The following is a 144179-nucleotide window of genomic DNA, read 5'->3' as shown; positions in this document are numbered from 1 at the left end:
CCTCTGACATACCTCGCAGGCTGACACAAACTGTGCCACTTCTCTTTTCATAGCTGGCCACCAATAAACTCTCTTCAGATCTTGATACATTTTGGTGGCTCCATGGTGAACACTGTATCTAACATTATGAGACTCTCTCATAATGTCACCTTTCAGATTGACGTCATTTGGTACACACAATCTATTCCCATAGCGGAGGATCCCCTTGCTGTCAAACCTGAACTCCTCATTCTTGCCCGACTGAACAGTCCTGGCAATCTTCACTAACTCTGGGTCCTCATGCTATTTCTGAGTCACCTGCTCCAGAAACACGGGTGTCACTCTCATCTGGGCTATCAAAACATCTGTACCAGACAACTCTAACTGTAGACCTTCATTAATGAGTTTGTAAAACTCTCTCATCACCGGTCTTCTCTCTACTGTAACATGGGATAGACTGCCAAGTGATTTCCGGCTAAGGGCGTCTGCTACAACATTCACCTTACCCGGATGGTACTGAATCTTGCAATCATAGTCACTAAGCAGTTCTACCCATCTTCTCTGTCTCAAGTTCAACTCTCTCTGACTCAGGATGTACTGCAGGCTTTTATGATCAGTAAAGATCTCACATTTTACCCCATAGAGGTAATGCCTCCACATCTTGAGTGCAAAGATCACTGCTGCCATCTCTAGGTCATGTGTAGGATAATTCAACTCATGCTTCTTCAGCTGTCTAGAAGCATAAGCAATTACCCTTTCATTTTGCATCAACACACAACCTAGTCCCACACGGGACGCATCACAAAACACTGTGAAGTCTTAATTACTGGTAGGCAAAGCTAACACCGGTGCCGACGTCAACCTTTTCTTCAGCTCTTCGAAGCTCTCTTCACACTGATCAGACCACACAAACCTCTGATTCTTCTTAGTTAATCTAGTCATAGGAGCGGCAATTTTTGAGAAGTCCTGTACGAACCTCCTGTAGTAACCTGCCAAGCCCAAGAAACTCTTGATCTCTGTCACTGTAGTGGGTCTAGGCCAGTTAGCTACAGCTTCCACCTTCTTGGGGTCCACTTCTATTCCATTTTCTGTCACAACATGCCCCAAGAACGAAATGCTCCTCAACCAGAACTCACACTTGGAGAACTTGGCATACAAGCCGTGTTCCCTCAAGGTCTGCAAGACTAACCTCAGATGATGGGCATGCTCCTCTGCATTCCTGGAATACACTAAGATATCATCAATGAAGACAATAACAAAGTGATCCAGATACTGACTGAAAACTCTGTTCATGAGGTCCATGAATGCTGCAGGGGCATTGGTTAACCCGAACAGCATCACAAGGAACTCATAGTGCCCATATCTAGTCCTGAACGCCGTCGTTGGCACATCCTCTTCTCTTATTCTCAGCTGATGGTACCCGGATCTCAGATCTATCTTGGAGAAACAACCTGCTCCTGCTAGCTGGTCGAATAGATCATCAATCCTAGGCAACGGGTACTTATTCTTGGTAGTGACTTTGTTCAACTGCCTGTAGTCGATACAAAGTCTAAGGGATCCATCCTTCTTTCTCACAAATAATACTGGAGCACCCCAGGGTGAGGTACTCGGTCGAATGAAGCCCTTATCTACCAACTCTTGCAACTGCTCTTTCAATTCTTTTAACTCAGCTGGTGCCATCCTGTAGGGAGGGATAGAGATTGGTCTAGTTCTAGCCATCAATTCTATTTCAAACTCTATCTCCCTAGCAGGTGGTAAACCTGGCAGCTCGTCTGGGAAAACATCTAAAAACTCTCTGACCACGGGCACTGAGGCGGGCTCTCTAACATGACTATCCAGCTCTCTCACATGAGCTAGAAAACCCTGACAACCCCTCATGAGCAACCTACGAGCCTGTAGGGCTGATATCAAACCTCTAGGTGTACCCCTCCTGTCTCCTCTAAAGACAACCTCTGACCAATCCTAACCTCTGAACCTGACTACCTTGTCTCTGCAGTCCAAGGTAGCACCATGGGTAGATAGCCAATCCATCCCTAGAATGACATCAAAATCTGTGAAATCTAGAACCACAAGGTCAGCTGGAAGCCATCTTCCCTCAACAAAGACTGGACTAAACTGGCAGACTGACTCTGCCACTGACGGGTCACACTTGGGTCCACTGACCCATAGGGGACGCTCTAACCCAGAGACCATCAAACCCAACCTCTCAACGGCTCTCGGAGCAACAAAAGAATGAGATGCACCAGGGTCCATTAAGGCATACACATCTGAACAACCAATGATGAGATTACCTGACACCACGGTGTTTGATGCATTAGCCTCCTGCTGTGTCACAGTAAAGATCCGCGCTGGAGCTGATGGACCTTCACCCCTGAAACCCGCTGAAGAAGAGGCTGCCCCTCTCCCTCTGCCTCTGCCACTGGCCTGAGTCGAGGCTGGAGCTACTGGCTGAGCCACACTACCAGAAGCTGTCTGCTGGGATTGTGCCATATAAGCTGCTCTAGGACACTCCCGTGCCATGTGTCCCTCCTGTCCACATCTGAAGCAGGTTGTCGTCCCAAACCGACATACTCCCTTGTGCGGCTTCCCACACTTCATACATACTGCACTATCTGCATCTGAGCTCGAGCCACCTCCTAACCCTAGACCTGACTTTATCCTGTTCCAGAACTTATTCTTCTTTGACTTCTTGGTGGTATTAGCCCACCTTTTACTGCCTGAAGCTGCTGTACTCAAAGAAGAAGGGTCTAACTTTCCCCCACCTGGAGTCTTGGAACCAGAAGACTGTGCCACTGACTGTTTAACTTTTCCTTCGATTATTGCACTAGCCTCCATCCTCCGGGCCATATCCACTATGGTATGGAAGCTCTCCCTTTCTGTTGATTGGATCAAGGAGGAATACCTGGAATGAAGCTTCATGATATACCTCCTAGCTTTCTTCTGATCTGTGTCAAGATTTTGCCCTGCAAACGGCAATAGCTCCAAGAACCTATCTGTGTACTCATCTACACTCATCTCCTCCGTCTGCCTTAACTGTTCGAACTCAATCATCTTCAACTCCCTTGAACTATCAGGGAAAGCCCATCCTGCAAACTCATTAGCAAACTCCTCCCATGATAGACTATCCATCCTCGGGTTCACATAGTTTTTAAACCACTCTCGGGCCTTCTTGCACTTCAGTGTGAACCCAGCCATCTGAATGGCTCTATTGTCATCTGCCCCTAACTCATCTGTTATCATCTTGACTATCCTGAGGTACTCAAACGGATCATCACCTGTTTCATACTTAAGAGCATCCAACTTCAAGTAGTTAGTCATTTTAACCTTGCTCCCTCCAGATGAGCTAGGTTTAGGTGCTTGGGCTTCTGGGACCATAGGTTCTGCTCGGGGTGGAGGAGGTGCAACATCCCCTGGATTAGGGTTTGCTGTACCTGGATAAAAGGATGGGGGTGGGTACATACGATACTGTGGGTATGGTGGGTAGAAAGTTGAGAAGGATAAGGGTGAAAACTAGGGTAATCTGATGTACCTTCCATCGAATACCCGGGATTCTGTGAAAAGGGTGGGTATTGGGGTGGTTGAACAAACCCCGAGGCCTGAGTGCCTCCTTGGGACTCTCCCATGCCCTCTTCAGACATGCTCACACCAAGACTGCCATCCCTCCTCTAGTCCACATCCATATCATCCCCCACATATTCTGACACTCCTCCCTGAACTGTTCCTCTTCTGCTCATATCAAAAGACCTTCTAGGGTCCCTTGACACTCTCTCCCTACTAGACCTGCAGGACATTGCCCTAGGCAAAGCAGGAGGACGGGCATCCGTGCCCTCATCCTGAGGTGGTACTCCAGTCAATCGTGCAGATCGACGAGTTCCTCTCATCTTGCTTACTGAAAAACAGCACACATCACATAAAACATTAGCATCATATGGTTCATGTGGAAGCACATTAACCCGCATCACATACATCACATACATAGCATATCGTCAATGCACATGCATAAAATCATGGCATTTCATATCATTATTCAAGACAAAACTCTACATCCTACCCTAGTGGACATGATTTTCCTATTGTGCTTGCCCTTCTATAACCTCTATGAGCCCTACACACTATAGGTCCGACCATATGAACCTAGGGCTCTGATACCAATTTGTAACGACCTGAAAACCGAACCACTACTAGCGCTAGGATCCAGATCGACATAAGGTTGCCGGGACCCGTAACAAGCCTAACATACATCCTGTATACCTGTTGAATCCCATACATGATCAAACCTATACATAAAAACTTTAAACTTTTTCTTTCATTTACCAAGCTTAACCTGTGCATGCACATAACCATAAACACAAAACCCCACACTGGAGCCCTCATCAAATGCTCCAATGGGGTAACATATCATACATTAAGCTTGGTTTACATAAAACATCATTAAAACATTTCATAGATCATGTGAAAAAGGGATTAACTTTACATACTAGGGTCAAGCACAACTCTAAACCTCAATATACATCATTACATTACATCACTATACTATACTTTACAACACAATATTTTCATGTCCACATCTAGTTATTACATACATGAACTTCTATTCCTGGTGACTTCCTGGTCTAGCCCGCACCTGCAACCCTGAGGGTTAAGGGAAAGGGGTGAGCTACTAGGGCCCAGTGAGCAGAATAGTAAAATATTATATTAAAATTCATGCTTTCATGAAATGCATCACATCACAAACAAATCACCTTAAGGATGAACTTGTCACCAATAGCCCTCTACATATCCAATAGTGCCAGAACGTAGAATGGGTCCTGGTCTTTCCCTTACATAACATATCATAACATTCCAATGTGCCAGGGACGTAGAATGGGTCTTCCTGGACTTCCGTACCGTATCATCATCATATCACATCATACCATACGAGGGCTAATGGATCATCCAATGTTCATCCACATCAACAACATAATATGCAATGCAACATATTCGTAAATTCTAATGCAAACAACCTAATATATCTCATGGCATTCATAATGCGTGAATCATGCTAAAACTTTCATTATTTGCTTTAAAACATAAAGAGTCATTCTACTCACCTCAGGCTAGCTTTGAAAAGACACTGAAGCAGCTATCTCACTGTAGGGGTCCTCGGTTCCTCGGGTCCGAACCTATACAGGTGGACTCAAATGAGGGACCAAACATACATGAACATGACTCTAAACTACTCCCCAAAAACCCCCTAAAACACCTTAAAAGAATCATAGAAATCATGCAAAGGAAGGCTGAACAGGGCACTTTCGGCGGCAGGTTCGGCGGTCGAAAGTCCCTCCAGAGCTGAAACTCAGCCACTTTCGGCGGCACCTTCGGCGGCCGAAACTCCCCTCCAGAGCTGAAAGTCCAACTTTCGGGGGCAGGGTTCGGTAGCCAAAAGCTTGCCTCCATAGGCAGGTTCGACGGCCGAAAGTGCCTTCGGCTGCCGAACCTGAGTTCTTCCAAAGTGGCAGAACTCAGCCTCCTCATGCACATTTTGCCTCCCAAACCTTTCAAACATGCATTTAGCTATTCTACAACTTGCATATACACATACATAAACATATAGGGGTCTCAAACTAACCTAAACCTTAATACAAACACATAAAGCAAATCATACAACATACATTATCCATAAACTCAACATTAACCCTAACAACAATCAACTAACTTAAACATGCATTTCTACCCCATAAACCTCATAAAACTTGTTTAAAATATGGAATGAGCTAAAGATCTACTCTTACCTCTTAAAGATCGACAGGGGAGGCGACCAAAACTTAGAGAAATGGAGGAAGAAAGCTTCGGGGTCTCCAAGCTTTGAATCTTCATCTTAGCTCCAAAAATCTTCAAAACCAAGTGAATAACTCATAAAAACATGAGAGACTTGAAGGAAGAACACAAGATCGACAAGGGAGGTCGGAGACTCACCTTGGCCAGAAATGGGGAGAGAAAACTCACCCATTTCGGACAGGGGACCCCTTTATAGGTGGCTGGCCAGGCCATTTTCGGGGGCCTAACGTGCCTCCGCATGCACCCCATGTTCGGCGGCCGAACCTGGGCTCTTCCTTTATTCTCTTTCTTTCTTTTCTTTAAAACTTTAACTCAATTCCTTTCTTCATAAAAACCATAAAATACATGAAAACATTTTATAAAAACATGATTTTACCCTTCTAGAGGGTTCCGACATCCGAGATTCCACCGGACGGTGGGAATTCCAATACCGGAGTCTAGCCGGGTATTACACTTAAAACATCAAAGACGGTGAGGATCGACGCTTACCTCTTGAAGATCGAGAGAAGGCGTGACCCAACTTGGAGATTTGGGGAAAACGAGTTTCAGAGGTCTCCAAGCTTCACAACTTCGATTTTGAGCTTAAAACTTCAAAACAAGATGAAAGCTTGTTAAAAGCTTGAAAGATTTGAAGGAAAACATCAAAACTAACCATGGAAGGGTATGGACTCACCTTTGCCCAAAAATGGAGAAGAAAACTCTCCTATTTTCGGACATGGGGCCTTTTATAGGTGGCTGGCCAGACCACCTTCGGGGGCCAAAGGTGCTCCCTAAACTTCACCATGTTCGGCCGAGGTTCGGCGGCCGAACCTGGCTTTCTTTCCTTGGTACTTTTCTTTCAAAAACTCAATTTCTTTCTTACTTAAAACCTTAAAACACATGAAAACATTTTAGAAAAACATATTTTACCCTTCTAGAGGTTTCCGACATCCGAGATTCCACTGGAAAATAGGAATTTCGAAGCCGGGGTCTAGCTGGGTATTACATTCTTTACTGACGATATTTTAGTGTATTCCAAAAATACAGAGAAACATGCCCATCATCTGAAGAGAGTGTTGTAGACCTTAAGAGAACACGAGTTGTATGCCAAGTTCTCTAAATATGAGTTCTTGTTGAGGAGTGTCACATTCTTGGGGCATGTAGTGTTAGAAAATGGAATCCAGGTAGACCCTAAGAAAGTGAAAGTAGTAGCTAACTAGTCTAGACCCACTATAGTAACAGAGATCAAAAGCTTTTTAGGTTTGGCAGGTTACTAGAGGAGATTCGTTCAGATTTTTCTAAAATAGCTACCCCTATGACCAAGTTGACCCAGAAGAATCAGAAGATTTTCTGGTCAGATCAGTGTGAGGAGAGTTTCCAAGAGTTAAAGAGAAGGTTGACATCATCACTAGTGTTATCTTTGCCTACGAATAATGAGGATTTCACAATATTTTGTGATGCATCCTAATGTCTGAGATCCAATAAGGGGTTAGGCTTAGAATATATTTTGGTAAGCTTGGTTTGTGTCTCCTCCTTGTTTTCTTTTATTCCTTTTCTCTTTTGTCCTTTAGTGACACGTAACCGTCGTCCTACACTCGTACTCTCCTATTATATTCACGCTGGCCATATGTAAGAATATACTGCATCCTTTTCTATTGCCAGACGACCATTTAATTCCATCTGGCGCCACTTGAAAATGATCTCAGGCATCACAGGGTTTGTTGTCCCATGGGGCTAATGGATGTTCGAGGCCAAGGCCCCACATGCAGGCTCGCGTTCAGCCCGGCTTGTCGAGACAAGTCTTGGGGTTGTATAAGGATTAAGGTCGCGCATTGGGCCCTAATAGAGCTAAGGCCCAGTCTTTCTAGCACTGGCTTTGCCAAGGCCCGGGCGCCCAGAGCCCGGTCGTCATCAAATACCCCTTTATCTGATCATTAATTATTCCATGATTTATGAGAGGGTAAACTTCGAGATCTTAATTATTACCGCGTGGCTCTAGGAGAGTTCTATCAAAATGTCCCTTCTTTGCGTTCACCTATTTCAAACTTGTGCTCTTGCTTTCACTCATTGCTTTGCCTCTTGGTGCTGCTTCTGCTATCTTGCTCTTTCTCTTCTCTGTAATCCCTGATTTTTCAATCTGAGGTATGTCTTACTCCTCTCATGGCTTCTACTAAGATTCTCGATGTAATGGGTCTGGTGTCTTCTGTTACTCCTTCTTCCTTCTCCTACTATTTTTCCTACGACTTCTCTAACACCACCATCTTTAGAATTAGGGCTCCTTTGCCCAATGAATGAATTGTTCTCCCTTAGCCACTGTCGGCGCGCTTGATAGATGCTTAGTAAGGGCGTAATTTGGTCTTTTTCATCAAACAACACAAATTCGAGCTGACCTTCCCTTTTACTCCTTTCTTCATCGATGTTTTCCATCATTTTAGGATGCATCCTCGAATGTTGTCTCCTAAATCTATCTTGTTCATGTGTTGTTTTGAGTCCATCTACCTGTGTTGGGGTTTTGTCCCTTCTATTGAGTTATTTTGTACTTTCTTCCACCTTGTTAGGTCTAACCATGAGTTTTACTATTGCAGTCCTCAGGCTAAGTTGTCTATATTCGCGGGATATAAGGACTCAATTAAAGGTTTGACAGAAAATTTTATGGTTGTTGAGCTAAAGGAAAGCTTATGGATTAGCTGGGATATCGACCTCTCCTAGGGGGAAATTTCTTAGGGCTATAATGAATTCCCTAGGTTAACCCTAGTAGATCAAATTTTCCTTCTTTGACTGACCTCTGTAAAGAAGAAATATAACGTCGAGAAGTTCATATTTATGTCTAACCTGCGGGACTGCCGGGAAGCTAGTATTTTTTTTATTTTTTTTATGTTCTTCTTTTGTTATTTCAAGCTCTAACTGAACTGATATTTCCTTTTCAGCTTTCGTTGTGCCAATGGGTTCTATCAAGCTCCCCAAGAACTTCACTCTGTCTAGAGAGAGCATAAAGGAGACTCTGGCCGCTTTTAAGGCCAACAAGTCTGTTGTTGATGTGAATAAAGAGGTTTTCTAGGCTGCAACTCCCACATCGTCAATTTGTCGCTCTAATCCTACCCCTCACCTTCTCTAGCTTTAGTGCCAGTGTCAGGGGGCTCTCATTTAGCAGCTTCCAAAACGTCAGTCCCTCATAAAGTGTCAACCCCTTCCAAGGCTCCCCATGCTCCAATGGAAGTTCCTAAGTGTAACAGCCCGGAAACCGATACCCCTCTGTAACGACCCGAACCGCCACCGGCGCTAGGATCCAGATCGGCTTAAGGCCGCCGGGACCCGTAGCAAGCCAACATACATACTATTACCTGGTAAAATCCCATGCATGAACAAAAACTTTAACATAAAACCTGTAAAACTGAACATACACCAAGCTTGATCCGTATGCTAAAACATAACTGTGAACATAAACTTTCCCATGCTAGAGCCCTCGTCAAATGCTCTAGCTGGGTCAACATTACATACAACAAGCCTGGTTCTCAACTCAACATAAAAACATTACATAACCATGCATCAACAGGGATTAACCAGTCTATAGGGCCAAGCACACTCTAATCCATAAACATAAACTCTACTATCAGTTACATACATTATCTCAAGTTACATTATATCAACTTATATTACATGTCCACTTCCAAAACTACTAAACTGAAACATAAGCATAAACTATTACATATACATACAACTTGACTTTACCCTGCTGCCTTCTGAGCTCTGACTTAAACCTGCAACACTGGGGTTAGGGGGAAGGGGTGAGCTAAAAAGCCCAGTGAGTAGAAACATAGAAAACAGTTCATTAATTACATGCTTTCATGAAATGCATCATAACACAGAGAAATCACATAATCTTGTCCGCCTCGGGGCTTATGCAATATTTATTCCCCACGGACCCTGGTTTCTGAGAGTCTGTCTTTTTGCATGCATCTTTCCTCTCAGAGGATGGACATGACATCAAAAATCCCTCTGTCGGTGCCCGGCTCCCCCATAGGAGCTCACAAAGGCCTGTAACATACATGACATGGTGTCTGGTCCACAGAGAGCTCACATGGACTTTCCTACATGTACTTGTCCGGCTCTCAAAGGACTAAGACAAGACTCGTGACAGATATGGGCTATTGAAGTCGCCTCGGTCCACCCTTCCTCCATCAACATCAAATAATGCAATGCGTCATATTCGTGAAACTAGTGCAATCAACCTACTACATATAATCATGATGCATGAACATGCTTTAAGCATTAGATTTTGTGCATAGAAGATTAAGTTTAGTTCTACTCACCTCCTAGCAGATGCTGACTGACTCTGCAACTGCTAACACTGATGGCCTCCTCGGTCTCTCGGGTCCGATCCTACACAGGTGGACTCGAATGAGGTGCCAAACACATTCTAACAACTCATAAACAACTCCCCAAAAACCCCTCTAAACATCACTTAAACATGCATAGGAAACAACCTTGAAAAGGCTGGACAGGGCACTTTCGGCGGCACCTTCGGCGGCCGAAAGTCCCTTCCAGAGACGAAACTCGGGTAAGTTCGGCGGCAGGTTCGGCGGCCGAAACCCCTGGACAGAAACGAAAGTCCCTCCTTCGGGGGCACGTTCGGCAGCCTAAAGACTGCCTCCCATGCAGGTTCGGCGGCCGAAACTCCTTTCGGCGGCCGAACCTGGTCCCCTTTGGACGACAGGTCCGATTCTGCCAAGCCAAAAACCAAACTCAAATATACCCAAATCCTCACATCCTCTCTCCCAATCATGCATACTCACTCCCACAAGCATAAAGGAGTATAAACTAACATAAACTCCTCAACACAAACGTCACATAACATACATTGGGTATAAAACCCACATAAACCTTAAACATGCATTTCTACCCAAACTCAACCATCAAACTCTATAAAACTTACTTAAAACTTTATTAAACATAAGGAAAAGCAAGGATCTACACTAACCTCTTGGAGATCGAGGGTTGGTGTGACCCGAACCTTGGAGATGTGGAGGAAACTAGCTCTGAGGTCTCCAAGCTCCAAATCTTTGATCCAAGCTTAAAACTCTTCAAAACCAAGAATGAAACTCATAAAAACCATAGAAGATGAAGGAAAACGTGAAATCGACCAAGGGAGGACATGAACTCACCTGGGCACGAGAATGGGGAGAAAACTCGCCCATTTTCGGTCTGAGGCCTTTTATAGGCGACCGGCTGAGCCACATTCGGCGGCCAAACCAGCACCCTAAAGTCCCCCATGTTCGGCGGCCGAACTTGAGGTTCGGCAGCCGAACCTGGTTTCTGCCCAACTCAACTTTCGGAAGCCAAAAGTCCATCCGAAACCTTCTCATGTTCGGCGGCCGAACATCACCTTCGGCGGCCGAACCTGGGTTCTTCCTCCTTGGCCTTCTTCTCTTCAAAACTCAATTCATTTTCATTTAAAATCATGAAATCATGTGAAAACATTTTAGAAAACACATTTTACCCCTTCTAGAGAGATCCAACACCCTAGATTCCGCCGGAAGGCAGGAATCCCGATGCCGGATTCTAGCCGGGTATTACATTCTACCCCCCTTACAAAAACATTCGTCCCCGAATGTTAAAACAACAAACACAAGCATGCAAGCAAGCAAGCGAATCCTAAAGCTTCTCTCCAAAGAGAGACACCAAACGCTGGAGTAAGAACTCCCAGGTTCCTAAACTCCACAAGCTTCTGCTGCGCTACTCTGATCCTTCTCTATCTTCCTCCTTCTCTGCTCTTACTCTTCTCTTCTCATCTTTACTAACTGGCTTCTTCTCACTACTAACCCAAAACTAACTCTAACTCTCACAGGTAGTACCCGAATTTCAGATCTATCTTGGAAAAACAAACAGCTCCTACTAGCTGTCCCAATAGATCATCCATCCTACATGGGAATACCTGCCCTTGGTAGTGACCTTGTTTAACCGCTTACAGTCGTTACAAAGTCTCAAGAATTCATCCTTCGTTTCCCACAGCCATACTGGAGCAATCCAGAGTGAGGTACTAGGTCGGACAAAACCCCTTGTCTACCAAGTCTCGCCTCTACTCTACTGCTACCTCTCTCTATGCAGGCGCCATCCTATAGGGAAGGGTAGAAATGGTTCTGCGTCCAGACACCATTCCTATACCAAACTCTAACTCCCTGACAGATGGTAAACCTGACAACTCGCCTGGGAAGACATCTAAGAATTCTCTCTAACAACTGGCACTGAGGCTGGTTCCCCGACCTGACTGCTGAACTCTCAAACAAGAGCTAGAACCCTCTGACAACCCCTCCTACGCACCCTACGAACCTTACAGGCTGACATCAAACCTCTAGGCATCCCTACTGTGTCCCCTCAGAAGAAAATCTTTGACCCATCCTGTCCTCTGAACCAGACTACCTTGTCTTTGCAGGCCAAGATAGCACCACGAGTAGAAAAACCATTCCAACCCTAAACTGACGTCCAGACAGTCAAGTCTAGGACCTCAATGTTGGGTGGAAGGCATCTACCCTCAACTGTCATAGAACTGGACCGGCAGACTGACTCTGCCACAGATGAATCACACGAGAGTCTACTGACCAAAGAGAACACTCTAGCCCAGAAGCTATCAATTCAACCTCTCGACGGCTCCTAGAGCAACTAAAGAAAGAGAAAAACACTAGGGTTCACAAAACATACACATCAGAACATTCAAAAGTGAGCATACCTGGCACCACCATGTTCGATGTGTCTGCCTCTTGCTGAGCTTGGGTGAAGATCCGAGCTGAAGCTGACGGACCTTCTCCACGGGAACCTTCCGAAGAAAAGGCTGACCCTCTTCCTCTGCCTCGACTACTAACCTGAACCATGGCTGAAGCTACTGGCTGAGACTGTGCTAACCGGGGCACAGTAGGACACTCACGTGCTATGTGTCCTTCCTGTCCACACCTAAAACAAGCTGTCGTCCCAAACCGACAGACTCCCTTGTGCGGCCTTCCGCACCTCAAGCATCTTGAACTGCCTGAGCCAGAGCTCGAACCACCAAAACCCAAACTAGCCTTTAGATTCTGCCAAAACTTCTTCTGCGACTTCCTGAGACCTCTCTTCCATTTCTTACCTCTCGTGGCAGCTGTACTCAGAGTGGAGGGATCAATCCCTCCTGAACCTGAGATCCTGGAATCCTGAGTCTGAGCATCCTCCTGAGAATCTCCCATACCTTCTTCAGGTACTCTGACTCCCATACTGACATCCCTTCTCTGAACATCCATCTCCACTTCCCTCATACTAGCTGACATCCTTCTTGGAGCCATTCCTTCTCTGCTTGCATCAAAAGACCTTCCAGGGTCCCTTGATGCTCCCCATCTGCTGACTCCCCACGACTGCGCTCTAGGCAGAGCAGGGGGAAAGGTATCCAAACCTTCCCTCTCAGATGGAACTCCAGTCGATTCCACAGATCGACGAGCACCTCGCATTCTGGCTCCTCTGAAGAACAACACACAAGCATCCAAACAATCATTAGCATCATACGGTCCATGTGGAAACACATGAACCTACATCATACATACATAGCATACATAACATGTCATACATCATAGCATTTATGCACATGCATGAAATCATGGCATATCACATCATCATAGCAAGACAGGACTCGACATCCTATCCTAGTGGACATGCTCTTACTCTTAATCTTTCTTAATGTGCTTGCCCTACTAACACAACTTCTATGACAACCTCTTTCCGATGTGAGATGTCTCAAATCCCTGAGCACATCGCTCAACACATCGTACTCCTGAGGCCCTAAGCTCTGATACCATTCTGTAACAGCCCGGAAACCGATACCCCTCTGTAACGACCCGAACCGCCACCGGCGCTAGGATCCAGATCGGCTTAAGGCCGCCGGGACCCGTAGCAAGCCAACATACATACTATTACCTGGTAAAATCCCATGCATGAACAAAAACTTTAACATAAAACCTGTAAAACTGAACATACACCAAGCTTGATCCGTATGCTAAAACATAACTGTGAACATAAACTTTCCCATGCTAGAGCCCTCGTCAAATGCTCTAGCTGGGTCAACATTACATACAACAAGCCTGGTTCTCAACTCAACATAAAAACATTACATAACCATGCATCAACAGGGGTTAACCAGTCTATAGGGCCAAGCACACTCTAATCCATAAACATAAACTCTACTATCAGTTACATACATTATCTCAAGTTACATTATATCAACTTATATTACATGTCCACTTCCAAAACTACTAAACTGAAACATAAGCATAAACTATTACATATACATACAACTTGACTTTACCCTGCTGCCTTCTGAGCTCTGACTTAAACCTGCAACACTGGGGTTAGGGGGAAGGGGTGAGCTAAAAAGCCCAGTGAGTAGAAACATAGAAAACAGTTCATTAATTACATGCTTTCATGAAATGCATCATAACACAGAGAAATCACATAATCTTGTCCGCCTCGGGGCTTATGCAATATTTATTCCCCACGGACCCTGGTTTCTGAGAGTCTGTCTTTTTGCATGCATCTTTCCTCTCAGAGGATGGACATGACATCAAAAATCCCTCTGTCGGTGCCCGGCTCCCCCATAGGAGCTCACAAAGGCCTGTAACATACATGACATGGTGTCTGGTCCACAGAGAGCTCACATGGACTTTCCTACATGTACTTGTCCGGCTCTCAAAGGACTAAGACAAGACTCGTGACAGATATGGGCTATTGAAGTCGCCTCGGTCCACCCTTCCTCCATCAACATCAAATAATGCAATGCGTCATATTCGTGAAACTAGTGCAATCAACCTACTACATATAATCATGATGCATGAACATGCTTTAGGCATTAGATTTTGTGCATAGAAGATTAAGTTTAGTTCTACTCACCTCCTAGCAGACGCTGACTGACTCTGCAACTGCTAACACTGATGGCCTCCTCGGTCTCTCGGGTCCGATCCTACACAGGTGGACTCGAATGAGGTGCCAAACACATTCTAACAACTCATAAACAACTCCCCAAAAACCCCTCTAAACATCACTTAAACATGCATAGGAAACAACCTTGAAAAGGCTGGACAGGGCACTTTCGGCGGCACCTTCGGCGGCCGAAAGTCCCTTCCAGAGACGAAACTCGGGTAAGTTCGGCGGCAGGTTCGGCGGCCGAAACCCCTGGACAGAAACGAAAGTCCCTCCTTCGGGGGCACGTTCGGCAGCCTAAAGACTGCCTCCCATGCAGGTTCGGCGGCCGAAACTCCTTTCGGCGGCCGAACCTGGTCCCCTCTAGACGACAGGTCCGATTCTGCCAAGCCAAAAACCAAACTCAAATATACCCAAATCCTCACATCCTCTCTCCCAATCATGCATACTCACTCCCACAAGCATAAAGGAGTATAAACTAACATAAACTCCTCAACACAAACGTCACATAACATACATTGGGTATAAAACCCACATAAACCTTAAACATGCATTTCTACCCAAACTCAACCATCAAACTCTATAAAACTTACTTAAAACTTTATTAAACATAAGGAAAAGCAAGGATCTACACTAACCTCTTGGAGATCGAGGGTTGGTGTGACCCGAACCTTGGAGATGTGGAGGAAACTAGCTCTGGGGTCTCCAAGCTCCAAATCTTTGATCCAAGCTTAAAACTCTTCAAAACCAAGAATGAAACTCATAAAAACCATAGAAGATGAAGGAAAACGTGAAATCGACCAAGGGAGGACATGAACTCACCTGGGCACGAGAATGGGGAGAAAACTCGCCCATTTTCGGTCTGAGGCCTTTTATAGGCGACCGGCTGAGCCACATTCGGCGGCCAAACCAGCACCCTAAAGTCCCCCATGTTCGGCGGCCGAACTTGAGGTTCGGCAGCCGAACCTGGTTTCTGCCCAACTCAACTTTCGGAAGCCAAAAGTCCATCCGAAACCTTCTCATGTTCGGCGGCCGAACATCACCTTCGGCGGCCGAACCTGGGTTCTTCCTCCTTGGCCTTCTTCTCTTCAAAACTCAATTCATTTTCATTTAAAATCATGAAATCATGTGAAAACATTTTAGAAAACACATTTTACCCCTTCTAGAGAGATCCAACACCCTAGATTCCGCCGGAAGGCAGGAATCCCGATGCCGGATTCTAGCCGGGTATTACACTAAGGAGCCTATCGTGGTTAGCAAGTCGGCTAAGAGTAGCTCAGAAGAGGGCACCAGATCTACTCCTTTGGATGTCCCACCCATTCAAGTTGTGGGTGCTATTACCATCAAAGGCAAAGCCGCTAAACGCTCCCGGACTTTAAAACCCTCAAGGGTAGCCCTTTCTTCTCTCATTGATAAGGGGGAAAAGGTGGTAGAGAACTTGTCGTCCGCCCTAGCCAATGAGCTGTTGAACGCGCCCAAGGTGACCACTGAGTCGATGCCAGCTTTCATGGCTGAGATGCTGTGCAGTAAGATGTTTAGGGGGGTCCCAGATACTTCTAACCCCCATTTTTTTTGCTCTTATTAGTCATTTGACCTGTGCCACCAAATAGCAGGCAGCTTTTAGCTCACGCTCACTAGAGGATCTTAGGGATAGTTTGAGGGAGATGTTCCTCATGGTAAGTTGTCTGTCTTTCTTGAAAGTGTTTTTAAATTTCTAATTTTCCTGACTTTATTTTTTCTTTTCTGTAGCAGTCCTTTGGCATATTCATGAAGATCGATGCCCGAAATTGATCTCTCTAGAGCTGGATGGACCAGCGTATTACAGAGGCATGCCAGGATGAGAATCTGGTTGCTACAGGTGAGGCTCGTGGGCACATTATCGCGTTCCGAGGGCAAATTGAAGACCTCACCAATGGGCCTCTATGGCAGAGTCTTAGCAAGATGAAGCCCTCGCACAGCTATTTGTTTTGGAGGAGACTCATTGTCAGCGTGATGAGGCCTGGGTCTAGCGCGACGAGGCCTTGGCTCATGCTACTATCCTCCAGTAGGAGCTTAACAAGTACATCAAGGACCTAAAGGGCATGACTTCGATGGTGGAGGAGTTTCGACCAACTCCACCAAGAGATTTCTGCCCTAGAGGAGAGGTGTGCTTCCTTAATGAGGGATGCTAGGGCTACAGAGGACAAGGTTCAGCAGGCTTGCGAAGCGCGACTGTAGGAGTACAAGGACTCCACAAAGCTGAAGGAGAAGGTTCAACAAGTCTGCGAAGTGCGATTGCAGGAGTACCAGGGCTCGACGGAGTTGAAGGAGAAAATATATAAGGAGGCCTTTCGCCTGTTTGCTTCATGCTTTAACCAGGGCCTCAAAGCTGTTTGTGATGCCCTCTCCGCTCCGTTGGCTGACTTACGAGCCCCCAAACTCGATTCTGATGGCAAGGAGGTCTGCTACAGAGAGGATGATAACCACCTTCCCAAGAATCCCCCTTCTTTACCCCCTGCACAGCAGGAGGGCAACCCTGTAAATGATTTAGTTAGCTCTGCTCCCCTTTCCCCTGCTGCTTCTGTAACACACTCAAATGGTGTAGGGAAAGAATAAGTGAATTAATAGATTTTTGAACCTATCTATTGTTTTCAAGTCGTTTGGTTGTTTTATTTTTCCTGTCTATTTGAATTTTATTTGTATTCCCATACTTTGATTATTTTTGCATATGTTATCTGTGAACAATGTCGAGTTGCTCGTTCGACATATTGCTCATAAAAATGTCTAACTTATTGCATTTTGAGTTTTGTTTATTGAATGTCTTGGTTTTATTACTCCAAGGTTTTATTTTTTTTCTTTATTTGTAATTCGATATTCATGGTGCTAGGGTTCTTTTGTGAGGTCAGCATCTTGCCTTAGTTTTAGTTTGGTTTGACATTGGGGGTGCCGAGTTCCATCTTCAAGGTCGGCACCTTGCCTTAGTATTATCTCTAATTGATCATTAGGGGTGTCGAGGTCCCTTTTTGAGGTTGGCACTATGCCTCAGCTTTACTTCTGGTAGGGCATTAGAGGTGCTGAGGTCCCTTTTCGAGGTTGGCTCCACTCCTCAGTTTTATTTCTAGTAGGGCATTAGGGGTGTCGAGGTCCCTTTTTGAGGTCGGCAGCATGCCTCAGTTTTACTTCTGGTAGGGCATTAGGGGTGTCGAGGTCCCTTTTCGAGGTCGGCACTACACCTCAGTTTTATTTCTTTTATCTTTTAGCTCTGCTAGTATGGTACCTTTAGTTCTTCTTTGGTCTTCATTTGGGTCTACACTTCCTTAATCGGTTTATAGTGCCAGCGGTCTATTTCCGAGATCGATCATCCACCTCATTGAGGTTTTCATTTCCTTAAACAGTTTTATGATGTCGACGGTCTTATGTCCGAGATCAGTCACCCACCTCGTTGAGGTCTTCATTTCCTCAATCGATTTTGTGGTGCCGGCGGTCTTATTTTTGAGACCGATCACCCACCTCATTGAGATCTTCATTGTTTCTCAAATGTTTTTTAAGAGTAGAAAATAAGATTTTTATTCGTATTTCCGATATAATAGTTACATTGTACAACTTATCGAAAGTACCTCTTCAAATACTAGAGGTTATAAGCGTGAGGTTCTAGATTCTCCTGTAAATCTTCGATTTTGTATACTCCTACTCTGATGACTTTGGTGATCCTAAACGATCATTCCCAAGTCGATGCTAGTTTTCCCATATCAACTCTTTTTTCCTGTGGCTTCTAGTCTTCTTAGGGCTAGGTCCCCAACTTTCAAGTTCCTCTCACGAACCTTCTGGTTATAGTACTGAGCTTCTTTCTGCTGATAGCTATTTGCACTTGTGCTTCATCCTTGATTTCCTTTAGGGAATCCAGTTTGCTCCTCAGTTTCTCACCATTGAGTCTTCGTCATTAAACTAAACCTGGTATATGGGGATTTGCAGCTTCATGGGAACTACAGCTTTTGTCTTAAATTCTAGTGTGAATAGGGTTTCCCCTGTCGATGTTCAAAATGTAGTCTGGAATTATGCAGCTCAGATGACCAATTCCTTTTAGCACCATCTAGCCGTTTCTTCAGCCCTTGAAGGATAGCTTGATTAGTCACCTCGGTTTGGCCATTTGTCTACAGATGAGCTACAGAGGAAAACTTATGTTATATACCCATGTTTCTCATAAAATCTGATGTAAGCACAACCAACAACACTGATGAGCTAGCATTGCCTCAAGGACCAATTACAAGGTTGAGATCCAAGAGGTTAAAGGAAGCACTTCAAGGATTCATGAAGGAATATGTTGAAACTTTGCAAGTTCATTTTGAAGTTGAAGAACAATATGGCCATTCCAAGTCAATTAGGCCGAATATGTCCTTATTGACAATTCAAACTTTGTATTTATAGTGGGTAGTTATTTAGTAGTTGATAGTTATTTAGTAGTGGGTAGTTATTTAGCAGTTGATAGTTAACCAGTAGTGGGTAGTTATCCAGTAGTGGGTAGTTATCTAGTAGTGGATAGTGGCATAGATCATGGATCCATGCAGAGTAGTGGGTAGTGGCATAGATCATGGGTCCATGCATAGTAGTGGAAAGTGGCAAAGATCATGGGTCATTATTTAGGTTATATAAAGAATCTCTTCTTCCATATTGTACACATATTATCAATTATTCAATACAATTGCTTCATGCAATTCTTTTTTGAGAGCTTAAGAGAGATCTTGGTTCTTGACATTGCATCACGAATAAGGTTTGAAACTAACTTGTATGTTTCTTATTCTTGCTGCTCTTAAAATCAATCAGTTATAAGTGTTCTTAATTGCATGTTAATTAAGGGTGCTTTAGATTGGGGAATTGTTTTTTGAACTAAGCTATTTTTACTAGGGTATGTGCCGTTTCAGACTCTAATAGGCTGGGGTTCTGCATCAATTGGTATCAAAGCCAGGTCACAGGTTCGAGCCGCGGGGAGGTAAAGGGGAAAAGAGGGATTTAATCCAAAAAGAGTACCCAAAAACTGTGCCTCCCCAAAGTGGCATCCAACGTGGAGACGTTACCGTGTGTGTAGGGTTCCTGGGCTATATAGGATTAACGTAGCGCCTCTACTAACAACTTAAGCTTTTGGTAGAACGGTAACTGCATCAATTGGTATCAGAGCTAGGCTTAGTAATAATTTATTAACTATCCTTTGTGTCTTTTCTTCAATTTTTCATGATATTTCCGTTTGGAATACCTACTAGAGTCGAATACATTGTTTAGTTGTTGTTCAAATCGTATTTTACCCTAAATTTTTGTTTAGACGAAATTACTATTTTCAATGGTTCGGTTTGTGCTTTCTGCCCTAATTCGTATGCTCCTATTCTAACACTCTTAGAATAGTATTTCCAGTGTTTTACTTTAGTCCATTTAAAAAAAAAACCAAAAAGAAGGAAAAAAAAAGAAAAAGAATTTCTGCAATTTGGGTCAATTGTTCAAACTTCATTTTGATATTGATACCTACTAGTACAAATCATATTTCATATATCTTGAACATATTTGTGGGTTTGGGATTCGAAATATATGTTTGGGGTAGGTTTAGGGCAAATTTGGGTAATATTTTCACAAAAATAGTTGTACTTAATACTTGCTGTTTTAAGTGTCTATTTTGTTTGCTTGCTTTGAATTGTTTTTGTTGAGTCAATATTAAGATCAGTTAACCTAGGATTGTATGCTTAGGGATAACTTCGTGTTAAGCACATCCATCTTGTTAATTTTTTATTCTTAGTTTGTCAATTTGGTGTCTTTCTGTCTGTTGGTTCCTTACACTTAGTTTGACAAATTGCATATTGTTGAACATCTAATTACACTTAGTACACGAAATTTCACTTTTGTGTGCTAAATCAATCCGTTTGTTCATTTGGTCAGTTTGCATCTAGTGTTGTTTCCTATCTTTTCTTATTAGGTCTTTTGTAATACCCGGCTAGACTCCGGTGTCGGGATTCCTAACGTCCGGTGGAATCTCGGATGTCGGAGACCTCTAGAAGGGTAAAACCATGTTTTCATAAAATGTTTTGATGTATTTTATGTTTTTTAATGAAAATAAATCCAAGTTTTGAGTGTAGAGGGCTTTGGAGACTTTGCCAGGTTCGGCCGCCGAACATGGGGAGGTTTTGGGAGCGCTTTTGGCCTCCGAAAGCCTTGTTTGAATAAGCAAAGGTTCGGCGGCCGAACCTCATGTTCGGCCGCCGAACTTGCATGCGTTGTGGGGGCACGTTAGGCCGCCGAAAGGTGGTAAGGACAACCCTATAAAAGGACCCCATGGCCGAAACGGATGAGCTTTTCTCCCCATTGTCAGCCAAGGTGAGTTCTCCACCGCCCCTCCTCTGTTTTGAGCTTCTCCCTTCGAGTTTTCATGTTTTTCTTATGAGTTTTCATCTTGTTTTGAAGATTTCGAGTTTAAAGCGAGTTTTGGAGTTTTGAGGTTCAAGAACTCAAATCTCTCCCATCTCCGAGCTAGGGTCATTTTCCTCTCGATCTACAAGAGGTAAGGGCCGATCTTGAGCTCACTACATGTTTTTAACAAGTTTTAAGTTGATTCTTGAAGTAGAAATGCATGTGTAGGGTTTTATGAGTTTTTGGGTTTATGTTGGTTCATGGACAATGTATGTTGGATTTGTGTTGTTTGATGTGTTGTAGATGGGGTTTAAGATAGTTTGAAGCCCCTAGGAGCTTGTATGCTTGAGTATGTGTGTTGTAGAATAGGATTGTGCATGTTTATAAGATTTGGGAGGCATTGGAGGCAAGAGGAGCCAAGTTTCTGCCCTTTGGCAGAAACCAGGTTCAGCAGCCGAAGGACTTTCGGCTGCCGAACATGGCTGGGGAGGTAAGCCTTTCGGCTGCCGAAGCCTGCCCCCGAAAAGAGACTTTCGTCTCTGTCTGGGACTTTCGGCCGCCAAAGGTGCCGCCGAACCTGTCTGGGTTTCGGCTCTGATGGGACTTTCGGCCGCCGAAGGTGCCGCCGAACCTGCCCTGTTCAGTCTTCCCTTGCATGTTTTTGCATAATTGTTTTGAGGTGTTTTAGGGGGTTTTTGGGGGATGTTTTTAGAGTTATGTTCTAGTTATTTGGTCCCTCATTTGAGTGCACCTGTGTAGGTTCGGACCCGAGGAACCGAGGACCCCAGCAGTGAGTCAGCTGCTTCAGTCATTGTTAGAGCTAGCCAAGAGGTGAGTAGAATAAACCTTTACGTTTTAAAGCGAATAAATTATAATGTTTTTAGCATGTTCATGCATCATGAATGCCATGTGATGAATTACGTTGTTTGCATTAGAATTCACGAATATGTTGCATTGCATTTATGATGTTGATGTGGATTGGTTATTGGATGATCCTTTAGTCCTCATATGGTATGATGATGTTATGGCATGATATTGTATGGAAGTCCAGGTTGTACCCATTCTACGTCCCTGGCACTATGTAAGAGAAAGTCCAGGTTGTACCCATTCTACGTCCCTGGCACATTGGAATGTTGTGATATGTTATGTTAAGAGAAAGACCGGTTGTACCCATTCTACGTCCCGGCACTTTGGAATGTAGAGGACTATTGGTGACAATACCATCCGAGATGTGATTTGTTGTGATGTGTTGCATTACATGATGGCATGAGAATTTAAATATTGTTTTTCATTATTCTGCTCACTGGGCTCTAGTAGCTCACCCCTTTTTCCCCTAATCCCCCAGGATTGCAGGTACGGGCTAGACAGAGAAGTCAAGAAGAGTAAAGTCATATGTTTGTAATAGATAGAAAGTGGACATGATAATTTGTAAGATGATGTAAAGTTTGAATAGTCATGTTATGTATAATGATATTGAGGATTATAAGTTGTGCTTGACCCTATGGATGTTGTTATCCCTTTTTTTATACATGATCTTAGATGTTTTATGATGTAGATGTAAACCAACTCAACACATGTTATGCCACCCATTGGGGGCTTTGATGAGATCCCACAGAGGGGTCAAGGTTATGGTTATGTTTATGTTCAGTGCATGCACAGGTTGAGGTTGGTATATGTGAGAATGTATGAAAGAAAAGTTTTAATTTCTATGTATATTGTTGATCATGTATGGGATTAGTTCTATCTCGAACTCTTTCAAACTCCTGCAACTGCTCCTTCAACTCTTTCAATTCTGCTGGCGCCATCCTGTAGGGAGGGATAGAGATCGGTCGGGTTCCAGGCATTAGTTCTATCTCGAACTCTATCTCCCTAGCAGGTGGTAAACCTGGCAGCTCGTCTGGGAACACATCTAAGAACTCTCTAACCACTGGCACTGAGGCGGGCTCTCTGACCTGACTGCTAAGCTTTCTCACATGAGCCAAATACCCCTGACATCCCCTCCTGAGCAACCTACGAGCCTGAAGAGCTGATATCAGACCTCTAGGTGTACCCCTCCTGTCTCCTCTGAAGACAACCTCAGACCCATCCTGACCTCTGAACCTGACTACCTTGTCCCTGCAGTCCAAGGTAGCACCATGGGTAGATAACCAGTCCATCCCTAGAATGACGTCAAAATCTGTCAAATCTAGAACCACTAGGTCGGCGGACAAGCATCTTCCCTCAACAAACACAGGACTACACTGGCAGACTGACTCTGCCACTGATGGGTCACACTTGGGTCCACTGACCCAGAGAGGACACTCTAACCCAGAAGTCATCAGACCTAACCTCCCCACGGCTCTCGGAGCAATAAAAGAATGAGATGCACCAGGGTCCATCAAGGCATACACATCTGAACAACCAATAATTAAGTTACCTGCCACTACGGTGTTAGATGCATCTGCCTCCTGCTGTGTCATTGTGAAGATCCGTGCTGGAGCTGATGGACCTTCACCTCTGAAACCCGCTGAAGAAGAGGCCGCCCCTCTCCCTCTGCCTGTGCCACTGGCCTGAGTCATGGCTAGAGCTGCTGGCTGCGCTACACTGCCTGAGGCTGTCTGCTGGGACTGAGCCATCGGGACTGCTCTTGGACATTCTCGGGCCATATGCCCCTCCTGACCACATCTGAAACAGGCGTTCGTCCCAAATCGACATACTCCCCTGTGTGACTTACCACACTTCGCACAAACTGCATTGTCCGCACCAGAGCTTGAGCCACTTCCAAATCCCAGACTAGACTTGACTTTATTCCAGAACTTATTCTTCTTGCCCTTGGGCTTACCCCATCTCTTACTGCCTGAAGCTGCTGCACTCAGGGTAGAAGGATCTAATCTTCCCCCACCCGGAGTTTTAGAACCAGAAGGCTATGCCACTGTCTGCTTAACTGTCCCCTGAATGATGGCACTGGCCTCCATTTTCCTAGCCATATCTACTATGGCATGGAAGCTCTCCCTGTCCACGGACTGAATCAAGGAGGAATACCTGGAATGAAGTTTCATGACATACCTCCTTGACTTCTTCGAATCTGTATCCAGACTCTGCCCAGCAAAAGGCAACAGCTCCAAGAATCTGTCGGTGTACTCCTCTACACTCATATCCTCTGTCTGCCTCAACTGTTCAAACTCTATCATTTTCAGCTCCCTTGAACTATCGGGAAAAGCCCAACCTGCAAACTCGTTTGCAAACTCTTCCCAGGACATGCTGTCCACTCTCGGGTTCACATAATTCTTGAACCATTCTCGTGCCTTCTTGCACTTAAGCGTGAACCCAGCCATCTGAATGGCTCTACTGTCATCAGCCCCTAACTCCTCTGTAATAGTCTTGACCCTCTCAAGATACACAAACGGGTCATCACCTGACTCAAACTGGGGAGCACCCAGCTTCATGTATTCAGTCATCTTGACCTTGCTCCCACTGGCTGAGCTAGGTCTAGAAGGTTGAGCAACTGGGGCTGCTGGTTCTGTAGGTGGTGGAGGTGGTGCAACATTTTCTGAGGTAGGGTTTGCTGGATTTGGATAGTAAGGTGGGGGTGGATACATTGGGTATTGCGAATATGGTGGGTAGTATGGTGGGTATGGCATCTGTGTGGGATAAGGAGTGAAGCTAGGGTAATCCGATGTACCTCCCATCGAATACCCGAGATGTTGTGAGAAGTGTGGGTAGTGGGGTGGCTGAACAAATCCCGAGGCCTGAGTGCCTCCTTGGGACTCTCCCATACCTTCTTCCGACATGCTAACTCCCAAACTGCCATCCCTCCTCTGCTCTACATCCATCTGGTCCCCCACTTCCTCTGACATTCCGCCCTGAACTGTTCCTCTAACTGATCTGCTCCTACCCAGATCCAAAGACCTCCTAGGGTCTCTTGCTGCCCTTTCTCTGCTAGATCTACTAGACATTGCCCTAGGCAATGCTGGAGGACGGGCGCTCATGCCCTCATCCTCAGGTGGTACTCCAGTCAATCTCGCTGATCGACGAGTTCCCCTCATCCTGTTTTCTGAAAAACAGCACACATAGCACAAACATTAGCACCATATGGTTCATGTGGGCACACATGAACCCGCATCACACATCACATATCATAGCATATCATCATGGCATTTCACATCATTAATCAAGACAGGACTCCACATCCTATCCTAGTGGACATGATCTTTCCTATTGTGCTTGACCTTCTATAACATCTATAAGCCCGACACTCTAGGTCCGACCATATGAACCTAGGGCTCTAATACCATTCTGTAACGACCTGAAAATTGGACCGCTACCGGCGCTAGGATCCGGGTCGACTTAAGGCCACCGGGACCTGTAGCAAGCCTAACATGCATCCTGTGAACCTGCTTAATCCCATACATGATCAACAACATACATAAAAATTAAAACTTTTCTTTCCATATACATTATACATAACATAATCATAACATTGATCCCTCAGTGGGATCTCATCAGTGCCCCCAAATGGGTGACATAACATATGTCGAGTTGGTTTACATAAACATCATAAAATCTCTAAGATCATGTATTAAAAGGGATAACAACATTCTATGGTCAAGCACACCTCTAATAATCCATAAACATCATTACATAACTATACTGTACTATTACATTACATCATACTACGATTTTGTCATGTCCACATTCTAACTATTACACAAACAATCTTTACTCTAACTGACCTCCTCTTCTATCCTGTACCTGCAAGCCTGGGGGTAAAAGGGAGAGGGGTGAGCTAAAAGCCCAGTGAGTAGAACTATAAAATATATTAACACTATGCTCCCATGAAATGCATCATAACACAGACAATTCACATAAGGGTTGGGTGAACTTGTCACCAACTAGTCCAAGCTAACTCTGTGCCAGGCCGTAGCATGGGGTCCTGGTCTTCCTGTCATAACATACATTACTTACCATTTGCCCCAGGGCCTCCTCTGGGCTCCTGGTCTTCGAGTCCCATAACCGTGCCAGGCCGTAGAATGGGGTCCTGGTCTTTCCTTACATAGTGCCAGGCCGTAGAATGGGGTCCTGGTCTTCCTGTCATGGACTAATTGGGTCATCCAATATTCACCCACATCAACAACAATCGATGCAATGCGGCATATTCGTGGAAACTAATGCAATCATCCTATTGCATAATCATGATGCATGAAACATGATAAAACATTTAATTTAAAAGATTAAGTTTAGTTCCACTCACCTCTGGCTAACTCTGACAACACCGAAGCAGCTGAACTCACTGCTGGGGTCCTCGGTTCCTCGGTTCCGAACCTACACAGGTGGACTCAAATGAGGGACCAAACATACCTGAACATAACTATAAACTACTCCCCAAAAACCCCCTAAAACATCATGAAACAACCATACAAAAACATGCAAGGAAGGCCTGGACAGGGCACTTTCGGCGGCAGGTTCGGCGGCCGAAAGTCCCTTCAGAGCCGAAAGTCAGGCAGGTTCGGCGGCACCTTCGGTGGCCGAAACTCCCAGACAGAGACGAAACTCATGCATGTTCGGCGGCACTTTCGGCGGCCGAAACTGCCAGACAGAGACGAAAGTCTCCCTTTCGGGGGCAAGCTTCGGCAGCCGAAAGGCTGCCTCCCCAGCCATGTTCGGCGGCCGAAAGTCCTTCGGCTGCCGAACCTGGTTTCTGCCAAAGGGCAGAAACTTGGCTCCCTATGCACATTTCGCCTCCAAACCTTTCCAACATGCATCAAACCTATTCTACAACACACAAACACAAGCATACATGTTCCTAGGGGCCTCAAACCAACATAAACCCCATCTACAACACATCAAGAAGTTCACATTGTTCATGAATATACATTTATGCCCATAAACTCCAAAAGCATAACCATAACCTAAACATGCATTCTATCCCATAGATCTACTTAAAAACTTACTTAAAACATGCAATGAGCTTAAGATCGGCTCTTACCTCTTGAAGATCGAGAGAGAGATGACCTAAACTCGAAGTTGGGAGAAATTGGGTTCTTGAACCTCCAAGCTCCAAAACTTTGCTCAAAAGCTCAAATCTTCAAAACAAGGTTAAAACAAATGAAAATCTTGAAAGATCTAGAGGAAAGACGTCAAAGATGGGTGAGGGGCGGCGGAGACTCACCTTGGCCGAAAATGGGGAAAAAGCTCGCCCGTTTTCGGCTAAGGGACCCTTTTATAGTGGCTGGCCAGACCACGTTCGGGGGCCGAATGTGCCTCCGCATGCATGCCATGTTCGGCGGCCGAACTTGGGGTTCGGTGGCCGAACCTGAACTTCCCTCACTTATGCTTTCGGGGGCCTAAAGCACACCCGCAACGCATGCATGTTCGGCGGCCGAACTTGAGGTTCGGCGGCCGAACCTGAGTTTTCCTCCAATGTTATTTTCATGCAAAAACTCATTTTCTTTCATGCTTAAAACATAAAACACATTAAAACATTTCATAAAAACATGGTTTTACCCTACTAGAGGCTTCCGACATCCGAGATTCCACCGGACGGTAGGAATTCTGATACCGGAGTCTAGCCGGGTATTACAGGTGATCCCAGTTTTCTTTAGGACTACATGCATAAGGCTTACCCATTTGCTATCAGAGATTGGGTAGATGACACCTGCATCCAGAAGCTTGACTATCTCCTTTTTCACCACCTCCATCATAGGTGGATTCAGCCTTCTTTGAGCATCTCTGACTGGCTTGCATTCTTCCTCCATGTGTATTTTATGCATGCATGTGGCAGGGGAGATACCTTTAATGTCATCTATGGTCCATCATATGGCTCCCTTGTGCTTCTTCAGTACTCTAAGGAGGCTTTCTTCTTCAGTCTGGCTTAATTGATTGGACACTATCACTGGATGTGTCTTTTCAGCTCCCAAGTACACATATTTCAAGTGGTTTGGAAGAGGCTTTAGATCTGGTTCTGCAATTTTTTGACCTGTATACTGCTGTCTAGCTGAACTGATTTCAATTTTCTCCTTCTGCGCAAGGCCTATCTGCATCGGAAGCTGAAGAGGCTGCGATGGAAGCTGAAGAGACGCGATGGAATTTTGGTTCTGCGTCTGGCTCTGCGATCCATTCTGAAAGGGTGCGATCTGCCTCGGTTCTTCCTGCGGTTGTCTGCAGCTCATCTGTTGGATGCTGCAGACTGTTTCCTTCAGTTCTAACTCTTTCTGGCTCTCTTCCTTTTCCTGGTTAATCTCCCTGCAAAGATCATTGGTTAGTATATCATCTTGATTCTCATCAAAGATGTCCTGACTCAAACAATCAATAATATCAAAACCATAAACAAGGGACATATCATGGGGATATTTCATGGCATCATAAACATTAAATTTAATCACTTCCCCTTCAAATTTCATGGTGAGAGTGCCATCATGCACATCTATTTTAGTCCTAGCAGTGCTTAAGAAAGGACGTCCAAATAGGATGTCTAAAGTAGTGTTACCATCGTCTTCCTTTGTATCAATCACATAAAAGTCTGCTGGAAAGACAAGTTCATCTACTTGTACTAGAACATCTTCTAGAACTCATTTTGGATACACCACAGATATGTCAGCTAATTGAATCACAACTCTTGTGTCTTTCAGTGCACCTGCATTCAAAGAATTATAAATAGCAAGAGGCATAACATTAATGGATGCACCTAGATCACACATAGCTTTCTTAATCCCAACATTCCCAATTTTGCAAGAAATAGCAAAGATTCCTTTATCTTTACATTTGGTTGGGAGTTCTCTTTTAATCACAGCAGTAACAACCTCACCTACACTTACTTTCTCTCTCTCAGCAAGCTTTCTTCTGTTGGTACATAGTTCTTTTAGAAATTTTGCGTATCTGGAAATCTGTTTAACAGCATCTAGCAGAGGTATGTTGATTTCCACTTTCCTGAAGGTCTCAAGGATCTACTTTTCTTCTTTTTCTTTTTGTGTTCTTTCAAATCTTTTTGAAAAAGGAGGTGGAATTTTGAAACTTACCTGTTGATCTGCATTCTGCTTGTGCGTTGGAGAGGTTTCAGATGGAGGTCGCCCATTCAACTTGGAGAGGTGGTGCGCAGGTTGTCTAGCTGAAACACCTGGTTCTTGCGCCTTTTGCTTCTCTTCCTCAGATTTGGCATCTTGAAGCTCTTTCCCACTTCTCTATGTGATAGCACTCACATTCTGTCTAGGATTAGTTTCAATTTGGGAAGGTAGCTTACCTTGGGATTCAGACTTGCTCATAGATATGGCCATTTGTCCCACCTGTTGTTGGAGAGTTTGCAAAGAGTTTGCCAAAGTCTCTATCATCTTCTCAAGGTGCTGGTTGGAACTTGGAGGTGCTGGTTGGGCTTGATTTCTTTGATAATTCTGATAGTTCTGGTTGTTGTTAGCCCTTCTATAGCTGAAATTGGGGTGGTCTCTCCAACCTAGATTGTAGGTGTTAGAATATGGATCATGTCTTACCTGGCGATTGTAACCTCCAATGGCATTCACTTGCTGGCTATCTTCTTGAAGAGTAGGACATTGATCAGTTGAGTGTCCTACATATGCACAAATCCCACATGGCCTAGGTGGTTGGGATGCTTGAGCCTGTTGAGCTAGTCCTATGGCAAAATCTTTCATAAAAGAGGTCAGTTCAGAAAGCTGAGAGGAAATAGTAGATGTACTTACCTCATTGGCTCCTCTCTGTAGTTGCTTTTCTTCTCCATATTGCCTAGATGAGGCTGCAAGGGTGGAGATCAACTCTCTCATCTTCCTAGGTGTTTTGTCTGCAATGGAACCTCCACAGGCTACATCAATAAATCTTCTTTCTGATAATAGCAATCCTCCATAGAAGAATTCTATGAGTGCCTTATCTGAAATATCATGCTGAGGAAAAACTGTACACAATCTTTTAAACCTTTCCCAATAGTCATACAAATCCTCATATTGTTTTTGCCTAATGCTACTGATCTCTCTTCTTATGCTAATGGCTTTAGAAGTTGGGAAGTATTTGTTCAGAAAAGTTATTACCATGTCATCCCAAGAAGTGATAGATCCAGGTGGTAAATAAAATAACCAATCTTTAGTATAATCATCAAGTGAAAAAAGAAAAGCTCTCAACTTAACATGATCTTCAAAAATACCTTGAGGTCTCATAGATGAACAGACAATGTTGAATTCTTTCAAGTACTTGTGTGGATTTTCATTTTCTAAACCTCTAAATTTAGGAAGTAGATGAATCAAACCTGTTTTCAGTTCAAAGGGAACTGTCAGAGGTGGATAAGTGATGCAAAGGAGTGCTTGATCACCTATAGGTGCTGCCAACTCTCTCATGGTTCTTTCTTTTGGTATTGGGGCCCTCATGGCTGGATTTTCTTGTATTATTTGATCTTGGACAGCATGTCCAGCATAGGCAGCAGGTTGTGCCACGTTTTCAGCCATCTCTGGAGTTGGATGGTGCGGTTCAAATGTTTCAGAAGGTTGATCTGCGCAGAGGTGCTCTTTAGTGGGCGGTTCAGGCGTGACTTGCTTGCTTTTCGGATCGTAAGGCAGAGTTTCCCTATGTTCAGATCTGGTCATGAAAGAAAAACATATTAGTTAAATCAATTCCCCAGCAACGGCGCCAATTTTTGACTCGCGATTATCGAAGCCGGTCAAAAATAACCTTTCTGGTTATCAACAATCTTACAAATGTAGACAGTGGTGAAAGGATCGAATCCATAGGGAATTGAAAACTTACCAACCTTCCTTATCAAGACCAAGAGAATGCACTGACAGTAAACTCAAAGCAAATAAACTGAAAGAGAAGTAAACTGACAGTAAAAGTAAAAAGGGGAGGTTTTGAGATTGATTTAAGAGATCTAATACTGGAAGCAATAAAAGAAGCAAATAATAAGAATAAAGAGAAATTAATAATGAGAGAGATCTAGTTGAAGAATTGGATCCACTTCAGTTGTTGGGATTGATCATTGAAACTTATGTTCTTTTGATTAATTCAATAGATTAGTTATGGAGATGGAAGACGCTTCTCACCACCATGTCTCTCCTTAATCATAAACCAATTAGGGAACGTCCTCTAATTAATTACTAATCAACAAGTTGCTAAGGAACGTCCTTGGGTCTTAGGCATCAAAACAACTGTCAACTGCATTAAGAAATAGAGAGATCCACTCCTAGCTACCCAAATGCATGGAGATATCGCTAGTTATTACACCAAGTGTCCTTGTGTTTGAACAATCCAAGCAATTACGGACTCAAAATTATTGAAACTAATAATATATTACCTTACAATCAAGAATCAATTAGCCACATTGATCAAAATAACAAAGCAATAATGGAATCAAGCATGAAATTGCATAAATATTAAATAACCAAAAGACAAACAATGTGTGTTCAGATCTCACAATCCATAGAACAACTAAAGTTTCAACCAATCTTCAACTAGAATAAAAGGTTTCAGCCACTCATGGTTGAACCAAAAACAAGAAAATAAAAAGAAAAGAGGAAAGAAGATGAAGAACCGAATTGGAGAAGGTGGAGAGGTGCGGCACCCTTGTCTTGGCCGAATTGAAGAATTGAGTGGTATCCCTGTGCGGCAGCCTTAGAAGGCTTTATATAGTCTTCATATGTTGCCCTAGTTGCTGCCCAAGTGCTGCCCAAATGAAGTGATGAGGTGGCCGATTGTTGTCTATAATGTGGAGCGGATGTGCGGCAATTGAAGAGATGTTTAAATAGAATTGAAATGCTGCCCTAGGTCTTCTTACTTGCTGCCCAAGTGTCTTCAATTGGCTGCCCATATGCTGCCCATGCCTTGCCGCCTATGTGATGAGATGGAGCCTACCTTTTGCAATTTGAATTTTGAATGTGCATGGCATGTGTGGCATGTGTGGCATGGGTGGCTTCTTTGGCTTCTTTGGCAAGCTGAATTTGAATTTCAAAATCTGAATATGCATCTTGAAGATTTGGCTTCTTGAATAAGGAAAAGGATTCTTGAAGATCTTGAATTTCAAACTGCTCTTTTGACTGCACTTTCCTTATTTGGCACTTTCCTTAATGAGTTGAATCTTGAATTTGAATTTTGAATTCTCTTAAGGATTTGAAATTTGAATTTCAAATTACTTTCTTTATTTGGCTCCTTTCAGTTGCACTTAGCATGCTTGCTCTCCTTTGCTCCAATTAAGGCAGTTTTAGGGGCATTTTCTCCAAATTGTCTCTTTACACTATTTTCTACAGAATAAGATTAAAACCACAAAATTAAGCAGAAATAGGGTAAATTAACATCAATAACATCATAATAAAATGGACTAAATTATGCTCTATCAGCTTGTGCTTTAATTGTTGCATGAGGTCGGTAAATGATAGAGTACGGGCTGATTTCTATCGACCATGCTAGCATCTGCCCTTAAGTTTCAGGCCTGTGTAGGATCTTTTTCAGAGGTTGATTAGTCATAACCATTCCTTACTGATCTCCTAGATACATTATGAATTTCCTTACTGCTAGTAACAAAGTGAATAAACAATGATTCACAGCTTTTTTCAAAGGTTGATCAGTCATATACCTGACCTCGACGTCCTTAAATACCTTGCTGACATAGAAAATCGACTTTTAGATCCTTGCCTCTTCCCTTACCAGCACGACACTCACTGCATGTTCTGATGCAGCTAAGTAGATCAACAAATCTTCTCCCACCAAGGGACTGTTGAGTACATGTGGGAGCTGAGATATTCCTTAAGGCTCTTGAAGGCCTCTTATAAATCCTCTGACTATTCGAAATTCAGGACTTCCTTAATTTCTTGAAGAAGGGTAAGCATCTCTCATAGAGCTGGACATGAACCTGTTAAGTGCTACTCCTCCTCCCATGAGCCTCTCTACATCCCTTATGCAAGTCGGCTCAGGAATGTTCAATATGGTTTCTACCTTTTTTGGGTTTGACTCTATGCTCTTTCCACTGACCATGTAACCCAAAAATTTCCCTCTTCTAATGAAGAAAGCACACTTCACATGATTCAACCTCATTCTGTATCATTGCACTACCCGAAAGACTTCTTCTACCTCAGTCAGATGTTGTTGAAAAGTTTAGCTTTTAACTATCATATCATTGGCGTATACCTCTACATTTCTCCCTATTTGGTCTTTGAAGATTTTATTCATCAGATGCTGGTATGTAGCCCCGACGTTCTTCAACTCGAAAGGCATAGCCTTATAGCAATATGTCCCATCTTCAATTATAAAGGAGGTCTTCTCTTCATTTGATTTATCAATGGAGATTTGGTGATACCCAACATAGCATCTAAAGATGATAAATAATCAAAATTGGTCGTAGAATTGACCATTTTATTAATATCAAGGAGCGGATAACAATCTTTTGGGCAGGCCTGGTTTAGGTCGATGAAGTTTATACACATCCTATACTTCCCATTGGCCTTTTTTACTAACACAGGGTTAGCTAACCACTGTAGGTACATTACTTCCCTAATAAACCCGACCTTTTCCAATTTCTCTACTTCTTTCCTCGTGACCTATTGCTTCTCTTTCCCGAAGACTCTCTTCTTTTGTTTCACGAGCTTGGCATCAGGGAAGACGTTCAACTTGTGTGTCATCACCTCAGAATCAATCCTTGCCATATCCGACGGTTTCCAGGCAAAGCTTGAGGCATGCCCCCTGATTAAGGCCCTTGCAGCTTCTTTCTGGCCCTCTTCTAGGCTTGAGTTGATGCTGAAGACCTTGTCGCTTTCTTCTTTGGATAGTGGGAAGGTCTCCAACTTGTCAACTAGTTCAGTCTTGGCCTCCTTCCTCTCATCTCTAACTTCCATAAACTCAGGGTTCACCTCCTCTGGCTGGGTGCATTGTTCCTCTACAGTGGCCAGATATATCACTTTGGCCTCTTCCTATCTGCCGCGGACAATTTCAACTTTTGCCTCCGTCAGGAACTTCATGATTAGATACTGAATGCTGGTCACTGCTTCAAAATCATATAGCATTGGTATTTTCAGAATAGTATTGTAGGCAAAGGTAGCTTCACCACCGGGAATATTGCATAGTGAGTGCATGACAGGGGGGCTCCCCTAAAGTGAAGGCTACTTTAAATTTTCCTTCCACCGCTACTGGGGTTCCCCATATCCCTTTGATCGGGGCTTGGTCCCTGACGAGCTGCTCCTTAGGTATTTTCATCTGTTGGAAAACCTGGAGGGTAGTAGATTCACCTTGCTACCGTCATTAACTAACACCTTACAAACCCTTAAGTTATGGATGACTGCTTCGATGACCAGGACATCGTCGTGGGGTATCTGTACTCCTTATGCATCCTCTGGGGAGAAGGAGATGGTTATTGGGGAGTGCTCAGCGACCTGCATCACCAATGCGCCACTTTCATTTTCGTCTCTACCTCTCTTCTTCCCCCTCCTACTCATACGGCCTCCAATCCCTCCTAAAATCATGTTAATTGCTCTACTAGAGCCATCATTTATTAGTGCTCTAATATGCCTCTTGGCCTTTCTCCAGTCGCACCTTATTGCTGCCTTTGCCCTTCTGTCTTTTTTACAAAATTTTGGAGATGGCCTCTCTTAATCAGCCTTACTATCTCATTTATTAGCTAATAGCAGTCGTTTGTGTCATGGTTATGTGTTCTATGGTATTGGCATTATTTATCTGGGTCCCTTCTATTTGCCTCTACCTTCATGGGCTTGGGCCATTACACGAAATCTTTGTCCTAGACTACTACGAGCACCTCGGCTTTGGACATGTTTAGAGGAGTGACTTCGGTGGGGATCCGGGATTGATAAGTTCTCTATTCCTTTCTTTCCCATTGGTGTTTCTTCAGTTCCTTCGGTCCTCGATCCTATCTCATTTTCGACCTATCTTGCCTCTTGTCCTCCCCAAGCCTTCCTCTTTCTCTATCATCCCTAGCAAATCGGCTGGTCATCAAGGTATCATCCTACCTTATGTATTTCTCCACCCTCTTTATTAGCTCTAACAGGGTAGTAGAGAGCTTTTTGCAAAGTGACCCAAAGAACTCTAGGGGGTTGTGCCCTTCTACATTGCTTCTACTGCTCTTCCCTCATCTAGCTTAGGTATGTGCAAAGCCTTAGAGTTGAACCTGGCCACATACTCTCTTAGGGATTCATTCCTCCTCTGTTGAACCATCCCTAAGTAACTCATCTTTCTTTCCACCGAAACTCTGGCAATGAATCTGCTGATGAATACACTAGCCAAGTCTATGAAGTTCTTGATGCTCCCTGACTCTAGGCTGTTGAACCTTGCCCGGGCTGTTCCTGTTAAGGTGGTCAGAAAGACTTTACACATTAGGGCATTCGAGTGAGTCTACAACTCCATGAACGTCTTGTAGTTCAAGACATGTTCTCGAGAGTTTTCTGTCCCATTATAGGCTGCCAAAGTTTGCATCATGAACTTCTTTGGTAGTGTTTCTTGCTGAACCCATTTTACAAAGGGCAACGAGGTTGGTGATAGGGGACTGTTGTTGTCCTGTGCTCCCAACTCTGCCAATAGTTGCTCTTTCAATCTTTCTAAGTTTTGGTCTACGTTTGCGTCTTCCCTTCTAGATCTCTTCTCCAGGCTGTCATTTCTTTCTAGCTCTTCACTCTCTGACCTTTCTGAAGACTCAAAAGAGTAGCTCTTGGCCCCATCATTCTCAATGAGTTCCCTTGCTATCCTGCCTCTAGCTCGAGCTGTTGGCTCATTTCTCCGACTTGCTTCCTCATCTCCATTTCGGTCCTCCTACTACTCTGTTGGGAGATTTGATAGTTCAACGTGGGTTGAGGCTCATTGATATTGAGCCCTTCGATTATAGGTGGTCTACTCAACGGGGTATTGAGCCCTCTTTACTGTAACATCTGGCCTAGCCAATGGGTAGTGTTCTATAACTGGTGTTCCATGCTTTGCAGTTCTTGGTCAAACAGGGAAGTTCGAGGCACAGTCTCGATTGATCTTGGTGGAGGGTTAAGCAGCATGGGTGGGTGATTCCTGTATAGTTTTCTCTGTGATTGGCCATGTGGATCTTAGTGGGTGAATGAGGATGAGAACTCCAGTGATGATAAGATCTCCTTCATTCCCATAGACGGTGCCAATTGATGTTTGAGATCCAATAAGGGGTTAGGTTCAGAGTATATTTTGGTAAGCTTAGTTTGTCTCTCCTCCTTGTTTCCTTTTATTCCTTTTATTCCTTTTCTCTTTCGTACTTTAGTGATGCGTAATCTTTGTCCTACGCTTGTACCCTTCTGTCATATTTACGCTGGCCGTACGTACGTATGTAATGCGTCTTTTTCTATCATCAGACAGCCATTTAATTCCATCTGGCGCCACTTGGACACGATCTCGAGTACCACATGGTTTGTTTGTCCCACGGGGCTAATGCATATTTGAGGCTAGGGCCCCACATGCATGTTCACGCCCAAATCGGCTTGTCGGGACAAGTTATGGGCTTGTATAAGGAGTAGGCTCGTGCATTGGGCCCTAATAAAGCTAAGGCCTAATCTTTCTAACACGGGCTTTGCTAAGGCTGGGGCGTCAGAGGCTAACTGTCATCACATCCCGAGTGGGACTAGATTTGTGTTGATGCACAATGATATAGTAATCGCTTATGCTTCTAGACAGTTGAAGAAGCATGAGTTAAATTATCCTACGCATGATCTAGAGATGGTAGGTGTGATTTTTACACTCAAGATGTGAAGGCACACTTATATGGGGTGAAATGTGAGATCTTTATAAATGATAAAAGTTTGCAATACATCTTGAGTCAGAAAGAGTTGAACTTGAGGCATAGGAGACGGGTAGAACGGCTTAGTGATTATGATTGCAAAATTTAGTATCATCCAAGTAAAGCAAATGTGTTGGTAGATGCTCTTAACCGGAAATCATTTGGCAGTTTATCCCATATCTCAGCGGAAAGGAGACTAGTGGTGAAAAAGTTTTACAGGCTTGTTAATAAAGGCTTACAGCTGGAATTTTCTAGTACAAGTACTTTGGTGGCACGAATGAAAGTGACACTTTTGTTTCTGAAACAAGTGGCATAGAAATAACACAAGTACCCAAAGTTGGTGAAAATAGCAGGAGCAATTCAGCAAGGTAAGAATGGTGATTTCAGGTTTGACAATAGAGGGATTCTCCGTTATGAAAACATTTTATGTGTACCAAATGACATAAGCTTGAAAGGAGACATTATGAGAGAGGTCCATAATGCTAGGTACAGTATCCACCCTAGAGCTACCAGGATGTATCAGGATTTGAATAAAGTGTATTGGTGGCCTTCTATGAAGAAAAAATGGCTCAGTTCGTGTCTACTTATGAGGTGTGTCAGAGGGTGAAGTTGAAACATCAAAAGCCAGTTGGAATGCTCAACCCACTACCAATTCTAGAATAAAAATGAAAAAAATGCAAAAATAGATTTTGTAGTGGGATTAACAGTGACGTCCAACAGACATGACTCTATATGGGTAATAGTGGATAGATTGACCAAATTTACTCACTTTATCCTTGTTAAGAGTGGTTACTTTGTGGAAAAACTGGCATAGATCTATGTGGAAGAAATCATCAGGTTGCATGAGGCTCCAATTTCTATAGTGTCAGATAGCGGATCCTAGTTTACCTTCAGGTTTTAGTAGAGTCTGCAGAATGCTATAGGCATAAGGTTGGATTCAACACTGCTTTCCACCCACAGACTGATAGATAGTCAGAAAGGACCATCCAAATCATATAGGATATGTTAAGGATGTGTGTGCTAGACTTTGATGGTTATTGGAGGTAACATCTACCATTGGTGAAGTTTACCTACAATAACAATTACCATGCTAGGATTGGGTTGGCTCCCTATGAAGATTTATATGGGAGAAAGTGTAGATCACCTATTTGTTGGAAAGAAGTAGGAGAAAGGGTTTTAGCAGGAATAAAATTAGTAGAAATCACCAACAAGGTGGTGCCCATCATCAGAGAAAGTATCAGAATAGCCGTGACTAGATAGAAGAGCTATGCAAATATCCGTGGAAAGCAAGTTGTCTTTCAGGAGGGAGATATGGTATTGCTTAAGGTATCTCCTATGAAAGGGTGATTCATTTTGGAAAGAAAGGTAAACTAGCTTCAAGGTGCATCAGACCCTTTGAAATCTTGCAAAAGATTGAGAATATATCTTACAAGTTAGATTTACCTACTTCCATGGAGAGAATCCAACCGATTTTTCATGTTTCTATATTACATAAATTCATGTAAGATCCGGGCAAGATTTTTAGTGAGCCTGATATAGAGATCCTAGGAGATCTTACCTATATTGAACAGCCAGTACGAATCATAGACATGCAGATCAAAAAGCTGAGAAATAAGGAAATGACAATGATAAAGGTTTTATGGAATCACCATAATATGGAAAAGTGTACTAGGGGGACCAAAGAGTCAATACTTAGGCAGTACCCTTATCTCTTTTAAAGTAAGTTATTAAATAGTTTATGTGTTTTCTTAATGTGTATGCTATGTGTTTGCATGTATGGCTGAACATTTGGGAACGAATGTTCTTAAGGGGGAATAATGTAATACCTGACTAAATTCTAGTGTCGGAATTCCAACTTTCCAACAGAATCTCCGTTAGAATCCGAAATTTCAGAATAAAAAATTTTAAAAGGATAAAATGGATTTTTTTATAAAATGAATTTTAAGCATTTTAAAACGTGTTAAAAAAAAAAAAGAATTTTCAAATCATCAAGATTTGGCCACCGAACACAAGCTGGCAGACCTAGCTATAAAAGGCCTTAACCCAATTTTGAGAGGAGTTTTTTCTCTCTTCTTTCGGGCAGAGTTGAGTCTAAGACCTCTTGATGGTTTCATTTTATTTTTTCATAAATCCTTTAGAAATTCATGAGATTTACCTTTTTTTTGAAGAATCAGATTGAATTCTCGACGTTTTTGCCATCGGACCCTTCAGAGCTCATCTTTTTCTTCTCCTCAACTTCTTTCTTGCTGTGTTATGCTTTGTTCAAAGAGATAAGTTGGATCCTCATTTTCCTTTTTGTTTTGAGAAGTTTATAACCTATTTTAAGTGTTTTCTTTGCATGCAAGGGTTGATATTTTAGTTTAAAGAAAGCTTGGGGGTTGGACGAGTTTCCTAGATTTGATGGTCTTACTGAATGCATGTTGAAGTTTAGGTTAGTTTTAAGTGATTCTTTGTATTTTTAAGTTGTAAATGTATGGTTTTGAGTTGTTGCATATGAGTTTAGGTGCATTTTGAGCGCTATTGGTTGAGCCACAATCGAGTTCTAAATTGCAGAAGAAGTCATGTTTGGCTGCCGAACCTGCTTGTGAAGGTTGCCTTTTGGCCATCTAACCTGCCTTTGAAGGTTTGACCTTCGGATCTGTAAGGGGACTTTAGGCCATCGAACTTGTCACCGAAAGTCCCCTATCCAGCTGTTTTCAGCTCGTTTTTCACATGTCTTCTTATACATTTTTAAGGGTTTCTTAGGGTAGTTTTAAGTGTTGTACAAGTTATGTTTGGTCTCTCATTTAAGTCCATCTATGTAGGATTGGACTTGGGAGAACGTAAAGGCTAGTAGTGAGACAACTGCTTTAGAGCTAGGTTTGTGTTAGCTAGAGGTGAGTAGAACTAAACTAGACTATTCTTTTAAAGTAAAGGCTAGCAGTGAGACAACTGCTTTAGAGCTAGGTTTGTGTTAGCTAGAAGTGAGTAGAACTACACTAGACTATTCTTTTAAAGAAATCAAACGTTTTAAGCATGCTCATACATCACGAATACCATGTGTATATGATTATATTATTTTGCATTAGAATTCAAGAATATGATATATACATAATTAATTGTTATTGTGGATGAATGTTGGATGACCCACTAGGGATTGACCATGCTATGATATGTTATGACGGATATGAAAAGACCAGGGTTGCCCATTCTACGCCTCTGGTATTATATAAGGGAAAGAACAGGACTGCCCATTTTACACCCCTGCTACTATGAATATGTTATGTTATTATTTAAGAGAAAATCCTGAGGAGTATCCGTTATGGGATGGACACTATTGGAATTATAGTTCTTATATAATAGTTCGGGAGATCAACAATGTTTTATGTTATAGTTCTTATATAATAGTTGTAGTTGTAGATGTGTAATAAATTGTGGTTTAGAATTGTGTTTTGTCCTAATTTTCTTTTATAATCCCTTTGTTTATGATCCTATTATGTAAAAATTTTAAAGTTTAAGCTATATTTGAACCAAACTGAGACATGTATTGATGACTATACTGGAGTATTTGATGATTGTTCTAGTATGAATTTATATTTGTAGTTATGTTTATATGCACATTTTGAGTTTTTGTTCATGAGATTGAAATGTTTCTATATGCTTTTATAATCCCTTTGTTCATGATCCTATTACGTAAAAATTTTAAAATTTAAATTATATTGAAACCAAATTGAGGCATGTATTGATAACCATACTAGAGTATTTGATGAGGATTCTAGTATGAGTTTATATTTTTAGTTATGTTTATATGCACATATTAAGTTTTGGTTTATGAGATTGAAATGTTTTTGTATCTTTTTAAAATTATGTTTGGGATTATATCAGGTATAATAGAATGTATAGTAGACTTATTATGAATTTCGGTGATTTTAAGTCGATATGAATTATAGCGCCGGTAGCGATCTAGTTTTCGGATCATTAAAGTAATTTTGATTAACTTTTAAAATTAAAATTAAAAATAAGACCATAACATAATCCATGACGTATTGCACTGATTGATGGTCAGAGATTGAGAAACTATGTACTTGTATTTTTTGATATACTCGTGGCATGTTTAGTTGGAACTTTGTGTTTTTGTATTTTTTGTTATACACATAGCATGTTTAGCTTCAACTTCTTTCAGTGTCCAAAATAAACATGATTCTTACATTTTTCTCTCCAGTAATCATTCAACCTATCAAGAATAAAATATCAACAAATAAGGTGGCTCAAATTATTTTACTTTAAATTCTAAAAAAATTAAAATATTAATAAAATAGGTATGAAAATAAATCTAATTAAGCTTATATATTTTTATTAAGAGTTAAATAAATTATAACATAAATATAATATTTTTTAATAATATAAATATTTTTAATAATAAAATATTTTTTCATAATAAAATATTATTTTTTAAAATTTAAAATATAAAAATTTAATATTTTAATTAACATAAAAATTAAAAAATATATAAATATAATAAATAACTTTTTAAATTACAAAAATAAAATTTTATTATATAAAATAATATTTTTATTATTAAAAAAGTAATATCATATTAAATAAAGATTTATTTGGCCATTAAATAAAAATACAATAATTTAATTAGTAAAAAAATTAAATTAAATTTATTTAAATCTTGAGTAAAAGTATAAAATTTAATTTGACTTGTATCCAAATATGTATTATATATATTTTTTATTAAAAATTATTCCAATCATCGCTATTTGTATTAGCAAAAATTAATAGAATTGTAACGTGAACATCGGTACCATATCAGCATATCCGGTCAGCAAATTTCATAATAAAATTAATAATAAATTAAAATTTTAAGATAAAATTATAATAAAATTAAAAATATAATTTTTTAAAAATTAATTATTTTATTAATAATTTTTTGATATGAAAAAATTAAAATTAAATTTATAATTTTAGATGAATTAAATATTTTTTTAGCCACTTAATCAAATCAGACTAAACAATCAAATATTTAATTTATATATTATTATTTTTTTAAATTTATTCTAAATATTAATATAATTAAAAAAGTGATGAATTAATATTATATTTTGGAGTTAAAAAATAATTTAATGTATCTAAAAAATATTTTATTATTTTTAATATTTTTAAATTAAATTATATTAAATATTATTTTAAATTAATTTTTAATATTTTAAAATTAATGTATTTAATAAAATTATTTTTTTAATGATAATTTTAAAAGATAATGCTAAATAATATGTATAATAGACAGAATAAAAAAATCAATTGATAATGATTTTAATTAAAATAGAATTAAAATTAATTATTATTATAAAATTATTGATAAAAATTAAAATAATAAATAATTTTTAAATATATTTAATAGTAAAAAAAAATTGATAATTTTATAAATTTTTAACTACACAAAAGTAATGGTAAGGTGTATTTGGTCAAATATTATAAAGAGAGAGTTTAATTAATAAAAAATAAAAGTATGGATAAAATTATAATAAAAAAAAAATAAAAGTATAGGTAAAATTATAATAAAAATAAAATATAAATTTTTTTGATAATTAATTTTAAATTTTCTTTATGGGATGTAATAATTTTATTAATTTTTTAATAATAAAATATAATTGAAGTAATTTAAAAAAATTAAATTTTAATTAATAAAAAAATATAGAGTATAATTATAATAAATTTAAAAATATAAATTTTTTTTACTATTAACTTAAAAACAGAAAATTAAATTTATTTTACAAGAGGAGGAGAATATTGAGAGAAGGTTGGCTTCAATCACCCGCGAAATTCTAAAAGTTTGAAAATCACTATGGCAGCGCACGAAAATTTTCGAATTTGACAATGCGCTTCTGCTAAAAAGATCATCTCTCACCGTTCATTTTCCTATGGGCAAATCCAATCAACCACGTCATCAATCCGTAGCCCGTCAAATCCAACTAATCACTTCTCACCATTTCTCTCTATAAATGAATCCCGCACTCGCAGTTATCTATTCATCCAATTTCAAGCTACCAAATTCTCGTCTTCTCTACACAGATCTCTTTTGTCAGTTTATAAATTAGAATTTCAAATGGCGCCAAAGGCAGAGAAGAAGCCAGCGGAGAAGAAACCGGCGGCGGCGGAGAAGGCACCGGCAGAGAAGAAGCCACGAGCAGAGAAGAAACTGCCGAAGGAAGGTGCGATCGATAAGAAGAAAAAGAAGGCAAAGAAGAGCGTGGAGACATACAAGATCTACATATTCAAGGTTTTGAAGCAGGTTCACCCTGATATCGGGATCTCCAGCAAGGCTATGGGGATCATGAACAGTTTTATCAACGATATTTTTGAGAAGCTTGCACAAGAGGCTTCAAGGCTTGCAAGGTACAACAAGAAGCCCACCATTACTTCTCGGGAGATTCAGACTGCTGTTAGGCTTGTCCTCCCTGGAGAGCTCGCTAAGCACGCTGTTTCTGAAGGGACTAAGGCTGTTACTAAGTTCACCAGCTCTTAGGGTTAGGGTTATTGTGCCACATCTTATTCAAGGGTTTTCGATGTAAAGGGTTAGAATATTACCATGAATGGGAATTTGATTGTAGTTTCCTGCATTTGATAAATGAAATTCCTGATTTAACTCTTAATTTCTCCGACTTTGCTTTCGATTGCAATGGTTCTAGGATTTGGTAAAGGCCTCTTGTTGATGAAAAACGATGAGAGGGTTAAACTTGTCCAAAAATGGGGGGAAATGTGGGGCCCACAATTTTGTCAACAAGTTAGAAGAGGAGAGCGTGATGCTAACATGCGCCTGGTTAGCCGTAGTGCCACACGTTGTCCAATCCTTCGCCACTGGCGTTCTCTCAGTTTACTGCTAGATTTGCTGAAATAACGTTATCTTCTAAAATTCGAGTGAAATGGCACTGAACTGCTCTTCCACTAATGTTGCTACTTCAAGAGCTTCCATAAGCCGTTCTCTGCCTTTCCAGTCCAGGAACCCTAATGTTTCCTTTCCTCTGAATTTGTCCTCGTCGCTAAATAGATCTCCAAAGCCATTCCTGCGCGTTTCTGCCGATTCGACTCCGAAAGCGAGATTCGTTGCCCGTCGGAAGGAGTCGGTATCGGTCCGGCAACTTGGGCGCCCTCTAAGTAATGCTAGGAAATGACTTTCATTTGTTTTGTTTTTGTTTCATTGTAATGGTGTCAAAGGTTGTGAGTGCTTTGCAGTTGAGTATATGAGCTTGCCGGCTAGTCAATACTCGGTGTTGGATGCGGAGAGGATAGAGCGAGTGGACGAAAACACGTTTAGGTGTTACGTATATAGGTTCAAGTTCTTTGCTTTTGAGGTTTGCCCTGTTTTGCTTGTTAGAGTTGAAGAGCAGCCTAATGGTTGTTGCATTAAGCTCTTATCATGCAAGGTAAACTTCGTGTTTAGTGCTTGTTTTTTTTTTTCTTTTTTGTTTTAAATTTTAAGGTTCTCTTTTTGACTGTCCTTACCTGTTGAGGAGATGAAAGACAAGTGGCAGAAACTGTGGAACTTTGTTATTGGGATAGTGGGAACAGAACGTTCTGTAGATTGGACTTAATGCTATATAGGATAGCTTGCTTGATTATAGTTGAGTTTTTCATTTATATTTGATGGTTTGCTTGCTTATGTTTTGATGTTTATTTATTTGATTTTTTGGCTGTTGGCAGCTTGAGGGCTCACCTATGGTGGTTGCACAGAATGAGAAGTTCAATGGTAAGATTCCTATGTACGCATAGATTTAGACAAGCATGAGAAGTTCACTGGTAAAATTGTAGAAACAGACTTGGTTGGGTTCTATTTGATCACTTGCACTAGCTGTTTCTGGATGATGCAAAGGATAGCCTAAAGAGATTTTTTTCCCTTGAAGAACAGTAGTTATCAGGATTAGCCTCTAAATTCTAAATTTACAGTACAACACTCTTTTCAGGAGTGCTTTGACACTTATTTCCTATGGGAATGCAGCTTCTATGGTGAACTATATCTCATGTGGCAGCAGTCAAAGCAACTCATCAGTGCAACAACTTACTTCCGATGCAGTCATTGAGGTACTGATTAGATTCTCTTGCTTGTATAGCCTAGTATTTGCAATTGCAAATCTCCTTTTATGTTTCATTATTGCTCATAACTTGTTATTTGTAACTTTAGGTTAACATTGAAGTCCCTTTTGCATTTGGTGCAATTCCAGTCCAGGCAATAGAATCAACTGGGACAAGAATACTTGAACAAATACTTGGTCTTATGCTTCCGCGCTTTATGGCACAGGTTTGTTGGAAATCTATATGAGATTTGTTTATCAATAAATGCAAACAAGCTGCCAGGTCTGCCAATAGTGCTAAATCATGACATGTTCACAGTTGAGTGTCTTGAAATTTCCCATGTCCTTATACTAAGGTTGTAAGTTCTGTGTATGCATATGCTCTTTGATTCTCAAAAGACATTTGTTGATTCCATAGGAAGATTTATAAGGAAATGTGCATCAACATTTGGAGTACAATCAGTAGGTTCATGCTGATTACTGGAGTCAGAAGATCATTAAATGAAAATAGTGAAAGAGCAATTTTTTTCCTTCTCTTTCGCATCTCTTCCACTATTATTTGGTTTGTACTTTTGCAACCATGCTTCTGCTCCCGTCTCCATCCTCCTTTTCTTTTAGCTTATTGTTTCCTAAAATCAATTATTTCCTGGAATTATGAAAAGCAAGAGAGTTTTCAATTGATGTGAGAAGGATATGATATCTTCTTTTTCAGAGAAAGAAAAGGCCTACGCATAGTGGAATACTAAATAATATTTGTTCTTCATATGTTCAAATAGCTAAACTGTGTCTTTTAAAATACCTGTAAAATCAATTGGATTTATTATAAGATGCCATGGAAACACATCTGTAAGAGCTCTTGTAAAAGTTAAATTTGCTATTTCAATTTTGATTCATCTTCCTTCCAAGTTTAGTGATTGCTTAAATTGGTTAGTTTTTAGATGAGTGCTATAAATAAGAAATACTTGCAAATTATAGTAGATACAAATAACTTTGTTCTATTATAAAAATAATAAATGTGGGAATTGTGTATAGCATATACTACTAGAGATGTTGGTGTGTAATATTGGGTTGCTATCTTCACATTTTTCATCAATTGATCCTAGGGGTGACCATTATTTGGTGAAACCAATTAACTGAATCAAACTGATCTAATTTAATCTATTTGGTTTAGTTATTGTAATATTTGCCTAGATTTGCTTTATTATTATTATTATTATTATTGGTTTGGCTTTACAACATATATATTCTATTCATTGTTAAATAATAATATATTTTTTCCTTTTCAAATTACAGTAGGCTACTAATGTCATTTGATGTCTTGTTTTGGCAATACTTGATTCTTGAGGTTGTTTGAACCGAATAAACCCTACTCTTAGTTGGGGTAGATAGGAGTAGGAGAGCGAGACAAGCTGAAAAACCATTCTACTGATTGGAAATCATAAAAACTGAATTGAAAAAGGGTTTACTTAACTGGTTAGTTTCAAACGTTTGCTATCTTTGTGATTTAACTTGAAATTTTAATTCTTGAAGTGACAGGCCAAATTCTCAAGCGTTTTGGCAATTTTATTAGAAATGAATATTGAGAGATTTGAGATTTTTAATTGTGAAATCATCAAAATACTCTTTGGTTATTTTCTAGCCAAGTTTTTTTATTCTTTTTTAGTTAATTAGTTATTCCAGATGGCATGTGGATCTCATGAGAAAATAAAAAAAATGACACGTCTCATGTTACGTCGGTAGAGATACACTCCTCAATTTTGAATTTGGATAAATTATCAAAATATTTGAGAATTTGGCATGTAGTGACAAATTTAAAACTTTGGATTATATCTAAAAAATTTACAAATGTTTGGATTTTTTATTGCCAATGGGCCTAATGCTTAGTAGATATTTATTTTTATAATATTTTTTACTTTAATATGATAATAAATTTGTACTTCAACTTTTCAATAGACTGATAATGAGAATAAAAATGCATATTCACATTTGGTTTATAATAATAGTAGTGTGTATATATATTTGCCGGATAACAATCATTACTCTAGATTTTTAAATTTGAAATATAAATTAAATTTAGTTCATTAGGTTGAAGACCTATTAACCGTTAATCCAAACCAGAAAAAAACTGAAAATCATCATAAATGATTACATGATGTTAATGGTTAGGTTCAAGAAAATGGCTAATGAATCCCTAGAGTTAGGAGACGATTTTATAAGGACAGTAACAAGAATATAATCTCTGGCTCTAAAATTTAGATAAATTATCTTTTTCATAAACAAACCAGTATGGCCAGAGAGTTGGACAGTTTATTGCACGACCCATTAAAGTTCATTTTAATTGTATCAGTACCAATAAGGCGGTCTCCAATGCAGAGCAGAACAGGGTCATTGATTGTATTCAACCTCCTCCTTGCTTCTATGACTTGAATTTGTGACAGCCTCTCAGCTTTACAATTGCATCAACTCTCACCTTCTAATCATATCGTTACAAGTGAATGTTATTATGATGCTTGAATTGGAAAAAAAGAAGGGGTCCCTTGGGCCATAAGAAGTGATCACTATAAAATGGAAGTGTTTACTTTTTACTTAAAGATAATGACAGTGATATTGTCAAAAGTATCCCTTAAAGATAATGAGTGGCCATTTCAAAAAAAAAAAAGATAATGAGTGGTCTTTATGTCACGCTATAGTTGTTTGACTTGCATAATGACAGCGGAAAACCAGTTCAAGGGATAGGGGAAGTAAACAACTTTAGGGGCAAGACCAAATAATGCTTGAACTCTGAAATCAAAAGAATGCTTTTCTGTTTATTTCTTTATTTCCTTGTAAATTGATTCATATTGTCCTACATTACAATTAAATGTGGATGTCCATGATCAGATAGGAGCCATTAGATGAAAAACCAAATATCGGCACCACTTACTAAGATGATTCTAAAAATTCCTAAAAGTGACTTTGAATTTTCAGAGACAGTTAGCATGACTCTGATTTCTGTAAGTTGTTTTTGCTCCTTGTGATCAACTTGGTCATTCAGTAATATATGAAGTATGATTTGTGGTTCGCATCAAAATTTGTTGTAATTTTATTCAACAAGATTAATAATCTGAATTTCCCAATTTAAGTATCCTGTTCAGCGTCTTAACATATTGATATGTGATTGCAATTGTCTTTGCCACGTAATATAGACTTATATTTTCCTTCCATTGTACAGCTTGTGAAAGACTACCAAGCATGGGCTAGTGGTGACACCTCAAGGCAGCCTCTTGGAACTGGTAAGATTTGAGATTTTAGATTTGAGGAAGCAAAACTTGCTAGTGCGGTATTTGAATCTGCAAATCTTCTTCAGTTCAGTAGTCACATGTTTACAGAGTACAATTCTAGGCCTACCTTTTCGTGTCGTTCCAATCCAAAGCTAGTCCTAGATCTCGATTTGTGAGGAAAGGTAATATGATTATTCAAGCAGTGATTTACTTGTATCTTCTTGCTGCCAAAAAAAGCCAGAATCAGCATTTCATCCTGTGGATGATTTCGTGCGGTTGCTCTCATGAGCTCTTCCTAAAATTTTGAACCTTATATGTGTTTTAATATTTGCTAGGTTGATAATATGTCATTAGTTGTGAATAATAGAATGTTTTTAAGATTGAAGTAATTGTTGTTTCTTTGGATCAGAATTTCAAGAGCACCTTACATCTGCAAAGCATAAATGTATTTGTATTTCAAATGTGGGAACTGCTTACTTACATTGTCAAAATGAGTAGTGATTTACAAAGTCCCTGAATATTGTATTATTAACAAGTTGATCCTGGTCTTTAAGAAACTCATTAGAATCTCTTTTAAGTATTGATTCTATTAGACATTTTAGTTTTTTCATCCATTTTCTTAGTACATTTCAGCATATTTCGGTAGTCAAATTTCAAGAAAATGGGTATTTAGTTCTTGATTTTGGTATTATTAATACTTTCATTGTTTTATTTTGAAAAATATTAAACATTCATCTTCAATAAGGGTACTTTTTATTTTTTTCTTTTAAGTATTAACATCTAAATGCATAGAGGAACAAAAATGTTTAGAGAAGTGGAGAAATTTAGATGTTCTAATGAGTTTCTAAAACGTGTTTTAGAGGATCGACTTGTTAATAGTGATATTATTCAAGAATGTTTTTGTGACTCGGTACATGATTTAATGTAATTGTTTTGAAGTTCTCTAAAGATAAACGCTTCTTTCCTTAGTCTTTTCTTGAGTTGTATATGCTGTTATGAGTTGGAAGCGGCGTACTAGCTGGATCATTTCTCTTGGATATTGAATCCATCTGGATGGAGGTGGTGGTTGCTGGGAGTAATATGAAGAACTCTGCTTGCTAGGTCTATGTATGTGTGTAACATACACAGCCATGCGCCTGAGTGAGGGGAGGTGAAAATGAGAAAAGTTCAAGGAAATTATTATGTCTTTGTTTTTGCCGGATAGAAAAAAGGCAGTCCAGTGGAAAATACATACTAACTGAGCCACTAAGGAACAGGAAAAAACATCAAGTCCAGTTTAACAAATAAAAATAAAGAAAAAGCCCATAGATTGTTCAGCCTCTAAAGAAAACTTCCTTAAATGCTTGAGTCTAGCAAATCCATAGCCCAAAAAAAGACCTAACTTGGCAAAAGTGATAAGAACAACAGAAGAAGAAAGCCACCACGTCTAACTGTCGGTCGGTCTTCAAGCAGTCTTAGGGGCATTCAAACTAAATCAGGCATAAGGAGAGAAGAAAGCGACAAGTTTACTAAGCTCTAAAATAAGCACTCTAGAAGAAAGAAAAAGGATCAGGAAGGTCTTAATAGTGCCGGTCAAGGAAGAAGCAAGATTTGAGTCAGGGCAACATGAGGGGGGGAGTGGAGCTTTTCAAGCACTTTTGTCTCTTTAGATTAGGAACTTAGGACGGGAAGTGTCGTAAATGTTTTTTTTTTGAGATTAGGAGCATAGGATGAGAAGTGTTGTACATGTCTTAAGGAGGTACTTGCCTCTGAATGCAACCTAGTACCTCCTTAATGCAACCTCAACGATCCTTTTTTATGGTAAATGATAAGAAACATTAATCATGTATAAAAAATGAATTCCATATGAAAAATAAATTAAAAAGGTAAAAGAGAGAAAAAATTATCTGTAAAAGGTGATTTTGATGAAATTTCTTTTAAGTATAATTAATTTTTTTATTTTAATAATTTACTATTTAATCTTTATAATATAAAAAAATTATTAATTAATTTTTAATTTAAAAAATATATTAAAATATTTTTAAATTTTAAAAATTTACTAATGAGACATGTTAAAAAATTTATAATAAACGTAAAAATTTATTAAAACTAATTAGTAGTCTTTTTAAAATTTTAAAAAGTTTTTATATATTTTTTAAAATTAAAAGATTAATTAATATATTTTGTATCACTAATATTAAATAATACTCCCTCAATCTTTTAATTATTGTGGATCTTTTTATTTTTAGTTGTTCTAAAATATTCTCTACTTTTCTTTTCTTATATTATATATAAATTAACTATTACAATTCTATTTAATTTTATCTTATTTGTAATATAATTATTTATTAATATTTATTTATTTATTTTTAAATTAGAACTCAAACTATCTTTTAACTTTTAATTCAAAAATATGTTAATAATAATTTTATTGTTTCAATAAAACTTACATATGGATATAATAGGAAAATTAAGTAAAAGAATTTATTTTATGTGAAAAAGTAGAATAGATAAAAATTATGAAGCGGAGAGAGCGATTTTATGTTAAACTTATTATGACAACTTCACTTTAAAGAACTATTAACTTCAAATAAAAAGGAATTTAAGCTCATAACTAGATGGATGGCAATGCTGGGAGGGGCGGTAGTGAGGGATGAGCATACTATGATTCATTCGGTGAAAAAGGGTAGACTGAAAGATGGCATAGCAGACTCTTTTAGCGTTGCGACGGTGCAACCGGAGGATTGCAATTATCGTGATCTGGTTAAGTGCAATGTTTTGTTTTGTGATATTGTTGAGGGTTCTTTTAGGAAAGATGTTCTGACTCGCGGTTGTCGAAACCGGTCAAAAATAACATTTTCGGTTATCAACAATATTACTACTGTAGATAGTGGTAAATGATCGAATTTACAGAGAATTGAAAACTTATCTCTTTTTCTCAATAAGACCAAGAGAATTAACTGAATGAGAAACTGAAAGCAAGTAACTGAAAGCAAAATAAAATAAATTGCAGTAAAATTAAAATGGGGGGTTTTGAGGTTGATTTGATTATCAACTACTGAAAGCAATTAAATAAGCAGAATATGAAAAATAAAAGAAAAATTCAATATGAGAAAGGTTTAGTTGAAGAGTTGGATCCAGTTCGGTTATTTGGATTGATCATTGAAACGTATGTTCTTTTTTATTGATTCAATAGATTAGTTATGGAGATGGAAAACGTTTCTCACCACCATGTCTCTCCTTATGATTAAACCAATTAGGGAATGTCCTCTAATTAATTACTAATTAATAAATTGTCAAGAAACGTCATTGGGCCTTAGGCATCAAACAATTGTTAATTGCATGAAGAAAGAGAGAGATCCAATCCTAACTACTCAAACACATGAGATGTTGCTAGATCATACAATTCCTTAGTTGTTACACCCAATGTTCTTATGTTTGAACAATTCAAGCAATTACGAACTTAAAATTATCCAAACTAACAATTAATTACCTTGCAGTCAAGAATCAAGTGGCCAATTTGATCAAACAACAAAGTAATAATAGAATTCAAGCATGAACTGTATGAATATTGAATGACCAAAAGACAAACAATGTGTGTTCAGATATCACAATCCATAAAACAACCTTAGTTTCAACCAATCTTCAACTAGAATAAAAGGTTTCAGCCACTCATGGCTGAACCAAAACCAAAAATAAAAGAAAAGAAGAAAGGTAGAAGAAGAAGATGAAGAGAAGTTGGAGCCGGATGAGTAGTTGGCGCAGAAAGTGTTGCAAAAACGTGGAGAAGAGGTCAGCTGGCCTTTAAGGAGTCTTTAAATAGGTTTTTGATGCTAACCTTGCTGCCCTAGAGGTACTTGCTGCCCAAGTTGTGTTTGAAAAGGAAAGATTCGCGTTCCAAAATTATTCAGAAGGAAAGAGGCGTGCACATGCTCTTCAGAGGGAAAGTGGCGCGCGGATTGGATTACAGGAGGTAGGTGGGCGCGCGGTCATTGAATGCAGAAGGGAAAGTGAATTTGTCTAGTATTTCCTTTTTATGTGGAGCCTTCGTTTGAGTTTTGAATGCTGAATGCAGAAGAGACAAGTGCGTCTTCATGAAATCTTGCTGCTTAAATAGGAAGATATGACTGCTGCAATATGTGCATATCTTTGAATAAGGAAAGAAAGATCTGCGATTTGAATTTCAATTAATCTCCTAACTGAGCTTTCCTTATTTTCTTTTGCTGATGCACTTTCCTTATTTGAAAACTTTCCTTTTCTGAAAACTTTCCTTTTTTGGAAACTTTCCTTTTTTGGAAACTTTCCTTTTTTGAAAACTTTCCATATTTGGCACTTTTTGGCAGTTTTAAGAGCATTTTCTCCAGATTATTTCTTTACACCTAATATCTGCAAAACATGATTAAAACCACAAAATTAGGCAGAAAAAATGTAAATAAACATCAAGAACATAATGATAAAATGGACTAAAATATGCTCTATTATGTTCCTATGGGGGATTTGACTGATGACTTCTCCAATCTCTCCGATGATGAATCTACGGGAGAGGAGGATGATCCTGCATGTCCCATAATTAGGGTTTCGAAGTAAGATAAACTGTGGCTTCGTGAGCCATAGTGATATACAATGATTCTTAAAGTTCTAAGTCGATCGATTAGGTTTAGATTTCTTTAGAGGTTGTTGCAACAAATCTGGCATATAAAGGCTCCATTGAAGTTCTTGATTTGCCCTATGGTTTCTTCTTGGCCAGATTTACTAATAAAGCGGATCATGAGATGGCACTCTTTGGGGGCCCTTAGTCAATTAGTGATCATTACTTGTTGTTGAAGGAGTAGCAGCTAAACTTTGATCCTGCTTATGCTACTGTCTTCGGCGATGGTATAGGTCAGGATTCTTGAATTACCGATTGAGTACTTTGATACTGCTTTTCTAATGCAACTTGGTGTTAAAATTGGCACCTTGTTAAGGTTGATAGCTCTACTATACATGTATCCCGAGGTAAATGTACTCGAATTTGTATTGAGGTGGATTTGTCTAAACCTTTATTAGCCAAGTTTCGATTACAGAGACGAGTTCATTGATTGGAGTATGAAGGCTTACACTTGATTTGTTTTCATTGTGGTTGCTATGGGCATCCTTGGATGAGTGTGTGACAACCTAGTAGGATGGACTATAGGATGGGGGTTTGGGGGCAACTAATACGAGGTTCGGCGCTTCACAATGCGATCTTACTCCTCCTGCCATTTCTGTTCATCTTGTGAATGAAAATTATGGATTTGATGTGGTTCCAGCTGAGATCACAGAAAACTATAGCCCGTGGATGCTTGTTCAGCGCCCGGCATGCAATCCTGACCGCTTCACTTGGGGTTCCGACCGGGTGGAGGATTTCGATAGGGCTCATGCTCCATAGATTAAGGGTTTGAATAGCAAAGGCTCCCATTTTTCAATTTTGGAGGATGACACTATCGAGGATCAAAACTATATTATTGTTGATGTACTTTCTCGCCCTCAGTTGTTTTTGGTTCAACTTCTGACCACAAGTCATCACAACAATTATCTCGCTATCCATGTCCTTCTAAACAAAAATATCTTTAATCCAATAGAATTTTTACATCGGGTCCTCTCTCTCAGCAGAGTCGAATGCAGGATGTTGCTCATTCTTTTATCGAGATTCTGGGTGATTCATCCCATCAGTCGCTCTCCCCTATTGTCTCCTGCAAGAATTCTACAGATGTTGCATCTGTCGAGTATCATGTGGTATTTGTCAAGGCTGGGATCGGAACATTGAGTACTATAGTGGTCGCAGATTCTAGTGTGACTAGGCGATCAACTTCTCCTATGTTATCTACTCATCCAAGCAAAAAAAAATGTCTCAACTGCTGTTTTAGCTGCCTCTTTTGACTGTGACTTTATTTTTGCAGATTATGGTGATCTCAATAGCCTAGTTTTAAGGGCCAGATGGCCTGATAATTTGCTAGGTGTGTGTTTACACATTATCCTTGTTGTTTCTCTTTGCAATTAGATTTTCTTTCTTCTGCCTTGGTTCAACGAATTGTTTATTTTGGAATATTCAAGGGATTAGCAGTAACCGCAGTTTGAGATCCCTGAAGGATTTTGTCTACAAACACAAAATTCAGTTTTGTGCGCTAATGGAATCAAAAGTGAGTGATGCAAGAGCTGATTGGGGTTCTTTACAGCTTGGGTTTGGTTATTGGGTTTGAGTCGAGGCAGTTGGCTTTAGTGGTGGTATTTGGCTATTTTGACGTAACTCTTACTTCAAAGTGGAGATTTTACACACCCAATCTTAGTTTATACATTGTAAAGTGTCTGAAGGGAATAATAAAGTTTAGTCTGTTACTGTGGTATATGGTAGTCCAAAAGAATACTTGTGCAATAGACTCTTTTCTGCTGTTAGCAACATGAATATCTCAGCTTTTGCTCCTTGGGTGTTGGGAGGTGATTTTAATAACTTTATGGAATCTTCAGAAACAACCAGTGCTAGTGTTCAGGCTTCTGCAAGATGTTTGCTTTTCAAGGATTGGATTTTGAATATGGGATTAATTGATTTGGGTTTTTTCGGGCCTACTTTTACCTGGTGGCGAGGTAATTCTGATAATCCTGTTAGGGTTGCTTATTTGGATAGGATTTTGTGCACTCCATCTTGGTGACTTCTTTTTCCAATGGCTAGGGTATGTCATCTTTGTAATACCCGGCTAGATTCCGACATCGGAATCCCTACCTTCCGACGGAATCTCCGTTGGAATCTGGAATTCTGAAGATGCCAGGGGCTTCTAGAGGGGTAAAATGTGTTTTCTAAAATGTTTTTACTGATTTCATGGTTTTAAATGGAAAAGAATTGAGTTTTTAAAAGAAAAGACCAAGGAGGCATTTCCAGGTTCGGCCGCCGAACCTCAAGTTCGGCCGCCGAACTTGCATGAGATGTGGGGGCACGTTCGGCTGCCGAAAGGTGGTCTGCCAGCCCTATATAAGAGCTCCATGACCGAAACGGGCGAGCTTTCTCCCCATTTTCGGCCACGGTGAGTTCATGCTCTCCTTTGGTTCATTTTTTATGTTTTTTTCTCCGATCTTCCATGTTTTAACAAGCTCTATGTTGATTTGAAGAGATTTGAGCAAAAAGAGCAAGTTTTGAAAACTTGAAGACCAAAGAGCGGATCTCTCCCATCTCCGAGTCGGATCGTCTCTCCTCTCGTCCTACAAGAGGTAAGAGTAGATCCATAGTTCCTTTCATGTTTTAAGTAAGTTTTATGAAGTTTCTTGGGGTAGAAATGCATGTGTAGGTTTATGTTGACCCAGCTAGAGTTTTGATGAGGGCTCTAGTAGGGGGTTTCTTTATGTTTTCAGTTATGTCGCATACAGGTCAGGCTCGGGATATACATCAAATGTTACAGTTTTTATGTTAAAGTTTTGATCATGTATGGGATTTGACCAGGTGATAGGAGGTATGTTTGGCTTGCTACGGGTCCCGGCGGCCTTAAGCCGATCTGAATCCTAGCGTCGGTAGCGGGTTCGGGCCGTTACAGAGGGGTATCAGTTCCGGGTCGTTACAATCTTCCACCGGTATGTTCTGATAATTGCATCCCGATTACAATGCTTTTGTGTCAACGTACTAGCGCTTAGATATTCCTATGGATACTGCTTTAGAATGCATGCAGAGTAACCGAAATAAGTGAAAAATTGAGGTCTTTGGCTCCTTACACCAACGTAAACTGTGACTCCTAGCCCGCATACAAGGGGTTCAAAGGGCTCTTTGCAACTCATTGCACTTTGGGTTTGATTGTGCTGGAACAAAAGCTGCATGCTGAGTATTAGTATCTCCTTGATCAGGAAGAGCTTGTATGGTTTCAGAAATCTTGTGAGAAATGGATTACAAAGGGAGATCGTAATACATCATACTACCATACTAGTGCAGTAGTTAATTGTGCAAAAAATAGGATCACTGCTTTAAGAGACACCTTGGTAACTGGTGCATAGATCCACAAGAGCTGCTTTTGCTTGCCCATAACTTCTATAAAGAATTGTACACTACTAAGAGACACACCACCTTCTTGCCCATTATAGACCATCAATTCCTGGCTTTGTCCAACAGTCTGCATAGAAGCTTAGAGACAGATTTTATACCAGATGAGGTCAAGAGTGCACTATTTTCAATGGATCCTTTTAAAGCTCTTGGCTTGGATGGTTCTCATGCAGCCTTATTTTAGAAGTCTTTGAGTGTGGTGGGTAATTCACTAACTGATATAGTTCTTGCAGTGTTACAAGGATCAACTTTTCCTCCTTTAGTAGGACAAATTCTTATCACTTTAATACCTAAGGTTCCCTCACCGTAATCGATCAATCAATTTCGACCCATCAGCCTTTGTAATGTAGTGTTTAAGGTGATTACCAAAGTCTTGGTCAATAGAATAAAGCCTATCTTACCATCTTTGGTTGCCTCTACACAAAGCAATTTTATTCCAGGTTGTCAGTTACATGATAATGTGATTATTTTCCAAGAGGTGATCTATAGTATGCAAACTAAGAATACCAGTATGCAGTGGATGGTGCTTAAAGTAGACCTAGAGAAAGCCTATAATAGATTATGTTGGGACTTTCTGTTAGAGATTCTTATTTAGGCCTAATTTTCGGCAAATTGGATCTTCATTATTGAAATGTTCCTCCGTTCTTGTAATATGCGGGTTTGCTGGAATGACCAATGTTCAGCACATTTCTCTGCTACTCGCGGTATTTGACAGGGGGGATCCTATATCCCCTTATTTATTCGTACTGGCTGTGGAGTAGCTAGGCCACTTGATTAATAAAGGTGTTAATTTGGGTGAATAGTTACCGATCAAAATGGGCCGTTATAGTCCCTCGCTCCCTTTCTTGTTCTTTGCTGATGATCTCTTATTATTTGGTGAGGCTTCTATTCAACAAATGATGGTGATTAAAGAGTTTAGGAAATTTTTGGACTTGCTTTGGGACAGAGAGTGAATTTTCAAAAGTCGAAGGCCTATTTTTCAGCTAATGTGGATGACTCTAACAAACAGGCAATCTGCGTTGTGGCTGGAATATCTGAAGTTGATTTTATTGAAAATTATTTAGAAATCCTAATGGTGCAAGGATAAGTTACCAGACATCACTTTGATGATCTTCTATCTAAAATTGACAATCACTTAGTTGGTTGGAAGATGGGGGTCCTCTCTTTTGTTGGTCGGGTGACCTTAGCTAAATCTATTCTTTCTGCACTACCCAACCACTTGATGCAATCAATTATCTTCCCAGATCGGTGGGTAATGAATTTGATAAAAGAGTGAGGAGCTTTATTTGTAGAGATAGATATGGTGAGCAAAGAGTTCACTTAAGTTAACTGGAATAAGATTTGTTTGCCCATGAGCCATGGTGGTTTGGGATTTAAATCATGTTACTCCATGAACTCGACATTCTTAGCCAAATTGGGTTGGCGGATTCTAAAGGAAGATCGTGCACTATTGGTGCACGTGCTGAGAGGTAAGTACTTTAACTCTCATTCTAATTTGGATGCCTTTATAGCTAAATCTAATAGCTCTTTTGTTTAGAGAGATATTGTTAATAGTATTCTGTTATTGCAAAAAGGGTTGTATATGATTGTATGCAATGGGATGACTACATCCTTTTGGAATGACACATGGGTTGGGAATGTTCCCCTTCGTGAATTCTTAATCAAGCTCCTGCCACGGTTGCAAATTCTAAAAGAAGATCGTGCACTATGGGTGCAAGTGTTGAGAGGTAAGTACTTTAACTCTCGTTCTAATTTGGATGCCTTTATAGCTAAATCTAATAGCTCTTTTGTTTGGAGAGATATTGTTAATAGTATTCCGTTATTGCAAAAAGGGTTGTATATGATTGTATGCAATGGGATGACTACATCCTTTTGGAATGACACTTGGGTTGGGAAGGTTCCCCTTCGTGAATTCTTAATCAAGCCCCTGCCATGGACATGCGGGCATGCTATGATCTTTCAATACTAGTACGACGATGATTGGAATTGGAGCTCTCTCACATTGTACCTTTCTAAAATGGGCTGTAATTTGGTGGAAGGTAATTTGTCGGTACCTGATGTTTGTACTATGGATCACGCAGCGTGGAAGATCACATGTAATGGTCAATTCATTATTAAAACGTCTTATGCTTTGTTGCTTGACGAGTTCTATTCCTCTCCCAATCTAATTTGGAAGCTTGTCTGGAGTGTTCCAGTATCTCAACGCATTCGTTGTTTTGTTTGGCTTTTGATTCAAGGAAAACTTATGACCAATACGTAAAGATAGAATCGGGGCTTTACACAGGACATGGCTTGTTCCTTTTGTGGTGCTGTAGTGGAAGATATTCCCTATATTTTTCAAGATTGCCTGAGAGCCCAACAATTCTAGTCTTGTGTTTGGAGACCCGACTCTCTTCATTTATTCCTGTCCATGGATATTCCTGCTTGGTTCTCTCGGTTACATGAATTTGAGTGTATATTTTGCCTTGATTGTTCTTTTGTGCAAGTGTTGTTTCTGGGGTTGTGGAAATGGCAAAATGAAGATATGTTCTGTGGTGTTCACTGCCTTCTAAGCTAATAGATTTCTTGTTTCAAGTTGCAGTTAGCTCAGAATCTTCAGTTTTGGTGTTCACGAGTAAATAGTACACCAGTTCATGTCCGAACTATAGCTAATATTGCCTGGCAGCCTCCTTTGTTTGATTGGATCAAGCTAAACACAAATGATACAGCTGAAGGAAACCCGAGTAGGAAGGTGCGGGGGGATCTTGCATAACTAGTGTAAGACTTGGTTAAATGGCTATTGTATTCGATTGGATGTTTGTTTTTTAATATATGCTAAGTTGCATGCAGTTTTATTTGGCCTTCAGATAGCATGGAGTATGGGGATCAAGCGATTAATAGTAGAAATAGATTCCAAAGCCGGTCTTGCACTACTTGAAGCCGACACAATTACTAACTTGCGACATGCTAATATTTTGCTTCAATGATGTCAGTTGCTATGCTTAAATTGGCAAGTACGTTATAGTCATATCTATAGAGAAGCAAACCTTGTTGCAGATGGATTAGTTAATTTTAGGGGTGTAAACAAATAAAACTGCTCGTGAGCTATTCGAGGTTCAGCTTGATAAAAGCTCGAGCTCCATCTCGACTCGTACTTTTTAGGCTCGTTTAATAAATGAGCCGAACTCGAACTTAGCAGTATTCGACTCATTTAGACTCTCGAGCTCAGTTCGTTTTCAAGTTTATGAGTAGGCTCGCGAACAAGTTCGGGAGCAGGCTCGCGAACAAGCTTGTGAGCATGCTCGTTCGTCAACACCAATTCCACATCGAAAGTTGAAGGGATATGAAGGATTGTGGCTTCTCTATAAAAAGGCAACCCTTCTATATTCTTTTTCATTAGTTTTAGGTTTGATAGACTTCAATTAAATAAAAAAATTTAATATAAAAGTCCCTTAATAACTTTATAATTTAAATTTATTTATAATTTAAATGAATTTAAATTATATTGAGTTTGTTTATAATATAATCGAGCTCAAATTCGAGTCTAAATGAGCTCAAATTCAAATTTTTTGAGTGGAGATTGAGTTGGCTCGTTAATGTGATAAACGAGTTTATTACGAATCGATTTCATTACGAATTGAGCTCGAACTGAGCTCATTACGAATTGAGCTCGAACTGAACTCGAATTTAATATTTATTTTATAAATCGAATTCGAGTTTATAAATGAAACTCGAGTCAAGTTCGAATTTGAATTTTTAAATTTATTTTCTAATCGAGTCTAAATTTATCAGACTCGACTCGGTTGGATTACAGAACTAGTTAATTTAGTTGTAATTTTTTCTTTTAGTGGTTTGAAGCAATATTTGAGTCCACCTGAAACTATGGCAAAGTTGTTGCAATCTGATTTGCAGAGTATTTCTATTTTTCAGTGAATTATTTTTTTATTTATATTTTTTAAGTTTTACCGTTATAAATTAATTTATTATGTATAAATAATAAATTAAAAATTGATTATATTAATTTTATATTAATTTTTTATATATAATATTATAATTTTAATAACTTACCATGAAATAAAAAGAACGAAAAGTACAATTTACAATTGAAATTTTGAGATGATGTTACATAATTTCCATTCATTATTATTAGTGGTTTTATTTTTAGAAAAATAAAATCTATAAAATATTAAAACTATAATTAAATGACTTTTTATGATTTTATATGTGTTTTTTTTTCTCAATTTTGTTAGGATTTATAAATAAAAGTTATTAATTTAAAAAAATTTCTTTTAACTATAAATTAAATGTTGAATAAAATTAATATAGAATTAATTATATTATGTATTTTATTTTATTTATTTCATAAATTAATTCATTTATTTTTCTTTTAAAATTATTTTTAATGATATTATTGTTTTAATTAATAATTTATACTATGAAAGTGAAAAGAAAGGAAATAATAAGAATTTCTAACCAACCCTTACTTAAGTTTAATAATTACTAATTGTTCTCTATTTTAATTGGTTAAAAAATAATATAAAATTTTTCATATTTTTAAAGTTCAATTTATTTGAAAATTGAATTTTATTTAAATTCAAATTATAATTCAATTTTAATTAGTTATATAATGTTAAAATTTATATAAATTTAAATTCAACTTTAAAAAATTTTGTTATATAATTTAAAATAAAATTTATATAAAAAAAGCTAAAATTGTTAAATATTTTTCTAAAAAAATATTATTTCATGCTTCTAAAATTAATAAAATTATATTATATGCATATATATATATATATATATATATATATATAAGTTAAAAGAAGGTGAAATAATTAAATTATTAAAATTACTCATAATGATTTAAAATTATTACAATAAAACTAATTTTAATTAAAAATTAATATAAATCTACTATTTAGGATTAAAAAAAATTTAAAACTATTATTTATATATTTAAATTTAAATTTTATTATATTTTTATATAAAAAAATTAAAATTCTATTATTTATAAAATAAATTATAAATATTACAATGAGTATAAAAACGTGTAATGCATGTTATATAAAAGTTAGTATGTATAAATATATGAAGGGAACGGAAACACACTGAATTTACTTAAAAATTCTTATAATTCTATCAATGAGCTTATTTTAATTTGTTTGATGAGTTTAAAATAATTATAGAAATAAATTGTTTTAATTTTAAGAATTATCCTGATTTTAATACCATTTAAATACTTAAAAAATAAATAAAATATTTAAAATAATTATTATATCAGGTTATTTAAATATTTCTCTAATTTTATTGATGAGATTATTTTAATAGATAATTTTAATTAAAATTTTATTTGGATTAGAATTAATAAAAACAATAATTTTATTAGATAAATAATTTAAATTTTTTTTGAAAAGTCCAACTAATTTTATTAATTAAATTAATTATAGAGTTTATATAAATTTTAAATTCTTCAATTATTTTTATTATAATTCAAAATTTTTTAAAAAATAGTTTGAACCAATAAAATTTTATAAAAAACTATTTGAAAGAGTGTTTTAATTTAAAAAGTAAGTGTTGAACAGTAATTGAAAAAATTTTACTATACACAACGATTCAATGTTGATTATTAATTACGGGTATAAAAAGGACACATGACCAACATGGATTTTGTTTATTTTCTTATTTTTGCATTAGTAAAAGTAAAATAAAGAAGAAGAACCAACAAACTTATTTATTTATTTATATATTTTTATTTTATATGGGATATAAAATTTAACTTAAGCATTTGATGTTTTGCACAATAAATATTAAATGCATATACATAATAATTGACTTTAATAATAATAATAATAATTCTATTTTTAGACTTTTCCGCATGAAAAGGAGAAGACAATGTTTAGGAAAACAAAAAGACAAAAAAGTATTATGGTAATTAATAATTATAAGAATTAATTAAGTATGTTTAGCAGCAATGGATTTCCTAACAAAACTGGTATATGTTCCAAAATTCCATTTTAAAGAAGTTTGGAGGAAGGCAAGGCAAGGCAAAACTGGTATATGTATTATTCCAAACTTCCATTTTGAAGAAGTTTGGAAGGAGGGAAGGCAAAAACATCTTGGCCGCCCCACCGCTCCTATAAGCATAGCTTGGAATTAATCACTTGTGGCTAATCTTTTCACTAGTGATATTTTGGAAGAATCTCCTCCAATTTCTTCGAATACTACCACCAAGTTCTTTGTTCTCTTCACCCACGATCTTGGGACATGGTACCTGAAATATTACATTACAAGAGTTCAAATTGGAAACAAATTGGGAAATTTCTTTCAAGAGTTTAGGAAAATGGATGGGAAAGTTTAGGTACCATCTTTGAGTAGGTTGGTCGCAACCAACTTGGCAAGTTGTAGCCCTATATGTACCATTGTACTTACAACCGTTGCAATCGCCTGTGGCCTTTGCGGTCCAATATCTTCCAATGTTGTAACCATTAATCCATATTTGTCCTTTGCCCATACTCCCCATGTCCAATGCTAAAGGATCTTCTCCTTCTGGTGCATCAAAAAAGGCCTGCAAGTCAAATTCCAAAATGTTCATTTGGCCCTAAGCTTTCTTTTGGGAAAACAAGACTCTATATTTTTTTGCCTATGAGAAATGTTACAATCCAATTAACAGAACATACACATTACCAATACAACAATTAACTTATCACCAAAAATTTAAAAAATTGAGTGAAAAATCATCATAATATAATAAAAGGAAGAAATGTGTCATACCCTGTACCACGTCAGAGGTCGGTTTTGCGCTGACATGTCCCCTTTCGTCCATTCAATTGGTGGAACAGAATTTGGAGATCCAAGGTTCATGTCTTCTCCTTTCAGCCCAACCTACGTAATAAAAGGAAAATCAGAGCCCATCAATGGAAACTATTGGTCCACCTCCACTAGAGGTCATCATAGTTTTTTTTTAATTGAATTATATAAATGGATAAAGTGTTTGTAGTTAATATTTACTCCATCCATATACAACCTTTAATCATGTTTAAAAAAAAAAAAGTATTGAACCACTAATCAATCTAGTTATATAGACTAAACTTTGAAAGAAAAAAAATTATAAATGAATGAGTAGAATTGGAGGACCTTGTATGACCATTTGCTCCAGGTCAAGTCTCTCTGACCTTTGTCTAGGCCATGGAGAGTGACCCTTTGGATTCCTGTCTTCCAGTTTTCAAAATGGGTACCCATATTCTGCAACCAGAAGTAGCATATACACGTCACCTTCTTTAATTTCTTTCAACAATCATACAAAGAATAAGATAAGAGAGAAATTTATTAACTGGTAATCCAGCAGCTATACTCAGCAGAGAAATTCTGTTCTTTCCAGCATGCAGCTTCACTGGTCCTGTAAATGTGAATCTTCTGAATTTCCTGCTCCCATGTCCAGATCCTATCATGGACCACAGCTTAATAAAGAAAATGGTTTCTTGAGGCATCCACAAGAATTCAGAGATTCACAAAGAAAGAATTTTTACCACAAAGCTCTCCATTGATGAAGACATTCAAGGCATGGCCTGCTGATTCCACTGTAAGATTTAGGAGTTTGCCTTGACGTAGAAATGATTCGTTCGACCTTATAGTCAGACTAGGAAATAAACCACATAATTAGATTTTTATTTAATTATTGATTTTTTTTTTCAAAAATCATTGAATGCTTGCAAAATTAAGGAACTTACCCAGTTGTGTACCAGAGATAATCACTGGTATCTCTGGTGATATTTAGCTGCTCCAAGAGGCCAGAGACTGTGGTTATTTTATCTTCATCAACTGATAATACATCTTCACTGAAAGTCTCCCATGAGAAACCTTCATTCTCTGTGGCTGTGGGCAACATTTGCACTTGGGATGTTTGGACTTCAACCTGAAAATCATTAGAAAGATGGAATTAGCTAGTAATCCAAGAATTCTTCTAATTGGAATTTCTTAGTCAATTTTAACTTACCTGGGCAGTGTTGAAAACAACATTTTTGCAATCTGGAAGAATGCTGATAGACCAAGGTGGCAGGCTATAATACATGTTGTTAAATGTAATCTTTAAAGTACCATTTCGATGGTAGTTTACAAGAAAAGCTGCACAATCTCCAGAATTGGAAGAGAATACATGTGCCTGTAAAATTTTCATCATTAAATCATTCTGTTTTGCGAAAATCTAAGCTTATAATTTACAGTTTCTGCTCTTCCTTTGGCAGATAAGAACATGCCTGTTTATAAGCTCCAAGGTTTCTGACAATAGGATCAGCATTGAGCAGAGCTTTTTCACATAACCTAATGGCCTCGTGAAAATCCTTTAAATGGCCATATTTAGGTTGCCTAATTAAGCCTGTAAAATTAGAGCTATGAGTTTAAAGTCTAACAAATGAACTAATTGATTAAATTTCGAAAAATGGGTATCAAAATTTTTTCACCATATTCATCAATGGGTGCATCGTAATCATAACTTGTAGTAATGAAAGGTCCTCCAGAAGTTCTGCCAAAGTTGGTTCCTCCGTGATACTGCAGAAAAAGCAACAACAGCGTAATAAAAATGCAGGAAGTCTCCTTATAGAATGATAAAATGCTTCTTTATTCCATGGGAAACTTATGGCTTTATTAGATGCAAAGTTGATATTGCTTTCACTTCCTTGGAATTGAAGGAATTGCTTGTACTTTGACAAAGAAAGTAAAGCAATTTCTTCTTGTAACACACAAAAGAATTGAAGCAGGAGTAGACCAACCATGTAGTAATTAACAAAAGAGCCTCCTTTCTGAAGGAACCGAGCAACTGCAAATGCTAAATCCTCGACAGGACGCTGGTGAATTGGACCACCAAATTCTGAAAACCTGTAGAAAAATAGAAAATACTGATCTCCCAGAGATGTGCAAGAACTATTTGAAGATAGAAAAATGAATTAAAAATTTACCAGGCAGTCCAAGCCTCAGTCCACATTGTGGGTTTGTCAGGTTTATTAGGAGAGAAGTAATCGCAGTAAAAACCATTGCATGTGTTTATCTGTTGACAAGATTTCATAACATCTCATTGGTAAAACAAAATATGAAGTGAATTGAATTGAAATGAATCAGAATTAATGGATTTTGATATAAAAAGAGGTAGAAATTTGAGTACCAGTGGGTCAGGGGCATCAAATTCCTTGCACATGACCCATGGAACACCAGTATTCATAGAAAGAGCCATTTTTGCAGCCCAAGTCATATATGCATGACCAGCTGATCCAAATGTCTTGTCTTCAGGTTCATACTCATTCTCAATCTGCAACACAGTGAATTGTGCTTGCATCTTCTATTTTCTTTTCTTTAAGAGCCAAAATTATATAATTTATGGAAGATTTTTTATTATTTTTCTTTTACCTGAGAGAGAATAATAGGACCACCTTGAGACTCAAACAAATTTTCATCCTTCATCATTTGTACTATTTTCTGGGTAAATTTTTGCATTGCCAGCTGCAATTCCAGCATGTTTTACTCTTAATATCACAATCCACAAAATTCCATACACACAAAAATACAAAGAGAGAGACAGACCTTGAAAGGCTCATTTTCTGTCCTGAAGCTTATCCCTGGAACATACTTCAACCACACTGGAAATCCTCTAATAAAACAGGATAAAGGGGGGGGGGGGGGGGGTAATTAAGAAAAAGCTGTTCAAGAAACCAAACATTCAACAGCTTATTAGTTAAATAGTAAGATTAAATTTGTTTGTTACCCAAAATTCCACTCTCCACATATATAAGGTCCAATGCGAAGATGAACATAGAGACCAGCTTTGTGAACCAGCTTGATGAAGTGAACCAAATCATACCTTCCCTCAAAATTGTACTGCAAAGAATCGATATACTTAGTAGAAAATTTCTGAAAACAAGTGAGTAAGAAAACAGAGGAGAAACAGAGTTACATTGCCAGGAGAAGGTTCATGAAGATTCCAGAAAACATAAGTATCTATAACATCCAAACCACCATCTTTAGCCTTGTGAATGAGTCCTTCCCACATCTGCATTGTATGAAGGAAAATCAACAAAAAGCTCATACGGCGACGAGATTTTCTCAAGGGAAAGCAAGAGAGCAGACCTGAGGAGTGCTTCTGGGATAGTGAATGGAGCCAGAGAAGAGAATTCTCCTTTGCCCATTAATGATAAGAGCCTTATTATCGTAAGTAACATTGCACTGAATCAGCTGGAAACATAGAAACAACACCACAATACAGAGAGAAAACCACCTGGTTGCAGAGTAAGCTTCCATGTTTTCTCTGCAGAGAAATTATTATGAGATTTGAGAAAAGTAGAAAGGAGACGAGAAGAAAAGGAGAGTTTATATAGTGTATGATCCAAATCCTACAAGAAAACAAATTACATTCTATCTCTAGCTGTGTCCCATTCCAAAACAAATAGTACATCTGTCTCCCAACTTTGGTCTAATTACTCTATTGATGCCCATGACCAACTGAAATTTAAACTCCTGGTTTTTTATTACCACTCAATTAATCCCACGACAAAATCCCATATATATATATATAACTAAAATTTAAATTCGATAATTTTTTTTAAGGGAATTGATGAAATAAAAGATTAAAAAAAAATTTTTATTTGCACCGTGGTGTTTATATTTAAAGGTGAAATCTATGGTGATTTTATCTTATATATTATTTTTTAAATAAATATTTATGGGTTAATATAAATGAATAGAATATATGCAAAAATCCTCGTACCTGAATTTGATTAATATTATCTATATTTAATCTATCCCAAACTCTATTAGAATTTATCACAAACTACTCGAGTATTTATTTAATTTTACATATTTTAATTAATAATTTATATATAAATATATATTTATTAATGATTTTTATTTAAAAATTAATATTTTAATATAAAATATTAAAATATTATTAACAAAACTTGTAGATGCCTCTATAGTTCATGTTAAAGAAATTTATGAATTAGCACATTCATATTTTCTGTATCAAATTTCGGTAAATGGAGTACATGTCCTCCATCTTTCATTCTTGATGTATTATCACATTGATATACTTTGATTAACGAAGATATTTATTTTATCAAAATAATGAAAGCATATAAAATTTTATAAATATTATTATAATATAATTATTATATTAAATTAGCTATTTATATAAATAAATTTAAATAATAATTATTCTATATATAAAATCCGAACAATTATTAATGTTCAATTTCAAAACCATCAAAATTCAATTATTTACTCTCCAAACCCATTTCTCTTACTTTTATTTCACATAATTTATTTTATAAGAAAATAATTTAAATAAATTCTTTCAAAAAGTTTTCTATTTATTTTAAATAAAAGTTTTTAAATTAAAAAATATTAAATTATTTTATTCTAAATATAATAATTATTAAAAAATAAATAAATCAAACTAAATTTTTATAAATTTTTTTTATTTTAAATAAAAATTTAATATTCAATCAAATCGAATACAAAAAATATATGATATGTTATGGGTAATTAAAATACATTTAATCTATTAGACAAATGAAGCAAGGCGAAACACGAGATGACATGACTTGAAAACAAGTCATGCAGCTGTGTATTTGTTTTAGAAAAGAAAGCAGTTGTAGAATTGGAGTAGGCAATGAATGTGTAATTGTTAGGTAGAGTTTAATTATGACTGAAAATGATATGATGGCTTGTGATGATTGAAAACAAATAGGAGTCCGTATCATATCCTAATACTGGAAATCAATAGAATATAATGACATGTGATTTGGTTGTTTCTAGACCTAATTCTCCAACTAATGCAATTACCTTTGCCAAAATAATAATAATAATAATAATAATAATAATGCAACTGCATTACCCTTATCAAAAATACTAATCGTTATAATAAGGGTCAGTTGTATTCAGTTATTGACCAAATGTTTTAAAAAAATACTTTTTTATAATTTACTCATTCAATTACTAATTAATAATGTTTTGACTCAATTAAAATACTAAACCTATGTTCTAAATTATTGTCAAACATAGTCATAATTTGCCCTTTCAAAGCTTTTATCTGATTTTTTTTACCTTTTAAGAGATTTTAAATGCAATATATATAAACCATAATATATATATATATATAAACCATCCATTCTTCTTTTAAAAAAAAATTCATTTTTTATATTTTTCGTGTTTAAAGCATTAAAATTAGCCAATTAAAAATAGAGTTCTATTTCTTTTAGCATTATATTGCTAGCACTATATCCAAGAAAAGTAAAAAGGAAAAAAAATTATAATTACATTTATTTTCATTTCAAGACATATTATTTAATATATACTAAAATAAATATAAAAAAATATCATGCGACCTCATGGTCTGGTGTAATTTATATTAAAGTAGTATTTTATAACATGGTTTATATGTCAGCAATTTTTTAATAGTGTCTGTAATTGCTCTTGTTTGATAATGGTGTAATATTATGAGATATTATTTTAAATAAATTAAATTATAAATTTTAAAATGAAAAATTGATAAAATTATAAAATATCTTTTTATATTTTTCATTCTAATAAAATTTTATTTTTTAAGAAAAAAAAATTAAAATTGAATGGCTTTGAAATGAATTATAATTATTTATTATTTCTAAATATTTGATTTAAATTAGTTCAAATGATATAATTAATTAAAAAAATTTTATTTTTTTCCTAGTATAAATATTTAATAATAAAAGACAAGAAGGTTTGTGTAAGAAGACGTACAAATTAAAAAGAAAACATAGAAGAGAAGAGATGGAGCATAGGATGCCGGTGAAGTTGGTGATGATTGAATAACTTCCAAACAAAGTTCACATGTAGAGTGAGTGCCTTTTTTAAAGCTCTTAGAATTATTAGGCAACATTCAATTACATTCAATTAATTGACAGTTGAATAATGTAAAACATATTTTATAATATAAAAAAACCAATACTTATAAAAATCGTTCAACATATATTATAAGCTGTCAACGTAACAGGTTATAAACTGTCACCATAAAATATGATCACATGCTAATAGTCTGATAATTGGATGTGCGGTTCCACTCGAAAAACTGAAGGCCCGGACGAGACGATCGAGATGCCCGACTCTTCATCAAGACTCACCCATTCCAAAACAGACCAAATCTTCATATTAAGTTACTGGTAGAAATAATTTAACAGATATCGTTACACCTCTAATCGCGGAATTCTCGGCCGATTAGCCAGTAAACCCATCGTCAATTAGTCAGTCACATCATTATTTGATTATCACAAAATACTATAATTAACCATCTTTTATAGTATAAAATGAGTGATTACAAAGATAAATGTATGTTATTCTCTCACATAATTATTCTTAAACTCTAAATATTATACTCGCTTTTCTCTTCAAATCATTGATTTAAGCATCGGAGTAGCTGTGGTAAACGCCAACCACCTCATGTTCTATGTCTTGCAGGTGAACCAATCACAGCATATTTTCGTTTGACCAATCACAGTATAACTCTATTTCAACCATATTATCAATTTAGTTTCAGCAACATTATAAATAATAAAATATATTTGATGAAATTTTAAGAGTGGAATATCAATATAATGTAAAAAGAATGATTTTTTTTTACTAGTAAGGAAATTGCATTATAAAACTGCAAAATAGAATAGAATTATTATAATAATTTTTGAAATAAACTAGACCACATCCATTTTTACAGTAATAATTTTTTCAAATAAAACTTTGTCACTATGTCATTCTAAGAATTAACATGTCTGCCTTATGCACTTATAAGAGACATAATGTAGACAAGAACTAATTGTTAATATAAATGTCATTGATGTTATAATATTATATTGACATAATTCAAGGGCGTTAGAGAGTGATGTACCTGGAAAACTGAGTTGTATCTGTGATCAGCTAGAGTTGTAAGAAAGAGAAAGTGAGGTCATAACGGGTGCCCACAACAATCCAACACTTAAGTTAGTAAATTGGAGAAGAGAGTTAATGTAACGAATTGTTTAAAACTTGAGTAGTATAAGAGAATATCATATATTTGCCTCTATGGACTTTTTTATTTTATATTGTAAGAAGTGGAGATAAATAGAGCATTCCTAATAATCCAACGATGATTTGACTAACTACTTGGTAAGGGATATCGCTAGTTGATAAGCAGATGATCCCGTGATTACAGGCGTAATGAAGATACATTGAATTGTGTCTGATAACGGTGTATTTATGCCGAGACTCATTACATTCAGGGGAGGGCGAGTCTCGATGACAAACAGGATGTTTGAGATGTTCGAGTTTTTTTTTTTTCGGGCGGGATCGCGTTACTTACTTATCAGTTTCTTGTCATGTAAATTTATTCTGTGGTGACAACTCATATCTTATTTTAAACAATTGTTATGTAGTATCATAGAATATTAAATAAAAATAAAAATTTATTTTTATATTCAAATGAGAAAGATTTGTTAGTATAAAATGGTGATAAAAATGTAAAAATAAAGAAAATTGGAAGGACTCCTAAGAAGTTAAAAAATAATAATAATAAAGAAGAAAGAAAGAATAAAGTGAGAATTTGAACATGGTTGCAAAAGAGAAGATATGAAAAGTTTGACAAATGAAGAATGTGTCTCATAATATCACCTAAAAAATACACATCCTCTCCTCATTATTGCCCTGAGGATATCTTTTTTTTTTCTTCTTCTTCTTCAACTTAGTGGCCCTCACCAACTGCCCATTAGCCAAGCTGTTTAGCATTGCTACTGATCCTTCAAAGATAGTAACGATCAAATAATATTCATGATCAACTCATCATTTTGTCCCCATGTGCCAATTATTTATTATTTTATTTTAATAATATAATATAATATTTTTACATTTTATATTTTTAAAATGATAGAATTTTATTAATTATAAAGTTTGTAATTAATTATGTTCATGCAATTAAAACCTACATTAAACATACAAATAAATACCCAATAAAGTTAAATTAATTAATTTTTATTTTAAACAATTATTCTTTTTTTTTTTGTAACTTTTGATTCTTCAACACTTTAAAAGTCCAAGTGCTAATTTATTCAATAGTTTGAGAGAATAGTTGTTTCAACTGGGAAGATAAGAGATGGTGCATATTATTGTGGACAGGAAAGAGCACCCCTGAGCGTGCCCAACAAAACAGAAGAGGCTTAGGCCGTATTCTACAATGTGCTATACATTTTGGCAATAACAAACAACTCTAAGTTTAATTAATGGATAAACTGGTCGATCTTACTTTTAACTTTTAAAATATAATAAGACTTTCTCTGCTGTGTTAATGGTTTGAATAGCCAGCTGTTAATTTAGTAGTAATTAACTGTTTTATTAGCCGTTAATGGTTATATATTAACCGCTAATGATTTAAAATAAAAGTGTTTAGCTACAAAATAAATATTGAATTAGTTATTAAATATAAAATTACGATAAAAAATATGGATAAATGTTATTTAAGTATTTATCCAAATAGCATATTAACATAAATCAATATATTTTTAATAAATTAACAATAACAAATATAAATTATTTAACTAATTGCATCTTTTAGCACGTTATGAATAATCAAGAATATTTTATAAATATAACAGGTGGACGACATAGTATAAAAATAATTAAAATTGATAATAAGAAGAATTTATATATTAAAATTAAAATTTATAAATTTATAATAAAATAAAAAAATATAAGTGTCAAAAATAATATAAGTAGTGATTGTTAAACACTAAAAGTCAATGAGAGTAACTTTTTAATATCCACTAGTTCAACCATCAAACACAACTAGATTACTAAATTATTATAATAAAAATTAAAGAAATTTACTATTTAAATTCTAGATATTGTTATTATTAATAAGTCAATTATTATATTTTTATAAATTTATTATAAATAGTAAATCTCTCTAAAAATCTAATTTAAATTAAACACTGAATACCGTTGTCAAATAAAGTCTAAATGTCAGTAAATCTCTCCATCTATTTATTATCTCAAAAAAAAAATCTCTAATCTCAATCAGTTTAAGATAAAAATTAATTTATTTTTTATAAAAATTTTAAATACTTTTCTTTTAAATTAATTTTTAGAATAAGTTAAATCACATCTAAATTTAATACTTTATAATTTATTAGTTGTTATGCCTCAAATTTCAACATCTTGAAACGTTCTTAGGGTTTGTTCCTCTCTAAACAACAATACGAAGTTTTCTTTCTCAGTCCATAACGTGTCTTGAAGCGATGTAAGCATATTTTTACTTTTTTATTATGTTAAAATACGATCACAGAATTAATTTTAGTTTTTAATTTTATATTTTAACTAAAATGTTTTTTTAATGATAAGTTAAAATTTTATTGAATAAATAAAAGGGAAAAAAAAAATCACCGAATAAGGTACATAAATCCAGTGAGTCCAACCCTTTACTCCAGACTTATGAGCACAGTAATAAAATGGGCCTATTTTGATATAAATTTATTAATATGATATATAAATATTGATAAATTATATAAGTGTAAAATATTTTGTATTACATGTTTTTTCTATTTAATTAGGAAAGTTCAATTTACAGTAATGGTAATATATGGGAGAAAAAATAAATAATTATAACGTAAATATATATTAAGAAAACGTTTTTAGAAAAGAATTAGAATTTATGTAACAAAAGTATAAGAGATTAGTAGAATTTAATTTAAATCAAAATAATTTATTGAATTGAATTAATTTAAAATTTTAATTTAATTTTATATTGTGTTAAGTTTTAATTTAAAAAAATTAATTATTTTTATTTAATTTAATTTTAATTAAAAAAATCAAAAAATAAATCAAAGCAATTAGTTGTTTTACAATATGAAGATGAAGATATTATATCTAATTAAAGTTAAAATATTTTAATTGATTATAAAATATTTAAAATAAGATAAAAATAAAATAAAATATCTATTAAAAAATTTAATTGATTTAACTGAATTGAACTGAATCAAATGGATTCAATTCATATTAATTTTTTTATTTAATTCGATTCGATTTAATTTTATAAATAATTAAATTTTAATTTTTTATTTAATTTTAAATCTACAGCCAGAATATTTACCCTTAAAAATGATATCTATGTATCAAATCCCAACTGGAGAAGGATTTGCATTTCAAACAATATATATACATGCAATCGGCAGAAGAAAAAATAAAATAAAAAACAGAGCAGAAGAATAAGAGTAAATGAAGAAAAGAAAAACCTGTAATTCTAAGTTAGCACTGTGTTCTTTCACTACTGATTAGACTAAAATAGAGCAGGATGGGCATCTTGTGGAGAAGATTGTGAATATGTCCCTTTTTCATGTAATTCTTGTCTATGGGATCTCCAAGTAACTCTTTTAATTTGTAAGATGTTAAGAACCAGAAGCTATAGATTTTGAAAAATGTGTATTATTTTAAATATTAATGAAAAATAGCTTTAAACAAATTTTTGTTTATTTATTTATTTTGAAATTTCATGATTCAAAATTTTATTTTGAAATTTAAATTAAACTGTAATATCATTTAGTTGAAAATGCATTTTTCAATAACAGTTTTAATAATAATATTTTAGTAATCATTATTATTAGTTGTAAATATATATATTTTTACTTTAATAATAGAAGGATTATATTTATCAAAATCAAAAGAGGTTTATAGTTATAAATATATATATTTTTTTAATAATGCAAAGATTGTATTTATTAAAGTCAAAAGATATTTAATAAATGGAGAGAATTAAAAATACCGTACACTTCAAATCAAATTAAAAAAACCCACTTAATCTGGCCATAAAATTCAATGCACTGAATAGAGAAAAAAAATATCGACAACCATCATTATAGAGAATCAAAACTCCATTAGCAGTATTACGGATCAAAATGGAGAACTAACCAATCACATAGCAATAAAAATCAACAATAATGAAGAATAAAAGCTGAAAAAGCAACTATGCATATTCAAATTGAAATCGTTGAATGAATATAGATTTAAAGCGGTTCATACTAAAATTTTATCGCGAGCCTACTATCAATATTAACTAACAAAAATGTTATTTTCCAAACATAGCCCCTAGGGGTCACAGCAACGAGATATCTTCTCAGCAGCAAAAAACGAGCTATTGATTCACAATAGATTCGATAGAAAAGTTTAACTCCCGCCCAAAAAATTAATGCGGACCTGCAAAATCACAAAAGCAAAATGAAAAATAAAATAAATCACCGCCGTCATTTAGAGTGAGGGAAAGCAAGGATAAAAAAAATAAAATACAATAAAAAAATATATTTTATTTTATTTTTTAAAAAATATTATCGTTGAATTTTAATTCAAACGAGCCCGTGTGTCAAATATTAGTTGGGCGGACGGACCAATTTCCGTTTCCATTAGTGTACATCAAATATTACGACTTTGCCATTTAGTTGCAATTGCTGTTTGGTGCAACTGATGCCAAGCAATTTAGCTTCTCTGCCTACCTCTACTACTAATACTTTCCTCCTCTTTTCTACGCCTTCCTCTTTGATTCTTCGGAGGCCATTTGGAGATCTCGTCATGGCTGCTTCTGTTGCTGGATCCAACGTCATTGCCTTCAGATCCGCCGGAAGCTCTGCCAATTTTGGAAGTTCCGGTGACCGGGGAGTCCCTCAGGTCCATCAATGGTCTCCGATTACTAGTGGAATTGGACAATTGCAGTCTCCCACTGTCCTCCAGTTTAGATCAAGGAGTTCATTTGCTCCTTCTGGTATTGATTTTTCTCGCTTGCATAGATTTTTTCTAAAACGGTTTTTGGACAAGAGAAGCAGTTTTATGGTGGTGGTGTCATTAATTTGTAATTTTTGGGATGCATGGAGAGATTTTTGAAGTTGATTGTGATTGCACATACAGGCTGGCTGCTGCTGAAGCAACAAGGGCCGAGGCCACACAGAAGCTGGAAGCGCCTGTTGTTGTAGTGACCGGAGCTTCTAGAGGTATTGATAAAGCAATTGCATTGTCCATGGCAAGGACAGGATGTAAGGTTAGTACAGTTTCCTTTTTTTGAAAAAAAAAAAAAAAAAAAAAACTGCATAATGCATTAATCAAGCAATGTCTTTAGTACAAACAGGTTCGAAAGATTCATAAGCAAGTTCCGTGCATAAAAAAGAAATAAAATAAATCAATTAGTTTAATTAAGATACAAGTTTCCTAGTTTTCTAGTTGGATTGGATTAGGAAATGAAGTTTAATTTGCGGTAGGAAAAATCTATTGAGGTAATTATGAGGTAAATATATATTCAGACAACCCTTTTTGGGAAGAAATTAAATCCTTGTAAGGGAAGGATATCTACCTATCAAATCCTTACAGGAGAAGGATACGTATTTGAAACAATATATAAACATGCAATAGGCTGATGAAAAATAATAAACCCATTCTCGTTCTCGTTACTTACACATCCTCCGTTAGATCTGAGCTCTCGCACCCATTAATGAAAAATCTAAACCCAACGAAACGTATAACCAAGCGCAGAAGAAAGAATTATCATCAACGTTTCAAGTATGTTCCTAAAGAACTTCTGACGGAAATTCTTGCTCAAGTTGCCTCCTCATCGGTCACTGATTTTGTCAATGCCAGAGCATGTTGCAAGGAGTTTCTTGAAGCTGCATCAGAAGATTACGTTTTTGAGCATGTAACAATGGATTCCTTCCCTGTCATTCTTTGGAAGATCAACCATGGTGTCTCTTCTTTCTTAGAGAGATGCAAGAAGAGTGGAAATCCAGAAGCCTTATTTAGACAAGGAATGATTGATTACTTTAGCACTTCGAATTATGATTCTGGACTCAAAATGTTAGAGAGAGCAGCTAGCAAAGGGCATGCACAAGCTATATATGTATATGGGATTATACTTGTGTGCTATGATGGTGAACTTAGAAACAAAGGAGTGAAGCTACTTTCTGATTTGAAGAGATCAAAATCAAGCTTGGTTATAACAGAATGTAGAAAGAAGGTGCAAAATATTACTTGGAGCATGTGGTTGAACAATTACATAGTTGGAATTGGACCAGCCGAAGAAGAAGAGTACATGAAGAAGAGAAAAACCTGCAGCTACTGTAATTCTAAATTAGCACTGTGTTCTTTTACTAATGATCAGACTAAAAATAGTGCAGGATGGACATCTTCTGATGAAGTTTTTGAAGATGACCCTTTCTCATGTGATTCTTGTTTATGGGATCTCGAAGCAATTCTTTTTTGTAAGATGTTAAGAACCGGAAGCTATAGACCTTGAGGATTCTTTTGAAAAATATATATTATTGATGAAAAGTAAAATAATAGCCATTGCTCGCTTGGTATACTCCCGTTTTCTACGTTCTCCATTTTTTCGAACACTGTGATTCTAATATTGGTGTCGTCTTTATCACCGTCTTTTTTCTCCATGGATCATTGGCTGGGGTTTTCAGGTTCTAGCCTGTAAAATTGTTCATTCAAAGCGGTGCGTTTAGGCGCAAGGAGAAAATATGAAGGATATTACTGATACGGTGCGGATTGGTTTCAGAGAAAAGTCACCGAAGTAAAGATAGCTGTAAAATTCTATCGTGACAGAGCATCTTCTAGATCATTCTATTCTAGCTAGCTCTCAGGGGTATGTATACAACACTGTTTATTCAATAACATTATTAGTTTTTTTTTTTTTTTTTAACTCTCAAATACTTTCTCATAGTATTAGCCTGTGTTTCTGGATATTTTTTTTTTTCGAATGGAGTTTGAACATGATAAAATAAAAAATAAAATAAAATAAAAAAGAAAGAAAGGTTGAAATGAGTTTGAACATGGTTGCCAATCCTTCAAAGGTAGTAATGATGAGACATTCATTATCAACTCATCATTTTGTCCCCATGTGCCAATTATTTATTGTTTTATTTTAATAATATAACATAATTTTTGTATTTTATATTTTTAAAAATTATAAAAATTTTAATAATGATAAAATTTCTAATTAGTTATGTTCAATTCAATTAAAATTTATATTAAAAGAAGTTAAATTAATTTTTATTTTAAATAATTATTGATATTCTTTTTCTAAATGTTCTTTTAAACTTTTGATTCTTCAACACTTAATTAATTCTAAGTGGGAAAACAACTTGGTCGGTCTTATTTAATTTTTCAATATATAAAAAGTGGGTATGATTTGGATTTAAGTCTCGCCGTCTCTTTAGTTCTATCATATCCATCTCATAAAATTATATATGATTTAATTTTTTATAAAAATAAAAATTTTATAAATTAAAAAAATAAATTTTATATTCTAAATAAAGAAATGAATTAAATCAAATTCTTGTGAAATTTTTTATTCTAAATTAGGATTGAATTTTTCAAAATTCTTAAAGAGTAATTCTTTATTTCCTATTGTACTTATGGGTCTTAAAACTTTATAGAACTCCTAATTTCTATATAATTGAGTTTTAGTTTTTAGTTAATACAATCTTCATCAAATCTCCAGGTTTGGTGTATTATGTGTGTGATGTATCCTAAAGATATTGTTTAAATATTATAAAAGCCCTAATCATTTCTTAATTTGTAATCTTATTTTTTCTTCTTTTCTTTATTTTTTGAACTTTATAACTGAAATTTTAGTGAATTAAAAAAAAAAAGACTTTTATTTACGAAAAATTAATTTTCGTTTTTATTTTTTTAAAATTTTATTTTTTATTTTCCATGGGAAACGTAGAAAAAAAATTGAAACACTTGCCAATATAATAAATTATTTTCTAATTGAAAATAATGAGAAAATAGTCATAATTTTCATAATTAATAAAATCATTATAAAATATACTTAAAAACTTATTTTACTTTTAGTATAATTGATTTTTTATAATTATAAATACATATTTTTTAATGGCTATTTAATTTTGTCATAAAAATATTATACTACTACCATAGTTATTGTTTTCAATTTGTGCCATTTGGAAAATTGTTTTATAAAGTAATGTTGTAATAATGAATGTAAAATTGTCTTAATACTTAGATTAAAAGTTTGACAATAATTTATAATTATTAAAAAAGAAATTTAATTTTTTTAATTATATAAAATAAAATATTTTAATAAATAATGTATTTTCTATTTAATAAAATTATAATTTTAACAAAAAATTTTAAATTGTTGCTCTATATTACAATATCTGAGTAAGATATCTTGTTTCTCAAATAATTATTCTTCATTTATGATTATGGCTTAAGCATATACGATAACAATTTATAATTATTGGTTTAGATTTATCATGTGAATGGATAATATATTGAAACTATTTTCTAAATCTTAGTTAAAAACAGAAAAACTAATTTTATAGTTCTCCATTAAAAAAATTTGCATATAAATACAAGATCTTATTTTTCCAGTTTTTTTGTTATAAAAAATTCTAAAATATTACAACAAATTTTTTTTTTTTGAAAGGAAATACTACAATAATTTCCTACAAGTAAATAGATCATGATAATCTCTTCGCCCAACATTCAAGAAAAGTAAGCATATCTCTGGACAACGGAGTTTCACGTCTGAGGTAATGGGCCCATGGACTCTGTTTCTTCAGGCCTCCTGAATTTCTATTTATTTAACCAAAAATATTCCCACTTTTGGGCATTTGGGTTGTTTTGAAAAGTAGCAAAGGAAAATATTTTTTCTGATTAAAACAAAAATTAAATAATTTTTTCTAAAGATTATTTCATATTTTTAAATAAGGACTTTAAGAATTTTATTAATATAATTTTTTATTTTTTAAATTAAAAATAAACTAGGAAAATAACTTATTTTATTGAAAAATATTTTTTAAATAAAAGCTATTTCTTCAAAGAAAGTGTGGCAAAGAGTTGAATTTTCTTTCAAAATTTTTATTCCTTCTTGTTTGCTTTGCAACCAAACATAATATACTGGAATTTTTTTTCTCTAATTATGTATAGTTGTCGAAAGCGAATATTTTTCATTATCTAATATAATTAAATTTAATATATATACTGCAAACTCCATTTTGTATAAAAAAATAAGTTTAATAATTTTTTTAAATAAAAATTTATATATATATCTATGTTTATATGCATAATATATATTTTAATTAATTATAAATAAATTTTAATATAAAATTTTAATTTAATAATTATTAAACTCATTCTTTTAGAAGTTGAAAATTTACACTGGATGCACAATAAAATGTGTTATATTAATAAATGAATATATTATCACTAAATTAAATATTTTAATAAAAAATTAGAATTAGTGAAATAAACAGAGGATAAGAGTTAAAAATTTTACATAATTTTAAATATATATTTTATATTAATAATATTCAAATAATTATTTATGAAAATAATATTTGAATCTATTAACTCTAATTAAAAAATTAATAGAAAAATTTTGGTGAGCATTATGGTATTGTAATAATTTGATTTATAATAGCTTTTTTACCATGTATTTAATATTTTTAAAATTCTTAAAAAAAAAAAAACACTACCAGTACTATACTTAATCCCAAATAACTAAGACTGAATTGTTTAGCCGGAATGAACCGGCTAAACAACGTGGTGTGACATTTAATTTATAATAGCTATTTTTATTTCTCATCGTACTAAAAAATTTACAACTACATTTAATTTATAATAATTATTTTTATTTTTTATCGTACTAAAAAATTTACATTAAAAAACCTAAACCAAATTCCATTAACAAACAATTAACTTACAAACAAAAACTAAATATGTGATCAAGAATCAACATGAATTTAAACTTAAAAAACTAAATTTAATCCAAAAAAAAAAAAAAATTAATAAAAGGACCATCTGAAAATCGTCTGACCACCCTAAACCACATCATCCAAGAGTTACTGAACTATATCTCCTCATAGAAGCATCCATTCTAAGCATAGCTATTTAAATTTAGTAACAGCCCTCTTCGACATTAGGAATCAAGTCAAAATAGAAATTCAACGCACCAAACGAAACCAACAAAGGTAAAAAACATGAAAATTATAAACCAATTTGATCGTGTCTCTTATAACAACATAATACAACCACAAATCTTTAAAATTATAGGATCAATATTTATCAAAAAAAAAGAGATTGACTCATGATATTTTCAATTCAACGTAACTATATAGTCATTTTCAATAGCAAACACTTACCTAACGCTGATATTTACTAACCTCATCACTGTCGATGAAGCTAATACAAGTATAGTTTAAAACTATATCCTTACAATATCGAGCGAAAACTCAACAAATTGACGCGACTAAACAACAAAAAAAACATGAACTAGAAACATAAAGACACAATATAGAGGACTAGGCAACCTCCGCCCGAGCCCAAAGCAAAATCACAATATGCATGCAATCTCAATATAGCTGCTTAGTCTATTCACTCCAACCGTTCAACTAGATTCCTTTTATTTTAAAAGGAAAAAAAAGTCATTTTGGCAACAAGCTAATCTTCAATGTTTCTTATGTCACTATGGTTGAACTTTCAAACTGCTAAACTGACAACCAATTTTAAATACCTCAATAAATAATATGCAACAGATATCAGAGAAATTACGAAGAGGGAGAAGATGATGATGAATGAAGAAATAGAGCACAGAAGGATCTACACTAATGGGATATGGGTGCACATAGCAGAAAAAGGCCAAGGACCTCTTGTTCTCCTTATTCATGGCTTCCCTCAGCTATGGTGTTGCTGGGTTCACCAGATTAGTCACTTGGCTTCACATGCGAGGCTATGGAGACTCTGATTGTCCTCAGAATCCTTCCTTTTATACTCTTCTCCATACTGTTGGAGACTTGATTGGCCTTCTTGATCACCTTGGAGAACAACAGGTTTCTTTTCTTCTTTTTCTTTTATTTATCTTTTTTAATTGGTCTTTATAAACGACTGAATAAGCTTTTGTAAAGTTAGTTTTGGTTTGCTGCTCAATCTCACTGTTATACTTGTGGAATGTTCAATTTAGATATTTATAGATTAATACAGAAGTTTCAGTTTAATCTCAATTTAGTCCAAAATTTCAAATTTAAGTTTCTTAAATTTTGGCTAAATAATCAAGAAATTGATATTCCTGATTTTTGGGCTAAATCAAGAAATTTAGCATACAAATTTTGATTTTTAAAGGAAATATAAAAAATACCCGTCAAATTTTCAGTTTTTCATTTTGTAGTTTACACTTTATGATATGAGTTTGAATCAAAATATTTTTAATTTTTGCTAATGGTTGAATACAACTAAATATTATTTTATATAAATTAAATTATAAATTTTAAAATAAATAAATATCTTAAAATAAAAAAATTGATAAAATTAGATAATATTTTTCTTTTACTTTTCTCTTTGATTTTTTACTAAATTAAATTTAAGTTGAAATTTCTAGGCTAATATGAATGAAAAGTTAAAAAAAAAAAACTAAATTGAAGATTTTCATCAACGAGAGTGAAATATTAGTAAGTACTTTTCATAGTTGTCTAACCTACCAATAGTCTAACGGTCAAGGCATTAACTCAATCAAATAGACGATCAAGAATGAATAGTCTAACAAATTCTTGATAGTTTGATGTAGGCAGACAATATTGACATTAAATCTTCTCAACATCTCGATGCATGTATATCCTATTAGTTTATTTAAAATTATGATAAATTATATATATATATATATATATATATATATATTCATAATTTTTTATTAATAAAATATACAAAAAGTCGGATGCGGGTGAATAATGAGAGCCTTCAAATTGTGGCATTTTTTTCTCCTTAAAATTCAAATTCATGAAAGATGAGATGATAAAGAGAATTGGTAAGGAATGTGATGATGAAGTGAACAGGCATTTGTGGTGGGACATGACTGAGTGCAGAAGTTGCTATGGCATCTTTGCCTTTTCAGGCCATATAGAGTTAAGTGTCACGTGCTCGTTAATTCCAACCTCGAAAACCACTCAAGCAATCCGTCGAACTAAATCAGCCTTAAGAGGACCTCTTAAGGCACAACGGAAGATGAATAGAAGGATTAATTCCAGTAATCCAACAAGATTGCAAGTGCACACAACGATCAATAAGCATAACATTGGGCAATTGAAACCTCAAGGTGTTGTGGAAGCCAATTACACACTCAAGTAAGGAAGTAAGGTAACTAAATAATCAAACAAGATAGGGAAGAGTATTTGGGGATTAAGAGGATTTACTATATGATGGAGAAATACAATGAAAGTTACAACAAATACCCACAATGTGTGGCTTTCTTTAATGTCTCTCTATATCCTCTCCATATTTTCATCCATGGACCTCTCCATGTGTCCATATCTCTCCATGTGTCTCTCCATGGTTCTAAATGAACCTCTTAGGGGTATTTATAGAGCTGCCACATCCCCAATTTGTGGTTGAGATGGGAAGCTTTCTCAGCAAACTGCTGTCCAAGCTTCCCCAGCAAGTTGCTATCTAGGCGTCCCCAGCAAGCTGCTTTTTGGAGAAGTTTCTTCTATCTCCATTTTGCCCTATTCTGCTGCCTTGGTTGTTTCCTAGCAGTTCTGGGATGTTCTAACAGTTTCTGCCCAGTTTGAACCTCATCTGGGCGGTTCTGGCAGACCTGGGCACACCTCTATCCAGTTTGAACATCATCTGGCGGTTCTTGTAATACCCGGGTAGACTCCGGTATCGGAATTCCTACCGTCCGGTGGAATCTCGGATGTCGAAAACCTCTAGAAGGGTAAAACCATGTTTTCATAAAATGTTTTAATGTATTTTATGGTTTTAAGCAAGAAAGGAAATGAGTTTTGTATGAAAATAGCCTTGGAGGAAGACCCAGGTTCAGCCGCCGAACCTCAAGTACGGCTGCCGAACATGCATGCGCTTCGGGAGTGCTTTAGGCCCCCGAAGGTATAAGTGAGGGAAGTCCAGGTTCGGCCGCTGAACCTTATGTTCGGCCGCCGAACATGGCATGCATGCGGAGGCACGTTAGGCCCCCGAAAGTGGCCTGGCCAGCCACCTATAAAAGGGTCCCCATGTCCGAACGGGTGAGCTTTTCTTCTTGTTTTTGGCCAGGGTGAGTTCTCTGCCATCCCTCATCAATTTTGAGCTTCTTCCTTCGAATCTTCATGATTTTCTTATGAGTTTTCACTTGGTTTGAAGATATTTGAGCAAAAGAGCAAGTTTTGAAGCTTGGAGACCCAAGGAGCGAGATCTCCCTCATCTCCGAGTTGGATCGTCTTTCCTCTCGATCTTCAAGAGGTAAGCTTAGATCCGACCTTCCTTGCATGTTTTAAACAAGTTTTATGAAGATTTATGGGGTAGAAATGCATGATTAGGTTTATGTTGAGTTTTTGGTTTATATTGTGTTTATGAGCAATGTGGGTAGTATGTGTATGTTTGATGCATTTTGGTTGGGGTTTAAGTTAGTTTAAGACCCCTATGTACTTGTTGGCTTGAGTTTGCATGTTGTAGACTAGGTAAATGCATGATGGAATGGATTGGGAGGTTTTTATGCATGAAAGAGGCTGAGTTCTGCCCTTGGGAAGAACTCAGGTTCGGCAGCCGAAGGCTCTTTCGGTCGCCGAACATGCCTGTGGAGGCCAACTTTTGGCTGCCGAACCCTGCCCCCGAAAGTGGACTTTCGGCTCTAGAAGGGAGTTTCGGCCGCTGAAGGTGCCGCCGAACATGCATGAGTTTCGTCTCTGGAGGGAACCTTCGGCCGCCGAAAGTGCCGCCGAAGGTGCATAACTTCGGTTCTGGAGGAACTTTCGGCCGCCGAACCTGCCGCCGAAAGTGCCCTGTTCAACCTTCCTTTGCATGATTTATGTGATTGTTTTAGGGTGTTTTAGGGGGTTTTTGGGGAGTATTTTAGAGTCATGTTCATGGATGTTTGGTCCCTCATTTGAGTCCACCTGTGTAGGTTTGGACCCGAGGAACCGAGGACCTCAGCAGTGAGATAGCTGCTTCAGAGTCATTAGAGCTTCAGCCAGAGGTGAGTAGAATAAACACTTATGTTTTAAAGCAAATAAATATAGATTTGAGCATGTTCATGCATCACGAATGCCATGTGATATTCTAGGTTGTTTGCATTAGAATTCACGAATATGTTGCATTGTATAATTTGATGATGATGTGTGTTATAAGTTATAGAAAGTAAATATGTTAATATAGGAAGTAAATATTGATAGATGGGTCAGTTGCTTAATCCTAGGGATTGTATAATCATAGACTTGATTTTCCTTCCTATTTAGATACCCTCTCTCATGTATAAATAGATTGTAATCTCTATTGTGAAATACAACAAATATTATCCTTCTACATGGTATCAGAGCCTTTCTCGTAGAGATTTAATTTTTCTCTCCTGTCAAAGTTTTTTTTAAGAAAAAAAAAAAAATTTTTTTGGAGACTTAGGGCTCTTTTTATTTGGGTTACCCATAACGGGTACTATGTGGATCTCACCATCGCTGGAGTCGCCACATCGTTCCCTTGTCAGATCTGAGGTTTATTTACCGTTCGGGTTTTAGGGGAGGTGTTTTTATCGGTACTGTTCATCGGAACTATTCACGGGTACTGTTCATCGGTACTGTTCACGAGTACTGTTCATCGACACTGTTCACGAGTACTGTTCACGTGGTACTGTTCATCGGTACTGTTCACGTGGTACTGTTCACGCCGAGTACTGTTTTCTGATTCTGTGTTTCTTTTGTTGCTGTCGTTTTGGGTTTGTTGTCATGGTTGAAGTGAAAACCACCACCGTAACTGATGTGATTCCTATGATGACTAAAATCACGGAACACAAATTGAATGGATCTTCCAATCAAGGAATTTTGATATCTGCAGATGAGTATGCACAATTCGTCCAATACCAGGCATCTCTAAAATCCTCTAATTCCTCCTCTATCACTGCAATTGCCGAGTCAGGTAACTCTACTACATGTCTTGTGTCTTCATCCTCAAAATGGGTTATTGATTCTGGTGCTACCGATCATATGTCAGGTAATTCTACCCTTTTGTCCAATCTTGAGTCTCGTACATCGCCTTCTTATGTTACTCTTGCTGATGGCACTAAATCTTCTGTCATTGGTTCTGGTCATGTCAACTTAACCCCTTCTCTTTCTGTATCCTCTGTGTTATGTCTCCCTAAGTTCGCATTTAATTTGCTTTCCGTTAGTAAACTCACTCGTGCATTGAATTGTTGTGTCTCATTTTTTCCTGATCACTGTGTTTTTCAGGATCTTTCGACGAAGCAGATTATTGGTAGAGGGAGTGAGTCAGAGGGTCTTTACGTCTTGGATCAGCAACTACCTCGATCTCCTCGATCTCTGGTATGCTCCACGCGTTTAACACCTTTTGATGTTCATTGTCGTTTGGGGCATCCTTCTCTCTCAGTTTTAAAGAAGTTATATCCACAGTTTCATTCTTTGTCTACTCTAGATTGTGAGTCTTATCAATTTGCCAAACATCATCGTTTACCTACACTGCCTCGAGTCAATAAACGGGCTTCGTCCTCCTTTGAGTTAGTACATTCAGATGTTTGGGGTCCTTGTCCTGTTGTGTCTAAGTCTGGCTTTAAGTATTTTGTTACTTTTGTTGATGATTTCTCTCGTACTACTTGGTTATTTTTAATGAAGAGTCGTTCAGAATTATTTTCTGTTTTTTGTGCATTTTATGCTGAAATCCAAACCCAATTCAATACTTTCATCCGTATATTGCAAAGTGATAATGCTAAAGAGTATCTCTCTGGGGAATTTCAATCTTATTTGTTACAAAAAGGGATTCTTCATCAGTCATCTTGTGTTGCCACTCCTTCACAAAATGGAGTTGCTGAAAGAAAAAATCGACATCTTCTTGAAGTAGCCAGAGCTCTCTTATTCCAAATGAAGGTACCTAAATGTTTTTGGGCTGATGCTGTATCCACTGCTTGTTTTTTGATCAATCGCATGCCTTCCTCCATCCTTCATGGTGATATCCCTTATAACATTTTGTTTCCCACTAAATCTTTGTTTCCTATTGAGCCACGTATGTTTGGTTGTACATGTTTTGTTCGTGATGTTCGTCCACAGGTTACTAAATTGGATCCTAAATCACTCAAATGTGTCTTCCTTGGCTACTCTCGACGTCAAAAAGGGTATCGTTGTTTTTCTCCTCATCTGAATCGGTATCTTGTGTCTGCGGATGTAACATTCTTTGAGTCCACTCCATTTTTTCCGCCATCATCTGTTTATAACACCGAGGGGGAGGAAGATGACCTCTTGTTATACACTGTTCGCTCTTTGTCTCCTCAGACTACTCCTACACCTTTCGCTCATGTGCCAGGTCGCCCTCCCATCTTTCATGTGTATTCCAGACGCTTAGAGGACTCTGACTCCGTTCCGCTACCTGCTTCTTCGTCGACAGATCCTGCTCCCACTGATCCTTCACTGTCTGATTTGGATTTGCCCATTGCTCTTCGCAAAGGTAAACGTACTTGCACTTATCCTATTTCATCTTGTGTCTTTTATGATCAATTATCCTCCTCTTCTCGTTGTTTTGTCACTGCTTTAGATTCTATTTCAATTCCCAAAACTGTTATTGAGGCTTTGTCTCATCCTGGTTGGCGTGCTGCAATGGAAGAGGAAATGATGGCCCTTGACACTAATGGTACTTGGGAGTTGATGTCCTTGCCCCCAGGAAAGCGGGCTATTGGGTGCAAATGGGTGTTTGCAGTAAAAGTAAACCCTGATGGATCTATTGCTCGCCTCAAGGCCTGTTTAGTGGCCAAAGGTTATGCACAAACTTATGGAGTTGACTATTCTGATACATTCTCTCCAGTTGCCAAGCTCGCATCTGTCCGATTGTTTATTTCCTTGGCGGCTACTCATGATTGGCCCTTGCATCAACTGGATATTAAAAATGCTTTTCTTCATGGTGATCTTCAGGAGGAGGTTTATATTGAGCAACCACCTGGTTTTGTTGCTCAGGGGGAGTCAGGTAAGGTTTGTAGACTTCGAAAATCCCTTTATGGCTTGAAACAGAGTCCTTGAGCATGGTTTGGCAGGTTTAGTGAGGTGGTCCAATAGTTTGGAATGAAGATGAGTAAGTGTGATCACTCAATGTTTTATAGAAATTCTGATAGTGGAGTAATTCTGCTTGTAGTATATGTGGATGATATCGTTATTACAGGAAGTGACATTACTGGCATCACATCCCTAAAAGAATTTCTTAAAACACAGTTTCATACAAAGGATTTGGGTTCCTTGAAATATTTCTTGGGAATTGAAGTTATGCGGTGTAAGAAAGGCATCTTCTTATCTCAAAGAAAATATGTTCTTGATTTGTTGGCAGAAACAGGAAAATTGGGTGCTAAGCCTTGTAGTACCCCAATGACCCCTAACCTTCAACTTACCACAGAAGACAGTGAGCCATTTGCAGATCCTGGAAGGTACAGAAGATTAGTTGGTAAGCTGAATTATTTGACTGTGACTCGTCCTGATATTGCATATTCAGTGAGTGTGGTAAGTCAGTTTGTGTCCTCTCCTATTGTTGCCCAGTGGGATGCTCTGGGATAGATTCTTTGTTACCTTAAAGGGGCCCCAGGGCGAGGCCTATTCTATGGTAACCATGGGCACTCAAATATTGAATGCTTTTCTGATGCTGATTGGGCAGGCTCGAAAGTTGATAGGAGGTCAACTACTGGGTATTGTGTTTTTGTGGGAGGTAACTTGGTCTCATGGAAAAGTAAGAAGCAAAATGTGGTCTCCCGTTCTAGTGCTGAATCTGAATATCGAGCCATGGCACAAGCCGTTTGTGAAATCTTGTGGGTACGTCAACTGTTGGAAGAAGTTGGGTTTTCAAATTCGGTGCCTGCTAAGTTGTGGTGTGATAATCAAGCAGCTATCCACATTGCCTCCAATCCAGTATTTCACGAGAGGACCAAACACATCGAGATTGATTGTCATTTTGTTCGTGAAAAGGTTCAACAAAAGATAATATCAACAGAACATATCCGAACTGGAGAACAATTAGGAGATATTTTCACTAAAGCTTTAAATGGGACTTGAGTCGATTATATATGTAACAAGTTGGGCATGATTAACATTTATGATCCAACTTGAGGGGGAGTGTTATAAGTTATAGAAAGTAAATATGTTAATATAGGAAGTAAATATTGATAGATGGGTCAGTTGCTTAATCCTAGGGATTGTATAATCATAGACTTGATTTTCCTTCCTATTTAGATACCCTCTCTCATGTATAAATAGATTGTAATCTCTATTGTGAAATACAACAAATATTATCCTTCTACAATGTGGATGGATGTTGGATGATCCATAGCCCTCGATCTATGATGTGATGATATGATATGTACGGTACGGAATGAAAGACCAGTGGGACCCATTCTACGTTCGCTGGCACTATGTAAGAGAAAGACCAAGACCCATTCTACGTTCTGGCACTTTGGAATGTTATTTTTAAGTGAAAGACCAGGACCCATTCTACGTTCTGGCACGATTGGATATGTAGAGGGCTATTGGTGACAAGTCCATCCTTGATGTGATTTGTTTGTGATGTGTTGCATTTCATGAAAGCATGAAATTTAAATTGAATGATTATTTATTCTGCTCACTAGGCTCTATAGCTCACCCCTCTCCCTTAACCCCCAGATTTGCAGGTACAGGGTAGACCAGGAGGTCAGCAGGAGTAGAGTCATATTTTATGTAATAGATAGATGTGGACATGAATATGATGTAATGTAAAAGTATAGTATAGAAATGTAATGTATTGATGCTTATGGAAGTTTAGAGTTGTGCTTGACCATAGTATGTTGTTAATCCCCTTTTTGTACATGATCTTAAATGTTTAATGATGATTATGTAAACCAAGCTTAATGTATGTTATGGTACCCCATTGGAGTATTTGATGAGGACTCCAGTGAGAGGTTTTATGTTATGATTTGTGCATGCACAGGTTAAGATTGGTGAATGAAAGAATGAGTGAAAGAATGAATGAAAGAATGAATGAAAGAATGAATGATTAAATGAGAAAGTTTTAAATTTTTATGTAATTATTGATCATGTATGGGATTAAACAGGTTTACAGGATGTATGTTAGGCTTGCTACGGGTCCCGGCGGCCTTAAGCCGATCTGGATCCTAGCGCCGGTAGCGGTCCGGTTTTCGGGTCGTTACAGATTGGTATCAGAACCCTAGGTTCATATGGTCGGACCTAGAGTGTCGGGCTCATAGGTGTTCTAGAAGGTCAAGCACAATAGGAAAATCATGTCCACTAGGATAGGATGTAGAGTCCTGTCTTGAATGATAATGTGAAATGCCATGATTATATGCATGTGCATTAATGATATGCTATGTATGTGATGTATGTGATGCAGGTTCATGTGTTTGCACATGAACCATTTGATGCTAATGTTTATGTGATGTGTGCTGTTTTTCAGTAAACAGGATGAAAGGAACTCGTCGATCTGCACGATTGACTGGAGTACCACCGGGGGATAAGGGCATGAGTGCCCGCCCCTCTGCATTGCCAAGGGCAATGTCTAGCAGGTCTAGCAGGGAAAGAGCAGTGAGAGACCCTAGAAGGTCTTTGGATATGAACAGAAGCAGATCAGTAAGGGGAACAGTTCAAGGAGGAATGTCAGAGGATGTGGGGGATGATATGGATGTGGACCAGAGGAGGGATGGCAGTCTTGGAGTGAGTATGTCAGAGGAGGGTATGGGAGAATCCCAAGGAGGCACTCAGGCCTCAGGATTTGTTCAGCCACCCCAGTACCCACCTGACAGAGCGGTTGTCGAAGCCGGTCAAAATAAATAACCTTTTTAACTACCAACAATATTAAAACTGTAGACAGTGGTAAAAGGATCGTATCCACAGGGAATTGATACTTATTTACCTTCCTTGAGTAGACCAAATGAACAAACAGAAAATAAATAAACAATGAAAATAAATTGCGAGTAAAGTAAATAAGGGGGGTTTGAGATTGATTTGATTAAACTAATGGTGGAAACAATAAAGTAAAGCAAATAATAAAAATAAAGAGAAAACAAATAAGAGAAAAGCTCTAGTTGAAGATTCGGATTCACTTTAAGTTGATGGGATTGATCATTGACTCATATGTTCCTTTGTTGATTCAATAAATTGGCCATGGAGATTGAAGAAGCTTCTCACATCCATTATCTCTTTTTTAGGTTAAATCAATTAGGGATAGTCCTCCAATTAATTACTAATTAACAATTGCCAAAGAACGTCTTTGAGCCACAGGCCTTATACAATAGTCAATCGCATAAAGAAATAGAGAGAACCAATTCTAGTCACCCACATGCATGGAGACAACACTAGATCATGCAATTTCCTTGGTTTTTACACCAAGTGTTCTTATATTTGAGCAATCCAAGCAAATACGGACTAAGATTATTCAAACAACAATATATTACCTTGAAATCAAAGATCAATAGAGATCCGCAAGACAAAGCAATAATATCTTAAAGCACCAAATTACATGAATATTGAAAAGCAACTAAAGATTAACCATGTAGTTCAAGTCTCTCAATCCAAAAATACAACCAAAGTTTCACCAAATCCTCAACTAGAATGAAAAGGGTTTCAGCCTCTCATGGCTGAAACAAAAATAAAATAAAAAAAAATAAAGAAAGGAAGAAGGAGAGATGTTGTTGCTTGCAATCCCGTAGGTGTCTCCCAGGGGGAGTGTAAAAACCATGTAGAGGCTTCTTATGTGGCTTTTTATAGTTGAAAAGTGTTGCCCTAGGTCATACTTACTGCCCAAGAGGTATTTTCTGCCCAAGATGTGTCTGAAAAGGAAAGAATCGCGCTTTTCGGCTTCAGAAGGAAGGCTGCGCGAAAATGCACTGCGAAAGGAAGTTGATGCGCGCGGTTTGGTCTCAGAAAGGGAAGGAGGCGCAGATTGTGCTTCCTAAATAAGTTTAGATGCTGACCTTGCTTCCTAATTAGTGTAGAGGCTGCCCAAGGTGCTGCCCATGTGCAACTTGCTGCCCAAGTTGTTGCAAACGAGGAAAGAATCGGACTGCAAGGCTTCAGAAAGAAGTTGGCGCGCAGATTGCCTTCAGAATAGGAAAGGAGCGTACCTTGTGCTTGAAAAGGAAGGAAGAGCGATCCAAGGCTGCCAATAGAGGAAGAAAAGTCGTGGCTTGATGTTCATAAGGAAATATGCACGTACCAAGGCTTTCAGAAGAGGAAGGACGCGCGGATCATGCTTCCAGAAGAGGTGGCACGCGCATGGATTGCAAAAGAGGCAGGAGAATGCAGTCATTAATGTGCAGAAGTGGAAATATATCTGTGCAGTCTTTCCTTTTTAGGTGGAGCCTTCGTTTGAATTTTGAATGCTGAATGCAGAAGAGGAAGAGCATCTCCTTGAGATCTTGCTGCCTAAACAGGAAGATATGATTGCTGTAGTGTATGCACATCTTTGAACAAGGAAAGAAAGATCTGCGATTTGAATTTGAAATAATCTTCTGACTGAGCTTTCCTTGTTTACTTTTGCTTCTGCACTTTCCTCATTTGAAGACTTTCCTTTTCTGAAAACTTGCCTTATTTGAAAACCTTCCTTTCCTGGCCCATGTTCTAATTAAGGCAGGAAAGATTCTGCAGTTCGAATTTCGGACAGTTTGTTGACTGTGCTTTCTGACTCTTTCCTTATTTGGCACTTTCCATATATGAACACTTTCCTTATTTGGAACTTTCCATATATGAAAGCTTTTCTTATTTGGAACTTTCCATATTTGGCACTTTTTGGCAGTTTTAAGAGCATTTTCTCCAGATTGTCTTTTCACACCTAGTTTCTGCAAAACATGAACAAAACCACAAAATTAGGTAGAAAAGGTGTAAATAAACATCAAGATTATCATGATAAAGTGGGCTAAATTATGCTCTGTCAAATACCCCCACACCTAGCCTTTTGCTTGTCCTCAAGCAAACAAACATAGTTAAACAAACTCTCTTTGCTTTGATCCTTATTTCCACTTAAGCTCTTACTCTAGACCCCTATTTTGAAGCATTGCAATAAAGAATATATGCATCAAGGTTACTTACCTCTTTCCTTGTTTCCCTTTACTCACCATGGCTAGGATTGGTTTTACTCAAGAGAGAGATCATACATGCACATTTTCTTGTTCAATTAAGACATTCTAGCTTTCAGAGTGACTTGCCCTTACCTTGAAGTACTTTATTCAGCCTTTTTGCACTTTAAACTTGCTTGAAAAAGTCACCAACCTTTTGACGTGAAGGTACATATTGGTGATACCCACCCCCAGTTACTCAGTTGGTCACCTGTCCAAGTGGCTACTAGCTCTGTTCATAGTCTTTTGACCATTGGAACAGTTTTCAATTTGTGCTCATGAAGTCTAGGCCTTTTCTGAATTTCTTTTTCTCAATGATTTGGGCAAATCAACACCAATTGCTAAAACAAGTCACATTAAGTTCATTCAAACATCAATCAATTCATTCTCTCTAATGAGTGTCATCAATATATTTTTCACCATGGCAAGCTCAAAGATTCAATTCAAAGGCAATTCCCAAACATGAATATATCTCATTGCAATTGATTCAATACAGGTTTAAAGAGTTATCACATCAATGGGGTCATGGAAAGAAAGCTCATCCAACATAGTTCATCAGTTTGAGTAAAGCAAATCAAAAAGAAGATTGTGGATGATCAAACACAAACTGAAAGGAAAACTGAAAAGAAAACGCAAACTGAAAGCAAAAAAACTGAAAGGAAAATGCAAACTGAAAGGAAAAATGTGTCTAAAGCAAAAAAATTAAAAATTTCAGAGATCCGCACCCCCACACCTAAATCATGCATTGTCCTCAATGTATAGAAAACATAAAAGAACAAAGGAAACTGAGTACTCCCCTGGTGTGGTGTTGTATGGTGCGATCCACTTGGCAAGTTGCCTCAAGTAATTGGGGGAGGAAAAAGGGTCCCAACAGAATTAAGTGAATAGTGTAGCATGCCTTTTGATTTAGTCATAACCCATCTTATTTCTTTCATGTACTCGTGAAGTAACATGATCAGTTTCTCCTCTTTCAGATGAGGTGTGCCTCTAGCCCTTATGTTTGCATTTTTTTTTCACTTCGAGCTTCAATTGATATTTCTCCATATGTAGCTGCAGTTTAGCATTGAGTTCGGGCAAAACAAATTCTACCTTATCTGGAGGCTTGGGCAAGCATAGATCTGCATGCTCCTTTGGTTTGGGTGCTTGGAATACCATTTGTTCCTTGTGAGCCTGGGCTGTTTGCATTGGAAGGCTGAAAGGAGTTTCAGATTCTTCTTTCTGCGCAGAACTTACCTGAAAGGGAGGCGGAAGACCACTGATCTGCGATTGAAGCTGAAAGGACACAACTGAAAGGCTTTCAGGTACTCCTTCTTGCGCAAGGTTGGTCTGCAATGGGAGGCTGGAAGGAGTTTCATGCGATGGAAGCTGAAGAAGTGTCACAGGAAGTGTTGCAGGACTGTCCTGCGCAAGGTTGATCTGCGCACCAAGCTGAAGTGGTGCGATCTGCTTCTGTTCATTCTGCGCATGGCTGCAGTCCACCTGTTGGATGCAACAGTCAGTTTCTTTCAGTTCTGGCTCTTTCTGGCTCTCTTTCCTGCAAGGATCATCATTTAGCATATCATTTTGATTTACATAAAAAACATCTTGGCTCATAAAATCAATGATATCTAAAGCAACAAGTTCTGTTTGATCAGTTTGATTGGACAAACTATCTTCTGGTTGGGTTTCTTCAGCAACTTGTTCTTGTACTTGCCATCTTTCATCATCAGCTTGACGCTCTTCCTCTTTTCTTACCATGTCTTCTCTCCATTTGGCGGCTACTCGATCCACTTCCTGTTGGAAATTGTGCAAAGTCTCCAACATCTTATAAAGATTAGTTCTGGTATCTTCAGGTATTGCATATCTCGGCTGTCCATAGAATCTTTCACATGCATGTACTTGTTGGAGTTGTTGTTCTTCAAAAGCTTGTTCAGCTTGGTCTATAACAAAACTTCTCATAGCAGCGATTTGTTCATAAAGTTCCACAAGGCGGAAAGGTGTACTTACCGCGTCTTGTTCTATGGTTAAATCTTTCAATAAAGATGTTAGAAAAGAAAGATCAGATCTACTTACCTCATCCATGATTCAGATGTGCGATTGAGATGTTTCAGAAGATGGTCTGCGATGACGTGCTCTCTTTTTTTTTTTTTTTAAATTTGGTCCTGAAAGAAAAACAAATAAGTTAAATCAACTCCCCGGCAACGGCGCCAATTTTGACAAAGCGGTTGTCGAAGCAGGTCAAAATAAATAACCTTTTTAACTACCAACAATATTAAAACTGTAGACAGTGGTAAAAGGATCGTATCCACAGGGAATTGATACTTATTTACCTTCCTTGAGTAGACCAAATGAACAAACAGAAAATAAATAAACAATGAAAATAAATTGCGAGTAAAGTAAATAAGGGGGGTTTGAGATTGATTTGATTAAACTAATGGTGGAAACAATAAAGTAAAGCAAATAATAAAAATAAAGAGAAAACAAATAAGAGAAAAGCTCTAGTTGAAGATTCGGATTCACTTTAAGTTGATGGGATTGATCATTGACTCATATGTTCCTTTGTTGATTCAATAAATTGGCCATGGAGATTGAAGAAGCTTCTCACATCCATTATCTCTCTTTTAGGTTAAATCAATTAGGGATAGTCCTCCAATTAATTACTAATTAACAATTGCCAAAGAACGTCTTTGAGCCACAGGCCTTATACAATAGTCAATCGCATAAAGAAATAGAGAGAACCAATTCTAGTCACCCACATGCATGGAGACAACACTAGATCATGCAATTTCCTTGGTTTTTACACCAAGTGTTCTTATATTTGAGCAATCCAAGCAAATACGGACTAAGATTATTCAAACAACAATATATTACCTTGAAATCAAAGATCAATAGAGATCCGCAAGACAAAGCAATAATATCTTAAAGCACCAAATTACATGAATATTGAAAAGCAACTAAAGATTAACCATGTAGTTCAAGTCTCTCAATCCAAAAATACAACCAAAGTTTCACCAAATTCTCAACTAGAATGAAAAGGGTTTCAGCCTCTCATGGCTGAAACAAAAATAAAATAAAAAAAAATAAAGAAAGGAAGAAGGAGAGATGGTGTTGCTTGCAATCCCGTAGGTGTCTCCCAGGGGGAGTGTAAAAACCATGTAGAGGCTTCTTATGTGGCTTTTTATAGTTGAAAAGTGTTGCCCTAGGTCATACTTACTGCCCAAGAGGTATTTTCTGCCCAAGATGTGTCTGAAAAGGAAAGAATCGCGCTTTTCGGCTTCAGAAGGAAGGCTGCGCGAAAATGCACTGCGAAAGGAAGTTGATGCGCGCGGTTTGGTCTCAAAAAGGGAAGGAGGCGCAGATTGTGCTTCCTAAATAAGTTTAGATGCTGACCTTGCTTCCTAATTAGTGTAGAGGCTGCCCAAGGTGCTGCCCATGTGCAACTTGCTGCCCAAGTTGTTGCAAACGAGGAAAGAATCGGACTGCAAGGCTTCAGAAAGAAGTTGGCGCGCAGATTGCCTTCAGAATAGGAAAGGAGCGTACCTTGTGCTTGAAAAGGAAGGAAGAGCGATCCAAGGCTGCCAATAGAGGAAGAAAAGTCGTGGCTTGATGTTCATAAGGAAATATGCACGTACCAAGGCTTTCAGAAGAGGAAGGACGCGCGGATCATGCTTCCAGAAGAGGTGGCACGCGCATGGATTGCAAAAGAGGCAGGAGAATGCAGTCATTAATGTGCAGAAGTGGAAATATATCTGTCCAGTCTTTCCTTTTTAGGTGGAGCCTTCGTTTGAATTTTGAATGCTGAATGCAAAAGAGGAAGAGCATCTCCTTGAGATCTTGCTGCCTAAACAGGAAGATATGACTGCTGCAGTGTATGCACATCTTTGAACAAGGAAAGAAAGATCTGCGATTTGAATTTGAAATAATCTTCTGACTGAGCTTTCCTTGTTTACTTTTGCTTCTGCACTTTCCTCATTTGAAGACTTTCCTTTTCTGAAAACTTGCCTTATTTGAAAACCTTCCTTTCCTGGCCCATGTTCTAATTAAGGCAGGAAAGATTCTGCAGTTCGAATTTCGGACAGTTTGTTGACTGTGCTTTCTGACTCTTTCCTTATTTGGCACTTTCCATATATGAACACTTTCCTTATTTGGAACTTTCCATATATGAAAACTTTTCTTATTTGGAACTTTCCATATTTGGCACTTTTTGGCAGTTTTAAGAGCATTTTCTCCAGATTGTCTTTTCACACCTAGTTTCTGCAAAACATGAACAAAACCACAAAATTAGGTAGAAAAGGTGTAAATAAACATCAAGATTATCATGATAAAGTGGGCTAAATTATGCTCTGTCACCACCCTTTTCTCAGAATCCCGGGTATTCGATGGGAGGTACATCGGATTACCCCAGCTTTAGCCCTTACCACTCTCATATGCCATACCCACCTTTTTACCCACCATACCCACAGTACCCTATGTACCCACCCCCATCCTTCTACCCAGGTACAGCAAACCCTACCCCAGGGGATGCTGCACCTCCTCCACCATCAGCAGCACCTACTGTCCCAGAAACCCAAATGCCTAAACCTAGCTCATCTGGAGGGAGCAAGGTCAAGATGACCGATTACATGAAGCTGGGTGCTCCCCAGTATGAAACCGGTGAACGATTACAGATGAGATAGGAGCTGATGACAGTAGAGCCATTCAGATGGCTGGGTTCACACTAAAATGCAAGAAGGCCCGAGAGTGGTTTAAAAACTCTGTGAACCCGAGATTGGACAGCCTATCATGGGAGGAGTTTGCAAATGAGTTTGCAGATGGGCTTTCCCTGACAGTTCAAGGGAGTTGAAGATGATGGAATTTGAGCAGTTGAGGCAGTTAGATGAGATGAGTATGGATGAGTATACAGACAGATTCTTGGAGCTGTTGCCGTTTGCTGGGCAGAATCTGGACACAGAGCAGAAGAAGTCAAGGAGGTATATCATGAGGCTCCATTCCAGGTATTCCTCCTTGATTCAGTCAGCAGAGAGGGAGAGTTTCCATGCCATAGTGGATATGACTCGGAGGATGGAGGCTAGTGCAATCATCAAAGGGAAAGTTAAGCAGTCAGTAGCACAGCCTTCTGGTTCCAAGACCCCAGGTGGGGAAGGTTAGACCCTTCTTCTCTGAGTTCAGGCAGTAAGAGGTGGAGCAATACCACCAAGAAGTCAAAGAAGAACAAGTTCTAGAACAAGATCAAGTCAGGTCTGAGATTAGGAAGTGGCTCGAGCTCAGGTGCAGTTAATGCAGTATGTAGGAAGTGTGGAAAGCCGCACAAGGGTGTATGTCTAGTTGGGACGACAGCCTGCTTCAGATGTGGGTAGGAGGGACACATGGCTCGAGAGTGTCCTAGGGCAGCTTTTATGGCACAGTCGCAGCAGACAGCTTCTGGTAGTGTGGCTCAGCCAGCAGCTCCAGCCGCAACTCAGGCCAGTGGCAGAGGCAGAGGGAGAGGGGCAGCCTCTTCTTCAGCGGGTTTCAGGGGTGAAGGTCCATCAGCTCCAGCACGGATCTTCACCATGACACAGCAGGAGGCAAATGCATCAAACACCGTGGTGTCAGGTAATCTCATCATTGGTTGTTCAGATGTTTATGCCTTAATGGACCCTAGTGCATCTCATTCTTTCATTGCTCCGAGGGCCGTCGAGAGATTGGGTTTGATGGTCTCTGGGTTAGAGTGTCCCCTATGGGTCAGTGGACCCAAATGTGATCCGTCAGTGGCAGAGTCAGTCTGCCAGTGTAGTCCAATTTTTGTAGAGGGAAGATGCCTTTCTGCCGACCTTGTGGTTCTAGATTTGATAGATTTTGACATCATTCTAGGGATGGATACCCATGGTGCTACCTTGGACTGCAGAGACAAGGTAGTCAAGTTCAGATGTCAGGATGGGTCAGAGGTTGTCTTCAGAGGAGACAGGGGGAGTACACCTAGAGGTTTGATATCAGCCCTACAGGCTCGTAGGTTGCTCAGGAGGGGTTGTCAGGGTTTTCTAGCTCATGTGAGAGAGCTGGATAGTCATGTCAGAGAGCCCGCCTCAGTGCCCGTGGTCAGTGAGTTCTTAGATGTTTTTCCAGACGAGCTGCCAGGTTTACCACCTACTAGGGAGATAGAGTTCGAAATTGAGTTAGTGCCTAGAACTAGATTGATCTCTATCCCTCCCTACAGGATGGCACCAGCAGAATTGAAAGAGCTTAAGGAGCAGTTGCAAGAGTTGGTAGATAGAGGCTTCATCCGACCGAGTATCTCACCTTGGGGTGCTCCAGTGCTGTTTGTGAGAAAGAAGGATGGATCCCTCAGACTTTGTATCGACTACAGGCAGTTGAACAAGGTCACTACCAAGAATAAGTACCCGTTGCCCAGGATCGACGATCTATTTGACCAGCTAGCAGGAGCAGGTTATTTCTCCAAAATAGATCTGAGATCGGGGTATCATCAGCTGAGGATAAGAGAAGAGGATGTACCGAAGACAGCATTCAGGACCAGATATGGGCACTATGAGTTCTTGATGATGCCATTCGGGTTAACCAATGCCCCTGCAGCATTTATGGATCTCATGAACAGAGTATTTAGCCAGTACCTGTGTCCAGGACTTTCGGCCGCCGAAGGTGCCGCCGAAAGTGCACTGTTCAGCCATTTCATGCATATTTCTATGTGATGTTTTCATGATGTTCTAGGGGGTTTTTGGGGAGTATTTTAGAGTCATATTCATGTATGTTTGGTCCCTCATTTGAGTCCACCTGTGTAGGTTCGGACCCGAGGAACCGAGACCCCCAGCAGTGAGCCAGCTGCTTCAGAGTCTCTTCAGAGCTAGCCAGAGGTGAGTGGAATAAACTTTAAGTTTTAAAGCAAATTAATGAAATGTTTTAGCATGATTCACGCATCATGAATGCCATGAGATATATTAGGTTGTTTGCATTAGAATTCACGAATATGTTGCATTGCATACTTTGCTGTTGATGTGGATGAATGTTGAATGATCCATTAGCCCTTGTATGTCATGATAGCCTATGTGAGTCCAGGTGTGCCTGCTACGGCTCTACGCCCCTGGCATTATGATAGATTATGGAAGTCCGGGTGTGCCTGCTACGGCTCTACGCCCCCGGCATGTATAAGTAAGAAAGGTAGGGGCTAAATGGTGACAAGTTCATCCTTGTTGTGAAATGTTTGTGTTATGGCGCATACATGAAAGCATGATTTAAATTGATGTTTTATTATTCTGCTCACTGGGCTCTAGTAGCTCACCCCACTCCCTTTATCCCCAGAGTTACAGGTACAGGATAGATCGGGAAGTCGGCTAGAGTGAAGTTAAGTCATGTATGTTGTAATAGATAGTAGTGGACATGAACATGATGTAATGAGTATTTATGACCATGTAATGTAATGAATGATTTGATGATGTATTGAGGATTATAGTAGTGCTTGACCTAGAGGTGTGTGAATCCCCTTTATGTACAGAGTGTTTAATGAGTAATGATGTTAATGACCATGATTATCCAAGCTGATATGTATGATGATGATACCCCATTGGAGTATTTGATGAGGACTCCAGTGTGGGGTTTATGTATGATTTTGTGCATGCACAGGTTTTGCTTGGATAAGAGAAAAGAAAAATTTTTACAGATCATGTATATGTTGTTATGTATGGGATTCCACAGGTTTACAGGAGGTATGTAGGCTTGCTACGGGTCCCGGCGGCCTTAAGCCGATCTGGATCCTAGCGCCGGTAACGGGTCGGATTTCCGGGCCTTTTTTATGTAACAGCCCGGACGTGATCCCCGGCACTGTTACCGTTCACGGCCCAGGGCTATCCCTCGCCTGGCCTCTTGCCACCTCGGGCTTTCCACTGGCCCCGTGAACAGCTCTTAACATCCCTTCACCCTCACGGGTTCCGGGCAGGATTTGTCCCCTTGGGTTCTCGACGTCGCATCCTTCCCCAAGTGGATTTGGCCCAAATTTCCCTTAGGAAATTAGGTCGCCTCCCCCACTGCTCGAACCCTTGACCTCCCACTTTAAGGGAATAGTCTGGTGAGAGTGAGTACCAATTGTTCCAATGGCACAATTGGTACTCACTCTCACCAGACTATTCCCTTAAAGTGGGAGGTCAAGGGTTCGAGCAGTGGGGGAGGCGACCTAATTTCCTAAGGGAAATTTGGGCCAAATCCACTTGGGGAAGGATGCGACGTCGAGAACCCAAGGGGACAAATCCTGCCCGGAACCCGTGAGGGTGAAGGGATGTTAAGAGCTGTTCACGGGGCCAGTGGAAAGCCCGAGGTGGCAAGAGGCCAGGCGAGGGATAGCCCTGGGCCGTGAACGGTAACAGTGCCGGGGATCACGTCCGGGCTGTTACAACCTGGATCACTTTGTTATTGTCTTCATAGATGATATTCTAGTGTATTCTAGAAATGCAGAGGAGCATGCCCATCATCTGAGGTTGGTTTTGCAGACCTTAAGGGAACATGGCTTGTATGCCAAGTTCTCCAAGTGTGAGTTCTGGCTGAGGAGCATTTTATTCTTAGGGCATGTGGTGTCAGAAAATGGAATCGAGGTAGACCCCAAGAAAGTGGAAGCTGTAGCTAACTGGCCTAGACCCACTACAGTGACAGAGATCAAAAGCTTCTTTGGTTTGGCAGGTTACTACAGGAGGTTCGTTCAGGACTTCTCTAAGATTGCAACTCCTATGACCAGACTGACTAAGAAAAACCAGAGGTTTGTGTGGACCGACCAGTGTGAAGAAAGCTTTGAGGAGCTCAAGAAGAGGTTGACTTCAGCACCAATGTTAGCTCTGCCAACTAGTAATGAAGACTTCACAGTTTTCTGTGATGCGTCCCATGTGGGACTGGGTTGTGTGCTGATGCAGAATGAAAGGGTGATTGCTTATGCTTCTAGGCAGCTGAAGAAGCACGAGTTGAATTACCCTACACATGATCTAGAAATGGCAGCGGTAATCTTTGCACTCAAGATGTAGAGGCATTACCTTTATAGGGTAAAATGTGAGATCTTCACAGATCATAAAAGCCTGCAGTACATCCTGAGTCAGAGAGAGCTGAATTTGAGGCAGAGAAGATGGGTAGAACTGCTCAGTGACTATGATTGCAAGATTCAGTACCATCCGGGTAAGGCGAATGTTGTGGCAGACGCCTTGAGCAGAAATTCACTTGGCAGTTTGTCCCATATTTCAGCAGAGAGGAGGCCAGTAGTGAGGGAGTTCTTCGAGCTCATCAATGAAGGTTTGCAGTTGGAGTTGTCTAGTACAGGTGCTTTGATAGCCCAGATGAGAGTGGCACCCGTGTTTCTGGAGCAGGTGGCTCAAAAACAGCATGAGGACCCAGAGTTAGTAAAGATTGCCAGGATTGTTCAGTTAGGCAAGAATGAAGAATTCAGGTTTGACAGCAAGGGGATCCTCCGCTATGGGAATAGATTGTGTGTACCAGATGACGTGGGACTGAAGGGAGACATTATGAGAGAGGCTCATAATGCCAGATACAGTGTTCACCCTAGAGCCACCAAAATGTATCAAGACCTGAAGAGAGTTTATTGGTCGACAGCTATGAAAAGAGAAGTGTCACAGTTCGTGTCAGCCTGCGAAGTAGGTCAAAGGGTGAAGCTGGAACATCAGAAGCCGGCTGGAATGCTTAACCCCCTACCTATTCCAGAGTGAAAATGGGAGAATATAGCTATGGACTTCGTGGTGGGGTTACCGGCAGCGTCCAACAGACTAGACTTCATATGGGTGATTGTGGACAAACTGACCAAATCTGCTCACTTCATCCCTGTCAGGAGTGGCTATTCTGTGGACAAGTTGGCGCAGGTGTATGTTGATGAGGTTATCAAGTTGCATGGGGTTCCTGTTTCAATAGTGTCTAATAGAGGGCCCTAGTTCACCTCCAGGTTTTGGCGGAGTCTGCAGAACGCCATAGGTACCAGGTTGGATTTTAGCACTGCTTTCCATCCTCAGACGGACGGACAATCAGAGAGGACCATCCAAACAATAGAGGATATGCTCAGAATGTGTGAGCTGGATTTTGGCGGTTCTTGGAGGCAGCATCTACCTTTGGTGGAGTTTGCCTACAATAACAGTCATCATGCTAGCATCGGGATGGCTCCATATGAAGCTTTATATGGAAGGAAGTGCAGGTCGCCTGTTTGTTGGGAAGAAGTTGGAGAAAGGGCCTTGGCAGGTCCTGAGCTAGTAGAGATCACCAGCAGAGTGGTGCCCATAATCAGAGAAAGGATCAAGACTGCTGTGAGCAGGCAAAAGAGTTATGCAGATGTCCGCAGAAGGCTAGTAGAGTTTCAGGAGGGGGATTTGGTATTGCTCAAGGTGTCTCCAATGAAAGGGGTGATTCGGTTCGGAAAGAAAGGTAAGCTAGCTCCACGGTACATCGGATCCTTTGAGATCTTGCAAAAGATTGGGAATGTATCGTATAAACTAGATTTACCTGCTTTAATGGAGAGAATCCATCCGGTTTTCTATGTTTCTATGCTACGAAAGTTTGTGTCAGATCCGGGTAAGGTTCTTAGTGAGCTTGATGTGGAGGTCCAAGAGGATCTCACTTATGTTGAACAGCCAGTACGGATTCTTGGCACTCAGATCAGAAAGTTGAGAAACAAGGAGATCCCGATGGTAAAAGTCCTTTGGAATCACCACAACATCAAAGAGTGTACCTGGAAGACACGGGAGTCTATGCTCCAGCAATATCCTCATCTCTTCAAAAGTGAGTTTTATGTGCTTTGTATGTATGTTTATGTTTTATGTTATGTTTTATGCCATGCTATGTTTGTTTGGTGAACATTCGGGGACGAATGTTCTTAAGGGGGGGAGAATGTAATATCCGGTTAGACTCCGGTATCAGAATTCCTACCGTCCGGTGGAATCTCGGATGTCGAAAACCTCTAGAAGGGTAAAACCATGTTTTCATAAAATGTTTTAATGTATTTTATGGTTTTAAGCAAGAAAGGAAATGAGTTTTGTATGAAAATAGCCTTGGAGGAAGACCCAGGTTCGGCCGCCGAACCTCAAGTTCGGCTGCCGAATATGCATGCACTTCGGGAGTGCTTTAGGCCCCTGAAGGCATAAGTGAGGGAAGTCCAGGTTCGGCCGCCGAACATGGCATGCATGCGGAGGCACGTTAGGCCCCCGAAAGTGGCCTGGCCAGCCACCTATAAAAGGGTCCCCATGTCCGAACGGGTGAGCTTTTCTTCCCGTTTTCGGCCAGGGTGAGTTCTCCGCCATCCCTCATCGATTTTGAGCTTCTTCCTTCGAATCTTCATGATTTTCTTATGAGTTTTCACTTGGTTTGAAGATATTTGAGCAAAAGAGCAAGTTTTGAAGCTTGGAGACCCAAGGAGCGAGATCTCCCCCATCTCCGAGTTGGATCGTCTTTCCTCTCGATCTTCAAGAGGTAAGCTTAGATCCGACCTTCCTTGCATGTTTTAAACATGTTTTATGAAGATTTATGGGGTAGAAATGCATGATTAGGTTTATGTTGAGTTTTTGGTTTATGTTGTGTTTATGAGCAATGTGGGTAGTATGTGTATGTTTGATGCGTTTTGGTTGGGGTTTAAGTTAGTTTAAGACCCCTATGTACTTGTTGGCTTGAGTTTGCATGTTGTAGACTAGGTAAATGCATGATGGAATGGATTGGGAGGTTTTTATGCATGAAAGAGGCTGAGTTCTGCCCTTGGAAAGAACTCAGGTTCGGCAGCCGAAGGCTCTTTCGGCCGCCGAACATGCCTGTGGAGGCCAACTTTGGCTGCCGAACCCTGCCCCCGAAAGTGGACTTTCGGCTCTAAAAGGGAGTTTCGGCCGCCGAAGGTGCCGCCGAACATGCATGAGTTTCGTCTCTGGAGGAAACCTTCGGCCGCCGAACCTGCCGCCGAAAGTGCCCTGTTCAGCCTTCCTTTGCATGATTTATGTGATTATTTTAGGGTGTTTTAGGGGGTTTTTGGGGAGTATTTTAGAGTCATGTTCATGGATGTTTGGTCCCTCATTTGAGTCCACCTGTGTAGGTTCGGACCCGAGGAACCAAGGACCTCAGCAGTGAGATAGCTGCTTCAGAGTCATTAGAGCTTCAGCCAGAGGTGAGTAGAATAAATACTTATGTTTTAAAGCAAATAAATATAGATTTGAGCATGTTCATGCATCACGAATGCCATGTGATATTCTAGGTTGTTTGCATTAGAATTCACGAATATATTGCATTGCATAATTTGATGATGATGTGGATGGATGTTGGATGATCCATAGCCCTCGATCTATGATGTGATGATATGATATGTACGGTACGGAATGAAAGACCAGTGGGACCCATTCTACGTTCGCTGGCACTATGTAAGAGAAAGACCAGGACCCATTCTACGTTCTGGCACTTTGGAATGTTATGTTTAAGTGAAAGACCAGGACCCATTCTACGTTCTGGCACGATTGGATATGTAGAGGGCTATTGGTGACAAGTCCATCCTTGATGTGATTTGTTTGTGATGTGTTGCATTTCATGAAAGCATGAAATTTAAATTGAATGATTATTTATTCTGCTCACTAGGCTCTATAGCTCACCCCTCTCCCTTAACCCCCAGATTTGCAGGTACAGGGTAGACCAGGAGGTCAGCAGGAGTAGAGTCATGTTTTATGTAATAGATAGATGTGGACATGAATATGATGTAATGTAAAAGTATAGTATAGAAATGTAATGTATTGATGCTTATGGAAGTTTAGAGTTGTGCTTGACCATAGTATGTTGTTAATCCCCTTTTTGTACATGATCTTAAATGTTTAATGATGATTATGTAAACCAAGCTTAATGTATGTTATGGTACCCCATTGGAGTATTTGATAAGGACTCCAGTGAGAGGTTTTATGTTATGATTTGTGCATGCACAGGTTAAGCTTGGTGAATGAAAGAATGAATGAAAGAATGAATGATTAAATGAGAAAGTTTTAAATTTTTATGTAATTATTGATCATGTATGGGATTAAACAGGTTTACAGGATGTATATTAGGCTTGCTACGGGTCCCGGCGGCCTTAAGCTGATCTGGATCCTAGCGCCGGTAGCGGTCCGGTTTCCGGATCGTTACAGTTCTGGCAAGTCTGGTAGGCCTGGGGCCGTGCCAGCCTCACTAGCTGCACGCTTGCCTGCTGTAGGCCCGTTACTGGGTGTGATGGTCGCCTTCTGCACACCACAGTACCTCTGTGAACTTCACTTGGCCGGTTCTGGCAAGTTTGGCAGGCCTGGAGGCATGCCATCCCCACTTGCAGCACGCCTGCCTGCTGCGGGCCCGTTGTTACGCATGCAGATTGCCTTCTGTGTGCTACAGTGCCTCTATAAACCTCATTTGGGCTCTAGGCTACACATCTGCGAGCCTCACCTGCTTGCTGGACAGCTCGCCTGTCTGCCTGCAGGGCTGTACGCCTCTGAACCTTATTTGGGCGCTGGCACGTGTGCACTGCAACTGCCGCGGGCCCGTGCCGTGCTACACCAGCATTGCAGCCATGAACCTCGTTTCTGCAATGCTGGGCTCGTGCTTTCTTCTTCCCAGCAGCCTGTCTCGTCCCAGTTGGGCCTAGCCTTACCTCCAGTGGCCTACCAATGCTCCAGTGGCCCAACAACACCTCCAGCAACCTTGCCAATTGATGCGGAACCCCAGCCTATTAGAGACTGAAACGACACATACCCTAGTAAAAAGAACTTAATTCAGAAAATAATTCCCCAATCTAAAGCACCCTTAATTAACATGCAATTAAGAACACTTATAATGGATTGATTTCAAGAGCAGCAAGAATAAGAAACATACAAGTTAGTATCAAACCTTATTCGTGATGCAATGTCAAGAACCAAGATCTCTCTTAAACTCTCAAAGAAGAATCGCATAAAGCAATTGTATTGAATAATTGATAATCTGTGTCTACAATAGAAAAATGGATGCTTTATATAGCCTAAATTAAGACCCATGATCTTTGCCACTACCCACAACTATGCATGGACCCATGATCTATGCCACTATCCACTACTAGGTAACCACCCACTACTGTTTAACTACCCACTACCAAATAACTACCCACTACTGGTTAACTACCAACTACTAAATGACTACCCACTATAAATACAGAATTTGAATTGTCAATAAGGACACATTTGGCCTAATTGACTTGGAATGGCCAGATTGTTCTTCAACTTCAAAATGAACTTGCAAAGCTTCAACATATTCCTTCATGAATCCTTGAAGTGCTTCCTTCAACCTCTTGGATCTCAGCCTTGTAATTGGTCCTTGAGGCAATGCTAGCTCATCATTTTTGGTGTTGTTGGTCGTGCTTACATCATCCCCTCCCTCTTGAAAAGGATTCGTCCTCGAATCTGTACCAAAATCAAAAGGAGACAAATCAGAAACATTAAAGGTAGCACTTACACCAAACTCACCTGGCATATCAATTATGTATGCATTGTCATTGATCCGTTTCAGCATTTGATATGGTCCATCCCCTCGTGCATCGAGTTTTGATTTCCTTTGAGTTGGAAACCTTTCCTTTCGCATATGGATCCAAACCCAATCACCTGGTTTGAATACAACTTTCTTGCGACCCTTATTGGCCTGTTTCTCATATATGCTGTTACGCTTCTCAATATGCTCACGCGCTTTCACGTGTATTGATTTAACCATTTCAGCCTTCGCTTTTCCATCTAAATTAGACAACTCGTTCAAAGGTAAAGGCATTAAATCTAGTACAGTTAATGGATTAAAACCATACACAACCTCAAAAGGTGAATAACCAGTAGAAGAATGGACTGCTCGATTATAAGCAAATTCAACATATGGCAAACATTCTTCCCAAGTTTTCAAGTTCCTACCCACAATAGCACGAAGCATAGTTCCTAAAGTCCTATTAACAACTTCAGTTTGGCCATCTGTTTGTGGATGACAAGTAGTAGAAAATAAAAGTTTAGTACTCAATTTCCCCCACAAAACACGCCAGAAATGACTAAGGAACTTAGAATCTCTATCAGAAACAATAGTCCTAGGTATACCATGCAAACGGACTACTTCCCTGAAAAACAAATCAGCTATGTTCGTTGCATCATCAGTTTTATGACATGGAATAAAATGTGCCATCTTGCTAAAGCGATCTACAACAACAAACACTGAATCTCTACCTCTTTTTGTCCTAGGTAAACCTATCACAAAATCCATAGATATATCAGTCCAAGGTTCAGTAGGTACAGGCAAAGGAGTATACAACCCATGTGGCAAGGACTTAGATTTAGCCTGTTTACATGCAAAGCATTGAGCACAAATTTTCTCTACATATTTTCGCATGTTAGGCCAATAAAAGTGTTCATTCAACATGTCTAAAGTCTTTTGCACACCAAAATGTCCCATTAATCCTCCTGAATGTGATTCTCTAACAAGCAACTCACGCACTGAACAATTAGGTATGCATATTTGTTTCCCCCTAAAAAGAAACCCATCATGCAAATAAAACATTTTAAATGCCCCATGTTCACAAGCCTTAAATACATCAGAAAAATCAGTATCATTCTCATACATATCTTTCAAATGCTCAAATCCTAACAACTTAGAACTAAGCATGGAAGTCAATGCATAACGTCTAGATAATGCATCGGCAATCACATTCTCTTTACCTTGCTTGTATTTAATCACATAAGGAAAGATTTCGAGATATTCAACCCACTTACCATGCCGCTTGTTCAACTTCCCTTGTCCCTTCAAGTGTTTGAGAGACTGATGGTCGGTATGAATCACAAACTCATTAGGCAGCAAGTAGTGTTCCCAAACTTCAAGAGCCCTAATCAGTGCATAGAACTCTTTGTCATAGGTGGAATAGTTCAATTGTGCGCCACCTAACTTCTCACTAAAATATGCTATGGGTCGGCCTTCCTGCATAAGAACAGCACCAATACCAATCCCAGAAGCATCACATTCAATTTCAAAGGTTTTAGAAAAATCAGGTAACCTTAAAATAGGAGCGGTAGTAAGTTTTTCTTTCAATGTGTTAAATGCAAGTTCCTGTTCTTTACCCCACTTAAACCCAACAGCCTTTTTAATAATCTCATTTAGAGGTGCAGCAATAGTGCTGAAATCTCTAACAAACCTCCTATAGAAGCTTGCCAATCCATGAAAGGATCTCACCTCATTAGCATTCTTAGGTGTAGGCCATTCTTGGATAGCCTTAACCTTTTCAGTATCTACCTCAACTCCACGTGAACTAATAATAAATCCTAGGAATATGACACTATCAGTACAAAATGTGCATTTCTTAAGATTAGCATACAGTTCATGTTCACGCAACTTCTGTAAAACAAGTTCAACATGCCTAATGTGGTCATCCATGTTTCGGCTATAAATCAATATATCATCAAAATACACAACCACAAACTTACCTAGGTAATCACGCAAAACATGGTTCATCAATCTCATAAATGTGCTAGGTGCATTAGTTAAGCCAAAAGGCATGACTAACCATTCATATAAACCATATTTTGTCTTAAAGGCAGTTTTCCATTCATCACCTAACTTCATCCTAATTTGATGATAACCGCTTTTCAAATCAATTTTTGTAAAGAAAACAGCACCACATAATTCTTCAAGCATATCATCTAATCTAGGAATAGGATGGCGATACTTTACAGTGATTTTGTTGATCGCACGACAATCAACACACATGCGCATTGTTCCATCTTTCTTTGGAACCAACAAAACAGGTACTGCGCATGGACTAAGGCTCTCCCTGATATGTCCCTTAGCTAGCAACTCATCAACTTGCTTTTGCAATTCCTTCGTCTCCTCAGGATTGCTACGGTAAGCTGGACGGTTTGGAATCTGAGCTCCAGGAACAAAATCGATTTGATGTTCTATTCCCCTAATGGGTGGCAACCCAGATGGCACCTCCTCAGGAAATACATCCGCAAACTCCTGCAATAACTTAGAAAAAGAACTAGGCAATTCAATAGTAGGGTTAGTCTCAATCATAAAATTGGAACTAAAACGCAATATAATCAAAGCTCTCTTCCCTAAGTATGCTTTCTTCAGCTCTCTCTCTTTACAATTGTAACGCCCCGGAAATCCGGACCGCTACCGGCGCTAGGATTCAGGTCGGCTTAAGGCCGCCGGAACCCGTAGCAAGCCTACATACATCCTGTTTACCTGTTTAATCCCATACATGATCAACAAACATACATAAGAATTAAAAACTTTTCTTTTTTCTTCATTCACCAAACTCAACCTGTGCATGCACTATATTCATCATATACATAAACATTAATCCCTCTGTGGGATTTCATCAAAGCCTCAATGGGCAATATATATCCTGTGTTGAGTTGGTTCACATATACATCATAAAATAAGATCATGTACATACCAAGGGATTAACATATACTATGGTCAAGCACAACTCTATCCTCAATAACATAATTACATAAACATAACTGTTCAAAACTTTACATTACATTCTTATCATTTGTCATGTCCACATACTCTAGCTATTACATACATATGACTTTTCTCTTCTTTTCTTCTCTATCAATCCCGTACCTGCAAACCTGGGGGTTAGGGGAGAGGGGTGAGCTAAAAGCCCAGTGAGCAGAAACTAAAAACATTATATTAAAGTTCATGCTTTTATGAGATGCATCATAACACAGACAATTCACATCAAGGGTGAACCTGTCACCAATTAGTCCCAACATAGTCTCGTGCCAGGCCGTAGCATGGGGTCCTGGTCTTCCTGTCATAACACATATTAAGTCTCGTGCCAGGCCGTAGCATGGGGTCCTGGTCTTCCTGTCATATCATATATAAAGCCTCGTGCCAGGCCGTAGCATGGGGTCCTGGTCTTCCTGTCATAACATACATAAAGTCTCGTGCCAGGCCGTAGCATGGGGTCCTGGTCTTCCTGTCATAACATACATAAAGTCTCGTGGACTAATTGGATCATACAGCATTCACCCACAACCACAAAATAAAATGCAATGCAGCATATTCGTGAACTAATGCAATCATCCTATTACATATCATCATGATGCGTGAAGCATGCTCAAAACATTTAATTACTTGATTTAAAATATTAAGCTTGTTTCCTCTCACCTCTGGTTAGCTCTGACCAGACACTGAAGCAGCTCACTCACTGCTGGGGTCCTCGGTTCCTCGGGTCCGAACCTACACAGGTGGACTCCAATGAGGGACCAAACATATATAAACACAACTCTAATATATCCCCCAAAAACCCCCTAAAACATCATGAAAACATCACAGAAAATATGCATGAAACGGCTGAACAGGGCACCTTCGGCGGCACCTTCGGCGGCCGAAAGTCCTGGACAGAGACGAAACTCAGCTAGGTTCGGCGGCACCTTCGGCGGCCGAAAGTGCCAGACAGAGACGAAAGTCTCTTTTCGGGGGCACCTTCGGCAGCCGAAAGCTGCCTTCTCAAGAGGGGTTCGGCGGCCGAAACTCCCTTCGGCTGCCGAACCTGGTTTCTGCCAAACGGCAGAAACTTGGTTCAAGTGAACCTCCTGCCTCCCAAAACCATAGATCATGCATATTTCTCAACTAAAACACACATACAGGTTCCTAGGGGTCTCAAACATGTATATGCCCCATCTACAACACTTCATTCACACACAATCAAGCTACATTGCTCAAAACATCCTCAAAACCCATAAACTCAACATATGTCCTAACATGCATTTCTACCCATAGATCTTACTTAAAACTTGTTTAAAACATAAAAAGGGTTCAAGATCGACCCTTACCTCTTGAAGAAACGAGAGGAAAGCGATCCTAGCTTGGAGATGGAGAGATTAAGCTCTTTGAACCTCCAAGCACTCAAAACTTGCTCAAAACTCACAAATCTTCAAAACAAAGTTATAAACTTGTTAAAACCATGAAAGATCTAGAGGAAACTCTCAAGATCGAGGGAGGAACGGTGGAGACTCACCTTGGCCGACAATGGGAGAGAAAAAGCTCGCCCGTGCGGACCAAGGGGACCCTTTTATAGTGGCTGGCCAGGCCACGTTCGGGGGCCGAATGTGCCTCCGCATCCATGCAATGTTCGGCGGCCGAACATAAGGTTCGGCGGCCGAACCTGCACTTCCCTCACTTAGACTTTCGGGGGCCTAACGTGCCTCCCAAAGTCCATGCAGGTTCGGCGGCCGAAAGTGAGTTTCGGCGGCCGAACCTGGGTTTTCCTCAAAAGATTTTTCATGCAAAAACTCAATTAATTCCATACTTAAAAACATTAAAAACATGAAAACATTTTATTAAAAACATGCTTTCACCCCTTCTAGAGATTTCCGACAACCGAATTCCACCGGACGGTAGGAATTCCGATACCGGAGTCTAGCCGGGTATTACATTCTCCCCCCCTTAAGAACATTCGTCCCCGAATGTTCCTCAACTAGTACATGCATATCAAAAACATAACATACACACATATAGCACATGGAACACATCTCAACTAACCTTAGAAGAGGTGGGGGTACTGCTGGAGCATGGACTCCCGGGTCTCCCAAGTGCATTCTTCCAAATTGTGGTGGTTCCAAAGGACTTTCACCATCGGGATTTCCTTGTTCCTCAACTTTCTGATCTGAGTGTCAAGAATCCGCACTGGCTGCTCAACATAAGTGAGATCCTCTTGGATCTCCACATCAGGCTCGCTAAGAACCTTGCCCGGATCTGACACGAACTTCCTCAACATGGAAACATGGAAAACCGGATGGATTCTCTCCATAGATGCAGGCAAGTCCAGCTTGTACGATACATTCCCAATCCTTTGCAGGACTTCAAAGGGTCCAATGTACCGCGGAGCTAGCTTACCCTTCTTACCAAACCGAACCACCCCTTTCATCGGAGACACCTTGAGCAATACTAGATCCCCCTCCTGAAACTCTACCTGTTTCCTGCGGATGTCTGCATAACTTTTCTGCCTGCTGGTGGCAGTCTTTATCCTTTCTCTGATCATGGGCACCACCCTGCTGGTAATCTCTACAAGCTCAGGCCCTGCTAAGGACCTCTCTCCTACCTCTTCCCAGCAAACGGGTGACCTGCACTTCCTCCCATATAAAGCTTCATATGGAGCCATCCCTATGCTAGCATGATAGCTGTTATTGTAGGCAAACTCCACCAAAGGTAGATGTTGCTTCCAAGAACCGCCAAAATCTAGCACACACATTCTGAGCATATCTTCTACGGTCTGGATGGTCCTCTCTGACTGTCCATCAGTCTGAGGGTGGAAGGCAGTACTGAAATCTAACCTGGTACCCATAGCACTCTGCAGACTCCGCCAAAACCTGGAGGTGAACTGGGGCCCTCTGTCTGACACTATAGATACCGGGACCCCATGTAACCTGACAACTTCATCCACATAAACCTGTGCTAACTTATCCACAGAGTAGTTGCTCCTAACTGGAATGAAGTGAGCAGATTTGGTGAGTCTGTCCACAATCACCCATATGGAGTCTAGTCTGTTGGATGTTGCCGGTAACCCCACTACAAAGTCCATAGCGATATTCTCCCATTTCCACTCTGGAATCGGCAGTGGGTTAAGCATTCCAGCCGGCTTCTGATGTTCCAGCTTCACCCTCTGACATATTTCGCAGGCTGACACGAACTGTGCCACTTCCCTCTTCATAGCTGGCCACCAATAAACCTTCTTTAGATCTTGATACATCTTGGTGGCTCCAGGGTGAATGCTGTATCTTGCATTATGAGCCTCTCTCATAATGTCTCCTTTAAGCCCGATGTCATCTGGTACACATAGTCTGTTCCCATAGCGGAGGATCCCCTTATCATCGAATCTGAACTCACTATCTTTGCTTGACTGAACAGTTCTGGCAATCTTCACTAACTCTGGGTCCTCGTGCTGTTTCTGAGCCACCTGCTCCAGAAACACGGGGGTTACTTTCATCTGTGCAATCAAAGCACCTGTACCAGACAACTCCATCTGTAGACCCTCCTCAATGAGCTTATAAAATTCCTTCACCACCGGTCTCCTCTCTGCCGTGATGTGGGATAGACTGCCAAGTGATTTCCGGCTTAAGGCATCAGCTACTACATTAGCCTTACCCGGATGGTACTGTATCTTACAATCATAGTCACTGAGCAGTTCTACCCATCTCCTCTGCCTCAAGTTCAAATCTCTCTGACTCAAGATGTGCTGCAGGCTCTTATGATCTGTGAAGATCTCACATTTTACCCCATAGAGGTAATGCCTCCACATCTTGAGGGCAAAGATAACTGCTGCCATCTCCAGATCGTGTGTGGGGTAATTCATCTCATGCCTCTTTAGCTGTCTAGAAGCATAAGCGATCACCCTACCATTCTGCATCAACACACAACCCAAGCCTACTCTGGATGCGTCACAGAATACTGTGAAGTCCTCATTGCTGGTTGGCAGAGCTAACACTGGTGCTGAAGTCAACCTCTTCTTGAGCTCCTCAAAGCTTTCTTCACATCGATCGGTCCACTCGAACCTCTGATTCTTTCTGGTCAATCTGGTCAAAGGAGCTGCAATTTTGGAGAAGTCCTGTACGAACCTCCTGTAATAACCAGCCAAACCCAAGAAACTTCTGATCTCTGTCACTGAGGTGGGTCTGGGCCAGTTAGTCACAGCCTCTACTTTCTTGGGGTCTACCTCTATTCCATTCTCTGACACTATATGCCCCAAGAATGATATGCTCCTTAACCAGAACTCACACTTGGAGAACTTGGCATACAAGCCATGTTCCCTCAAGGTCTGCAGAACTATCCTCAGATGATGGGCATGCTCCTCTGCATTCCTGGAATACACTAGGATATCATCTATGAAGACAATAACGAAGTGATCCAGGTATGGTCTGAATATTCTGTTCATGAGGTCCATGAATGCTGCAGGGGCGTTGGTTAACCCAAACGGCATTACAAGGAACTCATAGTGCCCATATCTGGTCCTGAAGGCCGTCTTTGGCACGTCCTCCTCTCTGATTCTCAACTGATGGTACCCGGATCTCAGATCTATTTTGGAGAAACAACCCGCTCCTGCTAGCTGGTCGAATAGATCGTCGATCCTTGGCAATGGGTACTTATTCTTGATGGTGACTTTGTTCAACTGCCTGTAGTCGATACAAAGCCTGAGGGATCCATCCTTTTTCTTCACAAAGAGTACTGGAGCACCCCAAGGTGAGGTACTCGGTCGGATGAAACCCTTGTCCACCAGTTCTTGCAACTGTTCCTTCAACTCTTTCATCTCAGCTGGTGCCATCCTGTAGGGAGGGATAGAGATAGGCCTAGTTCCAGGCATCAGCTCTATTTCAAACTCTATCTCCCTTGCAGGTGGTAGTCCTGGAAGCTCGTCTGGGAAAACATCTAAAAACTCATTGACCACAGGCACTGAGGCGGGCTCTCTAACATGACTATCCAACTCCCTCACATGAGCTAGAAACCCCTGACATCCCCTCCTAAGCAACCTACGAGCCTGAAGAGCTGAAATTAGACCTCTAGGTGTACCCCTCTTGTCTCCTCTGAAGACGACCTCTGACCCATCCTGACATCTGAACTTAACTACTTTGTCCCTGCAGTCCAAGGTAGCACCATGGGTAGATAGCCAATCCATCCCTAGAATGACGTCAAAGTCTGTCAAATCTAGAACCACAAGGTCGGCGGACAAGCATCTTCCCTCTATAAAAACTGGACTACACTGGCAGACTGACTCTGCAACTGACGGGTCACACTTGGGTCCACTGACCCATAGGGGACACTCTAACTCAGAGACCATCAATCCTAACCTCTGAACGGCTCTCGGTGCGATAAAAGAGTGAGATGCACCCGGGTCCATTAATGCATACACATCAGAACACCCAATGATGAGATTACCTGACACCACGGTGTTGGATGTGTTAGCCTCCTGCTGTGTCATGGTGAAGATCCTGGCTGGAGCTGATGGACCTTCACCTCTGAATCCTGTTGAGGAAGAAGCTGACCCTCTCCCTCTGCCTCTGCCACTGGCCTGTGTAGCAGCTGGAGCTACTGGCTGTGCCACACTTCCTGAAGCTGTCTGCTGTGTCTGTGCCGTAGGAACTGCTTTAGGACATTGCCATGACATATGCCCCTCTTGCCCACATCTGTAGCAGGTCGTCGTCCCATACCGGCATAAACCCCTGTGTGGCCTACCACACTTCGCACAAGCTGCATTATCTGCCCCAGAACTAGAACCACTGCCAAAACCCAGACTAGACTTGACCTTGTTCCAGAACTTATTCTTCTTACCCTTGGGCTTACCCCATCTCTTACTGCCTGAAGCTGCTGCACTCAAGGTAGAGGGATCTAACCTTCCCCCACCCGGAGTTTTAGAACCAGAAGCTTGTGCCACGGTCTGTTTGACTGTCCCCTGAACGATGGCACTAGCCTCCATTCTCCTAGCCATGTCTACTATGGCGTGAAAACTCTCTCTATCTGCTGACTGTACCAAGGAGGAATACCTGGGATGGAGCTTCATGATATACCTCCTCGACTTCTTCTGGTCTGTGCTAAGGTCTTGCCCAGCAAAAGGCAGCAACTCCATAAACCTGTCAGTATATTCGTCTACACTCATGTCATCGGTTTGCCTCAACTGCTCGAATTCTATCATCTTTAATTCCCTTGAACTATCAGGGAAAGCCCATCCTGCAAATTCATTAGCGAACTCCTCCCACGATAGGCTATCCACCCTCGGCTTCACATAGTTTTTGAACCACTCACGGGCCTTTTTGCATTTCAAGGTGAAACCAGCCATCTGAATGGCTCTACTATCATCAGCTCCGATCTCCTCTGTGATCATCTTGACCTTCTCCAAATATACGAACGGGTCATCACCTGACTCAAACTGGGGAGCACCCAACTTCATGTAATCTGTCATTTTAGCCTTACTTCCCCCAGATGAGCTAGGCTGAGGTATCTGGGTATCTGGGCATGTAGGTGCTGGTGGTGGTGGAGGTACAGCATCCCCCGGAGTGGGGTTTGCTGGATTTGGATAGTATGGTGGAGGTGGGTACACTGGGTACTGTGGATATGGTGGGTAGTATGGTGGGTATGGCATCTGTGTGGAGTAAGGGTTAAAACTAGGGTAATCCGATGTACCTCCCATCGAATACCCGGGATTTTGGGTGTAGGGCGGGTAGTGAGGTGGCTGAACAAATCCCGAGGCCTGAGTGCCTCCTTGGGATTCTCCCATACCCTCTTCTGACATACTGACGCCCAAACTGCCATCCCTCCTTTGATCAACATCCATCTGATCCCCCATATCCTCTGACATACCTCCCTGCACTGTTCCTCTGACTGATCTGCTTCTTCCCAGATCTAAAGACCTTCTAGGGTCTCTCACTGCTCGGTCCCTGTTGGACCTACTTGACATTGCCCTAGGCAATGTTGAAGGACGGGCATCAATGCCCTCGTCCTGAGGTGGTATTCCAGTCAATCGTGCAGATCGACGGGTTCCTCTCATCCTGTTTTCTGAGAAACAGTAAACATCACATAAACATTAGCATTAAATGGTTCATGTCGGCAAGCATGAACCTCACAGCTACATTACACACATAGCATATCATCATGGCATATCATACAATCATAGCAAGACAGGACTCTACATCCTATCCTAGTGGACATGATTTTTGCCTATTGTGCTTGACCTTCTATAACTTCTATGAGCCCGACACTCTAGGTCCGACCATATGAACCTAGGGCTTTGATACCACTCTGTAACGCCCCGGAAATCCGGACCGCTACCGGCACTAGGATTCAGGTCGGCTTAAGGCCGCCGGAACCCGTAGCAAGCCTACATACATCCTGTTTACCTGTTTAATCCCATACATGATCAACAAACATACATAAGAATTAAAAACTTTTCTTTTTTCTTCATTCACCAAACTCAACCTGTACATGCACTATATTCATCATATACATAAACATTAATCCCTCTGTGGGATTTCATCAAAGCCTCAATGGGCAATATATATCCTGTGTTGAGTTGGTTCACATATACATCATAAAATAAGATCATGTACATACCAAGGGATTAACATATACTATGGTCAAGCACAACTCTATCCTCAATAACATAATTACATAAACATAACTGTTCAAAACTTTACATTACATTCTTATCATTTGTCATGTCCACATACTCTAGCTATTACATACATATGACTTTTCTCTTCTTTTCTTCTCTATCAATCCCGTACCTGCAAACCTGGGGGTTAGGGGAGAGGGGTGAGCTAAAAGCCCAGTGAGCAGAAACTAAAAACATTATATTAAAGTTCATGCTTTTATGAGATGCATCATAACACAGACAATTCACATCAAGGGTGAACCTGTCACCAATTAGTCCCAACATAGTCTCGTGCCAGGCCGTAGCATGGGGTCCTGGTCTTCCTGTCATAACACATATTAAGTCTCGTGCCAGGCCGTAGCATGGGGTCCTGGTCTTCCTGTCATATCATATATAAAGCCTCGTGCCAGGCCGTAGCATGAGGTCCTGGTCTTCCTGTCATAACATACATAAAGTCTCGTGCCAGGCCGTAGCATGGGGTCCTGGTCTTCCTGTCATAACATACATAAAGTCTCGTGGACTAATTGGATCATACAGCATTCACCCACAACCACAAAATAAAATGCAATGCAGCATATTCGTGAACTAATGCAATCATCCTATTACATATCATCATGATGCGTGAAGCATGCTCAAAACATTTAATTACTTGATTTAAAATATTAAGCTTGTTTCCACTCACCTCTGGTTAGCTCTGACCAGACACTGAAGCAGCTCACTCACTGCTGGGGTCCTCGGTTCCTCGGGTCCGAACCTACACAGGTGGACTCCAATGAGGGACCAAACATATATAAACACAACTCTAATATATCCCCCAAAAACCCCCTAAAACATCATGAAAACATCACAGAAAATATGCATGAAACGGCTGAACAGGGCACCTTCGGCGGCACCTTCGGCGGCCGAAAGTCCTGGACAGAGACGAAACTCAGCTAGGTTCGGCGGCACCTTCGGCGGCCGAAAGTGCCAGACAGAGACGAAAGTCTCTTTTCGGGGGCACCTTCGGCAGCCGAAAGCTGCCTTCTCAAGAGGGGTTCGGCGGCCGAAACTCCCTTCGGCTGCCGAACCTGGTTTCTGCCAAACGGCAGAAACTTGGTTCAAGTGAACCTCCTGCCTCCCAAAACCATAGATCATGCATATTTCTCAACTAAAACACACATACAGGTTCCTAGGGGTCTCAAACATGTATATGCCCCATCTACAACACTTCATTCACACACAATCAAGCTACATTGCTCAAAACATCCTCAAAACCCATAAACTCAACATATGTCCTAACATGCATTTCTACCCATAGATCTTACTTAAAACTTGTTTAAAACATAAAAAGGGTTCAAGATCGACCCTTACCTCTTGAAGAAACGAGAGGAAAGCGATCCTAGCTTGGAGATGGAGAGATTAAGCTCTTTGAACCTCCAAGCACTCAAAACTTGCTCAAAACTCACAAATCTTCAAAACAAAGTTATAAACTTGTTAAAACCATGAAAGATCTAGAGGAAACTCTCAAGATCGAGGGAGGAACGGTGGAGACTCACCTTGGCCGACAATGGGAGAGAAAAAGCTCGCCCGTGCGGACCAAGGGGACCCTTTTATAGTGGCTGGCCAGGCCACGTTCGGGGGCCGAATGTGCCTCCGCATCCATGCAATGTTCGGCGGCCGAACATAAGGTTCGGCGGCCGAACCTGCACTTCCCTCACTTAGACTTTCGGGGGCCTAACGTGCCTCCCAAAGTCCATGCAGGTTCGGCGGCCGAAAGTGAGTTTCGGCGGCCGAACCTGGGTTTTCCTCAAAAGATTTTTCATGCAAAAACTCAATTAATTCCATACTTAAAAACATTAAAAACATGAAAACATTTTATTAAAAACATGCTTTCACCCCTTCTAGAGATTTCCGACAACCGAATTCCACCGGACGGTAGGAATTCCGATACCGGAGTCTAGCCGGGTATTACAACAATAAAAGGAAGACTTGCTGAATTCTTCACTCTTCTCACTCAGCTCTCCTTTTACCTCCACACTCACTAACGTTTTCTCTCTTGCACATCTCTCATTTTTATCCTTTCCCGTGCAGTCACTCTCCTTTGGGCCATTTGAAACTTTCATTTTACTACTGGCCCCTTTTCCCTCATTTTTTTTACTTGTCTCACCTCCCTTACCCAATTTAGCAGATTGTTGTAATTTCACTTGATCTGCATATACATCTTTAGGAGATAATGGTACAAGTATATGTTTTACACCGAGGAACGTAAAAGAAAACCTATTACTATACCCATCATGAATGACACGCCTATCAAATTGCCATGGTCTACCTAACAAAATGTGTCCAGCCTGCATGGGTACAATATCACAAGTAATCTCATCTACATATTTGCCAATAGAAAATGACACTTTACATTGCTTGGTTACCTTTGCCTCGCCGCTATCATTCAACCACTGAAGTCTGTAAGGATTAGGGTGTTTAATAGTTTCTAGTCCTAATTTATCAACTAAAATAGTACTAGCACAATTAACTTGACTACCCGAATCTATTATCATGCTACAGACTTTACCACCAACCAAACAACGAGTGTGAAAGATGTTTTCACGCTGTTCAAGTCCCTCTTCTTTAATAGAAACATTTAAAGTACGCAATATCACTAAGGACTCTCCTTGAACAGGATACTCTTCTATCTCTACATCAGAACAATCTTCTAAAGGTGGTACTTCATCAGAATCAGAATCACTTTCGGAGACTATCTCATCTCCCCTCACTACCATAGCACGTTTATTAGCACACTCATTGGCATAATGCCCACGCCCTTTACATTTAAAGCACTGAATATCTCTAGTTCTATTTGATTTAGGGGCTGATTCATTTTTACCATGAGAGTTGGATGTTTCTTTGGAAGGTAACATGCCTTTTTGAGTTGAAGACTTTTCAAACCTTTTAGGATCAGGCTTGGTGTTCCATTTGGAACCCCATTTGCTGTTGGAGTTTTGAGCAGCCCTGTTGCTCCCCCATCTATTTCGGCCTCTTTGTCTTTCCACCTTAATTGCAATGTTCACCAAGTCTTCCAAATCAACATATGGTTGCAAATCAACCACATCAGCAATCTCCTTGTTTAGACCACCAAAGAAACGAGCCATAGTCTGGTCTTCCTCCTCCACTATGTTTGCTTTGATCAGGAGCAACTCCATCTCCTTATGATACTCATCAACAGACTTTGATCCCTGAGTTAATCTTTGCAATTGATGATGGAGATCTCTATGGTAATAAGTAGGCACATATTTCTTCCTCATGATTCGCTTCATCTCATCCCAACTAGCAATGGGTAACTCTCCATTCCTTCTCCTAGATTTCACAAGCTCATCCCACCATATTAGTGCATAATCTGAAAACTCAAGGGCAGCAAGTTTTACCTTTTTATCATCGGAATAGTTTTGACAGTTAAAAACCATCTCCACTTTACGCTCCCACTCTAAATAGGCATCAACATCAGCCTTACCATTGAAGCTTGGAATCTTCATCTTTATGGAGTTCATACTGTTATCTACATATGGTACACGATCATTGAACCTTCTGGCTCGGACAGGGGCTGATTGTGCCTCATTTTCCTCATCATAGGATGGATCGTGTGTATCATCATCCCTCTGAATGGACTTGCCCTTTGAAGATCTAAGGTTGTCCTCAAGGTTATCCATTCTCGAATTTAGCTTCTGAAAGCTATCCATGAAAGCTTTATATATATCTTTAAGATCAAATGTAGGGTCAGAAGTATCACCAGTATTATGCCCAGACATTATAGAAAAAAAAAATTCACAATTCTCTCAACTCACGTGTTTAATTTTCAAGCACTCACTTGGTATCTCAAAAGTGCACTTCAGAATAAGGACTCAATAAGCCAAGCTTGTATGATTCAAATAATAAGGAAAGCAAGGAAAGACCTAAGAAGAAAAGATAGGAAACAACACTAGATGCAAACTGACCAAAATGAACAAATAGATTGATTTAGCACACAAAAGTTAAATTTCGTGTACTAAGTGTAATTAGATGTTCAACAATGTGCAATTTGTCAAACTAAATGTAAGGAACCAACAGACAGGAAGACACCAAATTGACAAACTAAGAATCAAAAATTGACAAGACGGATGTGCTTAGCACGAAGTTTTCCCTAAGCATGCAATCCTAGGTTAACTGATATTAATATTGACTCAACAAAATTAATTCAAAGCAAGCAAACAAAATAGACACTTAAAACAGCAAGTATTAAGTACAACTGTTTTGTGAAAATACTACCCAAATTTGTCCTAAACCTACCCCAAATATGTATTTCGAATTCCAAGCCCAGAAATATGTTCAAGGTATATGAAATATGATTTATATCAGTAGATATCAATCAGGATGAAGTTTGAACAAATGAACCAAAGTGGCAGAAATTCTTTTTTTTTTCCTTTTTTTTTTCTTCTTGTTTTGATTTTTTTTTTTTATGGACAGAAGTAAAACACTGGAAATACTATTCTAAGAGTATTAGAATGACAACATATGAATTAGGGCAGAAAGCATAAACCAAATCACTAAAGATAGTAATTCAGCCTAAACAAGAATTTAGGGTAAAATTTGATTTGAACAACAACCAAACAATGTATTCGGCTCTAATAGGTATCCCAAACCAGATTTCCAAAGTGATATATTCAGCCAATAATGGACAAAATTGAATGCAAAGACGCAAAGGATAGTTAAGAAATTATTACTAAGCCTAGCTCTGATACCAATTGATGCGGAACCCCAGCCTATTAGAGACTGAAACGACACATACCCTAGTAAAAAGAACTTAATTCAGAAAATAATTCCCCAATCTAAAGCACCCTTAATTAACATGCAATTAAGAACACTTATAATGGATTGATTTCAAGAGCAGCAAGAATAAGAAACATACAAGTTAGTATCAAACCTTATTCGTGATGCAATGTCAAGAACCAAGATCTCTCTTAAGCTCTCAAAGAAGAATCGCATAAAGCAATTGTATTGAATAATTGATAATCTGTGTCTACAATAGAAAAATGGATGCTTTATATAGCCTAAATTAAGACCCATGATCTTTGCCACTACCCACAACTATGCATGGACCCATGATCTATGCCACTATCCACTACTAGGTAACCACCCACTACTGTTTAACTACCCACTACCAAATAACTACCCACTACTGGTTAACTACCAACTACTAAATGACTACCCACTATAAATACAGAATTTGAATTGTCAATAAGGACACATTTGGCCTAATTGACTTGGAATGGCCAGATTGTTCTTCAACTTCAAAATGAACTTGCAAAGCTTCAACATATTCCTTCATGAATCCTTGAAGTGCTTCCTTCAACCTCTTGGATCTCAGCCTTGTAATTGGTCCTTGAGGCAATGCTAGCTCATCATTTTTGGTGTTGTTGGTCGTGCTTACATCACTAATCCTTGGCAACTCCCCGGTGAATCTCATTAGCCTGTTGGCCTGCCATACGCCCCAGCCTCCTGCCATGCACCCCAGCCTCCTGCCAGTCCTAGCGCAACCCACATCTGGCAGCCTAGCAGTTCCGTCACCAACCAGCTGCTGCATCTCATTAGCCCCAGGCTGAATCTCATTCAGCCTACGACACCGAATCTGTTCCTGATGCAGAATTGGCCCGTTGGCCTACCAATTGGCTGCCGCATCGCTAGCAATATTTCACCGATTTCGCCTCCGCGACCTCCTCGACTTACTTTTCCTCGAATAGTGGGGTTTCTTAGTCTCGCCACTCTTAGACCGTGACATAAGGCTCTCGTAACTTAGGCCTCCCTTACAGGCCACGTTCCCCACACTTCAAGCCTTCTCACTACTTCACTAAATACGGACAAGGCTTCTACATCACCTAATTCCAGGTACTCGCTTCTCCTTCTCTTTTTTATTATTTTTTAATTATTTTTTTTAATATTTATATATATGCTATCTAATTAATTCAAGGTCTTACTCTATTAAAAGTAGGTGGATATAATTTAAAATTGAATTGAATTAAATAAATCAAAACTTAAAATTTAAAAAAATCAAATAGAATTAAGGGAAGAATCGATCTCAATCGAATTAATTTGATTCAATTCAATTCAGTTCGATCTGATTCAATTCGATTCGATCAATTGAAATTTTTTATAAAATATTTTTTTTTACACTTTAAAATTAAAATTTAATAAAAATATTTTAATTTTTCTTAGAATTTAATATCTATATATTTATAAAATGACATAAGATTATTAACTAATCGATTTAGTTCGACTATAAAATTAAAACTGAATAAAATATAATATAAATTCAAATTAAAATTTTAAATTAATTCAGTTAAATCAATTATTTTCATTTGAATTAAATATTGTGAACCCCTAATTAAAAAAAGTTACAAAATGCTCTCTCTCCGAATCCTCACAGGAATTGTTGCATTCCATCATACTCTCTTTGGTGGTACGCGTTGTTTCTTTCTAATCGGTGACAATTCTGAAGAAGTTTCTGTTGAGCAATGCTCCTGATCTTCTAGCAGCACCTCCAGGGGTTAAGATTATTGATTTTCTTGAGACCCCATCTTTGTTGCCTCCATGGATTTTTCTGCTACCAAGTTCCAGAAAACTGGCTTCACTGGAGCCTTGAACTATTACCGGGCTATGGACTTGTAAGATTTCTCATCAACACACATTTTCTACTGTGAGGCGCACCATCAAAAAATAAACACGAAAATAAATTAATACACATTTAATATAGTTGACCAATTTAATTACTTCTACGGTATTTAAAATTTTTTTATTTTTTTATAAATTTTTGAACAAAATAGATTAAGAAAAAAAATATTATATATTTATATATTTAAAAAAAATACAAAAAAATATAATTGAATTTGCGACTGTAATATGGTGTATAATTCATAATATATTATTAAATTCTACGTCTCAACCTTTCATATAATTTAATTTTTTTATTTTTTAAATTTTTTACTGAAAATTTATAGTCAAAACAAGAGAATTTTTTTCTTTAAATTTTCTCATACATCCATATTTCTGTCAATATAAATAAAAAGGTAACAGTAAAATTGAAAATTACTCATCTAAATAGTTGAATTACTGGCTTATAAATAAAGCAGCATGTTAGTTTCTACTTGAAAAATCATTTATATACACAAAAAAAGAAGTAGAGTTTGAAAAGTTGGCAGGAACTGGAACTGGGAGCTTGTTGGGGCATGGCAGGGAGCAAAAATTACAGTGCCAACAAAATTGATAGTAGGTGACAAGGATGTGGGAATGATCTCATTTGGCACAAAGGACTACATTAATGCCCAAATATTCAAAACCCTTGTACCTAATCTTCTACTTATTTTCATTGATGGCCACCATTTTATCCACCAAGAGAAAGCTCAACAAGTTTCCAATGAAATCTTTTCCTTTTTCAAGCAAATCAATTGACTTTTGCTAGTTTTCACATTTTTAGACTTTTTAGAAAATATTTAAAAATAATTCTTATATTTTGTAAAATTAAACTATCTAATTTTTCAATGAAAATAAAGATATTTTAGAATTTTATTCTATTTCATACATATTATAAATAAATTTTTGTAGATTTTAATTATTGAACTTGAACATTACAAATGAAAAAAATAAAAATTTGGGCGCATTGAATTGGATAAAAAATTAATTTTAATAAAATTTATTGATTTTTTTCGACATATATAAATAAATAGAACTGATAAATTTTTATTTTTCGTTTGGTCAAATTTATAAGATTCATTCTTTCTTTTTACTACTTTTCTAACAAATTTGAACAACTATTGCTATGTTTTCAACAAATTAATTGAAGGATCAACCAACTCATAGAGTAAGACACAAGAATGGGATATCTGATCCTTTTATTCACCAAATAAATTATTAAAAACTGGTTGAATGATACTGAATTAGTTCTTTTATGGCTGCTAGCATTAAGAAAAAAAAATGAAAAAATTACTATATAGTTGTTATAAGTTGGAAAAACTCATTAATTGGTCTTTCTGTTTTAAAAAATACATTAAAACATTCATAACGTTTTAAATTAGTTAGTCCTACCATTCGTTTTAGCGGTTAAGTATTACAAAATAGTCTAAAATAATTCTATTACAGAGAGATTAATTAGTAAATTTTTAAAAATTTGAGAGATCAACTAATAAATTTTTTAAAATTATAGAAATTAAATAATAAAATATTTAAAGGTAAAATTTATGAAAAGATGAGTAGAATTTTTAAAATATCAAAGAAATTTTAATATATTTTTCTAAATTAAGATAATAATTAATGAATTTTTTAATATCATAAAAACTGAATAGTAATTTTTTAAAAAATTAACATGCTTAATAGGTACATTTACTCCCTCAATTTATTAAATATTATTTGAATTTTAAAACTGTTTTACAAGATACAATGTAAATGTAAGAGAATATTTTCACTTCTGTAAATTCTCTAATTCCAACTTACACTCTCTGTTTAGCTTTATAAAAATTCAATCAAACTATTTAAAATATAATTTTTTTTACTTTAAATTGATGAATTTAATTATTTTTAATTTAAAAAATATTCATCTAAAAAAGAAATTAAATTTATACATAATTTATATAAGAATTTCTTTAATTTTTTTTATAAAACAAATAATTTCAAACGAAGGGACATAATCAATATTTACAATAACATAAATAAAAATGATAAGTATGTTAAAATTTTGTGATATTAAAGAGGGAATAATGTGCAGTATTATGAAACTCAAGTCTATTGATTGTGTATGAGATAAATTTTATTATACAATTGAGTAGTATGTACAACTACTATATTATAGCTGATGTAATATATCAATCGACTAAATAAGTTATGAGTTATTACTATAAGATAGTGCTATGTGACAAGAGACTGATAAATCGATACACGATCCCACCCGTAGAAGGAAAGGCTTGGATACCGTAACACCTGGTTCTTCATCAAGATTCGTCCTCGCCTGCGCCTGCGCCTGAAGAGGTCAAGTCTTCACATAAAGTTAATATTAACATGCATATACAATCTAGCAGATCTCTGTTACGCCTGCAATCACGGGACCTCAAATTAGCTGGTGGGATCTCCTATTAATTAGGCAGCACCAGCTGGATTTCTAGAAAATACTATAATTAACTCCATCCTTTATAGTATAAAAGCTAACAATCATAGAGACAAAAATATACAATTCTTATACAATTATTCTTGAGTTCTAAGCAATTCTTTATATTTGTCCTTTCTTTTTAGTTTACTGACTTGCGCGTCGGAATAGCTGTCGTAGGCGCCAATTACTTCACATTCTCTTTCTTGCAAATTGACCAATCACAGCATAGCTTCGCTTTGATCAAATCATTTGGTTCCATTGCCAGAATGTCTATTGAACTCTCTCTGTTCATTTGGATTAAAACCGGTTTCTTATTCTCTTTCTCTTAAAAAAAATCGTTCTTTTCTTCCTTTCTCAAAATAGTTGACAGTTCACAAGCTACTGCTAAGGTTACTGCCGACAAGAGTGTGATCATTTTCTCCACTCCTGGCAGTGGATAAAATACCCCATCAATGATCAAGTAGACTGATCTGAGCAACCTAAATAATAAGCTGATGCTTTAATACATATAAAGGTTGCAGGCCACTCTCGAGTAGTATAAGACTCGGGAGAAGGCCTCATTTATAGCTCCTAAGGTAAGAGAGGATGCTTCCATTGACACCCCATGGACTTGGACAAAAGTGATCCAAGCGCAGTCCAAAGGGAGAGTAAAACTGAAGAAAGAAGAGTCGTCGGACGAGACTTTAAAGCATGTCAATTGGAAATCGATACGGGCCGTGCAAAGGTACCAGGAAGAGCAGGAGGAGGATTATGGGTTGAACGATGCCTCGTCCTTGTCAGAAGAGATCTTAGGAGAAACATTCCCCGCCAAGTTTAAAGTGCCAAGCTTAGATAAATATGACGGAACAGCATATCCCAAAAGTCACTGGCGACCTTTAGAACAACAATGCAACTCCAAGATGTCAATGACTTTGTGTTGTGTTGAGTGTTTCTATCAACTCACAGGTTTAGCTCAAAAATGGTACCAACATCTAAATCCATGTTTAATTCAGAACTTTATACAATTCACTATGTTATTTAAGTCCAGGTTTATTACTTGCATACCTCCTAAAAAGTTTTCTTTTGACTTGTAGAAGACTCGTCTGGGAGAGGGTGAGTCTTTAAGGAGGTTTATCTCACAGTTTAATCCAGAAGCAATACAGGTAGAGGAATTAAATCATGAGCTAGCATGTGAAGCATTGAAGAAAGAAACACGCGATGTCAAGTTCATGGATTCCCTAATCAAGAATCCAGCCCCCTACATACCAAAAGCTAATTGACAGAGTCCAGAAATACATCAGATTTTATGACGAAGTCCAAGCATTGAAAGAGGACAAAATAATGAGTCAAAAGCAAGACCAAAAACTGGAGAAGTAAGGATATGAGGGAGACCACAGAAGTTACCCAACAAGAAGAAATGACCAAGGTAAGTATAAGAATTGTACTCCATTGAATGACTCACGAACACATATTCTAATGTGGATTAGAAAAAATAACAAGAAGATCAGGTGGCCTTCCAAGCTCAACCCTGAGAAAGCCAAAAGGTGAGACAGGACCAAGTACTACCACTTTCATAAAAACACGGACATACGACAAAGGAGTGCTAGAAACTGAAAGAAGAGATCAAGAGATTAATAAGGGATGACACACTTTGAAAGTTCTCCAGAAAGAGTAGGAATGAGAGGAAACCTGAACCCAAGGCAATAACTCACGAAGCCACCCCTGACAGGAAACCTGAAGGGGTTATTCATGTGGTTAGGACCGAGTGGAAATAAGGGCCTATAGAAGTATAATGTCACAAGATATTCAGCTCCTGAGTCAAATCCTAAATTTTTGAAATTGATCGAATTAGATAAACGAGTCTTTTAATTATTCTTAAAGTAATGTTTGGCATTTATAGTAATGTTATAAACAAAACTATGATGTGTTCTTCAAACCTTTTTTATTAGGAATGTCGGATGAAAGCATGGAGACAAAAAGCAAGACCTCAAGGCGGGTTATGTCAGGCCATAATCCGAGTGTATCATACCAAACAAGACATTTTATGCCAGCCCATAAGGCGAAATCCGCCAAGTCATAATCCGAGTGTCAGTCTCACTAAACAAGACATCTTATGCCAGTCCACAAGGCGAGATCCGCTAGACCACCTAATTCGGGTATTAGTCCCACTAAACAAGGTATTTTATACTAAGCCACAAACCAGGTTCTATCAAGCCATAATCCAGATGTTAGTCCCATCACACAAGGCATTTTATGCTAGGCCACAAGGCAGGTATTCGCCAGGCCACATGACTGGGTGTTTGTCCCACTTCACAAAAAGTTTCCAAGGCATTTTATGTCCAGACCACAACGTGGGCATTAGCCAGGCCACATGATTGGGTGTTAGTCCCAAAAGACATAGACAATTTTCTACCAAAAAGAGCCATGAGGCGGGCATTCGCTAGGCTCAACGACCGGGTGTTAGTCCCATATAAAAATTTCTAAGGCATTTTATGCCACAGCCATAAGTGTAACGACCCAGGAACCGGACCGCTACTTGCGCTAGGGTTTAGATCGATTTAAAGTCGTTGGAGCCCGTAGCAAGCCTACTATACATCCTATTACACATGATATAATCCCATACATAATCACACAAACAACAGACCATAACCATTACATGAACTAAGACTCGACCTGTGCATGCATCATAACTGAAATAATAAAAACCCATACTAGAGCTCTCATCAAATGCTCTAGTATGTTCAACATTACATGTCTCAAGCTCGATTCAAACATAACTCATACTTAAAAAAACTTTTACATAAAAGGATCATGAAACAAGGATTACAAGGAAGAACTCAAGCAAAACACAATTCTAATCCATAAGTAATACATGTCCCCAGCTATACTATTACAACAGGTTATACCAGCAACTCAGCCGACTTCCCGAGCTAACTTTGATCCTGCAAACCTGGGGTTAGGGGAAAGGTGATAAGCTACAAGAGCCTAGTGAGCAGAACATAAAAAAATAGAGTTCAATAAAACATATGATCGTATGAATGCGTTACAACACAAATAATTCACATCAAGATGGACTTGTCACCAATAACCCTTTACAAAATCCAATAGTGCCCGGCCCACGATGGGTGCTCCTCAGGACTTCCTCTTAAACATAACATAACATGTATATAGTGCCAAGGGCGTAGAATGGGCAGTCCTGGTCTTTCTCTTATATAGTGCCAGGAGCATAGAATGGGCATCCTTGGTCTTTCCATATCTTTCATAACATATCATAACATACTCGAGGGCTAATGGGCCATCCAACATCCATCCACAATAATAATAAATTATGCAATGCATCATATTCGTGAATTCTAATGAAAACACGATCTAATTACATATACATAGTATTCGTGATGCATGAGCATGCTTAAAAAGTTTGATTTCTTTAAATAATGATTCAGTTTAATTCTACCCTCCTCTGGCTGACGCACACCTAATATTGAAGTAGTTATCTCACTACAAGTCTCTACGGTCTTTTAAGTCGGATCCTACACAGATGGACTTAAATGAGGGACCAAACATAAATTTTACAGCACTTAAAATAACCCCTAAGGACACACAAGAACATTCGTAGGAAAAAGCAGAAAAAGGCTGAACAGGGGACTTTTGGCAGCAGGTTTGATGGCCGAAGGTCCATCACAGATCCGAAGGTCAAAACCTTCGGGGGCAGGTTAGGCGGCCAAATGGCTGCCTCCACAGGCAGCTTCGGCTGCTGAACCTTGCTTTGGCAGCCAATCCTGAATTCTCCAGTAAGGCAGAATCCGATTCTGCCCTAAACATGCAGCCACCAAAATGCTTCCAATTACACATGCAAGGTTACCAAACTTACTCAAAACATAACTAGGGTCAATAATCATCAAAGAGCCAAGGAAAGAACCCATATGCATTCATATCACCCATTCTCAAAACAAAAACTCCAACTCTAAAACTTAGAAAAAAGACGATCATGCATGCCACAACAACCCATTAAGCACTTGATACGCTTGTTGAAAACCTTCAGAAAACAGAAGAGAAAGGCAAGGATTGAACTTACCTCTTTGGAGACACAAGGGTGACAACAACCAAGATTTGGAGAAGAGGGTAACCGATATCTGAAAGGTCTCCAAAAGCTAAAACTTGAAAGTTAAACTCAAATCTTCAAAATTGAAGTAAAAACTTATGAATTCTTTAAGGGATTTGAAGAAACTCTACAAAAATATCAAGAAGAGTGTATGGACTCACCTCTGCCCGAAAATACAGAAAGATTTCTCACATTTTTGGGCTGAAGGGCTGGAGGAGCCACCTTCGATCGGCCGAATCTTCAAACTCCTCTAAAACCCCTTTTTTCTTTAAAAAAAAAAAAAAACACACCAAGAAAAGTTTCAAATTCATTTTATGAAAATTCTATTTTACCCTTCCAAAGATTCCAGCTTCAAGATCTCAGATTTCGATGGAGATTCCGTCGAAATGTTGGAATTTCGACGCTGAAGTTTAGTCGGATATTACAATAAGGTGAGTATCCACTAGGCCCAATGACTGAGTGTTTTCCCCACTTATAAATTTCTCCCAAGTACATGCCCAAGTTATAAGGCAAATGTCTGCCAGGCCACATGTCCAGGTGTATTTCATGACCACCAGTTAGGTTAGTAACCAAGAGTTCTGTCCGTTTAGAAAATCCTGTTTTAGTCATTTTCTAGCAAAGGTAATGATTACTAAGTTTTTTTTTTTACTGGGTGTTAATCCCTTAGCAATTTTTTAGAGATTGTTTAAAGTTTTTTGGATGGGCGAGTGTTATGGTCGAGTACTAATCATACAATCACTTGTTAAAAAATAATGGCAAGACATGAGATATTTTTATTTCATCACAAAAGATTACATAGGATGAGGGATATCTTTATGTTCCTCCTCCCGAGTCTTTGTTACATCAGTATTTTCTACATCGATTGTATTATCTGTAGAGACCCGGTCGGTGAGATTTTCCTTAGCTTGTTCCTCCTCTTGCTCATCTTCACCTCCCTCCTCCTTTGGGAAGATGCCGTCTATCCAGGTAAAGTCTTCAGAATAGAACCGTTTCACCAACTACTTGACTGAGTCTTGGCCCTCGACAAACATCTCCCCTCCCTGGGCCACTGTCTCTTGAAGCTCGAGCTCTAACTCGGCAATTCTGTTAGAGCCGGCCCAGTTATCCTCAACCTGAGACTGCAGCTCCTAGAATTGGTGCTAAAGTATAGCCACTTGATCCTTGGCTTCTTTTGCACGATTCTCAAGGGCTAACTTTGAAGCATTTGCCTAGTCTAAGTTCGCTTGGAGCTTGTCCACCGACTCTAGAATCTCTTTCATTGTGCCCTCAACTTTATCAACCCGAGCCTTCAGCCTCGAGCACTCCTCCAAAAGAGATTTTTATCCATCTCTTGTGTGGAAAAATCATGCCTCAGAGACTTATTACACTCCTTGGCCATGAATGCGCAGAGAGCACTCTCCATCACGGAGTGGATAATGTTGTTATAGAAATCGTCGATTTCGACAGCATTTAGGCGATGACAGTCTCCAGGCCTCAGAGCGTTCTTTGCAATAAGGACAGATAGGCGGGGCTCTTCAAGAAGGGAGGTAGTATGAGTCAGAGCTTGTAATACCCGGCTTGAGTCCGGCATCGGATTCTCTGTAAACCGGGGGAAATCTTGAGTGTCGGAACCCTCGAGAAGGGTAAGCCATATGTTTTCATGTGTTTTTCAGAGTTTTGCATGTTTTCACGTGGTAAAGGAAATGCGTTTTGATAGAAAAGCAACAAGGGAGAAATGCAAAGGTTCGGCCGCCGAAGGTCACTTTCGGCCGCCGAACATTGCATGGTTTCGGATTCACGTTCGGCTGCCGAAGGTGGTCTGGCCAGCCACCTATAAAAGGGCCAAGGGTCAGTGGAAGGAGGATATTTCTCCTCCACTTGCAGCCAGAGGTGAGTTCCAGCCTCTCCCAAGTTGACTTTCATGTTTTTCATGTTTTTCACCAAATCTTTCAAGGGTTTTAAGGGTTTTGGTGTGTTTTGAAGGTTTTGAGCACAAATAACAAGTTTGGAAGTTTGGAGCTTTGGAAGAGCTTTTCTTCATATCTCCACGTTAGGATCACTCATCCTCAAGTTCTTAAGGAGGTAAGGGTGGATCCTGAACTTCTTTGATGATTTTTAAAGGTTTTATGAAAGTTTGATGGGTAGTATGCATGATTAGGTTTTGGGGAGATGTTTATGGTCCAGCTTGTGAAGTGTTGTTTGATGTGTTTGTTTGAGGTTTTAGGCTAGTTTTGGACCTCTTTATGCATGTTTTCTGGTATGTGCTAGTTGGGAGTAGTTGATATGCATGTTGGGTACGTTTGGTGTTGAGTTTGCATGAAACAGAGCAGGGTTCTGCCCAACGGGCAAAACCAGGTTCGGCCGCCAAAGGAAGGTTCGGCCGCCGAACCCCTTGTGGAGGCAGTTTCGGCTGCCAAAGCTTGCCCCCGAAACTTGGGACTTTCGTCTCTGGAGGCAAGGTTCGGCCGCCGAAAGTGCCGCCGAAGGTTGAGTTTCGTCTCTGGATGAGACTTTCGGCTGCCGAAGGTGCCGCCGAACATGCATGAGTTTCGTCTCTGGAGAAGGGTTTCGGCCGCCGAACCTGCCGCCAAAAGTGCCCTGTCCAGCTTTCTTTTGCATGTTTTATGTGATTATTTGGGGATCGTTTAGAGGGTTTTTAGGGAGTTGCAGAGAGATGTTCTTGAGTTAGTTTGGTCCCTCATTTGAGTCCACCTGTGTAGGAACGGACTAGAGGAACCCCAGAGAGCAGCAGTGAGCACTGTTTCAGAACCTGCAGAGTTAGTACAGAGTCAGCCAGGTGAGTGGAACTTCTCTTTTCAGAACTAAACTACTTTTGAGCATATATCATGCATCATAATGAGTCTAGTAGGATGCTTGCATTAGTTTCACGAATATGCTGCATTGCATATACGATGCATATGAGGCTGTGGATAGACCAAGGCGACTCCAATAGCCCAAGCTCTGTTATAAGACCTGGCCAGGCCAGGCAGCCATCTGTAGGTAAGACCTGACTTGACTAGAGCAGGCAGCAGAGATAGTAAGACCTGGCTGGGCCAGGCAGGCAGAGTTGATAAGACCTGGCTGGGCCAGGCAAATTGAGGTTGTCAGACCTGGCTAGGCCAGGCATCCTTTTAGTATTGGGATTTTTGGTGGTCATGTCTATCCCTGATATGATGTGCTATTGTGCATGCCATGAGATCATGTTTTTCAGATTATGTTTTATAGTTCTGCTCATTGGGCTTGTATAGCTCATCCCTCTCCCCTAACCCCAGTTGTGCAGGTTCAGAGTTCAGAGAGGAGTCCAGCAGAGTGTGGAAGAAGAAGAGTAATGTAATAGCTAGTGTGGACATGTAATTGTAAAGAGATGTATAGTGTATAGATGTGTGCTTGACTTATAAGAGTTGTACTCCTTTGTTGTAAACACATGATCAGTTTATGTATGCTTCTTGTATTGTTAGTGAATATGAGAAAAACCAGGCTTAACAGTATGAGTTCTATCCGCCTAGAGTGGGGATAAAATAGCAGAGATATAATGCATGCACAGGTTAAGCCTTGGAATCCAGAAAAGTTTTATATTTTTGACAGAAACTGTATGATCATGTATGGGATTTCACAGGTACACAGACAGTATAGCTGGCTTACTGACGCGGAACCCTATGGCACTTAATCCTCAAACCCCGTCGCACCTCTGATATAGATTCCAAGAACGTGGATAAACCACCCTCTATAGCACCCTAAGCTTAGCGAAGCTAGAACACTAATAACGGAAGGATTTTGTAGAACGGATCAGAAGAACGCCACAATCGAAATTGATAAGTTGGTCTGATTCGTGATGCAATCAATGAAAGAAGCAAACTCTCACTCTCTCAAAGAAGGCCGAAATTTGCATAAAGCAAATCTGAATTAAATTTGTCAAAAAACAAAAAAAGTGTCTGATATAAGAATTTAAGGCCTTATTTATAGTGTAAGGCAAAAACCTAAACCTAGTTGGAAAAGGAAAACAAATACTAAGTCAGAATTCCTATCCCAACAGGGAAACAAGCTAAAATAACAAAAATAACTGCCAAGTCTTTAAAAACCAACCACATTCTCGTATGCCTCAATAGTTCCAGCAGAAACCACAACCTCAGGGACGAAACCACAACCTGCTTATGGTTCGGGCTGATTCTCCACTATCTTCCTCCATGATGTGCTCCAAAATTAACTTCCACAAAACACAAAAGTATCTTCGGCTAACTGAATGTCGCGAGCGCGACTTTGATAATGGTAGCGAGCGCTACAAATCTTCAATTTGCTTCTGCTTCATCCATGCATACACCCAGCAACGTAATCAGCTTCGAATGACCTTCAAGTTCCTTCTCGCACTTATCCCTAGCAATTTCAGTCATCTCTCTTGTAATAAATTCTTGAATATGCAATCCAAGAGTAACGCCGTACTTCCTTGCTTTATTCCTTGTCAATGGTCCTTGTTGTAGCTCCAAGGGATCCTTGCCTTGCTTCCCATGCTGGTTCACATCATTCTCCCCTTCTTTAAAAAGATTTGTCCTCAAATCTGCATCGTCATAAGGAGACAAATCAGAAACATTAAAAGTGGCACTAACACCATACTCACCAGGCAAGTCAATCTTATAAGCATTGTCATTGATCTTCTCCAAGACTTGAAATGGACCATCACCACGCGCATCCAGCTTATTCTTCCTTTGATGTGGGAACCTCTCCTTGCGAAAATGCACCCAAACCCACTCTCCAGGAGCAAACACCATCTTCTTGCGACCCCTATTCGCAATATCAGCATACGTCTTGTTTTTTTTCTCCATGTTAGCTCGTGCTTTCTCATGCAAAGCTTTCACCAAGTCAGCTTTCTTCTCTCCATCTAAACTTACAAGTTCATTAGAAGGTAATGGCAAAAGATCAAGAACAGTTAGTGGATTAAAGCCATAAACTAGCTCAAATGGCGAATAACCTGTAGAAGAATGAATAGAACGATTATAAGCAAATTCAATAAAAGGTAAACAATCTTCCCAAGTAGCCAAATTCTTACCCACTATAGATCGCAATAACGTACCAAGAGTACGATTCACAACTTCAGTTTGCCCATCTGTTTGTGGATGACAAGTAGTAGAGAATAAAAGCTTAGTTCCTAGTCTACTCCACAAAACACGCCAAAAATGGGACAAGAACTTTGTATCCCTATCAGAAACAATAGTCCGAGGCACTCCATGTAAGCGCACAACATTGCGAAAGAACAAATCAGCAACAACTTTCGCATCATCAGCTTTATGACATGCAATGAAATGTGCCATCTTACTAAACCTATCAACCACCACAAAAATACTATCTCTACCTCTCTTAGTTCTAGGCAAACCAAGCACAAAATCCATGCTAATATCAATCCAAGGAGAACTAGGTACAGGCAATGGCATATAAAGACCATGAGGCATAGACTTAGATTTCGCCTGTCTACATGCAATACAAGCAGAACATAACTTCCCAACATCCTTACGCATAGATGGCCAATAAAAATGCTCAAACAGAATATCATAAGTCTTAGACACACCAAAATGCCCCATTAAACCACCACAATGAGATTCCAAAACAAGCAATTCACGCATGGAACATCTGGGCACACATAATTTATTTCCCTTAAATAAATATCCCTCATGCCTATAAAATGAATTAAAAGCTCCTTGTTCACATGCAACATAAACATTGCCAAAATCAACATCACCAACATACAAGTTCTTAATATACTCAAATCCAAGCAACTTAGAACTCAAAACAGAAAGTAATGTATATCTCCTAGACAACGCATCAGCAACAACGTTATCTTTACCTTGCTTGTACTTAATCACATATGGAAATCTCTCAATTCGTTCGATCCACTTACCATGCCGTTTGTTCAACTTACCTTGGCCCTTCAAATGCTTGAGGGATTCATGGTCAGTATAAATCACGAACTCCTTTGGCAGCAAGTAATGCTCCCACACGTCCAACGCCCTCACCAAAGCATGTAACTCCTTGTCATATGTAGAATAACTCAGTTGTGCACCATTGAGTTTTTCACTAAAATATGCTATTGGCTTCTTCTCTTGCATCAGCACAGCCCCAATACCTACACCAGAAGCATCACATTCAATCTCAAAAATTGAATCAAAATTAGGCAAAGCTAAGACAGGTGCAGATGTCAACTTCCCTTTCAAATTCTCAAACGTCTTTTGCTGCTCTTCTCCCCACTGAAATCCAACCTCCTTTTTGATAATGCTAGTGAGTGGTGCTGCAATGGTAGAAAAATCCTTCACGAATCTTCTATAGAAACTTGCTAGCCCATGGAAGCTCCTCACTTCAGTCACGTTCTTAGGAACAGGCCATTCCTTTATAGCTTTCACTTTCTCTTCATCAACTTCTAATCCCTGTGCACTCACAACAAAGCCAAGAAAAACAAGCCTATCCATGCAAAATGTGCATTTCTTAAGCTTGGCATATAAGTTTTCTGTTCTCAAAGCTTCCAACACTATCCTAACATGCTCTAAATGCTCATCTAATGTCTTACTATAGATCAGAATGTCATCAAAATAAACAACAACAAATCTGCCCAAATAAGCTCTCAAAACATGGTTCATTAATCTCATAAATGTACTTGGTGCATTAGACAACCCAAAAGGCATTACTAACCACTCATATAGGCCATATTTTGTTTTAAAAGCTGTTTTCCACTCATCCCCAGGTTTCATACGAATTTGATGATATCCACTCATAAGATCAATTTTAGTAAAATACCTTGCACCATGTAACTCGTCCAACATGTCGTCAAGTCGTGGAATGGGATGTCGATACTTCACCGTGATCTTATTTACAGCCCTACAATCGACACACATCCTCCACGTGCCATCTTTCTTTGGTACCAGCAAAACAGGAACGGCACAAGGGCTTAAGCTCTCTCTAATCAAGCCTTTCTCCATCAGCTCCTCCACTTGTCGTTGCATCTCCTTGGTCTCCATTGGGTTACTTCGATATGCTGGTCTATTTGGAATCGTCGAACCAGGTATGAAGTCGATTTGGTGTTCAACTCCCCTTAATGGCGGTAAACCACTAGGCAGCTCCTCTGGAAACACATCTTGAAAATCCTGCAACATAGACACAAAACTAGAAGGCAAATGGTCAAGTGAAACATCAACATTAGTAAACAAAGTTTCTTTATATCTAATGAGCAATAACGGCTGCTCGTTAGATATTGCAAATTTAAGCTCTCTTGGTTTCGCATAAAAAGTTTGTTTCACCTTTCCTTGGTTTTCTCTCACCAATGGGCCATTTATTTGATTATTTTCTTTTCTGGCCTCCTTTCCCAATTTCTTCTCACATTCACTCTCCTTATCATGTTCTCTCGCACTTCCCTTAATTTTTAAAGTAGCACCCCTTTTGGTCGAATCTTGCTTTGCTTTTTCATGCATCTTCCGATGATCTTCATACACCTCCAACGGTGACAATGGTACAAGAGTAACCAGCTTTCCTTCATGGGTAAATGTGTACCTATTTGAATACCCATCATGCTGCGCCTTCCTATCAAATTGCCATGGTCTTCCTAACAACATATGGCCAGCTTGCATAGGAACTACATCACACAACACTCCATCTTTATACCAGCCTATAGAGAATGGTATCTTCACTTGTTTAGTAACCTTCACCTCTCCACTATCATTAAACCATTGTAGTCTATATGGATGTGGATGTTTTAAACAAGTCAATTTCAGCTTCTCCACCATTGTCTCACTTGCAGCATTGGTGCAACTACCACTGTCAATGATGAGCATACAAACTTTACCCTCAACTAAACATCTAGTATAAAATATGTTATCTCGTTGCTCTAGACCTTCTTCTTTCACTTGCATATTCAAAGCACGCCTAGCAACTAACATATCACCACGTTCAGCAACCAACGCATTCTCAACTTCTTCTTCACACTCATCAACATCATCAAGCATATCATTCATGTCATTATTATCACCATCACTATGGTCAGAATCAGAAACTAAACCCCCATCATCAGTAGCAATCATAACTCTCCTATTTGGACATTGAGATGCAATATGCCCATTTCCTAAACATTTGAAACACTTAATATTTCTACTAGGAGTAGTATTAGGAATACCTGACTGCTGCTTATTTGAACCTCCATTCATCCCTTTTCCACTTGTAGGTGGAGGATTGCTCCTTTGGAAGGAATTCTTGAAATCTCCACCTTTTGAGGGCAAATCATTTGAAGACCCCTTAAAGGTTGAACTACTTCCTCCCACATTCTGGAACTTCCCATATTTGGTGGAGCTCTTGTTCTTGATTTTCCTTTCAATCTTCATGGCCTTCTCAACTAACTCTTCCATGGAATTGTAATCATACATTTCCAGCTCACTTGCAATGTTGGAATTTAGACCTCCCAGAAATCTGGACATTAGCCTGTGTTCATCCTCCTCAATGTCAGCCCTGGCCATGGTCATCTCCATCTCCTTGTGGTATTCTTCAACACTCTTACCACCTTGGACCAGTCTTGCCAACCTATTATACAAATCCCTATAGTAATGAGAAGGAACAAACCTTATTCTCATTAAGTCTTTCAAGGCCTCCCACTCCGGCACGGGTCGCAATCCTTTTCCTCTTCTACTAGACTTGAGTTGATCCCACCAGAATGTAGCATATCCCCTAAATTCCACGGCTGCGATATGGGACTTCTTTTCTTCTGAGTAATTATGACACTCAAAAATTTGTTCCACCTTTCGCTCCCATTCAATGTATTCTTCCGCATTGTTATTCCCTTTAAATTCGGGTACCTTCATCTTGATGGAACTAAGGTCATTGTCAGTCACAATTTGGTAGTTTTCAGCCACCTCTTCCTGATCACCTCGACCTCCTCTTGCTGCTCTCCTAATGACCTCCTCTTCGCCTCCCCTTGGTAAGATTCGTTGTGGTAATCTCACTGGAGGTGCGGGCTGTTGTACCCTCTCCCTCATCATTAGATTCATGTTCTCTTGTAGGGTGGCCATCATTCTTGCCATCTCTTCCATCTTCTCATTACTTTGCTGCATATATGTCTCAAAATTGCTAGAAATTGAAGCAACATCTTTACCATTCCCACTAGTCATGACCACAACAGAGAAACTCACAAGAAACAATTAGTAACTGAAAGAAAGAATTCACAAGTGTTTCGCTCTTACCTCACTATTGCCGATTCTTCGATTGCACTTCAGAACCAAGGTTCACTCACCAATCTGCCAAGTACGTTCAAAAAGGTAGGATCCTAATCCCTAGACACCTAGAAGACAACTTGACAAGTATCCGGAGGCAGCACAAGAACGTTTGCACTACACGATTGAAAACTAAGTATCGAAACAAACAAATGATACTCAGCAATGTAATGGAATTTCAACGCTAGCTCAAAAAACAAAATAGAAACAAGAGGGCAATAAAATAGACAATTCTGGTCAGAATGTATCAAAACCAACTCGCTCTTGGTAAGCTGATTTATGGACCTAAATCTTCTACCCCAAACGCTGGTTTGAAGACACCCCAAGAATGCTACTATACTATGCAATTTGAAATAAAAGAACAGCAGCCCCTCAATGGTGGAAAAAAAATCTGAAGCAAAATTTTCACTTAATTGTAACCCACCTAGAACTGATCCTTAATACTTAAATAGCAAGACTAAAAAGAAAATTTTTTTGTTGGAGCAATTTTTTTTTTTTTTTTTTCTCACTATCCCCTTGCTTGGGTCTCAAACAACACCACACGAAATTCTTGAGTGTGTATCAAAAAAAATTCACTAACAGATTCAGTTCGAAGGGAAATAATGGCTGCTAAAAGAAACCGAATTGCCAAATAACAAAATAGCAAGCAACACAATGATTTTGGATGGACAATCCAGGACCTAACAATTGGAATCGAATTGAACAGAAACGAATTGAAGACAATGAACCCTAACGAAATTCGAAACTAAGATACCAAAAAAAAACGAAAATATAACACAGCCCTAGAAAGACAGATAGATAAAGATTTACCTGTTGTTGGCTCTGATACCAAATGACGCGGAACCCTATGGCACTTAATCCTCAAACCCCGTCGCACCTCTGATATAGATTCCAAGAACGTGGATAAACCACCCTCTATAGCACCCTAAGCTTAGCGAAGCTAGAACACTAATAACGGAAGGATTTTGTAGAACGGATCAGAAGAACGCCACAATCGAAATTGATAAGTTGGTCTGATTCGTGATGCAATCAATGAAAGAAGCAAACTCTCACTCTCTCAAAGAAGGCCGAAATTTGCATAAAGCAAATCTGAATTAAATTTGTCAAAAAACAAAAAAAGTGTCTGATATAAGAATTTAAGGCCTTATTTATAGTGTAAGGCAAAAACCTAAACCTAGTTGGAAAAGGAAAACAAATACTAAGTCAGAATTCCTATCCCAACAGGGAAACAAGCTAAAATAACAAAAATAACTGCCAAGTCTTTAAAAACCAACCACATTCTCGTATGCCTCAATAGTTCCAGCAGAAACCACAACCTCAGGGACGAAACCACAACCTGCTTATGGTTCGGGCTGATTCTCCACTATCTTCCTCCATGATGTGCTCCAAAATTAACTTCCACAAAACACAAAAGTATCTTCGGCTAACTGAATGTCGCGAGCGCGACTTTGATAATGGTAGCGAGCGCTACAAATCTTCAATTTGCTTCTGCTTCATCCATGCATACACCCAGCAACGTAATCAGCTTCGAATGACCTTCAAGTTCCTTCTCGCACTTATCCCTAGCAATTTCAGTCATCTCTCTTGTAATAAATTCTTGAATATGCAATCCAAGAGTAACGCCGTACTTCCTTGCTTTATTCCTTGTCAATGGTCCTTGTTGTAGCTCCAAGGGATCCTTGCCTTGCTTCCCATGCTGGTTCACATCACTTACTATGGGCCCGGCGACCTTACGTCGATCTGAATCCTAGTGCCGGTAGAAGTTCGGTTTTCGGGCTGTTACATATTGGTATCAGAGCCCTAGGTTCACATGATCGGACCTAGAGAGATAGAGTTGGGCTCATAGAGGTTTAGTGGGTCAAGCACAATAGGAAAACATGTCCACTAGGATAGGATGTTCGTCCTGTCTATCTGATGCTGTGAACTGCCAGTATGTATGCATGTGCCTTATATGCTGTGTGATGTGTTGCTTATGTGCTCTGTTATGTGTTGTTTTCCAGAAAGAGAGTTAAGATGCGAGGAACTCGTCGATCCGCGAGATTGACTGGAGTCCCACCGGAAAGTGAGGGTACAGCTGCTCGTCTCCTGCATTGCCAAGGGCAAGATCTCACAGGTCAAGCAGGGAGGGAACGTCAAGAGACCCTCGAAGGTCTTCTGACGAGAGCAGAAGAGGAATAGGCAGAGGGGGAAGATCAGAAGAAGAGAGAGTTGCTATGGAGGAGGCTCAGAGTAGAGATGACAGTATGGGTATAGGAAGGTCAGAAGAAGGTATGGGGGAGTCCCAGGGAGGCGCATAGGCCTCGGGGTTTGGCTATCCACCCTTTCCACAGGGCCCAGGGTATCCGATGGGAGGCACGTCGGAGTACTCCAGCTTTGCCCCATATCCACCCTACATGCCATATATGCCCTATCCTTCCTTCTATCCACCATATCACATGTATCCACCCCCACCTTTTCATCCAAGTTCAGCCTCGCCTGAATCCAGAGAAACAGTACCTCCACCACCACCTGAACCAGCAGCCCCTATTGTTGAAGTACAACCTAGTTCGTCAGGGGGAAGTAAGGTGAAGATGACGGAGTACTTAAAGTTGGATGCTCCTAAATTCAACACAGGAGATGATCGCTTTGAGTATCTTAGTGCAGTTAGAATGATATCAAGTGAGCTGGGAGCAGATGATAGTAGAGCCATTGAGATGGCAGGGTTCACGTTGAAATGCAAGAAAGCCAGAGAGTGGTTCAAGAACTATGTGGACCCTAGAAGAGACAGTATGACATGGGAAGAGTTCGCCAATGAGTTTGCTGGGTGGGCTTTTCCTGACAGTTCCAGGGAGCTAAAGGTTGTGGAGTTCGAACAGTTGAGACAGACGGAGGAGATAAGTGTTGATGAGTATACAGATAAGTTCCTGGAATTGTTACCATACGTGGGTCAGGCGTATGATACGGACCAGAAGAAGGCAAAGAGATATGCCACGAGGCTACATCCCAGGTATTTCTCCTTGATCCTCCATGCAGAGAAAGAGAGTTTCCACTCGATTGTGGATGATGCTAGAAAGATGGAGGCGAGTGCCATTAGTCAAGGAGTAGTCAAGCAATCAAAGGCATAGTCTTCTGGTGCTAAACCAGGTTCCTCCTCACAGAGTATGGTCAGTGCGAGCAAGAAGAGATGGGATAAACTCAGAGGAAAGAGAGGCAAGTTCTGGAGCAGGCTTAAGTCGGGTCTGGGAATGAGTAGCGGCTCCAGCTCTGGCACAGATATTCCAGTGTGCAATAGATGTGGAAGACCGCACAAAGGAGCTTGTTTGTTGGGATCTACAGCCTGCTATAGATGTGGGCAGGAGGGACATTATGCACGAGAATGTCCTCAGGCGACTTTGGTTGCACCATCCCAGCAGATGACTTCAGGTAGTGTTGTACAGTCAGCAGCTTCAGCCCGACCACCAAGCAGTGGCAGAGGTAGAGGGAGAGGGGCAGCCTCTTCTTCAGGGATGGGTTCCCGAGGTGCAGGTCCGTCAGCTCCAGCACGGATTTTCACCATGACTCAGCAGGAGGCAGACACGTCGAACACAGTGGTGTCAGGTAATCTCATCATTGGGTGTTCAGAGGTGTATGCTTTGATGGACCCCGGTGCTTCTCACTCTTTCATTTCTTCTAGAGCCGCAGAGAGATTGGGGTTGATCGTATCCGCGTTAGCGTGTCCTCTCTGGGTCAGTGGACCTAGATGTGACCCATCATTGGCAGAGTCAGTCTGTCAGTTCAGTCCAGTGTTTATCGAGGATAGATGCCTTCTAGCTGACCTTGTGGTTCTAGAGTTGACAGATTTTGATGTCATTCTAGGGATGGATTGGTTATCTACCTATAGTGCTACCTTGCACTGCAGAGATAAGGTAGTGAGTCTTAGAGACCAGGATGGGTCAGAGTGTGTCTTCAGAGGAGACAGGAGAGGGACACCTAGGGGTTTGATCTCAGCCCTTCAGGCTCGTAGGATGTTGAGGAAAGGTTGTCAGGGGTTCCTAGCTTATGTGAGAGAGCTAGATAAACAGGTGAGGGACCCGTCCTCAGTACCAGTTGTTCGAGAATTCCCAGATGTGTTTCCTAACGAGCTTCCAGGACTACCACCTGATAGGAAATAGAGTTCGAGATAGAATTGATGCCTGATTCCAGACCGATCTCTATTCCTCCCTACAGGATGGCACCAGCAGAGCTGAAAGAGTTGAAAGAGCAGTTACAGGATTTGGTAGCTAAGGGTTTCATCCGCCCGAGTACCTCACCCTGGGGTGCTCTAGTCTTATTTGTCAGAAAGAAGGATGGACCTCTTAGACTTTGTGTTGACTACAGACAGTTGAACAAAGTCACTATCAAAAACAAGTATCCTTTACCCAGGATCGATGATCTATTCGACCAGCTGGCAGGCGCAGGTTGTTTTTCTAAAATAGATCTCAGATCCGGATACCACCAGTTGAAGATCAGGGAAGGAGATGTCTCCAAGACTGCTTTCCGAACCAGATATGGGC

The 144179-nt window shown here is 38.9% G+C and overlaps 5 protein-coding genes and 1 pseudogene across 6 annotated transcripts in view; 4 read left to right on the top strand and 2 right to left on the bottom strand.

The window, feature by feature from the left end:
* The window catches only part of LOC110618221, a 28948-nt gene extending 12733 nt beyond the window's left edge, over positions 1-16215 (bottom strand). Inside the window, exon 1 of the mRNA XM_021761345.2 lies at positions 16048-16215. Within this exon, the coding sequence (XP_021617037.2) occupies positions 16048-16215 (168 nt within the window). The remainder of the gene's footprint in view (positions 1-16047) is intronic.
* A 26560-nt stretch (positions 16216-42775) lies between these two features.
* On the top strand, positions 42776-43401 carry LOC110617760 (histone H2B). Its single transcript, XM_021760746.2, has one exon. It carries the CDS (start codon positions 42855-42857, stop codon positions 43272-43274), a length of 420 nt encoding a protein of 139 aa, XP_021616438.1. The 5' UTR covers positions 42776-42854; the 3' UTR covers positions 43275-43401.
* A 116-nt stretch (positions 43402-43517) lies between these two features.
* LOC110617759 (uncharacterized protein SYNPCC7002_A1590) lies at positions 43518-48562 on the top strand. Of its 2 annotated transcripts, XM_021760745.2 has the most exons (7): positions 43518-43903; positions 43982-44172; positions 44450-44495; positions 44745-44827; positions 44928-45044; positions 48029-48089; positions 48164-48562. In XM_021760745.2, the coding sequence occupies exons 1-7, from the start codon at positions 43672-43674 to the stop codon at positions 48169-48171; spliced, it is 738 nt and encodes a 245-aa protein (XP_021616437.1). In that variant the 5' UTR covers positions 43518-43671; the 3' UTR covers positions 48172-48562. The 2 variants fall into 2 exon arrangements, with proteins under 2 accessions (XP_021616437.1, XP_021616435.1); XM_021760743.2 differs by having other exon boundaries at positions 48029-48562.
* A 13433-nt stretch (positions 48563-61995) lies between these two features.
* LOC110616982 (beta-galactosidase 3) lies at positions 61996-66459 on the bottom strand. Its single transcript, XM_021759540.2, has 18 exons — positions 66181-66459; positions 66008-66103; positions 65819-65931; positions 65638-65704; positions 65464-65556; positions 65222-65365; positions 65019-65107; positions 64833-64938; positions 64524-64611; positions 64320-64438; positions 64061-64225; positions 63795-63979; positions 63594-63703; positions 63399-63508; positions 63202-63309; positions 62839-62949; positions 62430-62632; positions 61996-62338 (listed from the first exon to the last, which is right to left on the bottom strand). Exons 1-18 carry the CDS (start codon positions 66349-66351, stop codon positions 62221-62223), a joined length of 2196 nt encoding a protein of 731 aa, XP_021615232.1. The 5' UTR covers positions 66352-66459; the 3' UTR covers positions 61996-62220.
* An 8053-nt stretch (positions 66460-74512) lies between these two features.
* LOC110618192 (putative F-box protein At1g67623) lies at positions 74513-76435 on the top strand. Its single transcript, XM_021761290.2, has 2 exons — positions 74513-74851; positions 74995-76435. Exon 2 carries the CDS (start codon positions 75497-75499, stop codon positions 76367-76369), a length of 873 nt encoding a protein of 290 aa, XP_021616982.1. The 5' UTR covers positions 74513-74851; positions 74995-75496; the 3' UTR covers positions 76370-76435.
* Positions 76436-80663: 4228 nt separating this feature from the next.
* Positions 80664-124688, top strand: LOC122725015 (annotated as a pseudogene).
* The last annotated feature ends 19491 nt before the right edge of the window (positions 124689-144179 follow it).

This window comes from Manihot esculenta, chromosome 11, assembly GCF_001659605.2.
Source record: "Manihot esculenta cultivar AM560-2 chromosome 11, M.esculenta_v8, whole genome shotgun sequence".
Classification (NCBI taxonomy): Eukaryota; Viridiplantae; Streptophyta; class Magnoliopsida; order Malpighiales; family Euphorbiaceae; genus Manihot; species Manihot esculenta.
The sequence above is the reverse complement of the archived record's forward strand: the minus strand, read 5'-3'. Positions and strand labels throughout refer to the sequence as shown.

What these genes read in the sequence shown, in the direction of transcription:
- LOC110616982 (XM_021759540.2), bottom strand. Translation starts at nt 66,351, where the DNA reads ATGGAAGCTTACTCTGCAACCAGGTGGTTTTCTCTCTGTATTGTGGTG. An exon ending in CAGAAAATGAGCCTTTCAAG is followed by an intron (nt 65,557 to 65,637) that starts GTCTGTCTCTCT and finishes CTGGAATTGCAG; the next exon opens with CTGGCAATGCAAAAATTTAC. An exon ending in GTCCTATTATTCTCTCTCAG is followed by an intron (nt 65,366 to 65,463) that starts GTAAAAGAAAAA and finishes ACTGTGTTGCAG; the next exon opens with ATTGAGAATGAGTATGAACC.
- LOC110617759 (XM_021760743.2), top strand. Translation starts at nt 43,672, where the DNA reads ATGGCACTGAACTGCTCTTCCACTAATGTTGCTACTTCAAGAGCTTCC. An exon ending in TTAAGCTCTTATCATGCAAG is followed by an intron (nt 44,173 to 44,449) that starts GTAAACTTCGTG and finishes GGCTGTTGGCAG; the next exon opens with CTTGAGGGCTCACCTATGGT. An exon ending in TTCCGCGCTTTATGGCACAG is followed by an intron (nt 45,045 to 48,028) that starts GTTTGTTGGAAA and finishes TCCATTGTACAG; the next exon opens with CTTGTGAAAGACTACCAAGC.
- LOC110618192 (XM_021761290.2), top strand. Translation starts at nt 75,497, where the DNA reads ATGAAAAATAATAAACCCATTCTCGTTCTCGTTACTTACACATCCTCC.
- LOC110617760 (XM_021760746.2), top strand. Translation starts at nt 42,855, where the DNA reads ATGGCGCCAAAGGCAGAGAAGAAGCCAGCGGAGAAGAAACCGGCGGCG.